Source organism: Syngnathus leptorhynchus, chromosome 21 (assembly GCF_054491065.1).
Source record: "Syngnathus leptorhynchus isolate UIUO chromosome 21, UIUO_Slep, whole genome shotgun sequence".
In the NCBI taxonomy this organism is placed as follows: domain Eukaryota; kingdom Metazoa; phylum Chordata; class Actinopteri; order Syngnathiformes; family Syngnathidae; genus Syngnathus; species Syngnathus leptorhynchus.
The window spans coordinates 5,240,877-5,343,151 of NC_141215.1; the positions used below are offsets into that span (position 1 = coordinate 5,240,877).

Consider the following 102,275-nt stretch of genomic DNA (forward strand, 5'->3'; position numbering starts at 1 on the left):
AAGCCGCTTGCTGGATCCAAGGGAATGCCTAATATACGTCTGTATTTGGTCACCAGCTTACATCTGTCTGCTTATGGATTTAGGAGTTCAAAAAAAAAAACTATTTTGTTCAAAAAAAAAAAAAAAAGAGGCGCCTCTCAACAGAGCCAGTGACTAATAACTAAAACCGACAGGGATGGCAGTCACGCACGCACACACACAGTGACAACCACGTGCAACAAAGGCGAACAAATCTGACACATTTTCTCTGACATTCTCCCACTCCTCAAGCCTCGCATATCTTACATATCCTCAACACGCCACGCTTATCAGGTCGTTAAAGTGTGAACAACGGAGAGTATATGCAAAGGGTAAAAAAAAAAAAAAAAAAAAAATGTTTTGCTTTAAACAGACTAAACTTCAATAATACGTCTGCTCCGATACTGCACGCCGATACCACCTTAGCGGTCAAATATAGTCAAGCTGGCTAAAACTTGTTTTAAAACAATCACATGCCGGACAAGAATGACTTTAGATGACCCCGAAAGAACCCAATTGATCATTGTAACCCTACGCCGATCGGCCGCCGTGACTTTGTAAATCGGTCATCGCTCGGCCCATTGAAAAGATAAACCATTTGTTATTGTCGGCGTCCAAACGTGGAGGTGAGGTCATTGGGCCCGTCTGCCCCACGACGACGCTCATTGTTCCAGGCACCCACGCGGGACTTCCTGTTTCTGATAATAAAACACTCGTGAGGGTGGAGGGGGTTACCCGACCCGACCCTACAATTCACCCCAAACAATTATACGCGTCAGCCGTCACCTGACGCAAAAACACAAAAATAACTTGGTTTAAAAAAGGAAAGCTATTTGAACAGCTGAACTTTAATCAGACACACTGGGAATGGGTGTGTAGACTTGTGCAATTCCATTTTTTTCTGATTACATGTTTATCGTGGTGTATTTTTTGTTTTTATTTCAGGAAAAAAAAAATCCAAGGATACAAACAGGGGTGTGTAGATATTTTTTACGTGTTTCACTAAGTTACTCAAATGGATATAATGGCGTCACTATACAAATATAAAGCGGGGGGAAAAAAAAACAGCCTTCCAATGCGAGATGCTTGAAAAGCGTGAGCGAGCGAGCGGCTCTTTTTCCAAAGTGTCAAAATTACAGCCACAATCAATTTTGATAATACCTCGGCTTCCTATATGCTTCCTCTTTTGCTTCTCAAAGGTAAATGGTAACAATTTTCTCCTTTCACTCTACGCCGCTTTCTTACTCATTTGGAAAATACGGAAGGTTTTTTTTTTTTTTTGGTGCTTTTTTTTTTTTTTTGTCTTTCGCCACAACGCTGAAAGCCTTTTGACCCAGCGAGTGAGGTTTTGTTGACAGATTGATGCTTTCACACTGACATTAGCTTGATTCGTCAACGTTCAGAGGCCGCTCGGCGCCCCCGTGGAACAAATGCCCTTGAATTCCCCCCCCCCCGCCCCAAATAATCCCCTTGTGCCACTCTCAGTGTAGAGCGGCGGGCAAAACGTCCACCTATTATTTGCCTTCCCGTCACTTTGTCTGCCTTCTTGCTAATCATTATATTTATCAAAGTGGCGCTTTCACCTTTTGACAGGTGCTGTTGTGGATGATGCGGATGAATCAAAAAAAAAAAAAATGGAAGACAAGGTGGCGACACAGATGCAACCTGACATTAAACCTTCATAGCGGTAAAAAGATGCAGACACAATGTAAATGCAACGCTTATGTAAAGGGGAGGAGCAACTTCGCTCATTGTATGGAGAGAATAAAGAGCAAACAAATTACTAAGGACGTTTTAATGGTTGAGTGATGATTAAAACTCAACCCTGATTTGTGATGACTTTAAAGGAAAGCAAATAAATGTAAGAATGGGGTTAGGGTTAGGGTTAGGGTTAGGAGCTGATTGGCTGACATGAATTTAATTATTTGACTGACCAACTTTTTTTGTCATGGAATAAATGAATTTATTATTATTATTATTATCATCTCAATGGGTAACTCATTCAGTGCCATTGACGGCTATAGATGTCCAATTTAACCGATTTGTGTCCACATAACGCCATCAATGTGTCCAAGCCAGAAGTGCAATAACGTTGAGGTTTTAGGAGTGTTTGGATTCTGCAACAGAGTCATGTTGTCTTAACGTACAAACATGAGGTATTGTCGAGCCCCACTTGGACCGCAAAGGGGAGTTCAGAGGGTCCAAAAACCTGCCCCCCTTGCCCAAGCACACACAAGACACCAACTTGTCAAAGAACCCTTTATGCACTGTTCTTTTTTTTTTTTTTTTTTCTTCCACAAGAAAAACTTTCTTTATTTCTATATTGTGATAGTTAAACCACCGTATGCATACATGACTTTTTATTTTTTTTTCATTCAAACGAGCACATAAATGAACATTCATAAGACAGAGAGGCAAACACATACGCACGGTGTCACAATTGGGTCATTTATGTCCCTCTCCGCACCCCACGTTCATACTTGGCAGGCGGCTGTGTTGTTTCAGCGGGCGAAGGAACGCACTTCACATTTATGCATCAGGAAAAAAAAAAAAAACACAGTCGCTGTGTGTGGTTGAAAAAAAAAAAGGGGGGGAATAAAAGTCTTTGTATGATACTCATCGAGTTCAACTAGTGTCGAACATGCAATTGATATCAAATTGATCAAACAGATTTGGGAGACTTTTTTTTTTTTTTTTTATGGGACGGAAGTTGTTCATTGGCCAGTTGGCTGCCACGCTCGTTGCCTAAGCTGGCACATCGCTGAGGTGGTCAGCATGCAATGGGTTACTATGTGTGTGTGTGTGTGTGTGTGTGTGTGTGTGTGTGTGTGTGTGTGTGTGTGTGTGTGTGTGTGTGTGTGTGTGTGTGTGTGTGTGTGTGTGTGTGTGTGTGTGTGTGTGTGTGTGTGTGTGTGTGTGTGACTCACTCCCACCTGCAGGGAGACAACGTGGTGCCAGCTGCCAGGCCTGGAGAGCATTAGTCAGAAGTAACATCTCTCCCTTTTGATACACATGTAGACAAATATTCGGCATACCACTGAATAATTAGTACATGACAGTGTGTACCCACCTGAGACCGGAGTGAAGGAAAAAAAAAAAATAGAAGCTGTTTAAATGAGCGTGGGGGGCATTGAGGACTTCATTTTCTTCTGATCGTTGCATTTAAAATTACACACATTTTTCCAAACGTCAACTATCCCAAGTGTGGCCTTGGAGCCTGCCCCGACCCCTCCCATCGCCTAAAACGCTATGAATGAAAGCGTTTGTTATGACAGCGCCGCTTCTCCATTACAACCCCGATGAGAACTAAAACAGCTTTTACCACAAAGCAAATCAGGCTTTGGTGCTGAAGCTGTGTGAGTGACACTGATCTCTCGGTGAGTGTGTGCGCGCCTGATCTCCATCCATCCGTCCATCTCGCCGTCCATCCATTTACTCTAAGCTCTTAAGCAGCGCTGCTGTTAAAAAGTCTCCTAAAACTCTAAGCCAAGAGAGATAACATGAGCGGCGGGGAGGATAACGTAGATGTCATGTCAGGCGCGCACAACCGCCGCCCAGTGTTCCTCCTCGTGTTAACAAAACCCATCACATCGCTGTCTGTCTGTCTGTCTGTCTGTCTGTGTGAAGGCATGCGGTAATCTCTTTTTAATCACCAGCTCTTATTTACCCCCTCCCCAAAAAAAAAAAAAAATTAATGTGTCGGAAAAGGGACAGTAGGATGATGGCGATCACGGCGGTGATGATTTTGTGATTAAATGATGCCATCAATGTGTTGTGGATTAACACGGCCATGGAAATAGATTAGTTCTGCAATGGGTTTGAGCGGGAGGCCTCCAAAGGTGCTCAGCATTTTTTTTTTTCTTTAAAGCGAGAGCTTGTGGGTTTGTTTGCTGTTAGCGCCACCGTCTGGTAAATGCAGACATGGCATTGAAAGTCATTCAGAGTTAAATAACCTGATTTGAAATTTAAAAAAAAATAATAATAATATATTTAATATTTAATACAAAAACAAAAAAAGCTCAACATTAATATTCTTTAATACAATACAAACATGATTTTTACATAAAAAGTTTTAAATCAAATGGTCCTCTCATTGTAAAAAAATAATATAAAATATTTAATACTATTTCTAAAATACTGCACATTTTTAACAAGACAAAAAATAAATGGCTATCAAGTGAATGCTCAAAGGGAGGGTAAAAGAAAAGGCAAATAGGAGACAAACAGGCCCCAGAAGAGGAAGCAAAGACGACTACACAAAGTGGCGCCGAGTTCATTAATTAGACTTTCAAATTGGACTAACTCAAGATGACAGCGCAGTTCTTGTCAAATCACATCAAGCCCCCCCGGCCAGAGGGAGGAAAGGGCGGCCGCACATGCTCAGAGCCAAACGTGGCTCTTTGGAGCTGAATGGCTGCCATCTTCCTCTCGCTCTCCTCCGTCTCCCTTGTCCCTGGCCCTCGCTCGCTCCTTTGCCTCGAATTACATCCCGACGCCTCTCTTGTGCTCTTGCGTGAATGTCACGGGCGCCTTAACGTGAAGTGACGGGACATCATCAACATCATTTTGGGGGACAAATGGAGGGTTCCTGCTTTTTGATCACAAACATCCAGATAGAATTATTTCCATGCGAAACAAAGTGTTGGGTTTGATTGTGCCACAACATCAGGGACACCTTAAATCTCAGGCAGGGGTGTGTAAACTTTTGTGCTCAAGGCCCAAGTTTGAATTTCTTTTTTAAAATTAACAATTTAAAAAAAAAAAAAAATCACATTGATGTTTTAATTCTAATATTTTAACCAAATATTTTATCAAGCAAAAATCACAAACACAGTCTATTCAATTGTATTTATATATAAAAATAAAGTGGACCAATGAACTAATTTAAAGTTGTTGTTTTTTTACCAGGTTACATTTCTTGCTCCATATTTAATTTGCTTTTTAATCCTTGGTGCTATTAAAAAAAAAAAAAAGGAAAGTACTGTTTTTGTGTGAATGTAATTTATTAAGCACGATTGCATGAGACAAGTCACTTCATGCACTTTGCACAATTTTCTTTTTCCATTCTCAGTACAATGCAAGGACAGTGAAAAGATTGCATGCGAGTTGAATTTTCCAGTCCGGGTTAGACCAGGATTGTCCAATCACTGGCTGTGCGGCCGCACTGCAAAGACAAAATAAGATTGACAAGGCCTTCTTTCGGGGGTCTCGTCACTAAGCAATAAAAGTTCTTCTCACCCAGTGCCTCTTAATTGCAAACAAATCACAAATGAGAAAAAATTGAAATTAAACACCCTTGAGCAAATCAGCCAGGCGACACAACAGAGAGGAGGAATAATAACAATCACAACCAAATGTTCCCCCAACCCCGTGACAGCTGCGGCGACAAATCCAATTATTTGCCTCTCATTCTGCAAATTTGTTCTAATGGTCCAAGTGAGAAAGTAAATAAACGCACGCGAAGGGGAAACAAAAGGATGTGATTTCTAATTAACTTGAAAGAGGAACAGGAAGGGCGACTTAGTAAACCCATCTTTCATCCGCAGCCTCGGACCACTCGTTTGTTTGTTGCACAATGTTGCCGCTCGCCTCCAAATGAAATGTCAACAGATTTAAAGGCGCGCTGTTTTGGTCGATTTTATTGTTCATTAAGCTTCCCCGCGCTTGTCCGAGGCTTCTTCGTTTTGCGGCATCTCGGCTTTTTGAAGATCACAAAAATATATATATATATATATTGCTGAGGCAATAATTGGGTTTGTGCAATTACGCCGGGCTTAATGAGAGAAGGCAGGAGTTTGCCACTCGGGCCTCTATCTCGGGATGAAGCCACAAAGCACATTGTGCAAGTGGGGGGGGGGGGGGGGGGCATTCTGAAGGCACCCGAGCAGCACGCACATCTCTCATGAGGCCTGCATGATAGATGGAGCGCTCATCTCCTGCTTCACAGTGATTACAAAAACAATAATAAACAGATTTAGTTCACTTCTGAAAGAGTTTTTGTGAAATAAATGTTTGTCTCTCATCTCGCAAACGCCAATTAAACTGTGGATGTTTGGGGGGGGATCTGCGCCGTTGTGGGAGTGGTCAGAGCCAATTTGTATGATAATGACCGATTCAAAAAAAAAAAATAATAATTCTGATTGAAATTTTTCAAGGCAATACCAACCTGAATATCTGTGAGTTGCTTGCAAATACGAGCACTCAGCTGTGAACTTTTGTCCTGACAGGGAATGTGCAAGCGCTATACAAAAAGACACAAAATATAAATAATAGTGCACTGTGAACATTTGCATCATTTAGTTTATTAGTAAAAATATTTTTGACTATGATTCAAAGTCAAAGTCCGCTTTATTGTCAATTTCTTCACATGTTAAGACACACAAAGAGATCGAAATTACGTTTCCTACCTCTCCCAAGTAAACGATTTCCCCCACTGGGCAGATCATACAAGCAGTGCCCGAACCAAACACCTGCTTGACGCGGCCCTGCTTGAGAGCTCCGCAGAGCTCGGCCATGTTCAGGTAGCGCTCTGATACTTTAAATTCCCCCTTTATGTTAGAGGGAAGAACATTAGGTTAAGGGGAAGTATGATGAAAATAAAATGCGTTACCCATTTTCTGGTGAGTTCCAGGATGCTCCGTCGGGTAATGCCTGGGAGGATGAGGCCGTTCAGTGGTGGCGTCGCAAGCTCTTCTTCTACAAATTTGAAAAATATGGTAAAAAATAAAATAAAAAGATTGTGTCTGTCAGGATGGACTGACCTCCGTTGTCGTTGATCCAGTAGACAAAGATATTCATGGTTCCCACTTCAGTGATTTGATGGTCCTTGCCGTACAGCCACAGAACCTGTTGACATCCACTGTCCTTTGCCTCATATTGCGCAAACAGCGTGCCACCATAGTTCCTGGCAAAAATAAGGTCAATAACAACCCACATAGTGATCTGACAATAATACTATACTGGCTTCTCACCCTCCCATCTTGCAGTCTCCGGTCCCTCCTTCCCAGGCCCGTGTGTACTTCGGGTCGGCCCACAAGGATATCTCTTTGGACGCCGTAAAGTAAGAACCCACGGGACTCATGATGACAAACAGCAAAGCTCGGCCAGGCTTTTCTACAGCCAGAGATGGCTAGAATGCAAGGAAATATTATTTCGTATGTGTTGATGACCTTAAATGGTGGCTACTTGGTACCTCGGTGCTGATCAATGTAGGTCTGATGTACAAACTGGTTGTATTGGAGGAAGGGATCCAGTTCTGATCGAGTTCTACAAGTTTCCTGATACACTCGAGCAACTCTGATGGGTCGAATATCTGAAAGAGGAAGTACTGTACTTCGAAAGTCTATGAAGTCATGCGGTGTACCTCAAGGCTCAATCTTAGGTACTTTATTGTTTCATTTAAACTGTATATGCATTTTTCGACCCACTATTTTTTTTTACATCCTACTTACTGGTAGACAAGCTCTCCTTGCTGAGATGACCATGCGTTCCATGTTGAGCATCGGCCTGAAGAGACGTACTCGATTGTCATCCCCACGGTAAGCCTTGAGACCTTCAAACAGCTGTGGAGAATAAGTTCAGATATTACTTGGGAGTGTTCTAAATTTCTTACCAGGCTCATTTATTTCACCTGAATTCCATAATGCAGTGATGAGCAGGCTGGGTGAAGCGACAGGTCCTTGAAAGGCCGGATGAGTGGCGCCCGCCAGCCCTCGGAGGCGTCCCACTCGATGGTCAGCATGTGGTTTGTGAAGACCGTCCCGAAGGTGCACACATCGGGCTGGGTTACCGGAGCCGTGGGCAGCTTGATAACAAGGTCTGCTGCCTAAGCACGTGAGTTATCGTGACACGCTAAAATCATCATTTGTGTTTCATATTATCGTGTGACGCTTATTGAACAACAATATATTAATAAATAAAAATAAATAAATAAATCATATTTAATATGGGTGTGATGCTTATTGACCAACAATATACTAATAAATAAAATAAATAAATGTTCTCAACTGATTCGATTAAAATCAATCTAAATTTATTGAATTTATTTTTAATGAAAACACCTCATTTTGACACTACCAAGAGGGATCACGTCAAATGAAACAGTACCTTGAGGCACACCATGTGACCAGGTTAGTCTACTCGACAAGATGACAAGTGACCAAAGCACTGCACTTTTGTTTTATAGTTTGTTGTATGACATGATTTCATTATTTTCTTTGCGCTTTATAAACAATATGACACATGAGGACAAATCTTAGCATGCGTCATAATCCCCCCCCTCACTGTTACCGCCATACATCCGTTCACACACTGTGCTTGTCAAGTGCTTAAGTGGCTATAAATACGAAATGAGCATGCTGTGTCTGTCTTCCAGTCAAAGTAGATAAGGCCCACTGTGCATTTAGTACTACTCAGGGATTGGGACCAAATATTTGTTAGGTGTTCTCTGAGCAAAAAAAAAAAAAAAAACAATGTCCATGAAGTTGGCACGAAATGAAAGTGAGAGTGTGTGTGTGTTGTGAGTAGCTTAATCTCTACCAGATCGCTTCGGCTACTTAGTGTGAACTGGGACAGTGGATTCTGCTAAGAGAACCAGACTAGATTGTAAGGACACTCGGTCCGATTCTGATGGAGTTACTAGTCAATAAAAGTACTGGATGATACTTTCCAGGCAGTTCTTGATATTTTAGATTCTTCTGTGGGATTTTTTTTTTTAAAGTGTGAATCATCAAGATGCTGCAACTGAGGGTAGGTGCTTTACTTTGTCAACTATAAAGCATCAAAGTATACCTTGAAGCTTTGAATTCGGCAATCACCGTTCCTGCTTGGCACGTCCATGCTGGGAGAACACTAAAAAATGGCAAAATAAACACAGAAATATGGATTTTAGGTTTGTTTTTCTTATAATGATATTTTCTTATAATAATATATAATGATCTAATGTGGTTCTTGAAACTTTTTACTCCAAGTCCCATTGTGACTGACATTTGAAAATTAATTTTTAATCCCATTCCCCAATTCCTCCCCACCTGTTAATTTTAATCCAAAAATATTTTATTGTAACGTGTGGTTTGGATAGAAGTCAACCAATTTTAAGAAATGAAATGAAGTTGTTGGAATTATTTGCACAATCTCTGTGATGTATCCATTTATTCTTATTTACCTGAAATGGAAAAGCAGTCAGGTTGAATTTGGAATGTGTCCGCCCTACTGTTTTGCTGACCGACTTATGATTTTTTAGGAAACGTTACGTTTGTTCCGCCTTGTTGTGTTTACCACTTCCTACCACATAGTGGTGCCGTTGACTTACTTTTTTTTTTAGAGCGCTCTGCTAATGCGCATGTGCGAGAAGGGAACGGTGAGCTTGATTGCCAATCGAGCCCGTTCAGGTAACAATTTATTTTTGTCTTTGGAGCTTGTTTAAGGTAAGGTTATTATTATTATTCTGTCAAATTCTTCAGGTGTTTATTTGTTATTTGCATTGATTGACTTCTTGCTTGTGGGGGAAAAAACAATTTTTAAAAAGAACTCTCAACCTTGTTATTTAAATGCAAAATATATCATTTATGTGGTGTATTAATGAATGCATCTTATAGAAACCCTATGATTGTTTTCATGTTTGAGCATTAATTGAATTTATTTTAATTACCTGCACCTGGTGTCTGAAGGCTTTTTCATTTACCTGGAAAATTATTTTATATTTTTATTTTCCATTTATTTTGCTATTGTGTGTATGATTTAAAATGTCGATTTACTCTCAAGTCAAACTTTTATATAAATATGGAGATCTTAAATCAATTTATATTTTAATATATAGTGGGCTATAAGTAGCTAGTCTACCTAGATATACTTTAAATGTATTTACTATTTCTACGTGACCCAACTTGTGTGTCCCCAGACTCCAACCACACTTGTTCATGGCCTACACAATCCAGCCAACACGCCGCCACAACCCGGTGGATAGCATCTGCCGCAAACTTCAGACCATCCAGTGGCGGGGTGACCGGGAGGCCAATAGCCCCTTCGGAATCCCCAAACTGTCCTCCAGCAGCTACGACAGCCCCCAGTGCGGCCTCAGGCGTAACCTGGAAGCCATCTTGAAGAAAGGAGTCCACGGGCGAAAGGAGAATCCCAACTGTGCACCATCTCAGAAGAACATGGATCCCGCCGTTCCATCATCTCCAGCGAACATCACATACAGCATCACTAGTGTTGGCAGAAGCGGAGTAAAACCATTGAAGCAGAAGTACTGCTCCACTCCCAGTATCACACATGAGACCAAAGACTCCCCTTACTTCACTTTCACACAAAGCGGACCTCAATCGGTAGAGTCCGATAAATCCGTTCTCTCTCGTACCTTCACCCCAATTCGGAACACCGTCTCGTATGAGCTGAACTTCAGCCCCGGCAGCACGGCTAGCTCCACGGAGGCCGAGCTACCCTACCCGGCTTTGGTTGTCCGGAAGCTATCACTGGGAGATGGAGGTAAGATAAAAAAGAAAATCAACAATTGGTTAGGGTTGGTTGTCCGGAAGCTATCACTGGGAGATGGAGGTAAGAGAAAAAGAAGAAAATCAACAATTGGTTGTGTTTTGAACTGATTTTCAAAATCTACCATGTAGAAAATGGTTGACCTTTACATAACGTGTAATTTTACGGCTTCTGTCATTGGCCGCCTTGGGGTGGTCATGTGCTGGCTTAGAAAACACGCCGGCTTCTGAGAGCAACAACATGGCAGAAGTTAGCCTCATCTGCGAGGAGAATCTCCTCGACACCATTTTCCACGCTTGTGACACGCAGCGTCGAGGTATTTCTTTTTTTTCTCCAGGCTAATCTTAAAAGATAAATGATCCGTCATGATTTTGATCTCTTCTATTAGGGAAGGTGTACGTGTCCCACATTGTGGACTTTTTGCGGCACACCACCAGCCGCACTTCGGAGGACCGAGGACTGGAGGAGCTCTGCAACATGCTGGATCCCGAACGCAAAGACGTTTCCATCGACCTGGATACGTATCACGCCGTCATGAGGGAGTGGATCGACGACTGCCGCAACAACAGGTGAAGGAACGACGACTCTTCATCGGTGTCTGTTAACAGCGCTTATTTTTTTTCCAAGGGAGGAGTCATCAGAAGATGGAACCCAGGATTTGGTCAACGCTGGTGTTTATCCAATATTTTTTGGGGGTTTTTTTGGACCTATTTTCCTCTGATGGTGTCCTTTTGTGTCGTAGCCAGAAAGACCATCAACATGACGTCGGGAAGCTTGGAGGGCTTTGGAGGCGAGGCGTCCAAAGCAGAATTGTACGTCGAGATAATGAGTCACCTTCAAGGCTGAATTTATATTTTAAATCTTTTTTTTTTTTTCTCCAGTGAAACATCAGAGCTGGTTTACTGCCTCGCCGACCTCCAGATGAGCAACCAGAAGCTCCAGGAGGAGGTAAAGAAGTTGAAACAGACGGTGGAGATCATGGAGGAGAGCAACCAAAAGCTGGTGGATGAGAACGAGGTGTTGCGCAACCAGATCAGAGCGTAAGATGTCCTAATGGCTACGAGATGTTTTCCCACTCTCACCCCCCCCCCACACTCTTCATTTCCACAGTCACCAGCAGCTAATCCACAAAGAGAAGATGCTGCACGACGAGGTGGAAGAAATGAAGGCCGCTCTGAGCTGCACGGAGGAAGACAGAGCTCTCGCCTCCGCACGAAGCAAACACGTGGTCGGACCAATCTCGCCGCTCGCAAACTGCCGCACGCAGAAAAATCAAACTGCTTCCTTGTTTTCCAGGAGAAAGAAAACCAAGATCTCATCGCCAAGATTGCTTCACTGGAGGATGAGGTAGATTTTTTTTTTTTTAACGTGTTTTAAGGGCGTGGCTAAATCTCCTCTGATGGATTTGCAGAACTTCAAGGTCACCATGGAGATGGACAAGCTTCAGAAGAGAATAGCGGAACTCTGTGACATCAACGGTGACCTTGAGGCTAGCAATTTTAATTTTTTTGTTCCTATTCATCATTTTGCTTTTCGTCAAGGGTCTCTCAATAAATGCCGCTTGCTTGCGTAACGTCGACGTCCTCGTCCTTAGGTGCAGATTCACTCTTTTGATACAGTCATCGCTGAAAAGGAATCTCTTATACAAGAGGTCATTGTCCTATTCAATTGATTTTATTTATTTCATTTGAGGTCTTGCAAAATATTTTTATTTTTTTTCCACAGCGGAGCAGACAGATAGAAGATCTCAAAGCGGCAGTGGAAGAATATTCGTCCATCACGGAGGTCGGTGTTTTGAAATCTTTACACTATCCTGCTCCTTTTTTTTTTGCAAATGTTTTATGTATTGCCTGTTTTTGATATTATTTTCTCCAGTTACTAAGGGCCGACAAGAGCAAATTGGAGAACCACATGCAGGTGATGCATCAAGACCTTTCAGGGTGAGTTTTGAATAGAAACTGTGCCATGAGACATTATCAGGTGTGCCTCAGGGAAATGTTTCAAATCTATTTGAAAGTGTTTAAGTCTGCCTGTTAAATCATTCCCAGAAAAGTGGCATCATCACCAAAAACACACATTTGAATAGCTTTCCAGATCTCATCGAGAAACACAATGAATAGGGGCTGAGGATTGATCCCTGGGGAACTCCGCGTACACTTTATGCCTTTTTATCTTTTCAATTTCCTTATCAATCTACCATGATCAATCTGTGACTCTTTGCAGCGCTGGAGTTTCCCTTTCGGTGGCCTACAGACTGAACCAGAACGCTTCAGGGTCCCTGCAGACCGAGCTGGCCTTGGCTCAGTCACCACTGGAGGTCAGCATTTCGCAGCTGACCTGATTTAGATGAATATGAATGTTTGGCTCTGTTCTTTAGAACGTGTGTTTTTCCTCGCCGCTGGATGAAACTCTGGACAAGGAAGTACTGCTGCTGATGCAGGGACCCAGCCCTGACATCATGGCTCTGGAGTTCAAGAAACTCCTCAACAGACTGGTAATGAAGTGTTGGTAGCCCGAGGGCATGAAGCACTTCTCCTCAGCCTTCCATACATAACAGTATAGTTTAAAAAAAAAAAAAAAAACTTGAGTGTGTATAATGAGCCAACCTGTTCATGTTTAGTCACTATGTTGTGTCATTCTTCCTTCCTGTGTGTCGTAGAAGAGCGATTTCAGAGAAGACACCAACACGGTCGTGTCCACGCTGAAAGCCTTGCTGAGCGAGGACACCAAACCAGGCGGCGACACTCAAACCAGTCTTGAGGTGCTGTTGTATCTCCATCCCAGTTCTGTTTCCCCCACACAGCATTGTATAACTCTCTCGCAGCTCTGTTTATTCGGTGTGTTGTAGCGTGAACACAGCTCGCTCTTGACTAGCCTCCTCTTTTGTCCCACCACCCTCCACTCTGCATTCATTAGACACGTTCGACCATACTGCCGTTAACACACACACACACACACACACAGTTGAGTGCCGGTCAAAGTGAAGAGTCAGCTTCATGGAAATAATTTTTCTGGTCTTGTATTTCGACAGGCGGTGCAGGTTGAGCTTGACGCCACAAGAGAAGATTGGGCCTTGAGTTTGGACCAGCTGGCGCAGTACACAGACTCCATCGAGAAGGAGCTGGTCAAAATGGCCGGGAATATGAGGAGGTCACGAACGGAGATCCTGCATCTTTCAGTCAGGTAGTCTTTGTTTTTTAGTCTTTTTCTGATTTTCTGTTCATTAGAGGGGGAGGACCTCAAAGAGGCCCGGCTCGCTATGCTTGGGTTAGGGCCAATTCTGGGCTTCAGCATGATTGTGTACAATGGGAAAGATAGGATATAGTTTTTTCCTTTGGTAGGAGTATCTAGAAAAATATTTTTTTTAACAAACCTCAAAAATTCTTCCGAAAAAGCTGATGAAGATTCATTCGACGTTAGTGTCGGGAATGGGTGGAAATGTGAGGAAAAATTCCTGGAAAAATCTAAAAAGTCCAATAATTTTTAGGTCTAGCACCTGGGGGGGCCCAAAATTATTTCAGGGGGGCCCGTGCCCCTGCGCCCTTCCTCCTTAGCACTGCCACTGACTGTACTGATAAATTAGCTTCCTGAATGAGTGCTTGTGTATGTTCTCCTTGGTTTTAAAAATCCCTAAAACTGGTTTAAGACCTGCTGTTCAAGTAAATGTGTGTGCGTTCACAGCATGTGCGTGTGTGAGGGTGCACCGCTATATAAGGGTCACTGTGGTTCAGTCCCAGTCCAGTCAGAGAGAGGTCAGACTGCTGCTCAAAAACTCAACCACAGTATCTTTAACTGGCCTTTCAAATAAAATAAAAAACAGTATTAGACAATTTGGAGGATTTGTGGGCCAGTTGGAGAACTGGCGCTGGTCACCCTGGGAAACAAAATGGGACACTGCATGGGCCTGCGGATTGGGTACAGTATGTCCGCACGATATCGCTTTCTAGGAACTCCAGCTGTTGGACTTGTACTTGATGGAATGTGTTTTGTCGTGTAGGGTGCAGGATCAGGAGAACCAGAAGCGGCAGCTCGGTGAAGAACTAGAGCAGCTCAAGACCCCTCAAGATAGCAGAGAAGCTTCGTGCCAGACACCCGGACCTGAAGAAGAGGTCAGTTGGAGGCGGGGAGATTGCCTTGAGGTTTTTCTGATATGTCTCGTTCTTTGGAAGACCGGGGAGGATCTGGAATGGGATGAGGAATACGCCCTTCAAGATATCCTGAAAAACGAAATAGCGGGGAGCGGGACGGACGGCGGACAGACGGAAGACGAGAGGTGGACGGTTGTGAACGGATCGGGCGTAGGAGAAGCGAGGGACTCGTCCACCCCTGTTTCGGCCAAACCCGAGGACAGTCAATGTCTTGCAGGTAAGTAAAATATTATTTTTATGTCACATGTGAAGATTTATAAAATATTTTTGGGAATCAGGGATTAGATAACACGTCCGTCTGTAATCCTTGAATCCAAGGATGCTCAGCCAGCCTTGACGCAGTTCACACAAGTTTGGGAAGCCGGCGTAAGAAGACCCCTGCCTTCTATGGCGGTTCCAGTCCGAGCGCTCGTGTGTGTGTGTGAAGGAAAATGTGTGTGTGTGTCAAAGCGTCTTCCTCAAGGCCCTTCTATGGCCAGGTGTGAAGATGTCCCAGCGAGCAGTAATCCTCTTCATTCCTGTCTTGCATGAGTGGCTGGCAGGCAGAGACAAAAAAAAAAAAAGAAGAAAAATTGTGTGAACGGTCACTAATGCCACTTTGGCCTAAGGGGATGAGATTCGGACTCCTCGGCCCCTCCCTCTTTCCTCAAATGAGCTTTTATGGAAGAAGGTGGGGTTACCATTCAATTTCCTTTTTCTGATGTCTTTTTTGTGTGTTGCAGGAACTCCTGAAGTAAGGGGGAGCCAACCTTGTTTGCAGGTAAAATTAATTATTGCAGGTAATGTTCATAAAAATCCACCTGCAGCCATTGCAGATTCAAATTGCTTCTATTTCTGAATTTAAAATAAATTCCAGATTTATTTTATATTTATAGATTTATTTATTTATTTATATTTTACATTTTTTATATTGTATTTTTATATATATTTGATATATATATATTCAAATACAAACTAAGAGTTCATGTTCATAAAAATCCGCCTGCAGCCATTGCATTTCAAACCTTGTCTTCTATTTCTAAATCCATGTTTTTTTGTTTTTTTTATTGTTTTTTTTCCCCTCAGAACGAGGCAACGGTACCGTCGGACGCCCACTCGCAAGCTGTCATCTCCGAGCACCCAGCGGCGGATGCCCCGTCCCACTCAGAGAGCCACGGTAAGACCGCCGCTTTTGTTCAACCTCAGCTCAGATAAAAACAAAGCAGCATAGAAAATTGATTGTGGAATAAATACGCCGTTAATATTTCTTTTTCGGGGGGGGCGGGGGCTTTTCTGCACAGAGACAGAAACCACATCGTCTCAGTCCGTAACGCAGAACCTGAGCACCTCGTCTGATCAGGACCCAACTAAGATGCCCACGACGACGGAAAACCATCCAGATGAGGTCACTCCGACAAACGAGAGGTGAAAAAATCAGATTCTCAAACGTGACATCACCATTTTTAGCCATCATTTCCCTTTAACGAGATCCTGGCCCACATTTGCTAGTCAAAGGTTTTCCTGTCTGTGGGAGGAGTTGCACTGGCCAAATAGTTTCTCCGCTGCCATGCTTTGCATAGCATCAGCCTACCGACAACACACACACACACAAAAATGGAAGCTGTGTACTCAGAAAGTTGTTGAAATGGACTCTTCTGCGCACAGCGTCCAGCCGCTCGGCGACGACCACGAGGGGGGAAGCGAGGAGGCCGAGGTGAGCCGCGTAATATCACATGAGAAGCTTTTTTTTCAATGTGAAAGGGAAACGGCTTCCTCTATTTTGTGCTCCGCGACACTTCCTCCGTTCTCATTCTGCTACTTTGCTTTCAATGTGTTTTGAAATTGCTTCATTTTTTTTTTTTAAACCGGCCATTATGTACTTTTATGGTCTTGCGCAACATCCTGTTGTGTGGCGAAGAGTCAGAACACTCACCTTACTCCATCGTGCGAATATTCACTCCACCTCCGCCACTTAGCGTCGTGCTAGCGTTGGCGTGTCTCCTCACACACACATACACACACACACACACGCGCGCAGTTGCAGAGCTCTCCATTATGTAACAATTCAGCCAAATGCATCTCTTCCACACACAAAACGGGAACAGGTATGCTCCGTTTCTTACTTTGGTAACTTCTTCAGAACCTGAACCTGGACCAGTCCGCACCCAAACCGGCCGCAGGGGACACGTGAGTGCCGTCAGAACCTGGCATCTGCTTCTGTGGTGGATATGCGGTGTAGACGGTGACGTTGTGGGTTGTTTTTTTTTTAGTTCCGGTCCGCTTCCTGTGTTGGTTGAAGAAGAGGAAAGCCAGCAAGAGGGCAACGCCGCAGTGTCAACCGAACAAGCCGCCATGGCAGGTAGGAAACCCGGGGGGGGGGGGCGGTTCTAGCATGTGAGTACTAGTTTTGGCACCCACACGCGTTTTCCTCAAGGGACAGAACCGCTCGACGATATCGACGTAACCGCTCAGACTGACCGTCAGCAGGGAAACGCATCGGCGCTGGAGAAGGGCCAATCGGAAAGCGGCATGACCTCGGATTCGAGTAAATCGGGAGAAAATAAGAAAGAACTTGTAAGATTGAGCAGATTTGGTGTGTGAGGTTAAAGTTGCACGACACTAATGCTTGCTGTGGACTTGCAGGAGTCTCAAGAGGCGGACGTCGCAGAAGAACCAAAGGCAGAGCGGGCCAAACCTGAAGCCGAGTTGCCGAGCATCTCCGCTCGGACCGACTCGTGCAAAGAGGATAAGCAAAGGTAACGCGACGCCGCATTTACATCCGCTAAAAATTCGGCTAATTGCTCATGTTGTCTTTTTCAGCAGCCTGTCAGCCAACGACAAAGAGATTGAGGTGAAGCACGTTTTGTAAGAATGAGGAAAATCCCAGGGCGCCATGAGCGTCTAATTTTTATCTTTTTTTTTTTCAGTCCGAGTTCCAGCGTTTGGCTCTGGGCTTCAAGTGCGACATGTTTACATTAGACAAGAGACTCCGGCTGGAAGAGCGTTCGCGCGATCTGGCCGAGGAGAACGTCCGAAGGGAGGTGTCCAGCTGCCAGGGATTACTTCAGGTCCAATATTTTACTTCTATTCAATCTGTGTTGTCCAAACTACGGCATGAGGGCCATTTACGGCCCATTTGATATTTCAACGTTTTTTTTCTAGGCTCTGACTCCTTTATGCGAAGATGACAACCAGTCAATGGAGATCATCCACAGGCTCCAGAAGAACCTGGATATCCTAATTCAGTCCATGACCCGAGTGTCAAGTCGCTCCGAGATGCTCGGAGCCATCCATCAGGTATGTGTGTCGTTTTTTTGGGTTTTTTTTTTGTAGTAATCATTGGGGCCTTGGCAGGAAAATCGTATCGGAAAGGCGGTGGAAGTGATGATTCAGCACGTGGAGAACTTGCGGCGGGTCTACACCAAGGAGCACGCCGAGCTACTGGAGCTGCGGGAAGCGCTCATCCAGAACGAGAGGTCGTTCGGATCGCACTTCGACAGAGGTCAACTCCGTCGACGTGCGTTGGAAACACCCCGGAGCGTTTCCGCTGACAACCTTTTTTTTTTTTTCCAGATGAATTCCGCGGCAAGAAACCGACAACATCGCAATACTACAAGGTGCAAACTCACCTAATCGCATCCACATATGTGTGTATAAAGTTGTGGTGACTTCATTTTGGCCCCGCCCCCTCGCATGTAACCACCCAGTCATCAACCCGGCGGGTTAGCATAGCAGCAATTCCTCGCTCTGCTGGAGGCAACATGCACTACGACATGGTGAGGACGCTTTGCCCCTTGTCATCACCTCATATCCTCCATTTATTTTAAGATCACTACATTTTATATTTCTATTATAATTAATGTGCTTGTCATGCCCACTCCAGACCAAACTACAAGACGGTGGTGCGGAAAGTGAAGCTGAAAAACTCACCAGGAGATCTCCATGGTGAGTGTTTTTCATTCATCTCGGTGTGCCTAAAGCTTATAATTATGCCACTCTGAATTTTTATCTCAAGCCGTTAGAGTCACTCGAAATGACTTTCCTCGCACGACAGAACCGCGGGAGTTCGGGTTGTTTATAACCTTCCCTATATGTTGATAATGGTGGTTTCCAGGAATGTCACGGGAAAGAACATGGCGCGCCCCCCACTTAAACGCTTTGTTAGCTCTGGCTCCTGGGTTGACACTGAAGAGTCCTCTGTCATGATGAAGGGGTAAGGAAGGTCTCAGTGTTAGCTGCCGGTTGTGTTCTGAGAGTCAAAAGCTTGGAATCGGAACCGGCATCGATGCTACCATCTGTTACAATGTGTGTCCCGTGTTGCATGTTTGTTGTCGGGCAAGATATAATGTTGTCGTTTTGTTTTTAATTTGAAGCAAGAATCACTTTTGTGTGTTTGCTAAATGTCTACTAGCAATAGCATTGTCCCGCTCTGAGGTTTTAATTTTTGTGGAATTGTTTTTCATTGTTTCATCAGTTGGTTTTAGCAATAGTTGTAATTTGTTTTTGTTTTTTTGCAATTGTTTTTCCGTGTGTATTAGCAATAGCATTTTTCTGATATAACTAGGTTTTTTTTTCTGGAATTCCTTTTCTTATATTTACAATATATTTACCAGATGCACGACAAACTACTAACCGAGATGTTTCTGGTATTTTGTACAAAAAAAACTGACCGATTTTTGAGGCGTCACTAAAGCAAAAGTTCTTAGCATAAAGTCACTGTTCTTGCCCGGTTGGCGCGGCGTGCCCACAGGACGGCGCGCAATAACTCGGACCCCCAGCCAGTCAAGGAGCTGGAAGAAGCTACGCCGGAGAGGAGGAGGTCCAGTCTCAGTGAGCTGGGCAGCAAAATCACCTCGCTCATTCTGCCCCTCAAGACGTTAGTTTGCCTCTACGCCAATTAAAAACAATGGAAGAGTTCATCATTTTGTTCTTAGGTTGGAAATGATGAAAGTCTTCCAGGTTGTTCTGGGCTTTTGCGTTTTTCATTTCTGCTCAGATCTTTGTGCCGTCTCGCATGAATCTCAAGTTGTGTCTTCCGAGATCTTCTAACAGTTCTCGAGTCAACCGTTTTCTTCTGCTTTCCTCCTTTCACGTACTTCAGAAGTCAGGATGAACTCTTTGTAATGCTGTAAGTGGACAGCATGCAAATTTATGTGCGTCATTTGCCCACCTGACTCATCATGAAGTGTTTTAAAAGGCAAACCCCGGCAACATTTTCTCCTACTTTTCCTTGCGCTTGATTCTGCTTCTGCTGCTGCTGCTGCCATCATTTCAAGTACTTCCTGATGAGCAATTTATTTTTTTCCATCTTTGTCATCAAGCTTCTCAACTGCATGGAATGAGCATGCGGCGATGCCTTTCTGCCATCTTTCTCATCCCGTCACATCGTTCTCATTTACTAAACGCCTTTTCCGCATCCCATCCAGTCCAAGCTCCTCATCCAGCCCGGTGTCTTCGGACCAAGGTCTGTCTCAGTCTCTGGCCCATAGCCTGACATCCACACGAGCGACGGCAGCTGAGGTGGCTCGAGGCAGCAGGGGGCTTTGGCTTTGGTTAGCCATGGTGCTGATCCTCGTAGGTAAGGTCGCTTAAACCGTTCGGGACGATTTCGAAAAATATTCATATGCTAATGGTGTCACCTCGTTAGGTCTCCTGGCCTTGTTGGCCAATCTGGTGATGCAACCGGCAGTCGACGCAGCCCCAGCGGGCACCGGTGACTCCTGGATGGCCATCCAACAATTGCTCTGGCCTTACACGGGCCTCCGACACAATGGACAGCCCCCGGTTTAGCCCCCCGACCGCCACTTTCGGACCTTACGTTAATGAGGCCTTCTCTAGATTTGCCCGCCCCTCGTGCACTTTGGAAGGGTGGCGACTGCACGCGTCAGTACCGGAGCCTTAAATTCCCACGTTGTCCGATTTTTATGTCGTTAGCGCACGTCTGAACCGTTCAAGGACTGCTTTTGAAGCCCACTTCATGGTAATTCTATTCATGTCCTTGGCAGAGATTTTATAACTTTTTAAAACTGATAAACACTGGTAATAAAAACATTGTAAGTGTTTTTAAAAACTATTTATGACTACTTTTGGAGTGAGTGATACGTGAATTTATTTAACTGTGACAGTCTTCACCACCAAAGTTATTTTTTGCCTGTTTTGCTGTGGTTGTCATTGTTTTCAACTTTTATATGTTCCCAAAGATGCTTGAAAATTTGAATAAATAAAGTAGCCCAATATTCTAATAGATTGTTTTATTCCGCACAATATTAGCAAAACATTAGCGGTCTGGTGGCGCAGAACAGACTTTGAACGGTGTCCACGAAGATGAAGTGAGCCTCTCGGGTTCGACTAATCCCTTCCGGGCTCATGTTGTCTTGCAGCATGTGGATAAAGGTAGAGTGAAACTCGCTTTCGGGATGGTGGTCGGGGCAGAAAGCCTCGCTCGTTTCCGTTATCTCCAACTTCTGGAATCTCTTAGGACCAACCTGGTAGAGATTCCACGAGTCTTCGGGTACCGGATCTATGCCCTGGTGCTCGCAAACCTGACATGGAAAAATACATTACAAAATTACAGAATTTCTGGAGGTTCTCAATCCAATACTCACTTTGACCACAATATATTGTGGACCACATTGGGCATTCCATTTGCTCCATGAGAAGGTGCAGACTGATGCAAACAAGGACATCTGTTCATAGGCAGCGTGTTCCCTACGTGGGTCCTGTAGACAAAAGTCACAAAGTCTACAATTTGTAAAACCCGATAGAAGATGTGGTTGGATGGCGACCTTGCGGCAGGAAGTGACAAATTTGTCGGTGTGTTCGTTGACAAAGACGTTGATGCCCGCCTTGATCATGGCCTGCTGTAGATCAGGAGCACTCATCCACTTGCCAAAAAGATTGGCGAGGTTCAACTCTCGGTCTGTTTGCAGCATGCACTGATCCCCCTGGGACACGGACAACAAAACAGATTCATAAACATCTCCTATGTTCTCCTCAACGTTCTCCGATGTCCACCTGAATGGTGATGGTGAGGTCAATGAGCGCCCCGTGGATGGTGAAGAGGGCGGAGTCTTTGCTCAGCGGCCGTAGCTCCCAACTCCGGAAGGGAAAGTTGGCGTAGGTCTTCTGCATAAACACGAAAGGGTAGAAGGAGTCCATCTTGAAGGACACCTTTGTCACCGGACCCGTCTCCTCTTGCACCACTTCCTCCTCCTCCTCTTCCTCGTCCTCTTCCTCCTCCTCTTCCTGTGCATTCTCTTGGCAAGTAAAGTCGCTGATTCCGTCCATCCTCCAATACTTGGCTAAGGATCAGAGAAGAATAACAATGGCGAGTTAAGGGGGCCTTGCCCACCCTTGGCCACTCTTAGAACTGCCACTGCTGGAACTTAAAAATGAACTAGAACCGAGATGTACCTACCTTCTGCATCCCAGCGACCCACTCGAGGGGTTTCTAGGAAGACCGCCGTGTCGGGGAGCCTCACAGACACACCGACAAGTGTGGAAGCGGATTCCTCATCTTCTGATTTCTCAGGAATATACTGGAAAACTTTCGACCTGCATTCCGACACCTATAAAGCACAATGGAAGCAATCATCCTGAAATATTTGAACTATAATGAATGTTTTGAGCTACCCTTCGGATCTCCCAGCCATTGATGTGAATAGATTGTGGCGGAAGGTAGAACATTTCGTAGTAGAAGACTCCGCCCAGAGGCGTGTACATCCTCAGGTCCACCACCTCGTCGCCTTCGTTGGAAAACACATCGTCCTCTTCAGGTGGCGGTGGGGTCGGCTCGGCTGGACCGAAGGTGAGAGAAATGTCTAATGGCTTGTCACTGGAGGAGTACCTCAAGGCTATATACTAGGACCCTTACAATTTGTACTATTGTCCAAAAAGAGGCTAAAAAAATATTGACGTGGACCTATGGGGGCTCACCTTCGACGACCTCCACCTGCGTTACAACCTGGCTCTCACCATCCTCTGTATGGGTACTGTCTCTTGACAGTTGACTTTCTGAACCCTCCATTAAAAAAATAAAAACATCACTGTATTAAATCCAATATGCTTGGTTTTAAGGTGTTGTATAGAGTGGCCTAACCTTGGTGTCCTCAGAATATTGGGCCATTGACACTTCCTCTTCTGCTTGTTCCTGCTCCTCTTCAGGTTCCTCCTTCTGCTCCTCCTGCATCTCCTCCTGCATCTCCTTTTCCCCCTCCACCTGCTCCGTTACCTCCTGCGGAACCTCGTCGAATACGGTGAGCAGCCTGGACACCACATGGCAAGGGGATGAAGATAAAAATCCCAGATAGCGATGAAGGGGTGTTTGACAGACCTGGGAGGGGGGACGGTTGTTTTCACGTGGGTTATCCTGGACAGTGTGGACAAGTGGTCGTAGGTAGTGTGAAGGATCCGCACGGCGATATTACTCATCGCGAGCTGCTTTGTCAACTCGAAACCCATGCCCACCTCCTTGAAGGTCAAACATTTAAACCTGAGATGTCACACAAATAAATGCATGAATGGATTTGCCCCATCTTAATGAACTTCCACTCACTACCTTGCCTTCCTCATGAGATTGGCCCACACACACAACTTGGTGTTGTCGTCTTTTACCACAGCCTGCATGTTGCCTGTCTCTGTGTCAATGTTGTTGCTGGCCCCCTAATTACAGGACAGTTCATTAGGTACACCTCCACAACTGAATAAAAATATACCATCTGGGATCCCCCATGGATCGATATCAAGCCCACTATAATTATTGATACTAAATATCTGGATTTTTTGAGTGGCCAGATTATACCTTGAGAATTTCCATGCTTATGTTGAGAATCTTGGTATAGACTATGTCCTGAAGATGCAAGAGCGTTTCCTGATATTTGGGAATGTACTTCTCATCAGTCACCTCCCTGAGCAGCACCTCGAGCTCTTCGATTAGCTGCAGACACAATAACGGCTTGAAATAAAGACGGAACGTGTCGGAAAAAGAGCTACAGACCTGTAAAGCGAGGTTACACTGCTTGAACACCGTCTTTGTGTTGCATGTTGGGTCATCTCTCCACAAGCTTATGAACGTGTTTATGTCCTGTTGCACTCCCGGGTCGGGTATGTCACCGCATTGCATGTATTTCTCCCACTTTATGTGTAAAACAGATAGTGGAGACTTGAGACGGGTTCAAATTTAAAGTCCGGCATATAGACTGTACGTACCTTGGACATTTGCACAGCATCATTTTTATACTTGATCACAGCAAAATAATTCTTTTCCAGAAGGGAGTGAAGTTCTCCCACCTCACGGCCTCTACGTTTGCTGTCCTTTAAAGCAAAAGCAAGACATATTTATTTCTTTAGGAAAACATACATAGCTATGTTATTGGGGTACCTTCGCCTCGAGCAGCTCTAAAATTTCCTGTCTTCTTTGCCTTTCCAACCTTTCCTGTTCTTCACGCTCCGCTTGAATCCGGGCCTCCTCTGGAGATCAAAACAATCATGTACATATGGATACTTTGGTGTGTTTATGAATAAGTTTAGAAGTATTTCACAACCTTCCTCTCGTAACCTTCGCTGCTCCTCCTCAAGCTTCAGCTTCGCCTTTTGGGCTTTGGTCAGTTTGGGGCCCTTTTTACCCTGCGATACAGCAAAAATAATATTGTTTATTATAATGTAAGTGTATTGTTAAGAAGCAATGTTGTTTTAATGACAGAAGTCTAAAATAAAGACAAAACTCATGACATTATTGGGATTACCTTTTTCGGAGGCTTTCATTCAGCCGTGGGCAATAGCCAAAGAGGTTTTGGAGAAATGCAATTCCAGGATGTAAAAGAAATATTAGAATGTGCAATATAGAGATGGGTGAAATGTTAAGCAATAAACTCACCATGACGACTCAGAGGGGCCTGTTTTTGAGGAAATAACAGAAAGTTAATTGTTAACTACACAAGTAGCAACAAAGCTTAAAGTCAGAGTTAGGTATTTCACACCAGGCCATAAAATAAAACACCTTATTTTCAATATATCGTTAGTTGCTTAATTCGACGCTGCCAGGTCTCCATGGCAACCGACGCACTGGACATAACGACGCAAAATCTTTTTTTTTGGGGGGGGGGGGGGGGGCATGCGTTGTTATCATGGATATGTCACAGTAATTTTGAGATGGTACTTTTAATAAATTTTGAAATTCGTAAAAAAGGGTTTAGGGTTTAAATATATATTCAGAATAAAACGTAAACAATTGTATTTTGTCAATTGACATATTTAACCAGTATTGTCTATATAACCAAATTTTAGTACAATAATAAAACAATTAAAATATAATGTAACAATTTTAATACAAAAAAGGTGCTTGTAAACAAAAAATAGTTTACGACAGTATTTGTTTTGATTTACGACATTCGATACGACATACGGTAGGCTGCTCGACAGCCTCTACCACAAGGACAAAAAAAACTCCTCACCTTATTTAATTTGACTTCATACAGCTATAAAAACCAACACATCGACGTGTGTATTTATCTGGTTGATATTGTTACAATTATTGTTTCTCTAGATTAATTTAAAATGCTTGTAATGTGCTGTTGTTTAGCTCAAGCTAATCTATTGTCCTCGTCACTTCTCTACTTATTACAATGTTAATCATGTTTCTGATGTATTTCAAATGTCTCCCTTTCGATTTAGTGGTGTCGCCCCACTTGTCAAATGGCCAACCCACTACGAAGTGAAGTTATTAGGCTTTACAAGAACGTAAGTGAGTTTTTGGATTCATTTCTCCAAAGTTTTGCAGGACACACACACACACACACACACTTGGACTTGCTTTATTTCCTATGAAACAAAACCTCTTTTTCTCCAGAATTAATTTGCATCACCTTTCACAGACGTAATTAGAATTCATTGTTTTTATTCCTAAATAATTGGAAGTTTTTTCCTCTGATAATTTTTTTTTAAATTAAATCACTTAAAAATCAACTAGACAAAATTCAATTGAATCTATGATGTCATCCTGTTTATGTTTTATATGTGGCACTCTGATGTCTTTCCATTTTCATCCAAAAGCTGCTGTATCTCGGTCGAGACTATCCGGAGGGATCAGCCTTTTTCCGAGAGCGCCTTAAGTCGGCCTTCATGAAAAATAAAGATGTGACGGACCCCGAGCACATCAAAAAGCTCGTGGGACGAGGAGAGTATGTCATCAAGGAGCTTGAAGCTCTCTACTTCCTCAAGAAATACAGAGCCATGAAGAAGAGGTACTATGACCCGGAAACATAATTGTATCAAGGACGTTAACATTACTGTGAAATCCTTTGCCATGATTATTAATTGCAGGTATTTTTTACGCAAAGCACTCTTGAGCTCTCGCTCAAAAGGAAACCTTTGACTGTGTTATTTGATTTTCAACAATTGTTGAAGCCATTTGTGCATGGTGAGTGCATAAAGACCGATGCAGGCAGTGTGTGAGAATAACGTGGAAGCAAACTTAATTACACAACTATAGCTGTTAATGTATTGCAAGCAACAAAACATACAGCCATGCATTCATTGTAAGTATGATGTTCTATGGATTCAAGGGGAATTTGTGACAAATGAATGTAAATGTATGGACAGTCAACCCAATTTGTAAGTACAACAAAATAAATGTGAACAAAACAAAAAGGCCTCACGTATTTGGATTGCCCTCGGTCGTAACGGTGATTAATTGGCATTCTCATATGTGATGTTAATAGAGGTGAACGTTTATTTTGAAAAAAATAATCGAGGACCCGGAGAATCTCAAACGAAACCGGAAGCACTAAGGAGAGCGCTCGGAAACGAAAGCGGAAGTGAGCGACAGTGACTATCTTTATCAAAGATTTTTCCCATGATGCTTTGCGTTCAACATGGCTGCGCTGTACTCTCCGGCACGCGTGTAAACACTCGTGAAAATTAACCAAAAAAAAACTATAAATGAATCATTTGGAGCGCCTGGTGGCTTCCGAATACTTTTAACTTGAAGAAAAATTACGAAGCCAAGATGAAGATCAAGTCCAAGTCTGCGTATCATAAATCCGAGAACACTTTCAGGGTAAGAATACGAAAAGCGCTCTTATGTGCACGTGCTTCTGTGTTTTCTTATTATTTTGTAAACACTTTTTGCAGTTTCTCACTTTTGCCGAGAGGCTTTCCAATGTCAATATTAACGTCACCCACCGGATTGACAGAACTGGATCCTATGCAGAGGTATAACCTCATACCATATATGAAATTGATCTTCCTGAGTTAATTATGACCGCTAACGTTGTTGTTGTTGTTTTTAATGCAGGAAGTCGAAACTTATTTCTTCGAAGGCCTGACAAAATGGAAAGACCTCAACTTGACAGAAAACTTCAGTATGTCCGTAACAGAACTGTTGTCTTGTGATTCCGTCCTGATTCATCTTCTTCTTCCTCAGCTACGTTCTTAAAGGAGGTCACAAACAAGTGTCAGTCGTTCAACCTGCTAGTTTTCCATCAGAAGTCGATTGTGGAGAGTCTGAAGAAACACCTGAAAGTCAAGAGCAGTCTGGCCTACCAACCTTTGCTAGAGTAATATTATTCATGGCGTGTTATGACTGCAATTTTGGTTCTATTCAATCTAACCTGCCTGATCATTCATTTCCAGCCTGGTGGTGCGGTTGGCCCGAGACCTCCAAACGGACTTCTACCCTCACTTCCCGGATTTCTTCACGCTAATCACCGCAATGTTGGACACTCAAGACACAGAGGTCCTGGAATGGGTTTTTACATGCCTCTCCTACCTGTACAAGTACCTGTGGAGGTTGATGGTCAAGGACATGGACAACATCTACAGTTTGTACAGCACGCTTTTGGAGCACAAGATGGAGCACATTCGCAGGTTCGCGGCGGAGAGTTTTGCATTTCTGATGAGAAAGGTAGGTCGCCAATGATCTTTACTCAATTTTCCAGTCTACAAATCTGAATTGATGTCATTTCTTGTAGGTTCCGGATCTGGACGCCTTGCTGACTGTCGTGTTCTCAGACTTAGAGCAGAACCCGGACAAGGCGGAAGGCGCCGGCCAGCTGCTGTTTGAGATGTGCAAAGGCGTCCGGCACATGTTTCACTCCTGCGCTGCAACCGTAAGAGAAGTGGTTGAATCAAAGACCTCAATCTTTACTTAATGGTCTCCTCGTTCTTTCTAGGCGCTCCCCACTGCTTTGCGGAAGCTCGGCCCAACAACCAATCAAGGTGCTGCTTTACCGTGGGACCTCGTGCAGGACGCCTTAGATCACACAGCTCAAGCTGCAGCCGATCATGTGGACAAAGAACACTTTTGGGTTTTTTGGGAGTCCCTCCAGGTAAGAAGGCTGATGTTGTTGTCAAGTGAATGGTTGTTTAAAATATTCCAATCCACAGGCTGCCGTGGACCAGGTTTTCAGTCTTTTGGAGGCCAAAGGAGAAGAGGCTGAACCGGCGGGAGAGCAGCTCCAAAGGCTACTGTTTGTCCTCCACACCGTGGTGTCTCACAAGGATGGAGCTAAGATCACAAAGCCGGAGGCCGTCTGCCAGGTACGAGAAGATCACCGTCGTCGGATGTTCCAAGTCCCAATAGTAAGTTTTATCTTGTCTTGTAGACTGTATTGCGCCTGGTGCAAAGCTCAGAGCTTTCCACGGCCAATTCGCGCCTGCTCCTCCAAATCATCTCCTCCTTGCTCCTCGGGGAGAAAGTCAAACTCCCCGATGCTCTCGTCCAGGAGATCATCCACAAGGTTTGGTCTTGGAATCTACAAAATGTGTTAAGTTGAGGTAGCACCTCACGAATTCTCCACCTGCAGGTGTTTGACAGCTCTTTAGGAGAAGATCTCATTTTGGAGTTCACCAAGGAGATGTTCACCATGAAGCAGTTTGAGCAAGTGAGTTGACATTGCGTTACTTTTTTTGGGAGTCTTTTGCTATAACCTGTCCTCTCGTTACCAGCTCTTCCTGCCCACCCTCCTGCGCTTTAGCGCCGGCTTGTTTGCCTGCGGCGATCCCGTGTCCCGCCATCGGGCCCTGGATGTGCTGGTCAACCTGATCCTGGCCAAAGCCCCTCCCCCTAGCGACGGCGCCATGGCATTGGAGACCTACCCGCTGCTCTTCACGGGACAAACCACCGGGTGAGCTTCGCTAATCGTAGCGCTTTGTTTAACTTATTCTGTGACCAATGGCAAAGAAATAATGCTGTAACGCCATCTTGTGTGTGTGCAGAGGTCAGTGAAGATGGCTCAATATAAACATTTTTTTTCATTGTTGTTTTTTTTGTCAGCCTGTTCAGTAAACAAGGAGAACCAGAGCAGCGAGCAGTACCCGAGCTGGTGCTGTCGCTCATCGCTTTGCCTGAGCAGCGGAACGGGCCCATCGCGGATCTGTCGCTACCTTGGAGCGCACTCGTACTGCTGCCGCACCTCAGGTAAAACGTCAGCTTCTTGAACGTTCAATAATAAATGTCAATAAAATCATCCTGGGCAATTTTGAATTAATAGCAACAGCACATTTTTTTTTTTTTGCAGGCCTCTTGTTCCAGCTAATGTCTTCCCTGCCGTCACTGCCTTTTTAAACCACCTTCTGTGTGAAATTGAGATGGAAAACCTGGGACAAGGTATCCTTGTTTTTTTATATTTTATCATATAATATATTTCTATTCGCTATATTGTTAACTTTTTCCCCTTTCCGTCACGCCAGCTGCTTTGTTTGTTGCCACACAAGCGCTGAGCTGCCTCCTCACGCTGGATGGCTCCACTCAGCTGCTCTCTCTGGTCCCCGTGGAGAAAATCACCGCCATCCTGAGGTATATGTGACAAAATAATTCAAATGATTATCATGTAGTAACCTTTGATGATGTGTTTGTTCAGGAAATTCCCCACCGAGCTGTCGGCGCTGCTTTTAGGCGACCTCTATTACACCCGCCTGTCTTTGAGCGGCGCTTCCGAGCACCTCTCCCATGACGCGCTTCTAGACCTTTACCAGATCCTGCACGGCAACGTGTCCTCCAACATATCCAAGGTGCATCCACAGATATTTTTTTTTTTTGTCGCGTCATAGAATTGTGCTTTTACCGCTTCATTGACTCTTTTCCAGATGCGTCTGCTGACTCTGCGGATCCTTTCGCTCTTTGAGCCAAACCTTCCCGCCTCGGGCGAGGTACGACGTTTTTTTCAATTCGTTCTAAGTCGGTGAGTCGATAACGCGGATGGTGGCTATCGTTTGCTCCAGCCCGAGGAGAGCGCGGAGGTGCAGCCGGTGTTCGCCGTGTGCCTGCAGGCGGAGCTGGTGGCCGCCTCCCTTCAGGATTACCGGGAAAAACTGCTCCACTTGCGTAAGCTGCGGCACGACCTCGTGCAGCGCAGCTTGCCGCAAGGGCCGCCCGGCACCTTTCGACAGGTAGATGAAGTCCCCAGTAAATCCCAATACTCTTATTGTCTGCCTCCATTTGAGAATTGCTGACTTTCCCTCGTCCAGGTGCCTCTTCGTTACCTCTTAGCAATGCTGTTTGTCAACTTCAAGCCACTGTGGGATGCTGTCATTGAGCTGCTTGGGTTAGTATCGAGTAAAAGTAAGAGTATGGCGCTCTCCAAGGAAGATCAACGTCAAGTCTGTTTTGTACAGGAGCCACGCCAAAGGGATGGATAATAAAAATTTCTGGATGGTGTATCATGAACATCTAGAGAAGGTGGCAGTATTAGCCGGTATGTTTCATGGAATCTTTTGTTGGACTTAATCTCCCGTCGCCAAGTGTTGCTCACCTCAACTTCTCATCCACGTCGTAGAAAAAGAACTGCAGGAGAGCAGCAGCGACGACGATGAAGCGGAAGACATGGACATCCAGCCCGGGCCGGGTTGCGACGTCATCGAAAGCGGAGAATTGGGCGTGCTGTTCCTCCAGGAACTCAAGTCCGCCACGGAGCCAAACGAGAGGACGGACTTTTCCAACTTCCGTGGCTTGATGTGGCGCGCCATGGCCCAGTTCCCAGACAGGGTGGAGCCGCGGAGCCGGGAGCTAACCCCTCTACTCCTGAGGTTCATCAGGTGAGCGCTCAGCCGACCCCGACCTTGAGTCGACCCGACGGCAAATATCTATCTCGTCGCTAACAGGAACGAGTTTTACCTGGCTGACATGCTGATGGCACCGACTCAGGACCTGAGGAGAAAGAATAACGTCCCAGAGGCGGACGCAATGACTGCGGAGGACGGAGGGGAGGAAGAAGAAGAGGAAGAGGAAGAAGAGAGAGGCAAACGTCAGACAATAACGCCACCTCGGAGAGCAGCTGCAAAGTAATCATGCACTATGAATTACAGCTACATATTCTATAATGGTGGCTTGGATGTGTACAATGTTTTTTATTTATTTTTTTCCTGCAGACAACTCATCGCCCACCTGAACGTTTTTTCCAAATTCACCAACCCCCGCTCGCTCTTCATGGAGAGCAGTCTAAGAGAACTCTACCATCAAGTAATCCCCCAAAACTTTACCATGCGGCACACCAATGCTTTATTCTTCTTCTTATTATTTTTTTAATACATCCTTCTCCTCAGCTCCTCTGCCATCAGGACCAGCAAATCCAACGAGCGGCTCTCCAGTGTATTCTTACATACAAAGATCCGTACGCAGTTCCATACAAGTAAGCACACACACACACACACACACACACACGACAGCATTGTTTTTATCAGACATGCTTTCAAGAAATGTGTATTCAATGTTTTATGCGTGCTTTTCATTCAGGGAGAATCTGGAGAAGCTGTTAGACGACAAGCATTTCAAAGATGAAATTGTCCATTTTAATATTTCCGAGGAGACGGGAGTTGTGGATGCTTCACACAGAGCCGGACTCATTCCGTTACTCATGAGGTAATTTAAAAAAAAAAAATTATGTCTTAGTATTTTTCTTTTGAGATTAGTGTAAGTCACATTTCCATCTGTTTGTTTTGTTTTTCGCACAGGATCTTGTTCGGCCGTCTGCGGAGTAAAAGCAACAGCCGCTTCCAGAGCAAGGCCAGCGCGTCCACGCGCTCGTCTATTATCTTACGCTTCCTCGCTGGATGCCAGGAGGCGGAGCTTGGCATGTTTGTGGATCTTCTGCTGGAGCCCGTCCGCCATTACAGCAACGGTGAGCGAGCTTGATTCTCAGAATTCACTTGGTGTTCCTTAAAGTGGCGGCAAAATTCATCCTTGGTGCGTTCAGGTTCCTGTCGGGACGCGGTCCAGCAAGCAATGGAAGAGATGGACGTGGGCGCCGTGCTGCCGCTGGGTCGCCAGCACAGCTTGCTGAACATCATCAACGTGGTCATCCAGAAACTGGGCCACCTCATCGAAGTGCACCTACCCAAAGTGTTGCAGATCCTTCTGTGCGTCACCGCTTCCGTGTCGGTGGCGTTGGACATCAGGGAACAGGTAGTCCGCCCATCTCCAAGAATTAGATGACGAGTGGACCGAATTTCCGTTTTTCTATTTTATAGCTGCGGCCAGGTTGCATCAGTCCTCTGAAGAACCTGAGGCGTCTCGGCATCCTGAGGATCCAGGACTTTTTCGAGAACTTTGACACCTTTAGCTTCAGCGCCGATCAGCTGGATGGCGTCTTCATGGCTGTTGTGTGGCCTCAGGTGCGCATTGTGAACGTAACTTTCTCCTGTTGCTAGAAAATGAGTCGGCTTATTTGTGAGTTTGCTTTTCCCAGGTGCATCGCCTCCCAACTGAGAGTCCATACTCGCCCACGCCGCTCCTGAAGCTCATCCACGTGTGGTGCAAACACGCCAGGTTCTTCTCTCGCCATCATCGTGTTTATTCAATATAATCCATTTCGAGTTCCCAAATCAACTTTTCCTTTTTTTTTTCTTTTTTTTTATGTTCCAGGTACTTTCCACTTTTGTCCAAGCAGCGGCCGGACCACCCGGAGTGCGACGTTCTCCAGAACGTGTTCGACCTCCTCTCGGCCAAGAACATCTCGATGGCCACCATCTCTGTCGTCATGGACATCGCCGACTCCCTGGCGACCATGCAGGACTTTGTCGCCACAGAGACGGAGGCAGAGCTGAGCGTGGGCGGCAGCGTGTTCCCGCGGTCTGACAAAAGCACGCCGGCTGAAGGTTAGAGGACCACTTTAAATGACATCACACAAGATGGCACCAAATTATAAACACAACCATTTTTGTGTTGGTTCAAGACTGTAGAACTTGACTTTTAACACTCGCGTATGTTTTTAGCGTCGTTGACGCAGGGCTCCAGGCTCTTGCTGCCTCACATCACCAACCTGCTGGACTACCTCAGCCGCGTGGTCCGCAACATCGACAGGCTCAAGAAGAAGAAATTACGTCCGCAGGTGTCCAAGGAACTCAACATCCTCTCCAAGCAAGTCATCGCTTCGTCCCTCATTTTGTCTCTCTTACATATGTCTTACAATTGTTTTGTTTTTATTATTCATCTGCCAGGATCAGTCAGTTCGTTCGAGACAAACGGCAGAGTTCAATGCTCATTGAGCTCTTGCTGCCTTACCTGTTGAGAGGCAAAAACTCTCAGGTAAGGATTTTGGTTTAAAAAATAATAATAATTGCATTGCCCTTGAACGACTTTGTTGATTTTAGGAAGCGGAATTGGACATCCTGGCCACCATACAGAACTTGCTGCAGCAATGCAATCATCCGTCGGCCTTCCTGCAGCCCCTCACCAAACTCTTCTCCGTCATTCACAACAAAGATCCCAGGAAGGCTCTCACCTGCGTCTTCCGTGTAAGTATTTTATTTTGAGGTGCTACTCGGTGTCCGAAGATTGACGAGCACCTCCGTTGCCATCAGACGTTGTCCGACATGGATCCTTCGCTCGGCTACATCGCCGACATGGTCACAAAGGTGAGCTACTTCGATACCTCCGTGTCAAAGAAACAAATGGATCCTTGACTGTAACCGCTCGGCTTCCAGCTCAACGCCTTCGACAGTCGCCATTTGGACGAGGTTCACTTCGACGTCCGCCTGACGGCTTTCCAAGAAGCCAGCAAGCGAATAAGGGCGATGGAGACCCTCGACCTCAACTACATCAACACCCTCATACACAACTGCTTCCACACTTACGAGGTGACAATGCGTGGGAAGCTTGATCGCCCGAGTTGATCACTTTTTCCCCATCGTCCTTGTACTTGATCCCGTACAGATCGAGGACATGTCGCTGGGCGACAACGCCACCTTGTGTCTGTCGGCCATAATCGTCCAGCTGGCGGCAGTCGGCGCCGGAGAGAAGGTCTACAAGGACATCGTCCAACACACCATCTTGGACGCCATACACAAGGGGCTTCAGAGCAAGAAGGAGGTATTTTCAACAACGTCCGACATGAAACGCTGAGAAATTACGTTTTCATAAAAATCTCCCGTCTTGTCTTTTGTTAGAGCGTGCAGCACGAATACACCAACGTTCTCGCCTGCCTGGTGAAGACCTTCCCCACGAGGAAAGAGTTCCAAGACATGGTGCAGCTCACCGACTACAATGACCCAGAGTCGGACTTCTTCGAGCACATGAAGCACATTCAGGTACGGAAGTTTCTCAGTCCGCTTCCCTCTTTGGATATTTATTTATTTGTGCGCGTCTCCCTTTAGATCCATCGTCGGGGTCGAGCCCTGAGGAAGTTAGCCAAGCAGCTAACGGAAGGCAGCGTGGTGTTGTCGCCACGTTCCTTGCAGAATTACATCATGCCGTACGCCTTGACCGTGCTGACGGACGAGAAGTTGCTGCAGGTGACGCTCACGTCGTCAATCCCGTTATGTTTTTGACTTTACGTGTTAATTGTTTTTTTTTTCTCGTGGCGCACCGCAGCGCGAGAACATGACGACGGCGTGCGTGGACATCGTGGGCGCCGTGTGTCGCCGGCTGACCTGGTCCAAGTACCTGTACTACCTGAAGCATTTCGTTCACGTCCTGCAGACGTCGAAAGTCGAGCAGAAGCTGGCCGTGAAGTGAGCGGGACGCTCAACCGAATTGGAACTCCTCTCATTTTGTCGTTGTTTTGATTTCATTTTACTGTAACCTCCAGCTTGCTCGTCAAAATCCTAGAGGCGTTCCACTTTGATCGAGAGACTCTCACCCGAGAGATGGAAGCTGCGAAAGCCAGAGAAGGTAAAAACGTTCTTGTTGGATTGAAAATATATTTGACATTAATGTGTGATTTATTTATTTTTTTCAAGATGCGATGGACGTCGAGGAAGAAGCTGCGGCCGAACAACCGGCGAAAAGCGGCGGTGACGAGGCCATGGAAATCAACGGCGAAGTTTCCTCCAAGAAAGCGAAAGCCGAGAAACCGCCGGCGGCTCCCAAACCGATGGCGGTTTCCAGTGGTCTGCCACAAAGCAAATCTCAGCTGGAGGTTCTCCTCAGCACCATCCAGGAGAGCGTCACGAGCAACGTGTTGCCTCGCCTTCATAAATGCCTCAATGCCAAGGTATGATTTTTTTATTTTTTTATTTTAGCCACGTGGATGTCAATCAAGAATACTTACAAGCGTTGCGGACATTTAGGTGAAACGTGACGATGAGCACAAAGCGGTGAAGTCAAAGCAAGTGAAGGAAGAAGAAGTGGCACGCATCCCGATAGCCTTCGCCATGGTCAAACTCATGCAGACGCTTCCTCCGCATATCATGGAGTCCAACTTGCCCGGGTACGCCGCTATTTTTTATTTTTTTTTTGCGCCCAATAAAAAAAGGATCAACAATGTCTTTCTATCCAGGATCCTCATCAAGTTGTGCGTGATACTGAGGAACCGATTCCAAGAAGTGCGCGACGTCGCCAGGGCAACGCTAGTGAAGATCATCGAGACGCTGGGCTATCGCTACCTGCGCTACCTGCTCAAGGAGATGCAGGGGATCCTCGTCAAAGGCTACCAGGTATCAAAATATTTCCGAAATCAAATATGGCACACCTCGAATTGTGTGTTTTTGTCTCGCAGGTCCACGTTTTGACATTTACAGTCTACCAGCTGCTCCTGGCCCTCAGCCCAAGTCTGAAAAGCGGCGACCTGGATCCGTGCATGGGCATGCTCATCAAAGTAAGGACGGACTTCGGTCTCATTTCCGACTCGCTCGTTTTTATTCTTCGCTTCCCATCGCGCCCGCTCAGATCTTCAACCACGAGCTGTTCGGCGACGTCGCCGAGGAGAAGGAAGTGAAAGGCATCGTCTCCAAACTGATGGAGGCGCGGCACAGCAAGAGCATGGACTCCTATAAGATTCTGGCCCAGTTCTGCAGCAAGGAGAGCATCACCATGATTGTTCTGCCATTGAAGGAGGTAGGCGGAGTCCAGTCGGATGATGTCTTTTTCTTTATTTTTTCTTTTCTCCGTGAGGTTTAACCGTTCCTTGCATCATTTCAGATCCTGGAGGACTCAAAGAGTCTCAAGGTTTCTAACCGTGTGGCGGGGATTCTACGACGCCTGGTTCTGGGTCTCCTGGACAACACAGGCATGAGCGCCTCTGATATCCTCCTCCTGAGCCACAGTCTCATCAGCCAGAGCTTGCCTCTGCTCACCAAGAAAGACAAGTAAGGACACAAAGCGACGAGTCGACATTTTTTCTGCATCGTTTACTTCACCACGCGTGTCGGTAGGGACAAAGCGTCAGCTCGGCCTCCGCCGGACCCTCGCCTCCCCCCTCCTAGCTGCTTACTCCTGCCTCCGACTCCAAAAAGAGGCGGGGTTAAAGCTGCGGTTAGCCGCCGGACCAACATGCACATCCTGGTGGAGGCGGGGCTTAAGGTAAGCACAAAATATCCATTTCAAGGGGGCCACGTTTGTCATCATCGCTCGTCTTCTACAGCTGCTCCATTTGAGTCTGAAGAAAGCCAAAGTGACATCGAGCATGGAGTCGGCCCTTGAGATGTTGGACCCTTTCGTGACCATGCTGCTGGAATGCCTCACCTCCATGCACGTCAAGGTGAGGAGCGGCTCGGATTCCCGCCAAAAGGTGGAATTGAATCACTTTTTCCTCGCGAATCAGGTGATCACGGAAGCGCTGGTGGCGTTCACGTGGGTGCTGAAGTTCCCTCTGCCCGCCGTGGCGGAGAACGTCAATCAGCTGACCAAGCAGCTTTTCGTCCTGCTGAAGGATTACTCCAAGGCGGGAGCGGCGCGAGGGGAGAACTACCTCCTGGTCCAGGAATGCTTCAAGGTCAGAAATTGTTACCGTTACTTTGAAAAAGTCACTTTTTGTGCCGTAATCCTCGTACTCGTTTTGCTCTTTTAGACCATCACCATCTTGGTGAAAAATGTAAAGAACAGCAAGATATCCGAGGTCCAACTGCAGGTTCTGCTGGGGTACGCCGAGGAGGACATCTACGACCAGTCTCGGCGAGCGACTGCCTTTGGGCTTCTGAAGGTCCTATATATATATATTTTTTTTTTTTGTACTCTGCTTCAATATCATTTCAATGTCAATCTCAATTGTGTCGCAGGCGCTTCTGTCCCGCAAGCTCATCGTTCCCGAGATGCAGCAGCTGATGATGAAAGTGGCCCAGCTGACAATCAACGGGAGTAACTCCATGATCCGAGTCCACTGCAGACAGGTACGCGTGGAAAAACATGGCCACTGTCCCATTTTTATTGTTATTCTTTTTTTTTTTCAGATCTATTTGAAGTATTTGCTGGATTACCCCGTGGGGAAGAAGCTGCAGTATCACATGGACTTTATCGTGTCCCAGTTGACGTATGAACATGACACGGGAAGAGAGTCCGCGCTGGAGATGCTCGCCTTCATCTTTCAGACTTTCCCCGAGGTACTTCTTCGGTCGGATACACATCGAGGTAATACATTTGCTTTTCACAGTGATACGAATTTTATTTTGTTTTTTTTCTCCTAGAAATTACTGTCCAAGTTCAACAAGCTCTTCTTCGCCCCACTGGCGCTGGTAGTGGTCAACGACGACTCGGCGCGCTGCAAGAAAATGGCCGCCATGGCCATCAAAGCCCTCCTGGCCAAGTTGAACGCCGACGAACGGAACACTCTTTTCTCGCTCGTCAGAAGTTGGCTGGATGAAGAGAAGGCACGTTGGCTCTGCTCTGCTCGCTTTTGTTTTTGTTTTTTTAAATATTCCAGTGTGTACTTAACGGCGTTGTGTTGCAGGTGAGCCTGAAGCGTCTGGGCGCTCAGCTGTGCGGTTTGTTCGCGGAGGTCGAGGAGGACGAATTCTCCAAACGTTTAGACAACTTGCTGCCGCTGTTGGCGAAGGAGCTCGACCCCGACATATACGATGACGTGAGATCTGAAAATCTTTTCTTTTTTTTTTTATATATAGACACGGGTCACATCATCACCTATTTTCATGACTTTACTCGACAGATTGAAGAGGAGCAGGATGAGCGAGCAGCAGACAGGCTCCTGTTTGCTTATCTCACGCTTATCACGAAATTGATCCAACACTGCGGCTTCTTGGACCTCACCAAACCGCGTGACACCCTTGTCCAAATTTGGGGTAAGGCGCTTACTTCTCTTTTTTGGCACCGACACGACTCAAATATTAACCCGCTGTGTTTTTTTTTTTTTTTTTTCAGGCCACATCGAAGCCCATTTGCGCTACCCTCACTGCTGGGTGTGGCTAACCGCCTCGCAGCTTTTCGGCCAGCTCTTCGCCACCCGCCAGGCCGAGGAGCTGGCGGCGGCGTGGAAAGAGAAGGGAGGCGGGAAATCGCAGCCTAAAGTAGCCACCGCTTTTATCACAAGCAACTTGGATAAAAGGGTAAAGGACGATTGACCTTTGTGTTTTTTTTATTTTTTTACAATTTTTCCCAATCTTGTCGTCATTCTTTTCCGCAGATGAGAGAGCTGGCGTTATCCTTCTGCCATCAACTGCAGTCCAAATTCTTAGACACGGCATCCGGCGAGCAGGTGATCAAAAACCTCCTCTTCGTGGGCAAGGTCATCTATCTCCTCTCCCCGGAGTCGGACATCGGCTCCCCTGAGGAGGAAATGGAGAAGGAGGAGGAGGAGAATGGAGATGAGGAGGAGGAAGAAGAGGACGACAACAAAGACAACAAACCTCCATCGCTGCTGTGGCTGATAAAGAAGTTATCGCTAATGGCTAAAAGGGAGGCGGCAAACAATCCTAAAATTCCCCTGAAGGTACCAAAAGAAATATTTTAATGCCGCCACACAAGAAGTTGAGTAAGAAACCAAATTTTGATTTTATTTACAGAGAACCTGTGTTTTTAAATTCCTCGGAGCCATCGCCATGGACCTCGGCAAGGAGCGACTCGGCCCCTATTTGACCACCATCATCGCGCCGCTCTACAGAGAACTGGAGAGCACCTACGCAGAGCAAGGTAAAAAAAATAATAATAAATCGCCATCCCTTCCTTCAAGAGAAAGCCCTCGCCAATGCCAAGTTGTTGTCGTCGTCGTCAGACCCGACGCTCAAGAACTTGGCTCAGGAGCTGATCGAGCTGATGAAGAAACAAACTGGGCTGGAGACGTTCTCGTTGGCGTTCACGGCGGTGCAGAGGCAGTTCGCGGTCAGGCGGACCAAGCGCAAGCGGCAACGAGCTATGCAGGTACAGACAGCGTATCATTTGAAAAGTAGACAAAATTAGTTAGGATTAGAAATTTTCAAATGTCAGGATGAAAATAAAAAATTGTGGCACAACTTAACTTTTGTCTTCCAGGCTGTGACCAACCCCGACATCGCAGCTAAGAAGAAACTCAAGAAGCACCTTAATAAAATTGAGGCCAAAAAGCGCAAGATCGAGTTCCTCCGGCCTGGGTATAAAGCCAAGAAGCACCGTAGCCACGCGCTCAAAGACCTGGCCATGGTGCAGTGAGTCAATCACAGAACTTTTCTTAGTAAATATAAAATTTTTCATCTTTTTTTTTGTGTGTGTGTGTATAGCATTTTATAAATCATCCTATAATTATATAAAAAAGGTCAACACATTAGAATCACCAAAAGTCTTTACTGAGAATCATTTTGACTGTACAAGCAGATATAAATATGCAACCATTCAGTTTGAAGCAGTTTTCCATAAATTCATTAATCTGCAAAACAATAGGGGGCAGGGGGGTCAATACGTAGACACAATACAAAATAAAGTCGAGGAGGGGAGGCAAATGGATTTAATAAAAGTACAAAAAGAGACTGCAATAACACTTTGCGTGTAAAGAATTGGCTATTGATGGAGCATCACGGCGTCTCTCCTTCGTTTTAAGTGGTCGAGACTTCCGGGTGATGGGAGCGAAGAGATCCGACCAAAGGCCACCCCGGGGTTTAATGTTATACTTAGTGACTCTCTTTGACTTCCTAGTAATACGTGTAACTTGGTCCGTCGCTGCGCTCCAACAATGCTTCACGCCGCCTGTAGAAACGAGGCCTCTGCTTTTCAGTCCCAGGTTTGGCCGGAGTAGGCGGGACGCGAGGTCAGTCACATGGCTTCGTACAGAAGGATATTTACAAAAAAAAGGGGCCGGGTGTCGATGTCTTATTTTAGTCTACTGCCGACTCTTGAGTGAATCCACCAACCTGTGGAGAAACATCTGTAAAGACACTAAATTGTTCTTTAATTTGTTTAAAAAAAAAAAAACACATACCACTCCATGGCTTCATCCAAGCCTGTGCCTTTGGTCGCTGATGTTTTGAAGATCTGCCACTTCCTGTCTTTGAGGGCGGGGAGGCCCAGTGCGGTGGCCACCTCTGCCGGCGTCATGGCCTGGTCCATGTCTTGCTTATTGGCAAACACCACCAGGATGGCCTTCTTTAGTTCTTCCTCCTGGTGTGAAAGAAAAATGACATCACCGTATACGCCTCGAGATTATGAGTCTGTTTAATCGACTCGCCTCTAACATGGCCACAAGCTCGGACTTCGAGATGCCCATTCGGTCACGGTCGCTGCTGTCGACCACGTAGATCACGGCGTCCGTGTTGGAGTAGTAGCACCGCCAGTATGGCCTAGGAGAAAACATAGTAAGACATAATTAATACAAATAAAATGCTGATCTCATTCTAAATTAGTGCCGTATATGTACCGGATGCTGGTCTGGCCTCCCAGATCCCACACCTGGAACTTTAGATTTTTGTATGTGACTGTCTCCACATTAAAGCCGATCGCTGCGCGAGAGGGACAACTTTTAGTTCTCGCAGACTGGTTTGGAAGCAATGATTTAGCCATAGTACTTACTGGGAATTGTGGTGACCACTTCTCCAACTTGCAGCCGGTACAGAATAGTAGTTTTCCCTGCACCATCCAAACCTAAGATGAGAATCCTCATCTCCCTGGTTCCAAACAGGCCAGAGAAAAGACTGGAGAAGAAGCCACCTAAGGAATACACATGCATGTTGCTTTAGTAACAAATTGATTCCTTCAATTAGAATTTGCTATAGATGCAAAGATATGGAACGTAAATTATTAGTTGAACAATGACGACGTCTTTGATCCAGCCGGATTGACTGGTTAGCCAACCTTACCTTAGCAACAGTAGCCAAGTACGATTGGAGTTGAAAACCTCAAGCTGTCATTTTGCTGCAAAGTGTTTTACACTGAGGTGACTTTTTTTTTTTTTTGCATCACAAGGCTAGATCGGATATGTTTGAAGTGTTCACTCTACACTAAAACAATCATTGCAGGGAGCTAACATGGCATGTAGCTTTAGCCAGTTAAGCTAAATCCTCAAATGAAGTCGACAAGCAGGAAAAAAAACCACCAACTAGTGCGTTTTTGCGGTAACTCCAATAGCTTGCAGGTTGCATTATTCAATAAATATAAATTGGGTTTAATTTCAAAATACGCACCCATATTTTTGTAAGACTACGGGACTCGTCTCGCAGGTTGATCTGAACGCTTCCGTGTGGTGACGTGTTATTGGGTGACGTCATCCACCGACACGGAAGCTTTCTTACACGTTTTAATACAAAACAATACACGTTTTGATGTGTTTTAACATATGTTACATGTCTTATTAAATGATATTTTAATTTTGTAGTAACCCTATTTACATGAAAGTCTTAAAAGACTCCAAATTTAAAAACAAGATTTTCATCGAAAGTGCCGCTGGCCAAATGAAAGCTGTATGCTTAGAGTGCTCATTCAAGAAGCCAAATCGTTTTGAAAGTTTTGTATTTAGTGTTTCTAAAACATTGGTATATAGAGTATCTGTTATGGACTACAGATCTTTTCAAAATATTGAAATAGTCTTATTTTAATAAATAAGCGCGTAAACCTGAAACAACTTTGCATTGTTTGCATTGTTGCATGGCTGTGTATTTTTCATCTTTTATACAAGTACAGTAATAAACCAAAGTTTGAAAACACCTTTAAAATTAAGGCCCCAAACATGAGTTATTCTCTCCAGCAGTCATTTCAAGTTTAATGACAGCTAGTGTATAATTTTTTTTTAACAATTTGCACCTGACCTTTTATTAAGCACGAAAGGGAATTTTAACACTAGTTTGTTTGTGAACGCAACTCGAGCCGGAGCAAAGGAGTTGCCCCTCTCTCAACAGCATCAAATTTATGATCTCTCTTGGAGGAACATCCTCTCGGTAAGCTGCGTCTTTAATTTTGCAAAAATAAAATAAAAAAAGATGCAAGCCTTTTGCAGCATCCCAAACAAGTCGAGCATGCGGGTTTAAACCCTCTTCTTCCACGGATGGGTCTGGCGGCGCCTATCGCCTGAGACATCAGTTGCAATCCGCGGCGAGACGCAGACGGGATGGGGGAGCGGTCGGACCGAGCCCCTCTGCTGGACTGGGAGGAGGTTCCGTCCGCGGAGAAGCCCACCGGTGCTGACAACGGGGAGCGACTCTCGAGTCCCTGTAGCCCACCGGCTTCCACCGTACCGGGGCTTGGGTGGAGCGGCGCTCCGGGGGGTCCAGACGGCTGCGGCGCCCCGCCCGCGACCTCCATCACCCAGGCGGGCGTGGATGGATTGCTGCACCCCGACGCAGTGGAGCATCCCTCGGATTCAGGACCCGGGGATGTACCGCTGGAAGAACGGATGGTGACGTGGGAGGAAAAAGACCAAATCGTCTCGGTTTTTGTGGTTGCGTTCAACACCAGAACAGGTGGGACATCAAATATGCAACACACCGCTATGACGATTGCACAGACACTTCATTAGGTACACCCAAATATCTCTTAATGTTCATTTTTATGTCTTACCAATCACAACAATTCTATTTTTTGGACTATTCCTAATAATATCAATCAAAAAAAAAAAAATATGCACGGGGAGGACAATCCGTGTCTGCATGTCTCAAACAGGTGTGGCCCTGTTTTATGACCTGGCCTTGAGTTGAGGGAAAGAAAAAGAAAAAATCTGTGATTAATTAGTCATCTTAAGACTGCTACCCTCTCCGTTTTCTTCTCAGGCTTCCAGCGAAATCGTATAGCCAAGTCTGTTCACTGATCCACAGGAACAAAACATGAATAAAACAGCAGCTTCTGTGCAAAGGACAGCTGGGACACTTGATGGCGGTTGGGTGGGCTTGCATTTTGCTTTGACAGTGGGCTTAACAAGGCTTCTTTGCTCGAATAAGATTTAGTTGCATCATTTTTCATGCACTGAACTCCAAAAGTTAAATACAACTGAGTAGAACTCAAAAAATTGCATTCCTGACCTCTTATCAGTCCATCTTTACTCAACCGCCACATAACGTATTAAAGGAATCGACGACCCCCGAGGTGTCCGTGATGTTAACATGATTTATGTGTCCGTGTGGCAGGCAACATGCTTGAGTGGTGCCTGCCCAAGGATATGGACCTGGATGGAGTGGAGTTTAAAGCCATCGCCAGCGGCTCCCATAGAGTCACCACAGACTTCATGTAAGCGGCTGCCAATTGCATGTAAATATTTCATGAACAATTTGTTAGTGTTAATATTTTACAACCATTTCATTCCTATTTGATTGATTCTTCTGCATACTGTTGTCTTGTCTAGACTGTATTTTATCTAACTGGGAAAAAAAAAGCTATTGTCAAAATTACATCTGAATTAGATCAGCAAAATAGGTATTTAAAGTGTATTAATATATAAAATGATTATATATTTATTGAAGAACACAATTGAATTAATAAAAAAAATTATAAGTAAAAATAAAACAAATGCATAAAATTAGAATGCTATTTTATTTATTTTCAAACTTTCCATTGATGGACGATAATTAAAATTGGTCATAACACTTATTTTAGATGACAGTTTTAACTCATTGAATATTAAACATTTAAAAAATGAACATCTTAAACAACAGGATAAAATGCTGGATCTTCCTCTTGGCAGAATGTGCCGCCAGTCAAAAAAAAAAAAATATTTTTTTTTTTAAAGCGGCTCAGCCATCTGGCCATGTCGGCGCATCCATGATTCACAGGCTTTATCTGCCCCCCCCCCCCCCCTTCCCCCTCCCTGCCACGCACGCCCAGATACTTCCGGAAAGGCTCCTACTTCGGCCTGGCCTGCTTTGCCAACATGGCGGTGGAGAGCACGGCGGAGCGCGGCGCCAGGATGAAGTCGGTGGGCATCCTGTCGCCTTCCTACACTTTGCTCTTCCGCTACATGAGCTTCTTGGAGCACCAAGTCAGGTAACCTTCAGATTCCTCAACTCTGGCCTCCATTCACTCATGTGCCTTACTCATCCACTTTCACAAAGAGCTCCTTGTTGCTCACAAGATAGCTGACATCTCGTGGATGCTTTCTCACCCCTCCCTTTTTTCTTTTCTTTTTATGCTGACTCTGCTGTTTATTTTTTTTTTTTGCTCCTGAACCAGACTCCAGCTTCAATCCCCGGGCCACTACTCTCCCTTGGAGGCCTTCTACGAGGATAAGAGGGCACTGCTGCTCCCTAGCGGCGAGGACATCGTTTCCCTTTGCCCCATCAGTGCCTGGGGGGCCGCCATCAATCACAGCATGCACCCAGAAATGAAGGTTAAAAGTCACCACCATTTTTTTTTTTTTTTATTTCCTTTCTGGTTTTCAAGAAATTGTTTTGCGCCAGATCACCCACCCGGCTGGCTGCATGTCCCAGTTCATCCGCTTCTTCGGCGAGCAGATCATGGTGTTATGGAAGCTGGCGCTGCTCCGTCGGCGGATCCTCATTTTCTCCCCGCCCCCAGTGGGCGTGGTCTGCTACAGAGGTGCGGAGAAACTTTTTCCCGACAATTCCGACAATCTTTTTTACGGCCGCTGTCCTCCTCTCCGACGCTTAGTGTACTGCTGCTGTTGCCTGGCAAACATCTCCATCCCCGGGGTGGGCGTGGCCGTGCCCGAGTTCAGGCCTTTCTTCTACGTCAACGTGGCCGACATCAGCGCGCTGGAGAACGAGCTCTCCTACGTGGCTTGTGAGTAAAACCCGCACATCATTTCATTTCCCATGAATTAATTCAGCTATTTTTATTTTTCAGGCACTACTGAGAAGATCTTTGAGGAGAAGCGAGATCTCTACGACGTCTACGTGGACAACCAGAACGTGAAAACCTACCGAGAGGGTCTCAAGCCGTTGCTCCGCATCAGCACCGCCGATCGGGAGAAGTATCGCAAGCTCACCGAGCAGAGGTGAGGAATAAAATTTTCGGAGGAGTCTTAGTATTTATTGATTGGATGATTTTCATCGACGCAGAAAGATGCTCCTGTACTCCCAGGAGGAGAACGGGGACTGCGTGTCCAGCGAAGAAGATCTCTTTATTCTGTAAGTCCTCATGAGTCAAATATAGATCAAACTTAGCTTCTGAGCATGGCGATTTGTTTACAGGTTTTTCCTGGAGCAGAACAATCGGATTTTCCAGATCCTCAGCGAGGTGGCGGCCAGCTTGGACCCGACGCTGACGGCCGAGAACGTGAGGGCCATGGGCCTGGACCCGCACGGCGACCGGCTCTTCCTACTTCACCTGCTGGAGATCTACGGCTTTGACACGCTGCTGCTGTCAGACCAGCTCTGCTGCAGCTGAGACGGCGATCCTAGCATCGGAAATAGCCGAATCATCATTTTTTGTTTTTTTTTAATAATCTCGTAGCGTCCTGTAAATAATTTTTTTTGTCTTTTCAGTGTTGGTCTGCCGCAGGCCGAGTTGAAGCATTTATGTACAAATCAACTTATTTGTAAAACGTCAACGCTGTCATTGAACTGATTGTATTTGAAGGACGTAATGTTTTTTTTTTTTTTTTTATTTTTTAGCCAGAGCTGAGACCCAATTGAAATCTTTGGGCTAAAGTGGTGTCGGCGCAGACCTTTTTGCACGCTGCCAGCTGAGCCTCCTCATCCAACGTCCAGTTGGGGTTTGAACACTAATCAAGACAAGCACAGCTCCGCAGGGAGGAAGCTAAGTCTTTCTTTTTTTCTTTTTTTTTGCTGTCTGTCGTGGTACCTTAATTTATTCCCTCCATTGAAATGAATTTTTGCCCAAAACAAATCATAAAAACATCCACTAAAAATAGACCAAACTATTCTTGCTAATTCCATTAGCCCTTCTGTGGTATTTCCCATTTTGTGTTAGCATTAAGCTAGCATATTTTTCACAAACCTTTTTTTTCCCCAAATAGGTAGTCAAGGTACCACTATAGTTTTTTTCAGTTCAATGGCTGTGACGTTCGCTATGATAACACAGATTCGAATGAATCTACGGGGCTCAAGCAAACCTCTTAACAGTTGTCGAGACGGCCCGATTCATGTTAAAAACTATTTATTTATTTTACTGTAAACCATTTCAGAAATAAAATACCCCACCACCTGTGAGGAAAAAAGCAATTTTCCATTTGAATGTCACCTATTTCTAAACAATCATAAATTCTTCCCCGCTGGATTCGCCATCGTCCGTTTTGAGAGCGGCCAACCAGCTCCGTTTGACATCTGCGTCGTCGCAGGTGAACGTGTGGCAGCTTTTGGATTGTCTTAAATTAAAGCAGGATTGTCCTTGAAGTTCCTGAGGGGAATCTTCTACGATGCAGCCCAGTAGAGGAATACAGGAGAGAGGCTTCACATCCTGAAGGGGAGGGGAGGGGCGGGGAAGTTCACGGTAAGTCATCGTTTTGATGGTAGAAAAAAAATCGTAATTTACCTGTTGAGCAGCATACAAAGAAAGCACCAGGGGTTCCCTTTTGGTGATGACAGCAAATACCCGCTGCCACGTTTTGGGATTGTCACCATATTGCAGAAAGCCGCTTATTACGCAGGACGCTGGAAAAGTCTCTGACTGGGAAACACATTTTGGATTTTTTTAATTATTTTTTTTTTATTTAATTCCTAAAAAATATATATTTTTAAACATTATTAAGCTTGAATTCCTAAAAATGAGCATTTGTTTTAATTACTATGATGGAAATAATTGCAAGGCGCTCACCTCTGCGGTTGGCCTCTTAGTGCTCCCCCCCCTCCCTCCTCTCTGTCCCGTCAGAATGGCGTAGCAGGACTTGCACACTTTGTTCATCTTGTTGCCGTCATACGCCAGCGCCACCTTGTTATCGGAGCACTTCCAGCACACCACGCAGCCGCAGGCCCGGCAGTGATGTCGGCGTCTGGTCAGCGCGTTGAAGGGCTCCCGGCACTTCATGCACACCGTCACCTCGTTGTCGCGGATCCAACGAGGGGCGCGCCGCCCGAGCTCCTCTTCCTTAAAAAAAAACCAGAGCCTCAGCCGAGCCTCGCCTGGCGTATCGCAGGTCATCTCCCACTTACTGGTTCCTCCACATTTAGCTCCTTGGACGCCAACTTAAATGTCTCGTTTTTCTTCTGGAACACGTCGATGGCGTCCTGGATCACCTGGAGAACGCAAAGATGATTTATTTACCCCTCTGGAGGTAAAATGCCATGAAGTCAACCACTGTAGTATCCAATTACCTTTATCCACTCATCTCGGTCCTGTTCCGAGCTAGAACCAGACCAGAAGATTTAGACGTGTAACGTCACAATCAGAACAAGTATGGGTTTGGAAAAAAAACCATCTCATACTTGGCTTGTAGTTCCAGGGTTTTCTCCTTTCCCGACACCTGGAAGGTGTACAGGTGATCTTCATTGATGGTCCGCTGGACCTGCATGTCGTCCACTCCTATACGGCAGCGTACGGTGAAGCGTTGGCCCGCCAAGCTAAACTTTGGCGTGCAGCATAGCAGGAAGTTGTTGAACTGTGGAGACAAGTAATAGACTGAGATCCAAGTGGATCCCCCCCAAAAAATAGAGTCGTACCAGAAAGAGGTGGCGCTCCATTGCCGACATGTTTCTAGCGGCTAGCTTGAGCAAACGGCCTTCCCTGAGGAACTCGTTGGTGGGGTTCACCACTTCCTCCTCGCCGACCATTTCGTAGATCTCCAGCAACCTCTTGATGCTCTCCTATATGAGAACGAAAAAAAATGACCTCTGTGCTTTACATTCAAAGATGGCGGAGACTTACAGCTTTTTGGATGGCGCTGTTGGAATGGTTGGCAGCCATGGAAATTGTCTGCAGGGATTCTGTGGGGAAGCCAGATGTTCCAAACTGGTTAAAACTGATATTTGTTTGTCTCGCACCGAGTGACCGTACTCACTCTGAGCAAACTCATAGTCCGGGTTACTCGGGGGTACGTTATTGACGTAATCCTTGAGCATCATCTCATAGCGAGGGATTCTCTGAACCGGTTCCAACATGTGATGCTGTAGCGTGAGATTGCCGCACACTTCCTGACTCTACGTGGGACAATAGAACTTCAAATTATCTTCTGGGATAACACAGGACCAGATTTCTTTTTCATACTTGGATGTCTTGGATGATATTCCGGAACGCTGACGAGCGCTCAGTCCATATTCTCACCAACTCCATGGCCTGGTCGAAGTTCCTGACGTAATCGGCGTACATCCTCAGGAAGGGGGCGTGCTGCAAGAGGACGTTGCCCAAACCGGGGCGCTGGTACCTAGATGGAAAATATTGGAAAGTTTCTCTTGACCTTCACTAAACCCAGAGTAGGACCTACCAGTGTCCGATGCAGTCTTCCAGGTCGGGCAGCAGGAAATGACTATGGAAGGAGTAGATGGACGAGATGTTGGAGAAGATGTTACGGACCACGTCAGCCGGAAAGGAGCCTCGTCCGGCTTCGTCGGTCAATCGAAGACAGAAAACCTGCAAGTATATTCGGTGGACGTTGTGGCTCAAGACCAAGACCACATCCTCCAAACTGACCTGGTCCAGGAGATGAAGGCGAGCCACGTAGGCTCTCTCTGTGTGAAGCAGTTCCGTGACAATATTGAACAGCTTCTGCTCCTTGTTGTCCTCCTTAAGCTCCTCTGTCTTCTTCTCAACGCTCTCTTCACACTGCTTGTCTTCAGTCCATTTGCAAGAGAACTTTGATCCCACCTTGATCTTGGCGCCTTTTTCGGTATGGTCGGCTTGTCGGTTCGGAATGACTTGGTCATCGGTGCCATTGATTCTCTGGTCTTTGATGATGATAGCGGGCCTATCGCTTGAGGGAGAACGTTCTGATGTATCCGACGGAGTTCTGTAAAAATAAATCTGGAGTCACTGAAGGGACTTTTAACAAAAACCGCAATGGTTGATTGGTAGCTAAGGAAAGAACAAACAAAGCTAAGGTCAAAAGTCAAAAATCCAACCTTTCATCCAAGTACACAATGAGGTTGGGCACACTCAAAGACTTTCCCGTGCTCTTCTCTTGTCTGTCAGTCTTCACGCTTGGGATTCGGTTCAATCCCAGCCAGGATTTTGAGTTACTCGCAGGGGTGGAGCTGCCCGTCATTCCCTGAACGGGGCTAGGGGTCTTTAGTAGTCCCATGAGAGGGCTTCGGTTTCTCGGGGTCAATTTAGCCGGACTGTGGCCTCCCTCCTTAAACGGGCTGCAGTTGTGGATGCCTCTCTTGCCAGGACTCGGGGACCCCAACGCCGGACTGGTGGCGAATTTGGGGATCTTTTGAGAAGGGGACAACTTGATAAGGCTTGTCCACGGCTCACTGAGAAAACTCGGTCCGGCTTTGCTAGGACTTGGGGACATGTGATAGCAAGTCACTTGGATTGGAGTCTTGTTTTCATTCAAAGGCTCCGGAGAGGGCTTGGATGACGGTCCGGTCCTCATCGGAGTCTGGAGGTGCGCCGGTTTTGGAGGTACTACGAGGACAAACTTATCAGAATCGATTGACCATCAAAGCAAACTTGAGCTCACCTTGTGGTTTGAAGGGTGTTCTCTTGGACGGGCTGGTTCCATCTTCGTGTTTGGAATTGGCCGCTGATCCGCAAGCGTTGTCGCAAGAACCTCCGCAGCTGTACACGCCGCTGCTTACCTCTGAAATCGTAATGAGCGCTACACGTTAGCACAGCTCCAATGTTGACCATTCGGAAACTTTGACCCCGAGTCTGATTGGATTTTGTTTTCAAATCAATTTAAAACAGTGAGTCAAATTTCTTAATGACTAAATTGAAAAGTTCCATTTAATTAACACGCAAAGAAATCTGCACCGATTTGCGATGATGTTCTTACCGTACATTAACTTCAGGGGCAAATATTCCACAACGTGAAGAGTTTGTAGCTCACTACAGAAGTGATCTGCGGGTCTCACGAGCGTCACACTTCTGCTTTCTCACTTCTGCGTTGTCTCATTTATGTACTGATTTAAACATGTCAGCATATACGACCGGCGTCCTTTATTTTGCTCAAGATAAATATTTTTCGATTACACTTGGAATTCATTTCCAGTCTGAATTTTAATGACGTTTGTCATTTATATAAAGAAGAATAGGAAGAAGGGATCCTTGGCACTGTTGACTCTATATTCTCTCAGTACCATTAGGGCAAGAATTAATCGTGGGGGGGGGGCTAAAACAAACCCTTCAGCAGAGGAACACTGGGCCTTTTGTGTGTGATTGCCAAACAAAAAGCAGCAAAAAGAGCAAAGTCCAGGCTGAATCAGGGGAAAGAGATTTGCCAAGGCGATAATCCAACAAGCGCCAATTAACACAATTCACAATGCACGTATGCGCTAAGAACACATGACGTCATTGTTAGCGAGTTGACGTAATATGAGCAGTAGTTTGAGTCAATTAAAACACGCCTGACGTATTATTAGTATTTTTTTTAAAATCTGACAAACATAACATTTTATGTTAATACCCAGTGTGTTCATTTGGCTTTATAACTCTGAAGGATAATGAAGTAAGTTACTTTATTTATTTTTTTCCCCCCGTGAAAGTAATTTACGTGGGAATTTTATTTAAAAAGGTGTGTTTTTAGTGAGTGCAGCTCACCTGTGTGACAATCCGGGGCATCGCCTTTCGCCTTGCGTCGGAGCGCCACGCGTCTGAATTCCTCCACGCTGCGGCTGCTGGTGTTCAGCGTCAAACTATTCCTCTTCTTCAGGTCAAACATGGTCAAAGTGTCTCAACTCGCTGTGCAAAAAAAAAAAAAAAAAGGTTTCATCAATATGGATGTGTGAGAGGAGGTCCAAAAGTTGATGCGTCCGGTGAGACGAATGTGTGCCAGGTGGTGCAGCGGAGCTGCTGTAGTTAATTATGGAGAGGCGGAGGACTCCATTTGCTCGATGCTATACTGCGATGCGCCTTATAGATGGCGCCAGATTGCCAATTCTCAATTCAACGTTAATTCAATTGATTTTTCCGCAGTTTATTTGGATTAACTATCGTGTTATTTATGAATGTCGGTAATTGTATTTTTGTAAGTTAAAAAAAAAAAGAACAACTCCAGGTTTTTAGGTTTCATTGCCTTTTTAACATTTTAACGTTTGTTTATATACTTTAAGAATTCTTTTGCTCACAATCTAAATAAAAAGAAACAATGTGTAGTTTTATTTGTACTACCTTTCACCGGCAGATGGCGGAAAAGGGTTTAAAAAAAATCGAAAGGAATGAGAGGGGCGGGGCAAACGGGCCACCAGTGTGGCCGGTGTGCATCGTCACAATCAGTTCGGCTCGGAGAGCGAACGGCACCCCGAACAACCGGTCTCACTTTCCCTTCTCCATTCTTCCCTTTCCCCTTTTATTCCATTGCCTTGTCAGCGACCAAAGATGTCAGCCAGGCCGGGATTCTACCGACAGGAACTGAATAAGACAGTGTGGGAGGTGCCGGAGAGATACCAGAACCTTACGCCAGTTGGATCCGGAGCATACGGTTCGGTGTGGTGAGTATTCGTGTGTGCATGGGCGAGGCTGCAGCCCACAGATGCTGTGCCATTCAAATGAAGCGTTTTTGTTCTTTTTAATCAAATCAGATAATTATTTCCACAACAAAAAAAGTCATATAATCCAAATTTTGTTTACCACCGTTGTAGTAATTCACCCTCTTGGATGATGCATTAAAATCTCTTGAGTTGGATGTCACGGTTGCTATGACAATATGATCATCTATTAAATTCCTATTGAGACAAAATGGCAGATTTCAATTTGCGACCAATGTGTGCCAAGTGGCGTGGCAGAGCTGAGACCAAATTGGGGAGGTTACATAAAGAATGTGGCGGGATGACTCTGTAGTTTCTTTCAAATGCACAACAAAAATACTCCAAATGTATCTTTTTAAAAGTGACTTACTCATAAAAGTAGTTTTTTTGGCGACTATTGCAGTATTTTGATTGAATCACAGTTACTTTTGGGGGGTTATTTTTTTGGCAATGTGTGGTTCAAAATTCTCCTGATAGCTTAGTAACATTCAACTTATTTAAAAAAAAAATATATATATATATATATATATTGTCCCTTATCAAGTGTAATTTGACAGGTTTCATTTTAAATCCTGTGTGCGATGGTGTGACACGATTGGGACTTCCTCTGTTGTGAAACCGATTTACTTTCTGTTCTTTCGCAACACCATTTCCTCACCTTTAAAAACTTCTTATTTGCGTCAGTGTATTTAAGCTAAAATATAGTTTGTTATTTTACTTGTCTTTGTTTTTTTTAATTTTTGTTTCCTGCCTGCTTGTTGGTTTTCTTTCATCTATATGTGTCAGCCAATCACCTCGTTCCTTCGCCTTGGGCCCGCCCACTTGTTTTCTTAGTAATTTATCATAGTTTTTATCAGCTCGTATTTAATCATTATAATTATTTTGCTTTGTAAATTTCTTAAATGATATAAAACACTCCAAAGACATTCCTCTCCAGGGCTCCGCTTTGCAATTTGCATGAATTCGGGGAGGGGGGGGTGGTGACTTTTGTATGCATCTATTTTACTCAGTTGGGTTTCATGGGAAACCCTCTTGAGACCGAAGCCCGGGCTCATATTCTTCTCCATTGTAGCATAGCTGAGCTATCCATACGCCATCGATTGGGATGATCAAGTTTCAATTTCATCTGGGCCACGACAATCACGTTTCTCATTTTGACAAATCGCCAAAGTTCCATTTTTTAAATTTTTATTTTACCAGTTCGAGGCTATTATTTACGGTTACGTATCAAAGATAAATAGATTTGATTTCAAATCGTGATATCCATCGCTGAATAAACAAGATACATGAGAGCTTAGCTACTCCGTGGACGGAAAATGGCATCACGGCGGAGACATGGCATGTGTGAGCTTCATGTCGGAAGATTGGCTGAAATCCGCCGGGGAGGGGTGAGGAGGTGCTGGGGGGGGGGTGTCAGTGCAGTCAGGCAATGAGGACTGGAGACCAGCAAAAGGTCTAACCTAGTAAATCTCAATTCCCCTTTCCAGTTCGGCCTACGACGTGATCCTGCGGCAGAAGGTGGCGGTGAAGAAGCTGTCGCGGCCTTTCCAGTCGCTAGTCCACAGTCGCCGCTCATACCGGGAACTCCGGCTCCTCAAGCACATGAAACATGAGAATGTTGGTGCATCCTGAATGCAGTCCGCCTCGCCTCGCCTCACCTCGCCTCGCCCGCTTACGGATCCCAAATGTTCCGTCTCGTTTAGGTCATCGGCCTGCTGGATGTCTTCACTCCCGCTGCAGCGTTGGAAGACTTCAATGAACTGTGAGTCTTGAAATGGAATTGTTGTTATGTCGTCATCTAAATAACTTTGTGTATTTTTTTATTTATTTTTTTTCTCCTCAGCTATCTGGTGACTAACCTGATGGGCGCCGACCTCAATAACATTGTCAAATTTCAAAGGTTGTCCGACGAGCACGTCCAGTTTTTGATTTACCAGCTCCTGCGTGGTCTTAAGGTGTGTTCCTGTTCCTGTATCATTCTAAACTAAATCTCCTTAAAATAGACGTCTCCAGCTGTTCAGCGTTACTATGGAGACGGGCGAAAGCAGCCTCCGTGGGTAGGGGTGGGGGTGGGGGGTCGTATATATGACCAAGTGCACCGCTGACCTTTGTCCTGTCATTTATCTCCTCACGCATGGCGGTGTCCATCCAGTACATCCATTCAGCGGGATTGATTCACAGAGTGAGCGCCTCCACTCCACTTCCTGTCCGGTCGGCCATCCACTCTGAAATTTAACGCTACTACTTTCCCTATCCGCAGGACCTCAAGCCAAGTAACGTGGCGGTGAATGAAGACTGCGAGCTGAGGGTAAGCGCTCACGTCTTGACGTGGTTTGAATGAGGTCACCCCAATACCCCCCCCCCCCCCCCCCCCCCCGGCAGATCCTCGACTTTGGCCTGGCCCGGCAAACGGACGACGAGATGACGGGCTACGTGGCGACTCGTTGGTATCGGGCGCCGGAAATCATGCTGAACTGGATGCACTACAATCAAAATGGTTCATTTTATTTGAGTTTTCCTTTTTATTTATTGATTTATTGATTTATGATGAGTCATCATGACTTTTTATTGATTGACGTGTGCTCTTCACAGTTGATATTTGGTCCGTTGGATGCATTATGGGAGAGCTGCTGAAGGGAAAAGTGCTTTTTCCCGGCACGGACTGTATCCTTTATCAAGCGTGGAAAGAGGCCGCAGCCTTATTTTATTTTCCTTCTCCCCACCCTCCATTATCTTGGCAAAATGATCCGCCGAGGTCTTTTGGATTTGCATGACAATCTCTCTTTTTTTTTTTTTCCCCTTCCCCGAAGGCCAGCACAGAATAGGAGCCGAATGAATGGGAGCGGTCACAAAAGGCGATCCGACTAGCTCGTTTGTTGTGTCCTAAAACCAATTGAATTAGCTGATCTCTCTTTAACCCCTCCCTGCTTAAGACATCGACCAGCTGAAGAGAATCATGGAGATGGTCGGGACGCCGACTCCGGACCTCTTGGAAAAGATCTGCTCTGAACATGTGAGCTGTGACATCACTTTTGATCCAAAATGTATTTTTGATGTCATTGAGAATAATTCCATGTGCGCAGGCACAGAAGTACATCCAGTCTCTGCCTTTTATGCCTCAGCAAGACCTGGAGAAGATCTTCCGGGGAGCAAATCCATTAGGTGAGTACATCGTGCGGACATTCGTATGATCCGGTACCACGTTTAGTTTTTTTTGTGTAGCGGTCGATCTGCTGAAGCGCATGCTGGTCCTGGACTGCGATGGCAGGATCTCAGCCAGCGAGGCTCTGGCCCACCCTTATTTCTCGCAGTACCACGACCCGGACGACGAACCCGAAGCGCCGCCTTATGACCAAACCCTCGAGAGTAAAGACCGCACTCTGGAAGAATGGAAAGGTGAGGTTCCACCGGGAACGTATCCAAGCACCCTATTGTTTTTCTGATCAGATGCGCCCTCTTGTGGACAGAGTTGGTGTTTACAGAGGTGAACGGCTTCAAAGCCTCGGCCGGCAAGTCCGGCAGCCTTCAGGTGGAGCAGTGAACACAGACTCAAGGAGTCGGCACGTTTCACAATTACAGGGAAAGATTTAAGGTCAAAAGTTGCTGGCTGTTGTGTTTCCCTTTCCGCGAGAACGAAAGAGGAACAACACGGCTCTCGATGGTGAGTCATACGAGAAAGCGACTTTGGAACGAGACGTAAGACACGCTAGGATTTCCAAAGAGAGAGCACGACAGCATCTGGCTCCTCATTGTTGCGAGGGGGGGGAGAAACAAAAAAAAAAAAAAACAGCTTAGCATTTAGCCCGCATACTGCATGAAGGTACCTTAACGGGAACGTATCGCTTGATATATGCCGAGAGGTCCGTTTACAGTGAAGTCCCAATTTCTGTAAAATGCACAACGATTCATTTCCAGAGCCTGCACAATTCTTACCATGAAATTCCTTACATTATCAGTTTTTGAGGAATGCAAAGGGAAGGGGGGGGGGGGGGGGGGGAATGTGAACCTTGACCTTGTAGAATGTCAGGGTGAAGGTTTTAATCTTCGAATGTTGGATATTTCTACTTGTTTGAATGTAAAAAATGTATCAAAGTAATGTCGCGGTGGCTTCTGGATCGCCGGTGGAGACGTTCACAGGTAGCATGGAATGTTTTTTGTTTTTTTTGGGGGAGGGGGGGCAGTTTTAATTTTATGTTCTGTATTTCGGTTATGAACACTTTGTACGACCTAAGGTATGTTTTAATTGTCAGACCCATTTAAATTTTGACGTCATGAATGAAGGCTGTACTTGTGATACTTGTGATCTCTATTTTGTAGTTGTAGTTACACGTATGTGCCACAAGACGGCAGCAACGAAATGGTTGTTTACATGGTCAACAAAGATGCCATCAGACGGAGCATAAAAATCGGCAAATTGAGCATATACAAAACGTGAAAAATCATTCATTCTATAATATGAGTCAATGCAATATTATAGGTTGTAGCATTGTATGCAAAACGTTTGAATCATTTACCGTTTCTGTTAAAAAGTTGCAAATGGCGACATTGGGGATTTATATATAAAATAAATATAAAAAGTCCAATTAAATTTTTACACCGATAGGTTAGATTAAAAAAAAAAAAAAAAGCAGAATAGCTAGGGCAGATGTTTGTCCCACATTACAGACACACCCATAAAACTGCCCAGGGCGACCGACAGTCAACAATAGACGCGCTTGTGTGTGTGTGTGGGGGGGGGGGGGGGGGCTGCGCTGCACGACCCCTGGAGGAATTCTGCCCCCCAAACTTCTCCACTGCGCTACTCCTGCACTTTGGATTTCCTTCCTCATGAGCATCCAGGACTCAGCAGAACCCAAGCGGATCAACAACCTCGCCTCCACTTTCTCAGGGATGGCACTAAAAGGGTCCAGGACGGGATTTTACCGGCAGGACCTCAACAGAACCGTGTGGGAAGTCCCGGAAAGGTACCGAGACCTGAGACAAATTGGGACCGGCGCTTATGGAACTGTCTGGTGAGTACCACTGCAGTACAATTTTGACCCCCCCCCCCCCCCTCCAAAAAAAAAATATTAGTCTAATATTTGAATGAGTTTCATGATAGCTTTAAGAAACTTTTTCAAGTCGGATCCCCTTACTTAGACACAGCTGGCTCCACAAGGACCCCCGCTTTGCTTTGTTGTCGCGTTGATGAGGGGGGGGTCTGCAAAGAAAAGCACCCCCCAGCTTCATTGTTGTTAAAAGTCAAAGAAGGTTTCTCCAGTTGACATTTAACACTTGGCGGATGAAGCTTTAAATTAATACCAGTATCTTTAAACCCGTTTTTAAAAATGAAATGAGTCTGTTTTGTACACATTTATTTAAGTGATTCTTTGGATTACCACTAGAGGGCGTCCACACTTTATTAATCTTTTTACTCTCCCATTTTAGTTCAGCATGGGACCGGCGGACCAGCTCGCAGGTGGCCATCAAAAAGCTCCACCGGCCTTTCCAGTCTAAACTTTTCGCCAAAAGGGCCTACAGGGAGCTCCGACTCCTCAAACACATGAAGCATGAAAACGTGAGATGAAATAATTTTCCTTAAAGCAAATATGAGTGTAATTAATTGTTTACTTTTGTCTAGGTCATTGGTCTGCTCGATGTTTTCTCAGCGGAAATTTCCCTGGACCACATTCGAGACTTGTAAGCTCCAATTGCTTTAAAAAAAAAAAAAAGAATAATCATAAGGCTGTTTTAACTTTTTAATCCCACAGCTACTTGGTCATGCCCTTCATGGGCACCGACCTGGGCAAACTAATGAAGATGGAGAGACTGTCGGAGGACAGAGTTCAGTTCCTCGTCTACCAGATGATGAAGGGACTCAAGGTGAGTGCCTCAAAATTTGTCATTCCAAGTTTCAAAATACGAGTCATAATTCCCTCCCCCTCCCTCATCTGTTTTAGTATATCCACTCCGCGGGGATCATCCACAGGGTACGTGACCTTAGGCACCCAGTTTAGGGGGTGGGGTCTGGATTCTTCCCACACTAGAGGCTTTCCTTTGTTTGCCTTTCTCATTTCAGGACCTAAAACCAGGAAATCTAGCCATCAACCCGGACTGTGAATTGAAGGTACAGTACTGACATTGTTTTCCCGAATGACCTAACACAGTTAAATAAATAAGACTTTTTAATGAAAACAGATTCTCGACTTTGGCCTGGCGAGGCAGGCCGACGCGGAAATGACGGGCTATGTGGTGACGCGCTGGTACCGAGCCCCCGAGGTCATTCTCAACTGGATGCATTACACGCAAGCAGGTACAATGAAAACTACAGGGGCCCCAAGATTGAACCCTGTGGTACTATGGAAAGTTAATCCAGCTATTTTCTGTTTTTGGTTTTCTTATCTTTTTTTTTTTTTAGTGGATATCTGGTCCGCTGGTTGTATTATGGCTGAGATGCTGCTTGGGAAGCCGCTGTTCAAGGGCAACGATCGTATCCAGAGGAAATGGGGATAAAAAAATGTTATTTCAATTGGAATGTGAACCTTGACCTCAAGCTTGTGCCAGACCTGGACCAGCTCAAAGAAATCATGAAGATCACCGGAACGCCGGCTGCCGATTTTGTGGTGAAACTACAAAGCCAAGATGTGAGTATGGAAGCCTGACTGAATGGGCAAAAGTATTGGGACGTTTAGGCATGACTGCATATTTCCCCCAACAGGCCAAAAACTACCTCAGAGGTTTGTCAAAGGTTCCCAAAAAGGATCTACACTCGATTTTCTCCAAAGCCAGCTCGCACGGTAAGTCACAAGCTTCATCCAGTGCAAAAAAAATAAAATAATTCACACTTGCATTTTTGCCTCGCAGCCGTGTCCGTGCTGGAAAAGACATTGCTCCTCGACCCCGAGGAGCGAGTCAGCGCCTCGGACGCCCTGGACTTTCCCTTCTTCGCCGACTTCCGCGACACCGAGGAGGAGACTGAGGCGCAACCGTACGACCAAACCATGGACAACACGGACCTGACGCTAGAACAGTGGAAACGTAAGCGAGCATTCCATCAAATATTTCTGATCATGAACCCATGTGATTTCTTTTTTTTTTTTTGTTGCAGGACACACAGTCACAGAGATATTGACCTTCAGGCCTCAGAAGGACGGTAAAGAAACATCACTTTAAAGTCAGGCGAGGTATACAACTCACCTATGGACAATTTAGTTTTGGAAATGTTTTTTAAAGCATAGTTAACATGTTGGTATGCAGCTAAATAAATGTTTTTTTTTTTTAAATATATATATAATAATGGAAGAGTGTCTTTTTGCATCACTTTCAATTTGTAATTGTATCCAAAAGTCCCCAAGTTTCAAAATATAAATTTATTTCATTCAAGCATGACTTCCATTGAATAGGTCACACGCCGTACTTCTTCTCTAAGGCTGCGACAGACGATACGTCCAAATCGGCTTTGCGGAGGAAGTCGAATACTTCTTTAAGCACTGTGTGTGTGTGTGTGTGGGGGAGAAAAAAAAAATCATGCGTGAGTACAACTAATGGAAACTAATCGAGTTTAGCGCGTCCCACCTTTCTTCTCCGAGGAAGACATGAACATGACTGCCGTGTCGAAGCGCCTCACGCTCGATAGACTTTGGAGGATGTCCGCTGTGACGGCCGCAGCTTCGTTCCTGCGCCAGACAGATGTTAATGTCATTTATTGTTTCTGGAGCTACTTTAGAAGAAGAAAAAAAAAAAAAAAGTGTACTCACTGGATGTAGAAATCCCGTAACGTCTCCAAGATCTGACTGAGGATGTGAGGTTCAAGGGAACTCTGGAAAATGCGTGCATACTCCTCTGGCTTAATTTGCTAAAAAAATAAATAAATAAAAAAGCTGTTAGTGATTGCTGGCTTCAATTTGTGTTTTAATGACAAAATCCAACCTTCAAGTATCTGTAAACAACTTCGGGTTGGTTTCCGATCATGCGTAGGTCGGCTTCCAGCTGGAAGCTTTTGCTGGGGGGCGGTGGGAGGTTTATGGAAGGGTGGGGTAGGACGCTTTCTTCTAGATGATCGTGTTTGGCTTGTGTGAAGTTTTGTTGAAGCGTTTTTTTATGAATTAACTGGTCGGAAGACAGCGAGGGGGAGATTGTCATATCCTGGATCTCCATCGTCGACAGCGGGGCGGACCGGCCCTCCTTCGCCTCATCAGGTAAGGTCACCTTACCGCTGATCTCTTCGATGTCGAGCCTCGTCATCGGTTTCTGTGCAGAGTTGTTGGTTTTTTTTTTTTAGTTTTAAATTAAGACCAAAAAAAAAATGGAGTGGATGTCTCACAGTGGAGCGTTGGTGAGGCGCTTTGTCAACGGGCTGCACCGTTCTCCTCTGGGAGCTGTCGGATGTTTGAAGCGAGCCGCTGGAAACGTCGTCCTGATAATACAAGCAAGGGTATTTTGTAAAATGGAAAAAACTAAAAAAGAGGAAAAAGGCAAAAAAAAAAAAAAACGTACAAATTGGAGTTTCTGGAGTTCACTCTGGGCCTGCTTGTTCCCGGGTTCCAGCTTCAAAACCTCCTGAAAATCTGCATTATTTTTTTTTTTGTCATATATTTATTTTATTTTGTGGTGAATTTTTCATTTGAGGACTAATTGACCTTTCCTGGCTTCCTCCAGCTTCCCCAGAGCCACTCGAGCGGTCGCTCGTCGCGCAAACGCTTTGGAATAGGTGCCGTCTAAAGAGATGGCCTCGGTGCAGTCTTCCTCCGCCTCCTTGTACCTAATTGAACACTGATGCAATTGAAAGAAAAAAAAAACCAAAATGGCGGGATGGTTCTTACCTCTCCAGTTTGAGGAAAGCCATGGCTCTGTTGGCGGGCAGCAAAACATTCGTGGAGTCGGCTTCCATGCCTCGGCTGTAGCACTCCACGGCCGCGTCGTACTTTCCCTCTTTAAAATAAGCGTTACCCTAAAAGATGCCGAAAACGTAAACAACCTTGACGAGAATTACGTATCCGGTAGCTTCTCGCGAAGAATCTCACTCTGTCTTTTTGCACCACGGCTTCCTGACGTCTTTGCTGCTCCTCCGTTCGTCTTTTCTCCTCCTGATCTACGGCCGGAGGCGACGTTCCCTCACTCGGCTCCTGAGATCCGAGCATCTGACAAAGCGTGGAAGCGTGAGCAAGCTAATGGCTGAACATTAGCGCAAATGCGACTCACTTGTTTGATTTTCTTCACTTCATTTGGTGCTTCCAGGTTATCGGGGTCAAGCGTGAGAACGTTTTGGTAATCTGTGCAGAAAACATCCATTCTCTGGAATCCATTACGAGTGCTTATGATATTTGCTTTCTATTTTGATCATACCTTCTAAAGCGGCTTCGAAGTTCTTCAGCGCTACGCGGGCCGCTCCTCGCCGTGCATACGCTTTATAGTAGTTGCTGTCCAAAGCGATGGCCAGGTTGCAGTCTGACTCGGCCACAGCGTACCTAAAAAAAAACAAAAACGTTAGAGTGCATGAAAACAACGATAAGACTCTAAACGCTTACTTTTTGAGGCGGAAGAAGGCGGTGGCTCGATTGGTGGGAAGAACCGGGTCGTAAGGGTCGGCGGCCATTCCTTTGGAGTAACACTCGACGGCGTCGTCGTATTTGCCTTCTTTGAAAAATGCATTGCCCTGATAATAAACCCGTGTTATTATTATTATTTTTTTTTGCATATTCATTTCCAAACATCTTAAGCGGCATGTTACCTTTTCCTTCTCTGCTAAAGCTCGCTCCTGATCAGCATCTTCCGAATCTGATTCGTTGGGACTTTCCTCCTTATCTATCTCCTCCAAAGCCTTGGTCTAGCATGACCACATAAATGGAGCTTTTTAGGGTGCACAAACTTGTCAAAAATGTTTATCAAAAAATGACTAACCACATCAAATTTGTCCCACGATTGATAATCATTCGATTTGATCCTCGATGGCTTCTGGCCGTCCGTTTCTTCTGCTTTGACGTCACCGTTGGCCATCTTCATCTTCTTCGCCCTCATTTTTGATTTGTAGTCCTTGTTGCGCACAGGAGGGAGGTTTGGCTGGAAAACAGAGATGATGATGCCCATATCATCTGACATTTAAATATATAAGTGTGTGGGATTGGCAGCTAGAACGAACCTTAACGTCTCCCTGCTCGCTTCTTCTCAATTGCTCATCTTTGGTCTTCATATCAGTTTCCCAGGTCTCCAGATCCCTCATGAAGCTTTGCAGGTCCTCAGCATTCTGTCGCATTTGCATTTGCAACTCGAGGGCTTTGTTCGGACCGGCCATGTTTTCCTCTCTGCGAAACGGACATTATTATAAAGAATATTTGCTTTTGTTTTGATGTCACGTAATCCACTGAGCGTCGGATCATGCTCGTTTCGCTAACGAAATAAAAATAATGCTCAATATGTTTTAAATAATCGGTTGGATTGAATAAAGTTTCAAATCGTACAATACCTTCTCCTTGATTCTCCGGTTTATAGGTACAAATCGAACTTGGTTGTTATTAAGTAGTAACAAATTCATGTGCCAATGTTGTCATGGAGCCATAACACCACGTTCCCAGCATGCCTTGCGCTCCGGAGCGTGCGCAGTAAAGCTTTATTTAATTTTGTCCTATTATTTTATATTTTGTTTATACTTCATGTTTACGGAATACATTTTAAAAATTGAATTCACACCATGAATTAAAATATTGTTCATCATTCTTTTTTTTCCCTCTTACCTTTGACCCGACCTGACGCTGTCACGTGACGTCACAACCCGGCAATGACCTCTCCTGCTAGCTAACGCTGGCTAGCCGGGAGAACTTTGTAAATATCGCAACGGGGCCGTCTAAACTTCAGCAATGGGCCAAACGAAGCAGGAAGAAGGTTACGGATATGAGTTATTCCCTGAGAGGAACGCGGGGAACAAGAAGGTCTCCGTCGCTCAAAGCCTATTCACGTTCCACCACCAGTGTCAGGTCATGTTACAGTTCGCCGTGGAAACCAGTGAGTAACATTATCGTTACTTTATTTCCAAAGTAACTCGTGTGATATTTTATAAGGCACAAGTAACAACTTGAAATAATATAACTCTGTTCTTGTTGAATAACCAACATTAGCTGCTGCTAGCAAGTTAGCTGTTAATCTACTGAAATATTTATTTATTTGTACAGTCTACATATGTAATAATAATAATAATAATAATTTGATGTGATTCATTCAGGTCCATATGCCAAACTCCTCCTCAGTGCCATGAAGAATTCTGGATGGTAAGTTGCATTCATAAACGTTCATATTAATAAACAAAAAGAGTAGTTGAGGAGCCATTGAAAGAAATGTCTGTGTAATTGAAAAAACAGATTGTCTAACATTAGTATTCATGAAAAATATATGTTGACTGAATATACGATTGACCACAATATTATCTTATTGCTTGTTTTTAAATTTAAATAGTCACTTTTAATATTACACTATATATGTATCACTGTTGTGTATCACACTTTTCTCAATGTCAAATGCTTTTTCTGTTTGACTCAGTACAGTGTATAAAGACCGCCATTTTGTCTGTGAAGATTGCGACGGGACGGTCAGCGGCGGATTTGACGCAGCGACGTCCCAAGTGAGAACATCGATTGGTTAAATCAAGAACTCCGGACCAAAAACATTTGATCTGCTTCTTTTCAGATTGTCTTATGTCAAAACAACATCCAGCAGCAGTCGCACATGAACCGGGTGGTTACGCACGAACTCATCCACGCCTTTGACCATTGTCGGGCCCATGTGGACTGGTTTAACAACTTCAGACATTTAGCATGTTCTGAGGTGAGTGTTGCAACACGCAGATGGCCACAAATCACATTATGATTTATTTTTGAAATGATATAAATCCAAACTGATTTAATTGTGTTAATCATGTAACTTAGAATGTTTTTATTTTGATATAAGGTTAGGTAAAATATATGAAAGTAAGCAGCTATTGCATTGACAATGTATTGATCAGACCAAAATATTTACCAGATTCGTGCGGCCAACCTCAGCGGCGATTGCTCCTTCTCCACTGAGGTGGCCCGATTCCACTTCGGCATGAAGCAGCATCAGCAGGTACCTTTTTTAAAATTATTATTTCAAATCAGCACCTACTTTCCCTTCCTAATCCTCGTCCAGGAGTGCGTCCGCGGCCGCGCCCTTCGCTCCATCCTTGCCGTGAGGAAAATCAACCGGCAGGAGGCGGAGAAAATTGTGGACGAGGTTTTCGACACGTGTTTCAACGACCACGCACCCTTCGGTCGGATCCCGCACAGCAAGAAGGACGCCAACTTTGCCCGCAGGGATTACGACAACAGAAAGCGGTATTATGCAAATCTTTAGTAGGTTTTTGCTGATTTTTTTTTTTTTCTCACCCGAGGTTTGGACAATTATGTCCTCTTTTAAAGGCATTTTCAGGATGGGACTTGTCCTTGAAACAAGAACGTTTTGGACTTTAATTCTGGATAAAGGGATCAAAAGTAGTCATTTTGGAAGCCAAATATCAGAGACGCTAGTGTTTTTATATATATATTAATTTCCTGTAAATACAAGAAAATGAATGTGGAAAAAAAAATGGATTAAAGTCAAAACTTCTTCAAAGTCTTTCTATCCAACTTCAGTATAAAATGCAGCTCTCTGTCAATGTGCCCGTTCCAATCTTGCCTTGAAAAATCATCGGTGACATCGTCCATTGGACATTGCCGCTGTCAAGAATCCCGTATCCTTCCGCAGACTAATCAGCGTCTGAAAAAAAAAAAAAGAAGTTATGAGGGGAATTAGCCTCATAATCCCCCTGCATGATCCTCCTCTTCTTCTTCTTCTATCTCCAGGACGACACTCTCCGCATCCTAATCGCAATGTCACCCAGCAAGGGAGAAATAGGCTCCAAATCGGGCTCTCATTAAAAATCACACATACACACACGGCGAACATGATGAGGTTTAATTTAAGGGAGCTTAGAGAGATGATGACAACAAGCTTGTCGGGAAAATGAAAAGGAGAGACGGAGAATTAGACTCCTTTTTGGATTAGTTTACCAAACAAATAGTGCAAAACAACAGATTTACTGCCGCAATTTTAGACTCATCAAATGCTCGCTGTCAGACATATTTTCTTCACTCGGGTAGTCCAAACTTTACATGCAGTATTTTGTTTTGTTTTGTTTGCAGCGTTGTTCCCGGCGCATCGCATTCAAGCTGCATTATTTATAAATATTCAAGTCGTTCTATTATTCTAAAATGTATTTACCTGTCACGGACTGTATGAATGAACTTTTCAAAATTTAGAGTGTGCCTCTTAAAATTCAGTTGTTTATTCCTAAAATCGGCGTCATGATTTTTTTAAAATTAATTTATCGTTTCATATAATTTGTTAGTATATTAATTGTAAGTAATTAAATAAAATAACTCAAGTCAAAAAATGCAGACATATCAAAAATATTTTATTCAATTATTACTTATTTACGTTAAACGTCAGTATATTTTGTATACTTTTTTGTTATTAAATAAATTGCGCCCACCCGAAACTACTAACCTGTAATTCCTGCTCTGTCCTCTAGAGTGCGCTGTTGGCTCACTCATCTCTTAATCTGATTCTGTTCAAACTTGACACGGAAACTGCTGTCCTTCTTTTTACTGGTCCACATAATTGAATCCGTCTCATCGAGTCTTGCTTGAGCAGATATGAGACGCTGTAATAAAAAGTGCCACCGAGGAGACATTCATTAGTCCACCTATTTAAGCAAGCGGCACCCATTGTCATCTCATTACGATGCGCCAGCGTCGCTGAATGCCGCCGTACAACAACGGCACTAATGAATTCATCGCCTTGATTAGATTTAACTGTGAGGACAACCTGCTTCCAGTTTAGAAGGTGTCTCCTCTCTGTGGGGGTAATTGTGGGGAATGTTTGAATTATTTAGCCGGATTGTTTGATTTTTATTTCCCACCTTGAGCACACAAGGTTGAAATGAGGAGAAGAAACATGCCGAATCATAAATAAGAATGCCTTGGAGTGCCACAGGGCTCAGATCTAAGCACCTTTTCTGAAAGTATTTATTTTTTGCTACAGAAATTCTTTCTGTAGATAACTCAAGTATTTTTCTGAAATATCCTTGCAACTAGTATCTACAGATTGCACAAATTGATGATACAACCGCCAAAGAAGAGTTCATGTGTACATATGGAATTAGCAACTGTAACAATTAAGTAAAGTGATTTAATTCATTAGAGTGCTCACAGGCAGCGCTTAATGGCGGCATGGAGAAAAAAAGAAAAAAAGTTGAGATCATTAGAATTCACAGTGCTAATTCTCCGGGGGCGGATTTGATTTGCATGCCCCAAATCAGCCGTCGAACCTGACAATTAACTTCCGCAGCAGGGGAGATCTGCGTGGGGTCCACCATGGGAGGGACGGGCATGCAAATGAGGTAATTATGAGTGCCAGTTGAGGATTAATTAAGAAGTCGTTTAAAGTTGGCAGAGACGCTCTTTTAGGCATTTGCGTGCCATTTCGGAAACAATTTCACAGTGCATTGCAAAGTCAGGAAATACAATGACATTGCCAATGTGGTTAAATAACACGATGACTAACAGGATCACCATTTTATATTATACTCGTGTAGTCAATCAACTAATAATTGTTAATGTTTTAAAATGTTGCTTTGAATTCATTTTTAACATTTAAACATTTCCGGAAGGCGCGCCATTTTGTAGTATAAAGATTGCGCCACAAGGTGGCAGGCAAAACCGTGACAAGATGGCTTCCAACAAACAAAACACCTAATGAGGATCTCCGTCAATTATCCCCAGAAATGACCACGAAAGGCAAGAAAATAATTTGGTCCTTTGTTAATTTCAATTTATGTTTATGGTAGAGTTTGGTGACATTGCCTGTGGCGTTCAAATTATTTTAACGGCGGTTGTGCTACTCAATTAAGGAGATTGTTGGTCATTTTTATCGCAGAAAAAGCAGTAGGTGACTTCTACAAATGCAATGAATGTGTGCTGCCATTTGAATCTTCATTTCATTTTGCTAATAATATGCATGGTATTAATTAGAGGCGATATATTAGCATAACAAGTGCTGCTGGACAATGTCCAGAGGTATTAGCAGTGAGGTTTTTTTGGGGGGGGGGGGGGCTCATTAATAAGTCCCCAAGAGCATTTTTTTTTTTTTTTTAACTAACTTTGTAAGAAGTCTCAGTAGACAAGGACAGAATTGTCAATTTTTTTTATTAAAATGCACAATGTTTTGTTAAGTGGAGTAACACTAAACATGGCAATTCCCAAGACAAACAAAATGGATGTTTTCCAATGAGAGGTGGAAAAATAAAATAAAAATCAGGTTCCACCGAGATTTGAACTCGGATCGCTGGATTCAGAGTCCAGAGTGCTAACCATTACACCATGGAACCACATGACGCAAATGCGTGCAAGACACGCTCTATAACCGTGCGGAAGTGACTTTTACAGCCTTTCCCACAGAGATCCTGCAAAATTTGGGAATTGGAGCCTTACGGAAGTTATTTCCAATCATTTTTGCAGAATCCAGTCAATCGGGATATTGCTCTAAGAGCATGCTTTTATGTCAGCAACATATCAGCATGGGAGAAATAAGTTTCAGCTTTTAAAATTCACCCAATTACTTGCATACAGAGGCTGTGCTTAACGTTGTGCTATCACTTTGTGCAGGTCTTGTTGACACACGGGAAAATAAGGCTGAAAGTGCCACAGGCGATGTGAAAAAGGGTAAGTGCAAAAATGTTTTTGGAGTGTAAATATTTTATGTCACACAACCTTGTGCAATTATCTGACTGCTGTGTGAAAGCCCACACACAGTTCTGACAATATTACATTTTGCTGGGTACCGTGTAAAAGGAACAAGTGAGTAAATGTGGAATCTCTTTATGATGGCGTCTTTTAACACTTCATAGCTTTTAATAGGAGCACTATATTGCTATAATAGCCGCTTAGAGATCTGGAGACTGAACCAAAAAAATGAAAATGTCACCTTTCTCTACTTCCAAGGACATTGGAGACATTTTCTTTCATCGTTGCCCCCATTTTGTGTGGACAAAACTGGCAGCGGCCGGGACCCACAGAGGGGAGGAGCCACAGCTTGCCCGGAGGTGAGTCACTCAAGCTCGAACCCTCGCGCCGTCTCCTGTGTTTGCAAGTCCAGATTAGTGTCCGAGAAATCGGCCGGATTTGTCCTGAACGCCAACCAAAGGGGGGCGGACTGCTCTCCTGTGGCTGCAAGGTCACACGGTTGATTTATGGAGCAGTTAGGGTGACCTTGAACAAATTGAGTCATATAAAGTATATTTGCCTGAAAATCAAATTGCTAGCCAAGTCAGACATATCTTGACCAGTAGAGGTCACTCTAACGCTTCTCCCAATGCTTTTTGAGTTTCTAAATTTATGCCACTGACCTCAAACCTCACAAAATGTGTTCTGTTAGTTCTGTGCTGTTTATTAACGTGAACTACATGTGTGTCAGACATGTTTTCAAAATGTGAATTTTGGTGGCGCTTGTGAGGGGAAAATCCCCCGCGGGCTCAAATTGTCCATATCAGCAGTAATAGCAGACCCCCTGATTCTGTTTCTCCCATCACCCACTATGTGAGGACACAAATACAAACCACTTTGGTGGAAACTGCACGTTTACTCACCAACCGAAACGTGTTGTCGGTCACGTTTAACCCCTTTTATGTCATTTTACACAAAGTGGTTAGGTCTAGGGGGGCGGTGCTTGCGGTTTCACATGGATGTACTTCGATGAGGCTGGTGAACTTGCGTAATGAGAGATAATAGGCGAGACTTGGCACTGCAACGCACGATGCCCCGCAACAAAACAATGGAATAATTGAACCCATGTGAATACTGAGAAACACTTTTTAAAAATGTCATAATGGATAAAAGTCAAGACGGGGGAGACTCAGTACTTCACCACCGCCAAAACCCTGACCTAAAACCCGTAGAGGTGTCCCAAAGCCATTAAAATATATTTTATACTGTTACAACATTTTTTTGCAACGAGATACTTTGAACATTTAATTCAGCAATTGTTTAACGCACCACTAGGGGGAGCCCTCACACCACACTCGGGGAATCACCGAGTTATGTTACGATGTTTGACGATGACTGATCGACTTAAAAATATAGTAAAAATACCAAATGTCAATATAATTATTTCTTTTGTATTCATTTAATTCAGATGTTTATATTTGAAAGCCAAACATCCCTTTTTGAATAGCTTTTCCAAAAAAAGTTTTTTTTTGTTTGTTTTAAATATGCTTTGCTATCCTTTGCTGTTTCCTGCTTGTCACATGATCAAGTGACTTCAAATCTGGTGTGTGATGGATGTGTGTTTGTGTGCGTGCGCCACATATGTTGCTTCGCTTTCATGCCGGTAATTGCCTGCGCGTTCAAAGACGTCCAATTCTCGACTTTTGCAGCGCACATGCAAAGTCATCCGAGCACCATCTGGGGGAAAAAAAAAAACCAAACTTGAAAATTGTCTCTGACTATTGAGTACTGCATCTGGTTCGGTCGAGCTGAGCGCAAATCTTGCCTCATATGGCCACATGTGCGCCATTTTTTTGCAGCTTTTGTCATATTCTTTTGATTTCACGTCGACTTGATCCTTTTCACACTCTGTTTCTGGTAAACAATCTTCAAATCCCGCTTTGTTGTCCAGAACACATTCGACCAATGTAGGGCTAATCAATGCGTATTGATAAATCGGCATGCCCAATCATGAAGCTGACCAATCGGAACGAAGCTATGTAAATGGGATGAAAATGTGTCTAGCGAGGCGGTAAATATTGAAACTTGGATGGCGGTGACATTTAGAAGAGTGCCAAGGCCAGACAATCATGCACTGGGAATTTAATGCATTATTCCGTCAGAAATGAGGGGAAAATGTAATGTAATCTTACTAAAACAAAGACTGATGAAAACTCCCTGGTGGAGGTTAAAAAAAAAAAAAAAAGGCTATCCAGGGTTTTTCCCTGAAGGGGAAAAAAAAAAATTCTACGCTAGTCCTGAGTGAGCAGCTGTGGCCATAAATCTGACGGAATGGTTTTGTCTTGCGGGACCGTTGCCATTTTCTCCTCCTCCCTCCAAAAGTGCTGAGAGCAACAAGTCCGGGCGTTTTCCATTTGAGAGGCATTGTGGGAAATGTATGAAAACAAAAAAAATAAAGGAACCGATGAGAGGTTCTGTTAAGGTTTGAGATTGCATAGTTTTGCGTCCGGGCGCCGACATCTGGCTGGTTTTAAGAGTCACGGACAGTTTGCCACAGGTGCTGAGTTCATGCGGGGGTATTTATTTGAAGGCTGAATGTTTAAAAAGGTGTCCATTCACCCAGATGGGATTTATTAGCTGGAAAGACATAAGAAGGAATTTGGGACAAATGGAAAATCTAGTGCACTCAAGTTTTGATCAGCAAAAAAAACAAAAACAGTTGGGATGTATTGTCAAGTCCATTTAGCAATGTGAAAGAAGCAAAAACAGATCAGAATGGATTTTTCCGATATTTGCCAGGATAAAATCCCGGTATTCGATGAATTGACCGATTCATAAGAAATGTGTCGTGAATAAAATTGACAAAAATCGGCTTTTTTTTTTCCTCATTTCTTTTTTTCCCTGTTGTAATTTCTTCATGAAAAAAAACAATCCGGCAAAATAAACAAACTTATTGCAGCCAAGCGAGTTAAGTCACAACACACGATTGTCGACGATGCCAACGATTACGTTTGCTCTCCCGACGGTGGAAAGTAATCCTCTGCGGCAATTTGTCCACCTGCGCGACTGAACAGCGGGCTTGGTAACAATTACAAGGCCGGGAAAGAAAACATTACAGAGTCATTACAATAATGATAGTAATTCAGGCCGGGAGAGACGTAGCCTCGGCGGGCCGCCTCCTCCTTTTGGCCTTCGTTCTTCCTTCCCTTCGCCATCCTTACCTTCAAACGTATGGCAGCCTCCTTCAAAGCCTGCGTCGCAGATGAGAACCGTAAATCAATTGTATTTTCCCCTCCGAGCGCGGCGGCGGCGCCCATGTTGCCGTGAAAACGATATTGTGCGTGGTGGCTTCAAACGCTTTATTTATTGAATCTGAGTAAACAAAAGGAAGCATGCAAATGTCCACAAACGGAACGCATCATTTAGGAAGGAGCGCGGCCGAGTCCGCCGCCTGGGCCATGTTTATGTCTCGCTGGCACATTTGGTGGAAAACTTTTTTTTTTCTCATGTGGTACTTTCTCAGTGTAACCCAAAAAAAAAAAAAAAAAAGGCAATAAGACAAATGGCTGGAGCTGCTCTTCTGGGTGGGCCCCTTCAACACAGATATGCGAAATGTGCGACGGATTACGTTTGTGTTCTCAGCAGTTTCTTTCATGGAGCGCCACCGACGTCTTGGCTTATGAAAGAGCCTTTATGTTGCTACTTTGATATACGCTCTTCTGATATCACATTTTGGTCGATTGGATAATATCGGCAGTCGCCGCGAGTACCCGATACCTTAATAAAACCCCATTGGCAGCCTGATAACGAAAACTTGCTAACTTTTTCGACTGAATTAACCAAGATGAAGATAGTGCCAGGCCACTCATCGGAATTTGGAAAGCCCATTTGACGGGTTCCGGATGTGAGCAAACAGCAGAGAGGTTCACTTAAGAAAACACTCACACCCTGTTATCAGATTTGAGCCTCTACAAAGAGCTCTCAGGCAGCAACAAAAAGGCTCAAGATATCCCTCCCTTTTTTTTTTGTGTGTCATGTTGGTCTTTCTCCTCCTCTCTCTCTCTCTTCCCACCCTCATTCCTTCCTTTTGCTTTCATTTGTTTGAGCTGTCGACAGGCGACCGGGCCCGAAATAAAAAACCTTTTGTGTTTGTTTGCGCATTGTCAACACGAGGCTTTTCCCGTCATTCCCACAGACTTTTGGTGGGCTCAGTAAATGGAGATTGAGAAACGCAACATTTATTTTATTTTTTTGGGAAATCTCGCTATATGTACTTAAATACCAATTGATCACCGAAAGGCTGCCACAGTTTGCTTCCCAATCAAGCTTCAATTGCATGTCTAAGGGGTCAAGCACACACTCCATTCTTGTGTGTGACCCACTAGCCAAATGTTGATTCTGTGAGGAGGAGGCGTGAGGTCAGGTGGCGACTGATGATTGAGCAGGAAAGGGGGGGCAGCTTTATTTATATTAGCGTGTTGCAAATGCTAGCATGGCTACAAGACGTAGACTCGTACAGTAATACAATAGCTGTAAAAAGTCTACACACCCCTGTCGGTGTAATTTATGTCTTCATTCTTGTGTATGGCGTCGAGCTCAAAGATAAAATAATTGAAGGCTTTGCCAGAAGCGACTTTGCACGACTCTGAGGAATGTGACGAGGCCGAAGCTTGAGATGGCGTTGACAGGGTGAACGGAAACCACCTGGAATGCAAACCAAACCTGCAAGGTCACTTTCACGCCCATTTGTCTCCTTGTGTGGCTTGTTTAAAAAAAATAAAATGGAGATCCCAAACATTTGTTAGTTGCAATGCTCTTTTAGTCTTCATCACATATACTGTTCATTTTTTGGCATCTTTGAAGGAATTTCTATTTAGGAAGAGCAACATCTGGATAATCTAGCGGTTTCTCGGTTTGGCATTTAAAGTATGACTGCATTGCGTGAATACCAATCGGCAGTTCGAAGTATTTGACGGAAAAGTGAAGACAAGCACTGTGAAATTGTGCCAGGTGCAGCCGCGGAGCCTCGGGTGTTTTGTTGTCAGCGTCTTGCTCGTAAATCCCCCGAGCTCATCACTTTCAAGGCCTCACACCATTCTAAGTACACACTCCCCCAAAACCTCAAGAGCTGACTGCGTTCCATTCAGAGCTACAACATACTTGGAGCCTCTTTTACACACACACTCGGCCCATGAAGCCAGTTTGTGCTTTTTTTTTAAAACCACCTGCCATTTTTCTTTGAATTGTTCGCATTACATATTAGGCTAAAAGCAGGATGCTGGCGTTTTGAACGCGCCTCTCCTCGTTGCCCTTGAGAGTATGATTCGTGCCCATTATGTTTGCTTAGCGCCATCCGGACATGAAGGCAACCCGAGTGATTTAGCTCCACAGATTTGTGTGGAATTAGTCACACTTGAGCCCCCCCCCCCCCCTTGTTGAGCAAGGAGCTTGGAACATTATTAGAAAAGTGAAAGCTGTCCCTTCTTTCTACTTTTATGGTCGCTCAGTTTTCCACCTGCGCCAACATGACTGAGACTTTACAATAGTTCTCAAAGAGTTACGAGTAGCCGGTGAGAAGTTTTTTTTCTTTCTTGTCTGCCTTTTTTTTTTCTTAAATGGGATGTGGGGGGGTGGAATTATTGCCGAGCATTTGTCAGGCAGCCAGTTGCGGAGGCGGGGCCAACTTGTGATTTATGGCAACATCTGCACGATGCAAAGTCCTCCTATGTGCTTTTAATTATACAAAGAGCGGTGGCTGGATCGAAAAAGAGAGATGGTCCAATGGGATTTTTTTTTTTTCCGAGTCCCTCCGATGACGACTTGTGTGAACGTTTATATGAGCGTGGGACTCGTGCGGCTTTCGAGCTCAACCGAAAGTCAGCTGCTGTTTGTACCAAGCTATTTCTGTGATTCCCACATGGTCCAAGATAACCCCCGAATAGTTCGAATGCTTCATCTCCTACGAGGCAAAACCCAAACCGTGAGCGGACAGAACACAAATCTCAGATTTATCCGTCATCGCCTCCTAGTCTAAGTGACCGTGACCTCGCATTCCTCGTTTTTTCAAAATCTGCATTTCAAGCTCAGAGATCGTAAAAGTCAGACACGCGGGTCCCCCCCCCCCGGCAGGTTTTCTGAGCGTCAGAACGGAGAAATAATCATTCCTCCAAGCTGCCTGTAGCTATTTGATATCATAAACATCTGTCTGCGCGTCACCACATCTGGCAGTAATAAAGACAAATTAGCTGCAAAAATTCAGAGTCTGGCTGTAGTTGTGTCCTGCCCGGTGGTACAAGAGGGCGGGCTAGCCTAAGGACCGGACCGAGCCGGACTCTGATCCCTAACCGGGACTCCCATCAGTCATCTGCCAGCCATCAACTTCCTGTCTCCAGAATCAAAGAGGAGAAAACTACTCCCCTATGTTGTTTTTTTTCTCCTTTGCCCCGCCCCCTTCTCGGATGCACAGAGAAGCTAGCTGTACCCTCGATTTTTCTTTTCCCCCCCCCAAACAAGTAAATAAACCATTACGGAGAGTGTTTGCGGGGGAATAACAGCCGCCCTCCTAATTGTAACATGCCCAGTTTGCCGCGCGCAAACACCCAACGAGTGTGGATTCACCAGAACCGGCCTCATACATAAATGCAGAAAATCATTATAATGACATAATTGCCGGGCCAGGTTAACTTGGCCCTCTCCAGACTAAGACCACGCAAATGACTTTTTAATAGAGCCCATGTCTCATTTTGGACTGCAAAACGATTTGTTTGTTTTATTAACTTTAATATTGACCATTAACTGCCCTTTCGGGTCTCCCCCCCCCCCTCTTATCTCAATTGTTGTGGCGCCTTTCCTGGAAATGACTCTCTCCAGCCGTCTGATTGGCTAAGCTTCCACTTTTGCGTGATTTGGTCTCGAAACTCAGCACCAAGTTAAGGTTGTCTGGTTTGTTGACCTAAAAGCCTGAAATGTTCCTCCGCCAGCAGATGTCTCCCAGGTGTTGGCCGTGTCTGCTTTCTCCACCATCTTGCCTTAATCGTCGCCTTTTCCCAAAAGGACTGGCAAGACTTCCAACAAAGACCCCCCCCCCCCCTCATTCCTTTGCAGTAGGCTAAAAGGCGTACAAGCTAGCCAGACCAGGTGTGCTTCAACAAACCATGAGGAGGGCAGCTAAATGAGACCGGATTCAATTTAAGAAGCTCTTATTCACGGTTACAAACCTAAAGACAAATTTCCAAGAGCAAGTTTCAACAACCTGCCCCTCCCCTTTAGTTGAAGAAGAGGGAGGCCTGAAACAACAAACCACAGAGTAAGAGGGAGGCTGGCAGATGAGGGTGGGAGGCAGTCAAGGGCGATGAGTCATTAGCCAAACAAAGTGGCGCTAAGCTAATACGCTGTCGCGACGTTGGAACTGGGGGGGACTTTATCGCAAAAAGAACGTCGTATCAGAATCTCTTATTTTAGCTAAGCTAGCTTAGTTTAGCTGGAAACCAAAAAGCACCCCCAAAAACCAGCAAGCTGCTGCCTTGCAAGCAACGTTAAGAAATCCTTTCCAGCAGCACACATTCGGGTGTTTTTATTCTGTTTACATATGTGCAAAACATTGCTTCATTGAAAGCACATAACCAAATTTAAAAAAGAACAACTCGGAATAACTGAACTGGCTGGGCGGCAACATTCCCTTACATGACAGATGTTAAGCAAAAATAATGTAATCTGTTTATATACAATTTACAAAATATAAAATATTTCTATAAAATGTTTATATTCATCTATTGAAGCTGTTTCCAAAAAGCACAAGGCTTCATAGAGATGCTTGTACTTTTTTGTCGGAATGTCCTCTTTTACATTCACTTGTTGCGCAGTCTTTCATTCCAAAGGTGTCGGCTCAGTGAGGTAGAAGTATTATTTTCAAAAACATTTGGTCATCTCTTCATGGAAAATGAGTCTCTCAGCTAACAGCTCGTTCCGTTTTGAGAAAAGTCCGTCCTGTTGCTGTCAAACGGCTGTTCGTAAACGCTGCGGCTCTGCTCCGATTCCGAGTTGTCCTCCTCGCGATCCGACTCCGTGTCGACGGCAGCGTAAGGGTTTTCGTTACACGTCGTCGGAGGTGGGCCGTATCCCGTGTACATGTCCTGCTGAGGCCTCCATGGCGATTTCCCAAAAGTGCCTAGACGAGGAAAATTGGATGAGTAGAGCCAGGGACCTTTAGGGAGTTTTGGTTTTTGGTCCGGAGACCTACCCATGAAGCTGTTGTAAGGAGGCGGACACTCGTGAGGTCGGCCGTAGTTGGAAGGTTCTAGCTCCTCCATGGATGGTCGGCGGCCGGTCTGCTGATGGGAGGGGCCAAGGTGGAGGCTGGCATTGGGGAGCTGCATCAGGATCGTAGAGGAGCAAAGGTCAAAGGGCTCCGAGAGGAGATAGTCCTGTCTTTTAGGTCTGGTCAGACTTCCACTGTAGGACTCGGTGCAAACTGGTCTTGGGTCAACGGAACACCCTGAGGATAAGAAAAGAGATTTTACACAAACTGAAGACACGGTGGCAAAGATGTAGAGTTGAAAAGTCGTGCTGACCTGTGTAGACCTCGGCCAGTTCAGTCGGGTACAAATCTCGGCGTAGCAGTGTGCTTATCGGACCTTGGTAATGGCAGAGAAGAGGGTCGATGGACGCCGCTTCCATCTCCGCTTCACTTCCTGTATCCAGCTGACAAAGACCTGGACGGAAGACAACCATGTCAGGAATTTCAGCCTGTGGTTCTTTCAACCAAAGGAAGGCTCTCGTACCATTCATGTCTTTGGGCTGCAAGTAGAAGCCGCTAATGGATGAGGCCATGTACTGATGGCTGCTGCCGCTCTCAGATGGGATGTAGCCATCCTGGCGGTCCGCAAGCGTGCCTTGAGAGGAGAGGTAGCTTGGGATATCTGCTGGCAGGTTGGTCTCGTCTGTAAAACAACGGTGGCCACCACGACACTCGTCAGAGATATTCGAGCGCGAGTCGTCTATTGGATGGCTTTCCGAGAAAGGACGTTGGTACGTACCGGTGTTGGTGACACTGCAGTCCTCGTTCCGCCGTCGAGTGTGGTAGATGATCACCACCCAAACTAGCGAGGTGCCAACGACGCAGCACACCACGGCTATAATGACGATTCCCACCGTGGTCCAGCCGTCGTCATCCGAGCCCGTTCCGCCAATGATCCCGACCCCGATCCCTCCTTGGGCTCCGGAGTCGCAATTGGGGTTGGGTATGACGGAGAGCCTGATGTTCCCTCGCTCGGTGCCCAGAGCGTTGGACATCTCGCAGGTGTACTTCCCGACATCCGCCTCGGCGGCGTCCACGATGATGAGGAGCTGATTGGCGGCGGCGAAGAAATGGCGCTCGGTCACCACCAAAGGACTGTCGTCTTTGGTCCAGTTAAGTCTCGGAGCGGGGCTGCCCCCGGCGATGCATTGGAGCACGGCCGTTTCGCCCTTGGCTACCGTGCGGTCCATCAGGGGCCGTAGGAAAGAGGGCGTTTCTACAAAAAAGGTCGGAGAAAAAAAATGTGATGAAATACCAAAACACCAAGAGCCTTCTTTTCGAGTGTCTTCTCCCTCACCTAAAACCGTTAGCGTAGCATTAGCCGAAATGGCCCCGGCGATGTTCTGAGCAGTGCAGCTGTAAACCCCAATGTCCTCCGCCTTGACGTCCACCATGAAGAACACGTCGTCCTCCGGCATGACATGCATTCGGCGTTCGCGGGCGGCGGGGAAGTCGATGCCGCCGTCTTTCTGCCAGGCGATCTGAGGCGACGGGTGACCCACCGCGGCGCATTCGAGCCTGGCCGTCGCTCCGGCGCGGATACTCAAGTCCGTCGGCATTTTGGTGAAGGAAGGAAGCACTGGAAACACAAGTTGATAGGAAATCAGATTCTTGATGGACTTTGGGTTGACAAGATTTACAGCCCGACTTTTCGAACTTACTATTAACCGTGAGCCTGGCCTTGGTGGAGTACGAAGATCCAAAATGGTTGGAGATGACGCATTGGTATTTCCCCTCGCTGGAGAACTGCACGTCACGCAGCTGCAGCGTGGTTGTATACTCCGTCACCTCGGTCTCGCCGCCGGAACTTCCCTGCACCCTCAAGTGGGCCTGGTTGTGGATCTCGGGGTCGTTAAGGACCTCGTTGTCTTTCTTCCAGGCGAAGGTCATAGGCGAGTCGCTGGAGCTCGCCGCCGAGCACACGAAGGTCACGTTGGATCCTTTCAGAGCCGACTGGGTCTCCGGTTGAATGGTGATCTGAGGCTTTGGGAAATCGTCTGCGGGAGAAGTACATTTCCATCAGGTTGGAGTCAGGGGGGGAAAATATTGGACAATCTAGGTCAGTTCGTAAATGGAAAAGGGGGGGGGGTGTATAAATGGCTGTTTTTGAGGCATGACGGTGTGCGGGCAAAGTTGCTCTCCAGTGTAAACGCTTTGCTCACCGCACACGAACTCCTCGGGGCCAACGGCGAACACGCTGCGGCCCTTCAGCATCTGCGGGTGGGCACAGCTGGCATTGACACTCGGGAAGAAAGTTTGTTCTGCCACCCAGACTGGAAGCCACTTGAGTTGGCAGTCGCACAACAAGCTGGAGGTGTTCAGTCGCCTGCCAGGGAGGGGGGGGATCCAGAAATGTTTCATTTGAGTAGAATTAAGTGCAAATGACCGGTTAGCAATGATTTGTATTTATTTGAAGCAGAATGAAAAGAAGACTTACAGCTCTTGTAGATTTTTCATCTGAGAGAAAGCATTGGCTTGGATGGACATGATGGCGTTATTGCTTAAGTCGCTGGAGAGAAAAAGCAGAAATGTTAGGTTAGAAATTCAAAAGTGTGCGGGGGAAAAAAAACAAATATGATGATAAACTCACAGGTGCTGTAAAGCATCCAGGCCAGAGAAGGACTTCTTGGTAACTGATCGGATTTGGTTTCCTTGTAAAAATCTGTGCAAAAAATACTGATCAATTTCACATTTCCCCCCCCCCAAATCAAGATTTTCCAAAGAAGTGATTCCAAACTTTACATTCTCTTCAAATTGTCCAACGCTGAGAAAGGCCCGTTCATGTCCTCGATGGTCCAGGAGATTTCATTATTTTGAAGATCCCTTTTGCAGAAAAGACTCATTGAGAACGCATTTCAAATCTTGTCCCGGGATTTAATTTGCTACCAAAGTGCAACTCACAGCGTCTGCAGGCTGGAGAGGCCTCGAAATGCTCCGTCGGCGATGAAACTAACGCGATTATTCCCGATGTGAAGCTCGTCGAGCAAGCTGAGTCCCACGAAACTGGATTCTTCCAGTCGGGACAGGTGGTTGGATGAAAGGTTCCTGTGAAGGGGAGGGGTGAGGAGCACGACAGGGACATTAGGACCAATTAGAACTCCCATCGTTACTGTTGCTTTCATGAACTGGTATTTAATATGAGTGAGAGGACATCAAAGTTGGCAACGGCGATGTTTCCCCGATAGGCCGAGAGCAAATCAGATAGCCGGGTCCGTTCCCGGCCGACTGGCGGCATGTTTACTTGCCGCTTTTGTGATAACGGTGGGTGAAAAGAGAGGAAAGGGGGTGAGGAGGGGAGGGGGCGACAACAACAACCACCTCTGAGTGTAAAAAAAAAAAAAATCCCAGACTATAAACAGCAGTCACAACAAAGGCAATGCAATCTTCCAGTCTTGCATCATCGTTTCGTAAACAACGCAATTTGCTAGCGAAACGTGCTAAAATGTAGCTTTGCTTTTTGTGTGCGTGCCGCTCTTGGCGTCGACGGCGTGAGGAAGGGCAGGCGGGGGTGCCGCACAAGAGGAGAAAAGTGTTGCCAGTTGGCAGAGTGAATGAGGGGCCAGGAGGGGTCGGACTCACAGCTCGCTGAGTTTCTGGCAGAACTCCCAGGCGTCGGCTCGGATCCTGCTGATGGCGTTGTGGCCGAGGTGGAGCTGCTGCAGAGTCAGCAGGCCGTAGAGCCAGCCCTTGTTCACCTCCGTCAGGTTGTTGTAGTCCAACTGCCTGCCGGGACCACACGCAAAACTCCGCTCGGAACACTCGGGAGGATTTGAAAGACCCGGATCGGTTCGCCCAAGCGCTTACAGGACTTCCATGTTGCCGAGGCCCCAGAAAGCCCCGTCCATGAGGCGAGTCAGGCCGTTCCTCTGCATCTTCAGAGAGCGAAGGGCCTGTAGACCGTGGAAGGTCAAACCTTCCACCCGGCGCACTCGATTCCGGCTTAGCTCCCTGAAACACGACACGCTAGACTAGTTATCTTAAATTTGATCAGTGATCAGCTCATAAATTGGTCCAAAAATCTTACAGGTGTTGCAAATTGGGCAGCTGGAAGATTTTGGCGGGGATGGAGGAGAGACGGTTGCGGTTGAGTCTGAGAACCTGAAGACTGTTGGACAGATTACCGAAGCAGCCCGTCTCCAACGAGGAAATGCGATTGTTGTTGAGGAATCTACGAAACAAGTCGCAAATGTTAACGCGTGACAAAATCCACACCAAATTCTCATCTGCGAGCGACGACTCACAAGTTCTTGAGCGGCAAAACGGGGAAAGAGTTGGCCTTGATTTCCACAATGTTGTTGTTGCTGAGGTCCAGCGTTTCCAGGGCGAGGAAAGGCCTTAGCTGCTCGGCGGCCATCTTGGATAACCTGTTGTTTGCTCTGAAAACACACACCATCGCTCCAATAAATGACGGCAATCCCGGAGCCGTGTCTCGCCTCGCCACGCACACAAACACTCGCGTTCCTCAATTAGCTAGAGCTTATTAACAAAAACGACCGACCGTCATGGCCGCCGTTTTTCAACTAAACGGATCAACGCTTCTTTTTCGTGACGTGTTATTTTGTTTATAAGGTCATTACCAACAAGGTATTAAAAAAAAAAAACATTGTAAGCTGCCAATTACTTGGAGGATGAATACCATTCCCTGAGTGAAAGCATGCCTTGGCAGAGGCCGGCAATTTCCTGAGCTGCACGCCTCCTAAATTGCAGTGTGGGGACTGCTTGGTTATAAACAGAGGCTGTACAGTGCCTTCTTTGTGCATCGGGAGGGGGGGGGGGCAGGAATTCCCTCCAATGTACCAGACGACAGGCCTCGTTTTCAGTATTCATTGCCCCCCCCCCCCTTCACCCCTCCGCCAGATACACCTTACTGACCAGAGTGTTAGTTTTTCTGATCCCTCTTTTTTTACCTAGCAGAAAAAAAGTGAAGACAGTTTTATAATGTCGGTTTAATTCGGGATGTGGTCTCGTTAATATTTGATTGTGGGAATATTTTAATCGGGTGGCCGACGGGACAAAATGGTTTGACGTTAACTTGCTTGACACGGCATGGGAAAACTATTTTTTTCCCGCAGACTGTCAAAATTGTCTCTTTTTTTTTTTGCAGCCCTTCATTTTGGTTCCAACTGTTGGTGGAGTACTCGTGGTTGCTTGCTTAATTAGTGCTTTGACGCAGCATCAAATAAGAATCTGGAAAAGTTGAGAAAGAGAGAGGCCGATATGAGGCTAGGCCGATAATCGATTATCAGCGCCGATATTTGGCATGTTGTCGAATATTAGCGTCGACCTTGAAACGGACATCTTATCACCGGTAAACAATTTCTAGTCGTCTGGTAATTTCTGGCGGCACGGAGACTTTGGCTGGACTACGAGGGCGACGCTGGAATAAAAACCAGCCGAGCATGTCACTCCCCCCCCCCCTCTGAGTCTGAATTGGAGCGTGGAGCCGAGCGAAGTAAAAGACAGCGGTTGGCAATACGCGGGCTGCGAGATAGCATGACTAAAGATACCGGCAAGGATTCCTGAAGACGAGCTCGTATCCCGATCGTTGTCGCCAATCAAATTACACAGGCAGCTTCTTTGTTGGGCGATTTGCAAAGGGCTTAGCGCACACCGCATACCCCCGCAACCCCGGCCCCCTAAACAAAAGCGCCGCACACCACCTTGTATCTCAGTTTTCATGTTCCCTTGACTGGCCGCTGAGAGAAAAAGACTCGAAAGAACCGGTCTTACCAGTTTCTCTCTCGGGGTTGTCTCTGGAGTCCTTGACCCAGATCATCAAAAAGGATGCTCGCAATTTAGATGACCTGAAGTCAATGACAGATATTTTTTTTTTTGTATTGGCTATAGAGGCAAATTGGCTCCCCCTTCATGGAACATGCCCCCCACCAGGTCCCCCCCAAGGAAAAAAATACTAGCTGCGCCAGTGCTGGGAGACTGAGGTTGCTTTTGCGAAAACTGTGTGTGTGTGTTTGGTATTTCCTATTGGAAGGAGAACTGAGTTTTGAGGAGCCATCTGACGACTCGCTCTCACTGCAGTGGCGCCTGTAATGAAAACCAGGACTCGCCGTGGAAACGCTCGTCCGTATCTCACGCCAGCCGATGATCAGCTTTTGGGGAATTTGAAAAGACCAAAAGCTCGTCGAAGGTGAACGAGTTTTACCCCCACAGGATGATTTCCGAGAGTCTTATCCTCAATTGTTTTCCTTTTTTCTACGTCAAGAGTGGCGACCCCTCGTGAACTTCTAATCAGACCTGAGATCTACAGGTCATTCGCTGCCAATACGGGTTTGGGGATTTTGTAGATCCCCCATAAATTCCTGGGAAATGGTTCAATTAATTAAGATGATCACGACTCAATTACTACCAGCTGCAGAGTTATTGCCGTTTGTTTTTACTCCAAGCGGCGAGGTCAAGGATGTCGACGAGAGCTGCCGCTATGTCTGACTGGCTGTTTGAATAGGTGCTATTTGATACCCCGACACCCCCCCCCCCCCCCCCTTTACTCCCAGCTCTGAGAAATCGAAGGAGGGAGAGAAATTCAGGAAAAAAGTTCCACGGAAGAGAGAGAGAAACAAAAAAAAAAGTGCAATCTGAAGAAGAGGGTGTCACGCCATTGAGAGCATTCTTTTTTTGTTCGACTTTGTGGTCGCTCTTGCATTTCATTTTGCTTTCAACACATTCGAAAAGAATTACTGTATTTTCCCACTGCTGCCAGATGCCAACACTTTGGATCGACAACGCTGGCTCGTTTGCAAACAAACAAAAACAACAAAGCAAGATCAACAAGGTTGTTTTTTGCAACTTTACTAGACGGCAGAATTCAGTGAAAGGAATCCGAGCAACAATCTAAATCCTCTTCGTAAAAGACAATCTATAGCCGGAGGTGCTGTTCAAGCAGTAAACTTGGAAACAAATTGCCAAGCGAACGCCCCCCGGCGGCCGCGCGGCTTCGTGTCGGGGCTTGATGAGGCGCACGCCTCATCGGGCCAGGAGACGTACGGATACATTCTTTGGAAATAACTTCACGCCCGTTGCTTCGCTGAGACGTGCCGAAGAAAAGCAAAGACGCTTGTTAAGGTTTCGCACAATGATATCGCCTAGCACGTACTAGTGATGTAAAAAAAAAAAGAAAAATTCCAAAGTCTTCACTGGCGCACTAAAACGTAATTTACACTTTAGCCGCCATTACTGATTGCCATCTTTTCTTTCTCTGCAGGTTAAAAATACATCAGCAAAAGGAGCCACCAAACAAAACATTTCCATTGGCATCTGTTTTTGGACCACGTGACCCGTCTGGGGCTCGCTGCCATGTCTGCGACTGCCCAGTCTGGGAACCGACTCAGCCAACAAGCCCAGGCCAGGCCAGGCCCCCCCACCTCGACGCTTTCACTTACAGAATCAACGTGGTGACGTTGGACGCGCACGGACCCAAGTCAGGTATCCAATCCAGTTCGTTGTGGTTCAGTTTGCTGCGAAAGACAACAAACAAAAAAACAGACGGTTAGGAAGCACAACTCGGCCCGAACGAGACGACGAATAAAGTTTTCGCCGTACTTACATTTCGTTCAGATGTCGCAGTTTGGAAAACAAAGTGCTGTCGAGCACCTGTAATTTGTTGTGGCTCAGGTCCCTAAAAATTGGAGAAAAAATCGGAATGTTACTTAGTAACTTCACGGATTGCTTAATTTAAAATGTAAGGTAACTGTGGCAACACTGTCCCCGACTTTTATTTTTTCTACTCCTAATAATTCTTTCCAAGTATTTGTAGAAATGACTCGTAGCTTTTGTGAAAATCCCGCTTGTGTTTTTTTTGGGTTTTTTTTTTATATATTCCCTCCTTCTGTCCTTCCGACACGAGAGAGAACACGCCAAAGCGGCTGGCCTCATCTCCAGGCCGCGTCGGCGCATCTGGCCAAAAGCAACAAACGGAGCCGCTGCTCAGGGACAACTTTTCGAGAGGAAGTCCAAACCTGACGATGGATTTGGACTCGAGGTTTTAGCTCCGAACGATACTACTCGTATCATGTTTTGGGGGAAAAATCTCCAAAGTCAAGTCATGGAGTTCTTGACGCGGCTGCGCACCATCAATACCGTGGTGCCAGACCCCCCCCCCCTTTTTTTTTTCTTTTACACCTCCTCCTCCCCCTCTTGCTGCCTCCCTCATCTGGAATCCATCAAGTTACACTGGAAGGAGGGGAGGAACCTCGTCATGTCTTCACAAGCTACACCTCTGTCGAAATTTCAGCTGGCCAGCTTGTTTTTTTTTTGTTTTTTTTTGCTGTTTCCATTTTGCTGTGAAATAAAATCACAATTCAGCCTTTCAAAGAACGCAAGCGTTCTGATCATTATGGTTGTCGTTCTAGTTCCAGTCCTGGAGGCCAGATGGGAACGGCGTCCTATCACGAAAGGCCGAGATAAAACCTCGAGTAGCTCCGACACTTCCACTTCCAGGCTGGCGAAGACGGCGAGATAACACGGCATATGCAAGCCGTGGCCTGCGTTTTCTGCGACAACGCGCTACTCGTCACGCTTATCAGGAGCTGAAAAGTGAGTGGATGAGTTACACCTTGCTTGAAAGATCCACAGATTTTCTTTTTGACTGAAACATGCTGAAAAGTCAATTAGATCTCATTTGGCAAGGATTGCTTGAGTCATGGAGGCAAATTGGAGCGCACTAATTGGCTCTGACCAGCAGGGGCGCTGTTGAGCATCTTCAATTCAAACTATTTTGATGAGGGGGAATCCAGTTGATTTTTCAAATCATCAAATCCAATCCTGACTTTGTACTGCCTCTCAATTATAAAACTATATATTTTTTGTATTATTGTTATTCCAAAAACAAACCAACAAAACAAGTTTAAATATGATTTAGGAAAGGATGAGCGCACAAGTCGATGAAAGGATGTCGGCGGCTGTTTAATGCGCTCTCCAATTCTATAAAGGGACTAAAGACAGCATGGTGACTGTGTTGTAAGGCAAGCTCCCACGTTTCCATGGCTGCCTCCTTTCCCTTTCTCCTCCTCCTTCCCCCCACTTTTATTGCCAACTAATCCTACATGCCCCTCCTTAATCAGCACCATGGCTCTGGTGTTGCTAATTCAGCAGAAATAATGGGGTGCTAGAAAACAAAGGGGCCCCGCCGGTCTAAGGGCTTTAAGATGTGCCGGAGAGCCACTCGTAAATTAGCATGCCAGAGTGAAAAGACCCCCCCCCCCTCTTCACTCCATGTACAACTTTTTTTTCTGTGGAAGGCCAGTCTTGATTACGGTCTGCTTTCTCTGGCAAACGTAAAAGTTTCCATAGCGGCGACTTCTCAACCTGAAGAATTTTGAAATGTTAGGAGCTTTTTGGACAAGGCCTCAAATCAAATGCAAGGAAATGCGGGCTGATAAAAATGATCTGGCTTTACACAGATCAATTATAAAAATAAAAAAAAAACAACTAGGAAGATGGATTATCTGTAAAGTGGAGCACAATTTCCAACTTGCCAGTTTATGTTTGCTATTTTGGCTGCTTTCAAGTGGACAAATGAGAAACAGCACCGTTGAGAAATACATGCGGTCTGATTTATGTTGTGATTTTGACACTTGGCAAGTGAACCCAATTTTTAACCAACTATAATCCCAAGTGTGTGTATAAAACTTCTTTAGAGCATCGCTCCTACACTTGTTTTCCCTTTATAACCATAACAACAACAAAACAACAGGCACCGAGGGGGACTAGTTTACAATTATTCCCCTTTACACATGAAGGTACATTGATGTGTAAAAAAAAAAAAGGAGCCCCGCTGTGAGGGGCACATAAATAAAACCTCTGTTATAGATTAATGGGAAATTTGAAGATATGTGCCGAGTTTAGCCACTTTTTGCTCCTCGTGCGGTTTCCAAGCCCCAGCCAGCCACTTTTCACTGGGAGAGGAATGTGGATCATCTCAGTGCCAAATTCGCCCTCCACTGCTCATTTGAGTGGAAAACTCACGGTCAAAAAAAAAATAATAATAATAATAATAATCAAGAAAATTAGGTAAACTTACAGTTGAACTGTCCATTCAGGGAGAGAGTTTGGAATTTGTCCTCTTTTCAGTCGACTGCAGTCCACTAGATCCCCCAAACAAGCGCACGGAGCGGGACACGTCCGTGTGTTCCCAGCAACTCCGCAAAAAAGCAAGAAAAACACCACGGAGCCGGCAAAAGTGCGCGGCTGGCTGGATGAATACATTTTTACTTTCCCCGTCCAAAACAGAAGACACCCCAGAAGGTTTTTTTTTTCCGTGCGACAAATCCCCAAAAAAGCGCAACAAAAAAAATCCTTCAACGTTGCAATGCTGGCAGATTCAAATAGATCCTTTTAAATCCTCTTTCGAGTTGTCGTAATGGTGAAAAAGGAAAGAAACGTGGTAGTTTCGCACTTGGCCATTGTTTTCGTCAAACTTTTCTTAGTGAGCGCTTCTCTTGGCTTGCTGTTGCGCTATGCGGAGTTGAGGATCCCCGCAGAGGAGCGTGAACGCTCGGGAGAGGTGAGCGGGGGCGGAGCCAAAGGCCGCGGGGCATTCTGGGTAATGGAGTTTAAAACTCAACCGCCCCCGTTTCCCTGAACCAGCCATTCTAAAAAGACATGAAATAATATCTTTGACTCTTCAACTTTTTGGAATGACTCCAATTTATTATTCATAATAGTTTTCCAATATAAATTAAATGATCTCAGACTCCTCATCGTAAACAACTTCCACTAATCACTTGATAAAGGCATTTCCATGCTAACCTGAAGGGTAAAATCTGACAATTTGGCCAAGACACAAATTATTTGATCGCTATGGTCCTTAATAGACGAATTTATTTCACCAAAGACCCAATTCAAAAACCTTTTTATAGAGGTAAAGTCCGTAACAGGAGTCTTAATTGATATTCAGTGCTTGAAATAATACATTTACAATTTAAAACGGTGTGTGTGCGCGCGCGCTGTTTAATTTCCACATTAGAAGGCCCCTTCATGGGATATTCATGCCCGGCTGGATGCAAAGTCCTCCCCCGGGCCAGTTTCCTGTTAAGCAAGGTCACATTTTCACTCTTTGTGGGCATTTCCTGTTCGCGGGGAGGACGCAACCTCATTAGCCTCTTGACACGCCGACGCAAATGTGACAAACCACAATGGAAACTGATTAAAAGTGGAATCGAGTTACTAGCGGCTTATACCGTGTTGATTCGACAAGCATTTCATTTGACTGCTTCATTTTTATTTATTTTTGTACCATCATCAAATTAGGTCACTGATGAGTGAATTTTTTTTGCTAGCGTAGTATCTCGCTATCAATGGCGTTGTAGCTGATACTGCCGTGTTTAGTTTTTTTTAATGACTCGTTTCCGCGTCAGTTAACTGTAATGGATTCGCACGTCATTGTTATATGTTCTCAATCTACATTCCGTGTCACTTTTACACCTGGGCTGGCTGGCCCGTTTTACACGTTATGCGATTCCTTTTTGATGTCACAAAGCAGATGACGGGTGATAAGTCGCTCTATTGTTTTGGGGTCGGGGGAGGGGGTCTTGTGAATGCTTTTATTGCCTTGCTAACAGCTGCGTTAAACTGCTGGGCCAAACTCATTTGTATTTAAAAAGAAAAAAAAAAGAAAAGGCGGAAAATAGGAAATGAAGTTTGCGGCCTTATTTTTTTTTTCCTCCTCATGCTCCACTTGCTTGTATTGTCAATCGATCAATACAGCAGATTGCGCGACTGCGGTTGTAAACAAAATCTATCGACTGCACATTTCTCTCGTTCTACTTATTTATTCAATAATAGACATCGCTAGAGGAGTGCTTTTCAGAAAATTGCGTAAACTTACCTTATGAGTGGAGCAACACATTTAGTGAGTTAACATCTCACTGCGGGGGAAAAAACAAACAAGACAACAGCGTCCCAGCAGGAATCCGGTCTGTGTGTGTGTGTGTTGGGGGGGGGGGGGCAGGAATGGCATGCTGGAGTATTTTTGCCTGTTTGTGGTGATTGATTAGATCCCTGTGGACTCTTGCAGGATTTTGGAGAGCATCCACACGGATTGCTTCCTCATGGCCTCCTCTTCCGACGCCGCTTTCAACTCGAGCAACATCAGAGGGACGCCAGCCGCTTTCAAGTAATATCGACTTTTTTTTTTTTTACTATACTTATAAACACAAATAGGGCGATAGTAGCAATGTGAGGCATATTTTTATTTTTTTCCTCGCAAACTCATCGCTACTCTCGCTAATCCTTTCAGCTACTACACGTCAACAATGTAAATGCCTTTTCTCAAAGCGCCAATGGAGGCGTTCCTATAAAGCTTTCATTCCTCTTTGAATGAAAACATTGCACTACATACGGTTCACACCAGTTCTCGCATTCCTCTCTTGGCAAAATCCTATTTTCTAACCACCGTCGGATTTGTTTGGTCACAGCGGCGCCTGCTTGATAGATCCTCTTTTGGCTGCCAAACGCTTCCCATACACCCCGAAGCGCACCTCCAAAGCGGACCGGAGCGTGCCAGAGATTTTGCGGTCCGCGTCACAGATGTTGGCGGCGACTAATGCCCAGCGTGGCCGACTGCCAGAAACGATACTGAGAATAGCAACAGTACGCAAAAAAAAAAAAAAGCCTACCCGGCATGCCTCGCTCCAGGTGACTTCCAGTACAAACATACAGAGCAGGGCTCGAGAGTATGCGCGAGTGTATATGTGTTTTCAGGCTTGTGTAAACCTTCAGAAAATATTGGCAGCGTCACACATTAAAGCTTTTTTTTTGGGGGGGGTAATTATTCAATTATGCTTGGAAAAATAGAAGAAACCAAAAGCTTGTTAAATATGATTGGATCCAAAATCAAGATAAGTCAGTTGTTTGTAAAAAGATTTTTTTTTTTTTTTTACAATGAAACATTAGTGTAATCATTTAATATTAGAATTATATATAATATAAAAATTTCAATTTAATATAAATCAAAAATAAATGTAATAAAAAAATAATATAATGTAAATTTAAATAATCAAAGACTTTGATTATTCTCAGGTCTTTTGTGTAGCTCCTTTTCGATATTTTTCTGATGATATCCAAAGGGCGTCGAAGATTTTTGCCGGCGTTGCAAATACGACCCGTGTTTCGCAAAACGTCCCGAGAGAGAGAAAGAACAGTGTCGCTGTTGTCAAGCCTCGTGGGGTTGACTTTTTGACGGGCAGCTGAGAGGCTCCAAAGTGGCCCAAGTTAAGGCGGGCATTGTGCGGCCGGCCGCCAATTACACGTCCCAGAGTCCGAAACAAAATGTCTGCTGTGCGGAGGGCTCATAAGCGCGGCAGTGTTCGGGCCCGGCGGAGGACGTCTGTCCCTCGTAATTAATGGGATGACCGACTCGGGCACCGAGTGCGCTGACCGAGAGACTGATGGCCATAATTTGTCAACATATGGCTTTTCACCCCATAATTTCGAGCCCGTGTAAACACACACGTATGCTCTCATTCACTCCAAATGGGAACAGAAGGTTTCGAGACAGTGTTGGGAACAAAGCGTTCAAGTATATCCAAAGTGTTTACACCTTGCTCAATGTGCTCATTCTGCAATCCCATTTTCATCTTTCAAAGCTTGGTGTCGGAGGCGTGCAAACATCAGGCATCAATTAAATGCAATTTTTTTTTTATTTAAGCACTCGCTGTTTTCTTGCCCCAGGCTGCAAATCCGATTAGCGTTATCAGACAACTTTAATCGCTAACACAACATGAGGATGTGAGTTTTAATTTGTCCATCAAATTAGAATGAAAATATTTGAATCGCGTTCATAGAAAGTCATGGAAAAATTTTTGATTTTGATTTTTCTAGCAGAACAAAAAGCCTGAATGACTTTCTTCTCATTCTTCTGTCACAGCCGCTCACTTGTAGATCTCCCGACACACAGCGCTGGTGTGTTCCTCTGCCCGGACCGCCTCTGAGTTCTGGTAAACAAGGCGGTAGTCACGCCGCAGCGGGACCTCCTTACCCCGCTGAGAGCCTCCAAAACGTCGGGACCCCCCACCTTCACACGCTCTCCCCTGGCTTTTAACCCTCCCGCTGCCTCGGACCAGCGGTAGGTCCCAGCAGTGATAAAGAAAACACAGCTGCTCAAACAGTTGGACGGAACACGGCGGAGGTGGTCGGATGGGGGAGGGGGCACATCAACATATTTAAATCCCTGATCTGTGCACGTCAATGGACCACCTGAAAAGATAAAAACAATCTTTCAAAGCTGAATTTTGCTGCTGGACGGTGCCCGTTACAAACTTTAATTTCAGATTTTGGTGCAATTCAAATATATATAGGTGTTGAGGTGAGAAATGTGTCATCACCCCCCCCCTCTTTAAAAGCATGCTCATCTGACCGCAAGCAGCTGCTGGGCTTTTCCTGATGGAAACAAGCTGACAGCAGAAGGTAAACATCAAGGTGTGGAAAGAGCTTCTTCCTTCCTTCTTCCTCTCATCACTCAGGCAAATTATCCATCCATTTTTGTCTATGACACCAATGGCGCTTCTCTTCCGTCACTGGGGCACGCTGGTCAGCTCGATTGATTGATCCTCATTCGACTACAATAACCATATTCCCCGTCATTATCGCGAGGTGATACGTTTATACTGTCATTTGGTCCCTAACACAAAAATTAAACATAAATTGGATTGTAGCTTTTTATGGTCCATTTGGAAAAGCTTTACAGCTCTCATAAAGACCGGGGGGAGCTCTCTTTCTGTGGCTTCGTTCAAGGACAATTTCTTTCAGACGGTGGTGCTGACCTTATAGCGACCCCTGCTGTCGGGATGTGTCATTGGCGCCCAATAAAAAGACTTAACCGGATGGCACACGCCATGCGTATGCTTCTCACTACCACAAGAGGGCGCGTATTTACAGCGCTCATAGTTGTGAACGGCAATGCGGTCGTAATAATGTTCATAAAGTTATTTTTTCTACTAAATCCATGAGCTTGTTGACGTGTACTTAAGTGTTGCACCCTTTTTTTTTTTTTTTAGCAGCACTATTTTATAACACCATAGCATCAAAGTCATTTTTTTTTAATTATTATTAAACGGTTTCTCTTTTTAATTTTTAAAGCCATGTTACGTTTGTTAAAATCTGGTTATACTTTAAAGTCGAATGAAAATATCGCAGTACAGTAGAGTACAGTAGGATGATGCAACCAGTGGCGTCGCACTCGCGTGGCTGGAAAAATAGCAACGTAAGCAACAGCGCCGCCCTCTGCAGCGCAACCAGTCCACGTCACGCCATCTTAGGAAATTCAAACAGTAGTCAACCCAACACACACACACACACACGCACACACACACAGCGGATGTCCTAGCTCACCGAGAGAGAGCAGCGGCATCTGTCTCCTCCAAGGTCAACGGAGCCTGCAGCCGCCCCTCGCCCACCCAATCCACGGACACGCACAGACGCGCCTTTATTCTCCTTCAAGGTAAAGAAAAGTTGAACTCTCATGGACTTTATCTCTATTTTAACATCATTCCCCCCCCCCCCGCTTCTTATTATTTCCTGGCTGTGATGAGAAATGTATCCAGAAGAATGAGGATTAGTGTTTTAAATCTGTTCGTGCGCGCGCCTGGGATGATGTGTGGTGCGTTCACGTGTTGTTTATGCTGGAAAAATCCTAGCCGGCGCATCATTTAAAGCTTGAGTTAATTAAGTGCTGCTATTTTTGGAGCGCACGGACACTACCAGGCCTCAACAGTGGCTCTGTCCTTACATCAGCCCACATCACATGGTGTTGACTCACTTTACTTTATGGCATATTTGCCCGTCACGTGCTAAGAGAATTAAATGGCAGTAAAAGACAGTTAGTTCTGCGACTGCTGACTTCTTATCGTGATTAATCTTTTCTTTTTCTTTACCATGTAAAGATCAGTCATAGTGCCGTGATAGTATTTTTTGGTTACATAACATTTGCATTTGCTTATTTTAGTATCATATTTTTTTGTTATGGTTATTTGGTATGTTGTCACTTTATGAGTTTTTAAAATGAGGAAAAGTAAATTATTCACATAATAGATGAGATTTACAGATTTGAATGTGACATTTTCACTTGTTTCTTGATTTTTTTTTTGGGTGAAGGTGGTAGATCAGATTTCAAGATCAGGACCTCTTTCCATGAACTTGAAGAAAGTTTGTTGTGAACACAAAATCAGCTTTGTCCAAACACCACCTGATAGAGAACCTGCCAATACTGCCCCCCCCCCCCCCCCAAAAAAAAAAGTATCTTTGACTTAGATCAATCAGATTACATGATCACAGCCACTCGGAACAAATTGTTCTGTTTTTATTTGTGGACATCAATCCTATTTATTTATTTTTTTTATGTAAAGATTCACGGACGATAGTATTTCCTCGATCAGCTCTCACGTTGCTACCACCTCTTTGAGCGCGAGTTGCTAATGGGCCTAATGGTGAGCTATTTCTGCTACCAGTCGAAATCAACTTTGAGGTTTCCTTTCGAGCCAACATGCCATAACTTTCATCGCCATGCGACTTAGATGGAAGCGGGTCACGCTGCCCGTAGAGGTCGAGTTTCCTTTTGTAGAGTCGGACATAGTTGACAGCACCTGTTTCAATACAAAGAGAAAGGTCTTATCGTGTATTAAGCTTTTTTATTTTTTGATTTTAGAAACGTCGCCTCGCGCTCTCACGTGAGGCGCCGTGACGTCACCGCCACCCTCATAAATAATTTCAGGTTATCACGTTACTTCAGGAAGTTGTATTGCGAGCTATTAGGTAAATTAGGGTCACATTTCAAAATAAAGCATGCCCTTGTAGGGCAGACACACGGGCGCAGTGTTTTGGATCCGTGCCCTCGAGTCTAGACAAGTTACCTGATTTGGTTTTCAAGGCACGCTTGATTATTGGGCTCCTCCTGCCATCTTCTTTGTTATAGTCTCACCGCGGTTACGTGTCACAAAAGAAACTGGCGTGATTGAAGGTAGTCATCTTCTCTCATTGTCTCCCAATGAGCTCATGTGAGCGTTTCAAAATAGTCTTAATCTCCCGGTGTCGCCGCTCCAGGTCGTCAATTACCAGTCGGCCGACCTTTACGGGCTGACCAAGGACGACAACACAACGTGATCCCAGTGTTGACTTTTGGGACGGACTTTGCTCCAAAGAAATGCGTGAGCAGCTAACAAAGCCCCGCCTTCATTCATAGTCAGAATTCTGTTTGCATTGTCGTTACTTGAAGGCTTCATGTTGGTCGAGACTCCATTTTGACATCTATTGCCCCTGAGGGCTCGTGGAGGGGGGTGGGGAGGGCTCAAGGTGAATGGTGGGCGGGGCTTAGTCGCAGGTAGGAATGAGCATGTGGACTGTAGGTCAGTGTTTGCACATGTGTTCCAACAAGATCCAGGACTGCTGGTATGCCCCCCCCCCCCCCGCCCTCCTCACACGTCACCGCCGGCAGTTTCTTAAAGGTCCTTTGTAAGAGCCAGGCGCTAAGCGACTGGAATTGAAACGACACCTCCACCCTAAAAAAAAAAATACAAGTGGTGAGACTCGTGTTGAGCTGAATTTTGTATTTCTTCCCGTTGCAGTGACGAGCCAGCGTCGGTCCAGCGATGCCGCCGCCAGTCGCGGGCCCCTCCGCCGTACCCCCGCCGGACGGCGGTTGGGGTTGGGCCGTGGTGGTGGCGTCCTTCATCTCCATCGGCTTCTCCTACGCCTTCCCCAAAGCCATCACCGTCTTCTTCAAGGACATCCAGATCATCTTCGACGCCTCCTACAGTGAAATCGCCTGGATCTCCTCCATCATGCTCGCTGTCATGTACGCCGCAGGTCGGACATTTTCTGACAATTAAGACAATTTGTGGAATTTAACGACACAACGAGGTGTCACCGGATGATCTCGTAGCCATTTGTTTATTCTCGGATTCACGTGACGAGATGTCAAACGGCGTGAGGAGAAACGCGGGCATCAATCGAAACAAATCTTATCGCTTTACCGACAAGCGTGGATTAGGTTGCGCAACATTTGCGGGCTGTTGATCAGTCCAGATGGTGAGAACCGGAGTCGCTCGAATGACGGGAGGATTACAGCCTAGCCAGATGGCAGCTGCGGCGGCGCCTCGCACGATGCCGCGGGCCAGAGTGGCCAAAGCGGCAATAGCGACCGCAAAAATAGATTTTGACGTGAAATCCGATGAACAGAAGGACATCCGCGGTAATAAGATAATAAACATAATGGTGTGATAGTTCTGCCGTCAAAAAAAAAAAAAGCGTGGAATCTGTGTCGTTAATCTAGATCGAGAGAGAAAGCGAGTGAGAGTCGCCTTTGGGTGAGGCAGCAAGGAATCCGAGACACACAATTGACAGGAGGGAGGGAGGGAGGGAGGTTTTGGAAAAACAAAAACGCTTATCTCAGACCTCAGAGGCAGTCAACCATTTTTTTTTTTTTCCCATCCGAAATGGCTGACGGCGAATAAGAGAAATGATCTGTGTCTATTTTGACTTGAATGGAAATGTTCAGCTTTAAAAGTGGCCCAGCTCGATTTATGAAGGAAGTGAATGCGATTCAATCATCTGGCTAGGTCCCATCAGCAGCGTGCTGGTGAACACTTACGGCTGCAGGCCCATCGTGATGATGGGCGGCTGCTTGTGCGCCGTGGGCATGACCCTGGCCTCCTTCTGCACCAGCGTGCTGCAGCTTTACCTCTGCATCGGCGTTATTGGCGGTAAGTCCCTCGCAATCCACTTAACCGCCTTGATGAGCTTTCTGCCTCGGCTGGAAATAGGCGGCCGGGAATAAAAAAATGAGACTTCTCCCCCGCAGGACTCGGATTGGCGTTTAACCTGCAGCCGGCTCTGACCATGATCGGGAAGTACTTCTATAAGAAGCGGCCCATCGCCAACGGGCTGGCCATGGCCGGCAGCCCCGTGTTCCTCAGCTCCTTGGCGCCTCTCAACCAGTACTTGTTCAACAACTTTGGCTGGAGGGGGAGCTTCCTCATCCTGGCCGGGTTGCTCCTCAACTGCTGCGTGGCCGGCTCGCTCATGAGGCCCCTGGGCCCGCCTCCCGCCAAGCTGAAAAAGGAGCAGGTGGCCAGCGCCAAGGTGAAGCTCACGCCGTGGCAAATACTCAACAAGTACCTGGATTTGTCGCTCTTCAAACACCGCGGCTTCCTCATCTACCTGTCGGGGAACGTCATCATGTTCGTGGGTTTCTTCGCTCCCATCGTGTTCCTCACCGCCTACGCCAAAGATATGGGCGTGGACGAGTACTCGGCCGCCTTCCTCCTCTCCATCCTGGCCATCGTGGACATGGTCGCCAGACCCTCCATGGGCCTGCTGGCCAACTCCCGCTGGATCCGACCCAATATTCAATATTTCTTCAGCTTTGCCGTGCTCTACAACGGCGTGTGCCACATCCTCTGCCCGCTGGCCAGCTCCTACACCGGCCTGGTGATCTACGCCGTCTTCTTCGGTTTCGCCTTCGGTATGGTCAGCTCGGTGCTGTTCGAGAGTCTCGTGGATCTGGTCGGGGCGCCCAGGTTCTCCAGCGCCGTGGGACTCACCACCATTGTGGAATGCTGCCCGGTCCTCATCGGGCCACCCATAGCAGGTACCGAGTTTCACGTGTCGATTAGACGAGCCGTGTGAAGCTCAGCCGCAACGTTCACCCCGAGGCGACTTTTCCGAGTGGCAATTTTCAAACGTGTTTTGATGCTGGCGTTGGACCAAATGTTCAAAGCAATTATCTGAAACAACAATTGGGCCCATCCCAAATTCCAACATTATCCAGACATTTTTGTTTTTATTGTCTTGCAGGGAAACTGGTCGACGTCACCAAGAATTACAAATCCATGTATTTCTGCTGCGGCGTCATCGTGATCGTGGCGAGCATTTGGCTTTTCGTCGGCAACTTCATCAACTACAGACTTCTGGCGCGCGAGCGCAAACTTGAGCAGTACAAGCCGACCGGGTCGGAGGATCCCGACGTGCCCCAGAAGCAGGCAGAAGTCCACAACCCGGCTAAGCTCGATGAAGAGAAAGGCAGAGAGCCCATGCAGCGGGAAACCAACATGTAAGAGCTTTTTTTTTTTTCTTTTCTCCAAGTTTCCAAGCCGAGAGAGTGCCTCGCGGTGTTCCACCTGGCTCTTTTCCGGGTCCCCTGCAACTCAAAACTGCCAAAGGATCAAGAACAATGTGTTAAAAACTCATAAGCAATCAAAAGTTGGACCTATTAATGTCTTCCAATTGAATCTACATACGGCCAAAGTGCATAGTCACTTTTTCCGATACAGAAGCAGATTTTCAAAGGTCCATCGTTTGGTATTAAGCAGTGTTGCAAACAGACGCCGTCTAAATACGTCTGGAAGGCAAAAGGCGTGGACGTATAACAGCTCCGACTGGTTGTCCGAGCCAATCTCCTCGTATAATCAGTGTGTCGCCGAGCAGGAAATAAAATGCAAGCTCCTCATTGTATAATATGACTTGCACCCTAAAGGTTTTCCTTAGAGAAGGAGGCTGCATTTATTCCAAAAGTCTAACTTGACTTGAATTCAAGCAAAATTGAATGTACTCTCCTTTCACCGGCCTTAATAAAAAGGTAATAATGACCAAAGCCATCTGCGTGATACTGAACAATAAACACTGGACACTTCATTAGGGACACCCAAGAGCTCCAATAACGTTTCATAATGTGACTTTTTATTTTATTTTATTTTTTTACCCTTAATATGAGTACAATGAAATTGAGATATTCTATCAGTGAAAGCTGGAAAGAATGGAATTGTTACTGAAGTTCTCAACACTTATACCTGAAATTCATTCCTTACATCTTTGGCCAATAGTGTCCACTGATTGAACATTTATAACACCGCTACTCATGAAAGTTGACCAGTGTGTCGACATATCAATGACTGAACAAAGAAGAATAGAAATCTATATTTTGCAGCTTTTCAGTGTTACACAGTATTTTCATACTTTGGCTAACGTCCACTCTCACTGTGCTTTGTATGACTTTGAATGTTTTCTCGTCGAATCAACGAAAATCACTATGCAAACTTTTTTTTTTTTTCCATGCTGATTTTTAAAGGGAGGTAAATAAGCGGTACAATCATGTTTGCTTTGCAACACTGCCCCCTGCTGGTACGTCAGGTTATTCTTGATGCTGTGATGCGCTTAAAAAGCTGCTGGGGAAGGAGACGTGACGTGACGTTCTCTTATTTCATGCTATAGAGGACAAAGTCAAACATTTCTTTGTATTTATTTTCTGAAAAAAAAACCGATTTATTAACTAGAAAACTATGAACTGTCTGTTTTTTGTGACTTTTTTTTGGTTTGGGTTGAATTAGCAGGATTTAAAAAAGAAACAAATGGAGGATGACTGAACAAATTTGCTGCTGGGAGGATCTCAATTTACTCTGGTGCCTTATTTTATTCTGAACATGCACTTGGGTTGTTTAAATTAACTGAGACTGAAGCTTTGCAGATTATCCTCATAATGTGCAACAAATTTTGTTCACCCTCCTTGTGTCATTTTCTGTTTGGCATCCAAATACTTTATTCAGATTGTATTCTTCCACTACCTCTGCAGATGTCCATTCATGCTGAGCTAAGGACAAATATAGATAATAAAAAATTTTTTTTGGGGGGGGGGGGGTAATCCCTTATCAATAAAGTATTTATCAAGTCAAAAAAAATGGTCTTTATCATATCATTTAAATGCAAATATTTTTCCGAAATCCAGACACAGCTTTTATTTGAACCCATACCCCTAAATATGAAATTGCAGCCAGTGGTTGGAAGGAAGGGGCAAATGAGCACCATGAGTCATAACATATGGATGTCAGCCCCCCCCCCCCTCCCACACTCATTGAAATGTGACGCGCGTCTCTCATTAGACTGAAAAGTGTGACTCCCTCTTGCTCTTTGGCTGCATTAAACTGACTAATAATCAAGCGCGAAGTCGGTCAGTAATTCTGCTCGGTGACCACCCCCTCACCTCCGTGAGCCACAGTTAACATTTTAAAAGATGCAGAGAGAGAGAGAAAAAAAAAAAAGAAAACACTTTTTCTTTTTTTTTTTCCTTGCCTCATCTGTATGCTCTGCCTCGGCGAGCCGGTGCGCGCCGATGATGGCTGGAGACCCTCAGGCGGAGTTTGAGGCGAGATTTTAATGGGACAGTAAGGGTCAACTGGGGAGGAGAGAACAATAAGCCTCTGCAGGTCTATGTGATCAGCCGGACCTCAGGAAAAGGAGGGGGGGGCTACCTGCTGGGGGGGCTCCGAGTGCATGAATATGACCTTCAGAACAGCATCTCTATTCCCTGCGTGGCTCTGCCGGGCGGCGATTACAATAACAGCGCTAATGAACTTACAACAGAGCACAAGAGAATTTAGGAGTTGCTGCGGAAACAAAAAAAACAAAAAAAGAAGGCAAGCAGGTGGATGGTTTGCTTTTGCAATCATGAGCTTGCGGCGTAGCGCTGTGTAGGATTTAGTAGGATTTTTCTCCAAAATGCAAGTCAGTCTAATTTACTGGACTAAAGAAAACAGAAGAAAAAAGTGCAAAAGTCTACACACCCCTATTGTAATAACTACAAGCACAACAGTAGCCCTGACTTCCATTTAACATGAGTTTAAAGGGTGTGCACACTTTTGCAACCACATTATTTCAGTCTACTCGTGTTTTTATTTTTTGGAACAATTAAAATGATTCATGATCTTTTATTTTGAAAAACTGTCCTTAGGGGTGTGTAGACTTTTATTAATATTCTACCTGTCAGTTGGCCCGTCAATGCAAACCAGCTGATTCCTTTGTTTTCATCAAACATCTTCTCTAGTGGCAAATCTCATTAAGTGACTCTTTCCAAGTGAGTGGAAAACCGAGCGGCGTGCCCATATAATGGAGAGAAGAAAACTGCCGACTAAGCATCGCCGCGCACACCCGGAAAAGCGTGCGCACAAAGCCAATAAACGGGCAGCCTCCAGGTGTTCTGACCCAAAGTGGACCTTGGACTGTTATGCCCAAAAGCTACAAGCTGCTACCGTGTCTCAACAAGACACGCATTAACCTTTCCGCCGTTCTATATTTTTTTTCTTCTTCGGCGAAGATGGTCCACTTTGAAGTGCCTCCATTTAACCTTCATTTAACTTTTGTGTCATGCGCTCCCAAGCGAGCCGCTCGTGACAGCGGAAGCCTTTAGATGTCAGCAAAAGGCCCGCGGCTATAGATGGCAGGCACATCAGCACATCTGTCTGCTGAGCTCCGTGGCCAGGTTGGAGACAAGTTTTGTTCTTCTATCGGCGCTCTGCCAATCGTCGGAAAAAGGTGCAACAAGTCCGACCGATGTCTTCGCCACCACCGTGCAAGTAAATAAGACTCAATGGTGAGTAAACATAGATCTATTTTTTTTTTTTGCTATTGTCCTGCCTACCGACGACATCGATAATCTCGCTTAATCTCATTTTCAGACGACACGATTCCATGCAAATCCGAGATGTACACAGCATCATTCCATTTGGACTCTTAATTACTTCCGCGCAGGTGATAAGACTCGCAGCGTATGGCAAAGCATCAGAGATTTGCCTTTTTTATTATTATTTTTTTTTCTACTCTAACTGCAGATTTTTCATCTAACAGTGTTTTTTTTATGCTCTGTAATGGACTTATTAACTGAACAGGACTTCAAACGGAGCGCTTCTCATTTGGCCCGCGCGAGCGTGACTGCCGTTTGTACCCTCATCCCGGAATTGGAGGGGAATTATTAGCTGAGGGGGAAAAAAAAAAAAAAAAAAAAAATCTTGTCAAGCATCTGAGCTCCAGTTAGAAGACGTAGATTGGCTCTGCGGCTTTTACGGCGAGGCCTTTTGGAGATTTAGCCCAAAGTCATTGATGCAACTTTAAAAGCTGCTGACCTCTGCGTGTTAATTGGAAGGTTGTTTGTTGATTTGTTTATTTGAACAGGATATTTTCCAGCACAAGACTTCACACTGCACATAGAGGGCACTCTTAGCTCGGTTTTTCCCCCGCCGCTAACACCACCGGGATGCTATTTATAGGAACTGACATGCTCCATAAGCCAGGAAGTTCCATTGAGGTAATTAGGGAGAAGAAAAAGTTGAAAGGCTCATCTTTTCCAAAACAGGGAGGATCCAGGTTAGAAATTGTGAGCTGGAGGCGAAATAATTACAAATCATTTCTTTTGTCGTTATGCAACTAATACAATTTTATGCTTTTAAATGTTTGTAGGATCCCTAGCTTATTTTGATATTCTCTCACCTCAAGCAATATATTTTTACTTTGATGCCAAAATTAAAATATCATTGTTTTTTTTTTTTAGCTCTTAATTGCAATGTTGGTTTGAAACGGCGTCCGAGTTCACTCGAGGCTCAGCTTGCCTGCGTGTTTCCCGCCACTTCTTTCCACCTTCAAACCTCCAGATTTTCACTTAACGTCACCTCGCATCAGCGTACGCTGACTCTTGACTGTGTGCTCGCAATGAATTCAGCATGAGGTTTTTTTTGGGTTTAAAAAAAAAAAAAAAGAGGAGGCAGCGCCTCTGATCAAGAACCTCCTCTGACCTATCCCGCCGCAGGCGGCCGTACTGGCAGACGTGTCCTGTCTGTGAGCGGAGGTTACGCAGATTTCATCCAGCAGCAGGCTGCATCTCTCATGCTGTGACGTAGGGTCAAAAGGTCACCGGGATGGGCACTCACTCCGACTGTGCGTGCTACTAATACATACCCTCCCTTCTTTCTTTATCACAAACCACACATTTTAATGTACTGGAATTCGGCACTTGTGTTTCCGAATGTCTCCCTCTAGTGGTAGAATCATTTCAAGTACAGTTCAGTTGTATTTAACTGTGTGAAGTGAGCAATGCAAGGTCTATAAAATTGCTTGAAGTAATGATGTAAAAATTTCCAAAGAGAAGCAGCTCATTTTATTTATTAGAACGTTGGGGTTATTAGTATGAAAAGAAAGGTCTATAAAATGTTTTTTGGGGTAAAATTTGTGAAAATTAAAATCCATAAAAATGCATTTTAAACGGACTTATTTATATTGGACTCAAAAACACCCCACCGAAGCCCATTTAATGGCATTTATATGTTTATTGTATTTCTTCTGGGCCAGTTATGGGGGTAAGTGGTCTATAAAATGTGTTTAGGGAAAAAAAAAAAAATCCAATATCCTGATTTATCCATTTTTTTTTCCACTCAATGCACATTCTGAATTTAAAATGCACAACCCACTGAGGCTAATTGATTTATATGATATTTTTATTTTATTTTATTTAATTCATCCCAACTTTGCAATTTATTGGGGAGTGGGATCGAATTGTGCAAAGCTTAAATCTATAAAACTGGTGGACGTAGTGGTGGACGTTAATGGGTGTGTGTGGGGGGTCAATGACCTTTTCACCACAGCGCTTGTATCATGTTAGCGCTGCATTTCTCCTCTCTGAGAGCAGCATGCAACAGCATCTTGGGGCAAAAATGCTTTTAGAGCGACGTAGCGGTGTGGCGCCGTCAACTGTACTGTGAAACACATGCCGACTGAGCGCCATCCCCCTTGGGCGGCGCCCAAAGGCCGCAAGGGCGAGTATCAGGTCGCAGCACCAGGAAGTCACTGAGGTAAAGGTAGGACTATGCAGCATTATGGGGGGGGGTCGGGGAGGTAGCCCGTGTTTGCCTCACCATAGCGCCGCCTCTGTTTGTAATTAAGTTGCAATTTAAAAGTATGGGGAACAAGCGGATGATTAATATCTGACACGTTTTCTAATTCTGTTGTTATATTCTTACAGGATTTTTGTTATAATATCAAGTGTTAAACCTCCTAACATAGTGATTTACGGGTGTCAACTCGTTGATTGCATTCAGTGTGACCAGAGGCGCTTGCAGGGAGTCTTAATTATCGCCGCCGCCTGCAGACAAGGTGCAAACCCCCCCCAAAAAAAGGAGCAATGCAGGCAGACGGAGACATTCAACTTTGAAGGCCTTCTCCCCCTCCCGACACAGCATATTCTTTTATTTGTTGTTGCTATGGTGGAATGAGACATGTCCAGCAGCTAGAAAAACATTGCACTACAAACAGGATCCCCGAAGCGAGCCGAGGCAAAGGACTCACTAGTCCACAAAATATTTCAAGGTGGAATTCTACTTTCCTTATGCTTTAACTGACATTTCCCATCCAGTTGAAAAATTCCCTTTGAGCAATAGATTCATCTCATCCGCACCTCAACCTCTCTTATTATAGCTCGTGAATAATTGAAGTATAACTGCTTTGTTCCTTGGTTAAAAAAAAAAAAAGCCAAATGTGCAACTGTGCAATAAATCATGTCTGAGCCTTAGTCGTGCTTACACCAACGTTGTTGTTTACTGCCAACATTTCTGCCTCGTTCAGATCGTTTTACCCTTCATCAGATTACGTCTAATGTTCCATTTGAAAAAAAAATAAAAAGTTTGTTTTCCTAGCATGCTGTGCATGCTGTTTTTTGAAGAGCATGGATACTATGAACGTGAAAAATGA

General features: G+C 45.2%; 14 protein-coding genes and 1 non-coding gene across 34 annotated transcripts; 8 read left to right on the top strand and 7 right to left on the bottom strand.

Annotated features, from left to right (window-relative positions):
* Positions 1–5,007: 5,007 nt before the first annotated feature.
* Positions 5,008–9,291, bottom strand: bcat1 (branched chain amino-acid transaminase 1, cytosolic). The gene is made up of 11 exons (XM_085902227.1): positions 9,182–9,291; positions 8,809–8,868; positions 7,649–7,843; positions 7,470–7,580; positions 7,211–7,330; positions 6,990–7,147; positions 6,780–6,922; positions 6,629–6,714; positions 6,426–6,566; positions 6,185–6,259; positions 5,008–5,182 (listed from the first exon to the last, which is right to left on the bottom strand). Exons 2-11 carry the CDS (start codon positions 8,854–8,856, stop codon positions 5,144–5,146), a joined length of 1,116 nt encoding a protein of 371 aa, XP_085758353.1. The 5' UTR covers positions 8,857–8,868; positions 9,182–9,291; the 3' UTR covers positions 5,008–5,143.
* On the top strand, positions 9,050–20,872 carry irag2 (inositol 1,4,5-triphosphate receptor associated 2). Of its 5 annotated transcripts, none has more exons than XM_085902222.1 (38): positions 9,050–9,443; positions 9,917–10,572; positions 10,721–10,825; positions 10,898–11,078; positions 11,137–11,180; positions 11,252–11,321; positions 11,391–11,549; positions 11,620–11,737; positions 11,806–11,856; positions 11,921–11,998; positions 12,104–12,160; positions 12,235–12,294; positions 12,385–12,449; positions 12,733–12,826; positions 12,887–13,003; positions 13,169–13,270; positions 13,541–13,692; positions 14,507–14,618; positions 14,679–14,874; positions 15,380–15,417; positions 15,723–15,813; positions 15,938–16,061; positions 16,302–16,350; positions 16,777–16,823; positions 16,907–16,995; positions 17,071–17,210; positions 17,280–17,392; positions 17,460–17,487; positions 17,564–17,704; positions 17,799–17,933; positions 17,991–18,138; positions 18,210–18,253; positions 18,344–18,412; positions 18,520–18,581; positions 18,751–18,849; positions 19,387–19,512; positions 20,063–20,214; positions 20,284–20,872. In XM_085902222.1, exons 2-38 carry the CDS (start codon positions 9,936–9,938, stop codon positions 20,424–20,426), a joined length of 4,236 nt encoding a protein of 1,411 aa, XP_085758348.1. In that variant the 5' UTR covers positions 9,050–9,443; positions 9,917–9,935; the 3' UTR covers positions 20,427–20,872. The 5 variants fall into 5 exon arrangements, with proteins under 5 accessions (XP_085758348.1, XP_085758347.1, XP_085758349.1 ...); XM_085902221.1 differs by having other exon boundaries at positions 9,051–9,443; positions 17,457–17,487; XM_085902223.1 differs by having other exon boundaries at positions 9,054–9,443; positions 9,917–10,503; positions 17,457–17,487.
* Positions 20,873–20,890: 18 nt separating this feature from the next.
* dnai7 (dynein axonemal intermediate chain 7) lies at positions 20,891–24,394 on the bottom strand (the record flags this gene model as incomplete). Its single annotated transcript, XM_085902881.1, has 16 exons — positions 20,891–21,178; positions 21,242–21,355; positions 21,422–21,580; positions 21,651–21,937; positions 22,054–22,204; positions 22,269–22,432; positions 22,572–22,656; positions 22,735–22,900; positions 22,969–23,127; positions 23,194–23,297; positions 23,437–23,571; positions 23,632–23,769; positions 23,844–23,948; positions 24,016–24,104; positions 24,179–24,260; positions 24,380–24,394. Coding segments are annotated over 16 exons (2,229 nt in total), but the record flags the coding sequence as incomplete, so codon positions are not given.
* Positions 24,395–25,022: 628 nt separating this feature from the next.
* On the top strand, positions 25,023–26,282 carry lyrm5a (LYR motif containing 5a). Its single transcript, XM_085901998.1, has 3 exons — positions 25,023–25,133; positions 25,308–25,373; positions 25,686–26,282. The coding sequence occupies exons 2-3, from the start codon at positions 25,329–25,331 to the stop codon at positions 25,896–25,898; spliced, it is 258 nt and encodes an 85-aa protein (XP_085758124.1). The 5' UTR covers positions 25,023–25,133; positions 25,308–25,328; the 3' UTR covers positions 25,899–26,282.
* A 105-nt stretch (positions 26,283–26,387) lies between these two features.
* On the top strand, positions 26,388–39,469 carry utp20 (UTP20 small subunit processome component). The gene is made up of 59 exons (XM_085901995.1): positions 26,388–26,691; positions 26,766–26,846; positions 26,929–26,995; positions 27,058–27,190; positions 27,267–27,537; positions 27,605–27,742; positions 27,806–27,961; positions 28,020–28,172; positions 28,238–28,372; positions 28,439–28,516; positions 28,581–28,759; positions 28,909–29,052; positions 29,153–29,241; positions 29,325–29,430; positions 29,495–29,645; positions 29,721–29,783; positions 29,856–30,023; positions 30,102–30,178; positions 30,249–30,328; positions 30,410–30,668; positions 30,735–30,914; positions 31,002–31,092; positions 31,176–31,261; positions 31,366–31,491; positions 31,584–31,750; positions 31,826–32,034; positions 32,100–32,243; positions 32,318–32,397; positions 32,494–32,726; positions 32,844–32,988; positions 33,069–33,156; positions 33,222–33,365; positions 33,432–33,485; positions 33,555–33,707; positions 33,784–33,939; positions 34,017–34,157; positions 34,224–34,361; positions 34,441–34,580; positions 34,658–34,740; positions 34,809–35,062; positions 35,139–35,278; positions 35,348–35,504; positions 35,567–35,665; positions 35,737–35,904; positions 35,989–36,155; positions 36,222–36,369; positions 36,431–36,547; positions 36,611–36,781; positions 36,857–36,988; positions 37,065–37,175; positions 37,236–37,385; positions 37,470–37,652; positions 37,733–37,864; positions 37,949–38,081; positions 38,161–38,345; positions 38,423–38,728; positions 38,802–38,928; positions 39,011–39,156; positions 39,268–39,469. The coding sequence occupies exons 1-59, from the start codon at positions 26,641–26,643 to the stop codon at positions 39,421–39,423; spliced, it is 8,319 nt and encodes a 2,772-aa protein (XP_085758121.1). The 5' UTR covers positions 26,388–26,640; the 3' UTR covers positions 39,424–39,469.
* Positions 39,470–39,535: 66 nt separating this feature from the next.
* Positions 39,536–41,464, bottom strand: arl1 (ADP-ribosylation factor-like 1). 2 transcript variants are annotated; one of them, XM_085901996.1, is made up of 6 exons: positions 41,385–41,464; positions 40,774–40,911; positions 40,622–40,703; positions 40,433–40,544; positions 40,187–40,365; positions 39,536–40,118 (listed from the first exon to the last, which is right to left on the bottom strand). In XM_085901996.1, exons 1-6 carry the CDS (start codon positions 41,386–41,388, stop codon positions 40,088–40,090), a joined length of 546 nt encoding a protein of 181 aa, XP_085758122.1. In that variant the 5' UTR covers positions 41,389–41,464; the 3' UTR covers positions 39,536–40,087. The 2 variants fall into 2 exon arrangements, with proteins under 2 accessions (XP_085758122.1, XP_085758123.1); XM_085901997.1 differs by lacking the exon at positions 41,385–41,464 and adding an exon at positions 41,061–41,341.
* A 641-nt stretch (positions 41,465–42,105) lies between these two features.
* LOC147040309 (DENN domain-containing protein 11-like) lies at positions 42,106–46,548 on the top strand. Its single transcript, XM_085901933.1, has 9 exons — positions 42,106–42,656; positions 43,317–43,416; positions 44,011–44,169; positions 44,356–44,512; positions 44,583–44,721; positions 44,794–44,925; positions 44,989–45,139; positions 45,204–45,272; positions 45,336–46,548. The coding sequence occupies exons 1-9, from the start codon at positions 42,305–42,307 to the stop codon at positions 45,529–45,531; spliced, it is 1,455 nt and encodes a 484-aa protein (XP_085758059.1). The 5' UTR covers positions 42,106–42,304; the 3' UTR covers positions 45,532–46,548.
* On the bottom strand, positions 46,253–51,097 carry LOC147040310 (FYVE, RhoGEF and PH domain-containing protein 4-like). The gene is made up of 15 exons (XM_085901930.1): positions 50,800–51,097; positions 49,721–49,840; positions 49,158–49,665; positions 48,730–49,045; positions 48,524–48,669; positions 48,307–48,463; positions 48,101–48,239; positions 47,968–48,026; positions 47,763–47,906; positions 47,529–47,701; positions 47,418–47,448; positions 47,256–47,339; positions 46,921–47,190; positions 46,639–46,773; positions 46,253–46,563 (listed from the first exon to the last, which is right to left on the bottom strand). Exons 1-15 carry the CDS (start codon positions 50,918–50,920, stop codon positions 46,354–46,356), a joined length of 2,613 nt encoding a protein of 870 aa, XP_085758056.1. The 5' UTR covers positions 50,921–51,097; the 3' UTR covers positions 46,253–46,353.
* mapk11 (mitogen-activated protein kinase 11) lies at positions 50,567–55,695 on the top strand. 2 transcript variants are annotated; one of them, XM_085901945.1, is made up of 13 exons: positions 50,567–50,707; positions 50,786–51,689; positions 53,213–53,342; positions 53,429–53,487; positions 53,569–53,680; positions 53,878–53,907; positions 53,986–54,033; positions 54,108–54,222; positions 54,318–54,389; positions 54,659–54,738; positions 54,809–54,887; positions 54,948–55,091; positions 55,173–55,695. In XM_085901945.1, exons 2-13 carry the CDS (start codon positions 51,577–51,579, stop codon positions 55,211–55,213), a joined length of 1,023 nt encoding a protein of 340 aa, XP_085758071.1. In that variant the 5' UTR covers positions 50,567–50,707; positions 50,786–51,576; the 3' UTR covers positions 55,214–55,695. The 2 variants fall into 2 exon arrangements, with proteins under 2 accessions (XP_085758071.1, XP_085758070.1); XM_085901944.1 differs by having other exon boundaries at positions 50,570–50,707; positions 54,948–55,121; positions 55,193–55,690.
* Positions 55,696–56,138: 443 nt separating this feature from the next.
* Positions 56,139–59,094, top strand: LOC147040312 (mitogen-activated protein kinase 12-like). 2 transcript variants are annotated; one of them, XM_085901942.1, is made up of 12 exons: positions 56,139–56,737; positions 57,153–57,282; positions 57,346–57,404; positions 57,476–57,587; positions 57,665–57,694; positions 57,784–57,831; positions 57,903–58,017; positions 58,123–58,194; positions 58,269–58,348; positions 58,423–58,501; positions 58,569–58,742; positions 58,813–59,094. In XM_085901942.1, the coding sequence occupies exons 1-12, from the start codon at positions 56,553–56,555 to the stop codon at positions 58,875–58,877; spliced, it is 1,149 nt and encodes a 382-aa protein (XP_085758068.1). In that variant the 5' UTR covers positions 56,139–56,552; the 3' UTR covers positions 58,878–59,094. The 2 variants fall into 2 exon arrangements, with proteins under 2 accessions (XP_085758068.1, XP_085758067.1); XM_085901941.1 differs by having other exon boundaries at positions 57,903–58,194.
* On the bottom strand, positions 59,056–62,706 carry rpap3 (RNA polymerase II associated protein 3). 2 transcript variants are annotated; one of them, XM_085901932.1, is made up of 16 exons: positions 62,435–62,706; positions 61,843–62,005; positions 61,605–61,763; positions 61,435–61,530; positions 61,232–61,359; positions 61,050–61,171; positions 60,906–60,976; positions 60,728–60,844; positions 60,527–60,654; positions 60,344–60,465; positions 60,201–60,271; positions 60,028–60,120; positions 59,634–59,954; positions 59,462–59,559; positions 59,280–59,380; positions 59,056–59,194 (listed from the first exon to the last, which is right to left on the bottom strand). In XM_085901932.1, exons 2-16 carry the CDS (start codon positions 61,993–61,995, stop codon positions 59,109–59,111), a joined length of 1,866 nt encoding a protein of 621 aa, XP_085758058.1. In that variant the 5' UTR covers positions 61,996–62,005; positions 62,435–62,706; the 3' UTR covers positions 59,056–59,108. The 2 variants fall into 2 exon arrangements, with proteins under 2 accessions (XP_085758058.1, XP_085758057.1); XM_085901931.1 differs by lacking the exon at positions 62,435–62,706 and adding an exon at positions 62,167–62,277.
* On the top strand, positions 62,452–65,003 carry atp23 (ATP23 metallopeptidase and ATP synthase assembly factor homolog). 3 transcript variants are annotated; one of them, XM_085901946.1, is made up of 7 exons: positions 62,452–62,702; positions 62,920–62,965; positions 63,234–63,315; positions 63,381–63,518; positions 63,714–63,797; positions 63,861–64,045; positions 64,892–65,003. In XM_085901946.1, exons 1-7 carry the CDS (start codon positions 62,558–62,560, stop codon positions 64,986–64,988), a joined length of 777 nt encoding a protein of 258 aa, XP_085758072.1. In that variant the 5' UTR covers positions 62,452–62,557; the 3' UTR covers positions 64,989–65,003. The 3 variants fall into 3 exon arrangements, with proteins under 3 accessions (XP_085758072.1, XP_085758073.1, XP_085758074.1); XM_085901947.1 differs by lacking the exon at positions 64,892–65,003 and adding an exon at positions 64,130–64,880; XM_085901948.1 differs by lacking the exon at positions 64,892–65,003 and having other exon boundaries at positions 63,861–64,880.
* Positions 65,004–66,421: 1,418 nt separating this feature from the next.
* On the top strand, positions 66,422–97,393 carry LOC147040315 (monocarboxylate transporter 2). 7 transcript variants are annotated; one of them, XM_085901937.1, is made up of 12 exons: positions 66,422–66,547; positions 67,415–67,471; positions 67,751–67,851; positions 82,984–83,204; positions 83,626–83,760; positions 84,131–84,314; positions 87,796–87,894; positions 89,661–91,218; positions 93,338–93,578; positions 94,331–94,474; positions 94,573–95,361; positions 95,568–97,393. In XM_085901937.1, the coding sequence occupies exons 9-12, from the start codon at positions 93,362–93,364 to the stop codon at positions 95,825–95,827; spliced, it is 1,410 nt and encodes a 469-aa protein (XP_085758063.1). In that variant the 5' UTR covers positions 66,422–66,547; positions 67,415–67,471; positions 67,751–67,851; positions 82,984–83,204; positions 83,626–83,760; positions 84,131–84,314; positions 87,796–87,894; positions 89,661–91,218; positions 93,338–93,361; the 3' UTR covers positions 95,828–97,393. The 7 variants fall into 7 exon arrangements, with proteins under 7 accessions (XP_085758063.1, XP_085758060.1, XP_085758061.1 ...); XM_085901934.1 differs by having other exon boundaries at positions 83,628–83,760; positions 89,647–91,218; XM_085901938.1 differs by lacking the exon at positions 66,422–66,547 and adding an exon at positions 66,659–66,694 and having other exon boundaries at positions 89,647–91,218.
* trnaq-cug (transfer RNA glutamine (anticodon CUG)) lies at positions 67,066–67,137 on the bottom strand. The gene has a single exon. It is a non-coding gene; the product is annotated as a tRNA-Gln (tRNA).
* On the bottom strand, positions 75,026–87,660 carry lrig3 (leucine-rich repeats and immunoglobulin-like domains 3). Of its 4 annotated transcripts, none has more exons than XM_085901929.1 (19): positions 87,607–87,660; positions 83,326–83,397; positions 83,162–83,236; positions 80,009–80,143; positions 79,792–79,935; positions 79,572–79,715; positions 79,347–79,490; positions 78,669–78,812; positions 78,510–78,590; positions 78,358–78,429; positions 78,205–78,276; positions 77,930–78,093; positions 77,429–77,764; positions 77,065–77,346; positions 76,507–76,983; positions 76,252–76,410; positions 76,042–76,182; positions 75,711–75,965; positions 75,026–75,638 (listed from the first exon to the last, which is right to left on the bottom strand). In XM_085901929.1, the coding sequence occupies exons 4-19, from the start codon at positions 80,119–80,121 to the stop codon at positions 75,424–75,426; spliced, it is 2,943 nt and encodes a 980-aa protein (XP_085758055.1). In that variant the 5' UTR covers positions 80,122–80,143; positions 83,162–83,236; positions 83,326–83,397; positions 87,607–87,660; the 3' UTR covers positions 75,026–75,423. The 4 variants fall into 4 exon arrangements, with proteins under 4 accessions (XP_085758055.1, XP_085758053.1, XP_085758054.1 ...); XM_085901927.1 differs by lacking the exon at positions 87,607–87,660 and adding an exon at positions 85,801–86,224; XM_085901928.1 differs by lacking the exon at positions 87,607–87,660 and adding an exon at positions 83,738–83,884.
* Positions 97,394–102,275: the final 4,882 nt, after the last annotated feature.

Excerpts from the sequence above, each read along its gene's own strand:
- bcat1 (XM_085902227.1), bottom strand. The coding sequence starts at position 8,856 with ATGGACGTGCCAAGCAGGAACGGTGATTGCCGAATTCAAAGCTTCAAG. Across the intron at positions 7,148-7,210 it reads CTACATTGATCAGCACCGAG|CCATCTCTGGCTGTAGAAAA; the intron begins GTACCAAGTAGC and ends CTTGCATTCTAG. Across the intron at positions 6,715-6,779 it reads CTGGATCAACGACAACGGAG|AAGAAGAGCTTGCGACGCCA; the intron begins GTCAGTCCATCC and ends TCAAATTTGTAG.
- irag2 (XM_085902221.1), top strand. The coding sequence starts at position 9,936 with ATGGCCTACACAATCCAGCCAACACGCCGCCACAACCCGGTGGATAGC. Across the intron at positions 11,181-11,251 it reads CCAGGATTTGGTCAACGCTG|CCAGAAAGACCATCAACATG; the intron begins GTGTTTATCCAA and ends TTTGTGTCGTAG. Across the intron at positions 14,619-14,678 it reads CACCCGGACCTGAAGAAGAG|ACCGGGGAGGATCTGGAATG; the intron begins GTCAGTTGGAGG and ends GTTCTTTGGAAG.
- lyrm5a (XM_085901998.1), top strand. The coding sequence starts at position 25,329 with ATGGCCAACCCACTACGAAGTGAAGTTATTAGGCTTTACAAGAAC. Across the intron at positions 25,374-25,685 it reads TTATTAGGCTTTACAAGAAC|CTGCTGTATCTCGGTCGAGA; the intron begins GTAAGTGAGTTT and ends TTCATCCAAAAG.
- utp20 (XM_085901995.1), top strand. The coding sequence starts at position 26,641 with ATGAAGATCAAGTCCAAGTCTGCGTATCATAAATCCGAGAACACTTTC. Across the intron at positions 26,847-26,928 it reads GAACTGGATCCTATGCAGAG|GAAGTCGAAACTTATTTCTT; the intron begins GTATAACCTCAT and ends TTTTTAATGCAG. Across the intron at positions 28,373-28,438 it reads TCCAGGAGATCATCCACAAG|GTGTTTGACAGCTCTTTAGG; the intron begins GTTTGGTCTTGG and ends CTCCACCTGCAG.
- arl1 (XM_085901996.1), bottom strand. Across the intron at positions 40,704-40,773 it reads AGTGGTCACCACAATTCCCA|CGATCGGCTTTAATGTGGAG; the intron begins GTAAGTACTATG and ends CCTCTCGCGCAG. Across the intron at positions 40,545-40,621 it reads GGAGGCCAGACCAGCATCCG|GCCATACTGGCGGTGCTACT; the intron begins GTACATATACGG and ends GTTTTCTCCTAG.
- LOC147040309 (XM_085901933.1), top strand. The coding sequence starts at position 42,305 with ATGGGGGAGCGGTCGGACCGAGCCCCTCTGCTGGACTGGGAGGAGGTT. Across the intron at positions 44,170-44,355 it reads TTCTTGGAGCACCAAGTCAG|ACTCCAGCTTCAATCCCCGG; the intron begins GTAACCTTCAGA and ends CTCCTGAACCAG. Across the intron at positions 45,140-45,203 it reads CGCAAGCTCACCGAGCAGAG|AAAGATGCTCCTGTACTCCC; the intron begins GTGAGGAATAAA and ends TCATCGACGCAG.
- LOC147040310 (XM_085901930.1), bottom strand. The coding sequence starts at position 50,920 with ATGTTTGACCTGAAGAAGAGGAATAGTTTGACGCTGAACACCAGCAGC. Across the intron at positions 48,670-48,729 it reads GCCTTCATCTCCTGGACCAG|GTTTTCTGTCTTCGATTGAC; the intron begins GTCAGTTTGGAG and ends ATATACTTGCAG. Across the intron at positions 47,702-47,762 it reads TGGAGCGCCACCTCTTTCTG|TTCAACAACTTCCTGCTATG; the intron begins GTACGACTCTAT and ends TTGTCTCCACAG.
- mapk11 (XM_085901944.1), top strand. The coding sequence starts at position 51,577 with ATGTCAGCCAGGCCGGGATTCTACCGACAGGAACTGAATAAGACAGTG. Across the intron at positions 51,690-53,212 it reads GGAGCATACGGTTCGGTGTG|TTCGGCCTACGACGTGATCC; the intron begins GTGAGTATTCGT and ends TCCCCTTTCCAG. Across the intron at positions 54,888-54,947 it reads CCGGGGAGCAAATCCATTAG|CGGTCGATCTGCTGAAGCGC; the intron begins GTGAGTACATCG and ends TTTTTTGTGTAG.
- LOC147040312 (XM_085901941.1), top strand. The coding sequence starts at position 56,553 with ATGAGCATCCAGGACTCAGCAGAACCCAAGCGGATCAACAACCTCGCC. Across the intron at positions 56,738-57,152 it reads GGCGCTTATGGAACTGTCTG|TTCAGCATGGGACCGGCGGA; the intron begins GTGAGTACCACT and ends CTCCCATTTTAG. Across the intron at positions 57,588-57,664 it reads AGATGATGAAGGGACTCAAG|TATATCCACTCCGCGGGGAT; the intron begins GTGAGTGCCTCA and ends CATCTGTTTTAG.
- rpap3 (XM_085901932.1), bottom strand. The coding sequence starts at position 61,995 with ATGGCCGGTCCGAACAAAGCCCTCGAGTTGCAAATGCAAATGCGACAG. Across the intron at positions 61,531-61,604 it reads CGTGGGACAAATTTGATGTG|ACCAAGGCTTTGGAGGAGAT; the intron begins GTTAGTCATTTT and ends TGGTCATGCTAG. Across the intron at positions 60,977-61,049 it reads CTTCGAAGCCGCTTTAGAAG|ATTACCAAAACGTTCTCACG; the intron begins GTATGATCAAAA and ends TTTTCTGCACAG.
- atp23 (XM_085901946.1), top strand. The coding sequence starts at position 62,558 with ATGGGCCAAACGAAGCAGGAAGAAGGTTACGGATATGAGTTATTCCCT. Across the intron at positions 63,316-63,380 it reads TTGACGCAGCGACGTCCCAA|ATTGTCTTATGTCAAAACAA; the intron begins GTGAGAACATCG and ends GCTTCTTTTCAG. Across the intron at positions 63,798-63,860 it reads GCATGAAGCAGCATCAGCAG|GAGTGCGTCCGCGGCCGCGC; the intron begins GTACCTTTTTTA and ends ATCCTCGTCCAG.
- lrig3 (XM_085901926.1), bottom strand. The coding sequence starts at position 85,985 with ATGTATTCATCCAGCCAGCCGCGCACTTTTGCCGGCTCCGTGGTGTTT. Across the intron at positions 78,591-78,668 it reads CTCTCCAGCCTGCAGACGCT|GGATCTTCAAAATAATGAAA; the intron begins GTGAGTTGCACT and ends TTTCTGCAAAAG. Across the intron at positions 76,183-76,251 it reads GCAGCCCAAAGACATGAATG|GTCTTTGTCAGCTGGATACA; the intron begins GTACGAGAGCCT and ends TCTTCCGTCCAG.
- LOC147040315 (XM_085901937.1), top strand. The coding sequence starts at position 93,362 with ATGCCGCCGCCAGTCGCGGGCCCCTCCGCCGTACCCCCGCCGGACGGC. Across the intron at positions 94,475-94,572 it reads CTGCATCGGCGTTATTGGCG|GACTCGGATTGGCGTTTAAC; the intron begins GTAAGTCCCTCG and ends TCTCCCCCGCAG. Across the intron at positions 95,362-95,567 it reads CATCGGGCCACCCATAGCAG|GGAAACTGGTCGACGTCACC; the intron begins GTACCGAGTTTC and ends ATTGTCTTGCAG.